At 37.4% G+C, this 144,179-nt stretch overlaps 1 protein-coding gene across 3 annotated transcripts; it reads right to left on the reverse strand.

Moving 5' to 3' along the window:
- Window positions 1-30,955: 30,955 nt before the first annotated feature.
- LOC149793121 (U4/U6 small nuclear ribonucleoprotein Prp3-like) lies at window positions 30,956-88,992 on the reverse strand. Of its 3 annotated transcripts, none has more exons than XM_089967027.1 (19): window positions 88,963-88,992; window positions 83,559-83,718; window positions 82,746-82,861; window positions 72,246-72,353; window positions 69,559-69,669; window positions 66,539-66,669; window positions 65,645-65,756; window positions 63,421-63,518; window positions 58,487-58,574; window positions 56,049-56,150; window positions 52,576-52,634; window positions 50,212-50,303; window positions 49,292-49,435; window positions 46,544-46,643; window positions 44,828-44,941; window positions 42,101-42,219; window positions 40,414-40,500; window positions 35,374-35,432; window positions 30,956-32,240 (listed from the first exon to the last, which is right to left on the reverse strand). In XM_089967027.1, exons 2-19 carry the CDS (start codon window positions 83,701-83,703, stop codon window positions 32,088-32,090), a joined length of 1,938 nt encoding a protein of 645 aa, XP_089823153.1. In that variant the 5' UTR covers window positions 83,704-83,718; window positions 88,963-88,992; the 3' UTR covers window positions 30,956-32,087. The 3 variants fall into 3 exon arrangements, with proteins under 3 accessions (XP_089823153.1, XP_089823150.1, XP_089823152.1); XM_089967024.1 differs by having other exon boundaries at window positions 88,896-88,979; XM_089967026.1 differs by having other exon boundaries at window positions 88,892-88,979.
- Window positions 88,993-144,179: the final 55,187 nt, after the last annotated feature.

The following is a 144,179-nucleotide window of genomic DNA, read 5'->3' on the forward strand; positions in this document are numbered from 1 at the left end:
TATATAATAAGGCACAGATGATGATGTTTGATCCAATATATAATAAGGTACAGATGATGATGTATGATCAAATATATAATAAGGCACAGATGATGATGTTTGATCCAATATATAATAAAGCACAGATGATGCTGTATGATCCAATATATAATAAGGCACAGATGATGCTGTATGATCCAATATATAATAAGGCACAGATGATGCTGTATGATCCAATATATAATAAGGCACAGATGATGATGTATGATCAAATATATAATAAGGCACAGATGATGATGTATGATCCAATATATAATAAGGCACAGATGATGCTGTATGATCCAATATATAATAAGGCACAGATGATGCTGTATGATCCAATATACAATAAGGCACAGATGATGATGTTTGATCAAATATATAATAAGGCACAGATGATGATGTTTGATCCAATATATAATAAAGCACAGATGATGCTGTATGATCCAATATATAATAAGGCACAGATGATGCTGTATGATCCAATATACAATAAGGCACAGATGATTATGTTTGATCCAATATACAATAAGGCACAGATGATGATGTCTGATCCAATATACAGTAAGGCACAGATGATGATGTTTGATCCAATATACAATAAGGCACAGATGATGCTGTATGATCCAATATACATTAAGGCACAGATGATGATGTTTGATCCAATATACAATAAGGCACAGATCATGTTTGACCCAATATAAAATAAAGCACTTAAACTTTGTCTGGGAGCAATTTTTTTTTTCTGGGAGCATTTAGAAGATCCTTTTCCGAATGCCTTTACTTTTAAGCAATGAACCATGACATCAACTTTTACAAACGAAACTGGTTGTTCAGTGCATTCGGAAACAATATTCTAATTCATCAAATCATGCATATGATCTAGTGCTTAGGCCTAAATACCAAACCAAATTTCATTCCATCTTTTAGCATATGAGCAAGTCTTTACTCAGCAACAATCTATCCTGCAATATATATATATATATATATATATATATATATATATATATATATATATATATATATATATATATATATGCCATGAACGAATACATGGAAAACAATCTACAAGCCGACCGATTCGGAACACTCCACATGTGTAGTAATGCATATCAAAATGCTCCAGTGACGCACGTAAGATCCATGGAATTCTGTAACACTCGTGGGACTAGTATTGACCCAATTTTCCTAGGCGAAGGTTAAACAGTGTAGGAGTATTTCAGGTATATTACACATGTACGTGCGGACAGACAGACAGAAAACCTCTATAATAATGTCCCCGTGCTTCATTTAATACACTGTGATAATACTCAGCCGGATATAACAGCATAGCGTTGGTTAACGGTATTGTTATCCCCGCATTATTATTATTATTATTATTATTATTCAATGTATGGAAATATGCCCATCAAAAACTATTTTCTGGTATTTATGAAATGACCTGTTATTGATGTTTAGCTAAATGACTGTGCAATCAAACAGCTGTACAGTATAGTATGTCTGTTAACTCGAGTTTGAATGGACGGACGTGACTTGAGACAACTGTCAACGTGAACCTGCGCCTTGGCAAATATTTCGAATCACACAATGCATAAAATGTGTTTTCCTACAACGGTATCTGAGGTTATTTCTCAACTTGATTTACAAATGAAAAAAAAAAAAATAAAATAACCGCGCAAAAGGAAGAAGTTCAAAATTTTAGATATTTTTGCAAAGAAAGAATTTGTTTCAAAGCGCATTATAACATTAAAATCTTGTGCTGTAAGGCAGGTCATAAATTGCAAGTAAACCGTTTTGACTGATCTTTTTTGCATATATTTTATACCTTTAGGGACAAATCCCAGGAGAGTTTCAACATTTAAAGACCTGCAATACCATAAGGCCATTCTCAAGAAATTAGATAATAAGAAAGACCAAAATCTGTGTAAATATTGGCAGCTAAACGCCTACTCATATATGCCAAGGTCTAATACTCTTCATGACTCTGATGAAACCGAGATTCAAAAAGCAGATAATGCTACATGCAATAATACCAGATACACTGCTACCAATTTTTAGTCCATATTTGTTGAATAAATAATATCTCGGGTACTTTACATGCAAAATCTTTCGGTGCCGACCTCAAGAAGCATGAAATGATCAAATACTCCTTACCTTTAATTACTGACCATTTAAATAGACTTCTTAATGGGATATTTATATCAGGTTTTCCTCCAAATTTATGGAGGACATATTTTTGACTATAATCTACAGAAGAAAAAAAAATCCAATACTGCAGATATTTCAAGAGGCACAGCCCTATCAAATGTCCTATGCAACGAATTGTTGTATAGCAAATATTCTTGAGACACGTGACTTGTCGACGACATAATTATCATAGAACAAGCAACAACGTTTTCATTATACAAAGCCTTGTCAAGAAGTACAAGTTATTAAAAAAAAATAAACTTTTGGTGTGTTTGATAGATTTTGGTAACGTCTTTGACAAAGTCTGGAGAACAGGGGTGGACTAGAAAAACACCATTCAAGGTAGAATCTACAGTATGATTGCCGGCATTTCTTATGCTGTAAATACAAATGGTTAACACTATTCATTCAAATACAGGGAATATTCCTCTGAACTATTTTGACAACACATATAGCGGTGGTCCCGTTCTTTGGTCAAACAATGGTAATACGCCTGCTTTGTTTGTTTGTTTGGTTTGTTGTTGTTTTTTGTCTGTTCTGTTTGTTGGTTTCGTTTGGTTGGTTGGTTGGGGGGGGGGGGGTTGCATAAGATATAATATTTTTATCGACATTACAGACTGGCCATCAAAGTAGTACTAACCACTGTACAAACCTATATAGGGACTGAAGGCTAACAATTATCAAAGAAAAGACAAAAGCTATGATATTTACCGGTAAATGGAACTGAATGACAAACTATCAGTATATTTAAACAAACTTTGCATAACTTGTTAACGAATTTACCTAGTTATGCCTCGTGGCTAGCAACCATGGGAACTATCAAACCTATTTGCGCTAATTTATCACAAACGACGTACAAAAATTAGACTGTCTGGTGAAAAAATAACGATACGCCGACTAACACTTTTATTACATGCGTATATCTGTGTATCAAAACAAACATCTTCAAGTGAGGCAGAAGTCTGGGGCAAAGGTTACAATAACATGAACAACAAAATTATTCTTTTTATATATGGGATAATTAATTTGCAACTATTCTATTATTAAGATATCCGCGTATGTTGTACACTCTTCAAACATCTGGGTATCCGCTGTGCTTAGGCTGAATTAGGACTATTATCTATCTTCAGGTGTAATTCGTCAGCTAATTAAACATCGCACTAGACTGACGCAATGTCTGACAGCATTATACGTCATGATTATAGTGAGGAACTGTCCTTGTGACAATGTTATTAAAAATAATCCGCACATGTAAACCTTTTAGTAAACGATCACTTTTAAATATAAAGCACGAAGATCAAACTCCAAATGCACTTTAACAAAGGGAAACGAGAGAACTCAGCTGTATTCTGGTAGGGACCATTTCAAACGTAGATCGTGTCGTTATGAAGATGAATTTACACGATGATACTGTATAGCAAAGTATACTCGTTCACTTGCGTGTAAATATCAATGTACGAGAACACAGTGAGAATGGATTATGAACGAGAGAAGAAAAAAAATGTTCCAAAATGATTTATTCTACCAATAACATGTTGCCTTAAACAAAATCTTGGTACTGTCTGTACTGGCTGACCATTTCATGAGAATGTTGGTTATTCCAGGTGCAGAACAGCTGTAGCCTTTATTTGTACACACCTGTACGAGGTCAAATTTTGCCAGTCTGTTTTTACAGGGAACACTGTTTGACAAAATCTGTTTTTACAGGGAACACTGTTTGACAAAGTCTGTTTTTACAGGGAACAGTGTTTGACAAAGTCTGTTTTTACAGGGAACAGTGTTTGACGATGTGGACAAAGTCCGTTTTTACAGGGAACACTGTTTGACAAAGTCCGTTTTTACATGGAACACTGTTGGACAAAGTCTGTTTTTACAGGGAACACTGTTTGACAAAGTCCGTTTTTACAGGGAACACTGTTTGACAAAGTCTGTGTTTACAGGGAACACTGTTTGACAATTGAGATATAGACGACAAAGAACTGGACAATAAAATAGTCGATGTAGGAAAAAAATTCAGATAACTTGTGTACTACACCTATTAGACCAACCATGGGTATTAGTGTGATACGACGTGTAGTAGTTTTATCGATAAACTGGATAAAACTGATTACAGATGGAATCAAAGATACTTATAAGAACGAATGTATGGGTCGTGCAAGAGAGCCGTGTGTCGTGCGCATCAATCCGTCAGGTAAGTCGTGTAATAAATCATGACCGCAAAATAATTATCTTAACTTCGAAAAACAATTCCTTATTTTGTGTGTATTCAACTCACTTATATGTGCAAATTGATTTCCAAAGCAATTATAACGTTTTTATATGCCCGTTTAGGTCAGTAAACCTGTACTTGGGACATGCGACTTCGAAAAAGGAGCCCATCAAAAACTATATTATAATTAATTCTGATGAAAATATTAGATTACATTAATGTCGTTACAATGAATCAACATCCACTAGATAAAGAAAATTAACATTTGTTTTTAATTTCAGAAACGTCACTAAAAAAATTACCAAGAACAATAGGTTTCAAACATGTTATTTTATAACAAAGCTAGACATGTAGAGGTCCTTACCTGTACACGAGATCACATGCGCACGTGTCTTCAGACCAGTGTTCGTGTATTAAAACGGTGGTCCCTGACGCTGTTGGTGGGGGAGGGGGTAACATCAACTTTGTAACTACATGTTTAAGGGGCTAATTCAAAACTGAATGCGAATGACGTAGTTGATTAACTATTTGTACTTGTTTGGGATTACAATACTATAATTAAGGTAATCAGTTAGAATTTTTGACAATATCTAGTTTATGGTATGTGCTTTTGAAGTCATATGGCCATAAATCTTAAGCGTGGGCCTACTTGAGCTACGCTTTTCACAGCTGTAAGTGTGCTATAGACATCTCTGTTTAAATGGGGTGGGGTGGGCTAACTCAGTGGTTCGTTTGTAAAACTCTGGACCAGTAGTATGCTGGTTCTAACACTGCCTAGACCAGACAGAGTCTGTCAGTTAGTCTATATGTAAGGCATTTTACAAAATATTGTCTCAGCACGATTAACACTGCACGACCAATCTCTGTATGAGAATAATGTAATCAGTCCATATATGATACTGATAAGGTATGAGGTCTACATAGCAGATGTTGGAAATTTTCCATCATAATCTGCACAAGTAGCTTGGAAATTAAATAAGGTCATCTATTACGTATGGAAGGATGGCATTTACAAAGTTTCAAATCTTTAGGTCAGTATTGGTAATGTGCACTAAAGTCACTGGGAACGCACATAACCAATCCTTATCAAGAAATGGCCGTGTGTGTCTGTTATCTCGATTTTCAACCAAGCTTTACCAATTTTTCAGTCATATCGCTACGATGTCTGCAGTGTGGCAGTTTATAGTAATGTTTAGCAGTGGGGCATCAAGCTGCAGACATGTAGCATGATGTCCCCAACCCAGTCACATTATACGGACACCTGGCAGACCAGTCCAAACACTAACCTCTTAATGCTGAGGGGCAAGCGAGGCAGCTGTTAGTACCATTTTTATTAGTCTTTGGTATGACTCAGCCGGGGTCGAACCCGCAGCCTAACAATTAGGCCACAGGATTGGTCCCAGAAGAGGGAGCAGCAGCAGGGAGGGCGAGTCGGACATTTTGTTCAATCGTCATTTGGTTTAATTAATACTTTCTGCACTCAGCGATCAGGTGTCGTCAGCGCCTGGTAAAAAAAAAACGACGTCGTCGTCGGGGGGGATCGTCCAAACGTCATTTGGTTTAATTAATACCTTCTGCGCGCCGATCCCAGCGTCGTCAGCGTCCGGTAAAAAAGCGCGACGACCGCGTCGATGTCATCGCCCTCCCTGCTGCTAAGTGGCTACTTACAATTTAACCGAATATTTGGTCGAGTCCGATACGATATCGTGTCCGAGGGTCATGTAAATTTATCGTTACAAATCCATGTGGGGTCGACTGAGCATGACTAAAAAAGTTTCGAAAAACATTAAAGTCTATGTCACCGCCGCACCATGTCTGCCAAATATTTCGTAGCGTGTGTGTATCGACGCCGTTGAACACAGCAAGAATATTACAGTTGTCTCTGATTACTTTTGGAATCTGAGTGTATCGTTGAGTGACATATATCACGTCAGTGTTTTTATGCCTGCCTCTGGAAAATATCCTAGCTGGGTTTTTTTGATTGTCTAACATAACATCATCGTACACGACTAGATTGTTAACGTCGCCATCAATATCATCGATGCCTGGTGCATCATTGATATCTGTAATAAACTCAATAACATTTTTTTCAGCGATCGCTGATGCATTCTCGTTGAAATCTTTCAACACCTCGTAGCATCGTTGATCATCTACGCTAGGGGCGATTAAATACAACTTATCCCACTTCATCCATCTCATTATTAAATTGAGTAACAATTGCGTCTTGCCGGATCCAGATGGTCCGATGATAATCATCCGGATCGAGTTTGGTAACGCTGCAACATGCTTAACTGGTTCTCTTGTTTTAGTCGCCGAAAAATCAATTATATTCATGTCTCTATACATAAATTATGGATTTATATTGTGTGAAGTGTAGAGTGCGTACTGGCACAAATGATATGACAACCGTTACAACAAGAAATAATAGATCGGCACTTACTGGTAAGTGTGTACAATGCGGTATAAATAAATTTAGATTTATTTCTATTAAACCCGGAGATGTTTTTAAAAAAAGCGAGGAGGTGACATCGCAGCCAAGTTATCAAAACTCCCCGGAACGCCGTGGGCAAAGTATCCAGGAGAAAAACACCTCCCAGGATATAGCTACTGTGGCCCCGGAACACGATTAGATATCAGACTCGATGATCAAAATCAGCCCAAACCCGGTGAGTATCCAATAAACGCTATCGATAAGGCGTGTCATGCTCATGATGTTGCTTACTACAAAAGTAGCGATCTGCAACAGCGTCATATCGCGGATGTAAAATTGATTCACGCGTTAAATGCTATTCCTGATAAATCCGTCAAAGAAAAATTGGCCTCATGGTTGGTAAAATCGGCCATGAAAGGTAAATTAATGATTGGAAGCGGAGCTTCTCGCGCTGGTAATTGAAAACGCTAGCGTTTATAATAACAACATGGAATCCATCTATTATTCTCCGAGAGGATACTGGAAGGGGAAGGCCGCAATTGGTAAGCTTGCAAGCGCTGCAAAAGTAACGAGGGCCGTTGCGGCTAATTGGTTATCCAAACAGACTATATGGCAAATCTATCTACCACCGCCTAAACAAATCAACTTCTCGCGCTTTGATGTCAGCGTACCTAATGAAGTTCACCAGGCTGATATACTATTTCTGCCGCATGACAACGGTTACAAATACGCGCTAACCGTAGTTGATGTTGCGAGTCGATACAAACAAGCGGAGCCGTTAAAAACAAAGTCAGCAACTGAAGTAGCCGATGCGTTTGAGCGGATTTATCGAAAAGGTCCTCTGCGCTGGCCAAATCTATTACAAGTTGATCCTGGTAGTGAATTTCGCGGTGCTGTTCTATCAACGCTGAAACATCATAGCGTCGCGGTACGACGAGGTCATACTGCGCTACATCGTGATCAGGCAATTGTTGAACGATTCAATCGGACTCTTGCTGAACGGTTATTTGGATATCAATACGCGAAGGAATTCATCCAAGAAAAACGATCTCGTGAATGGGTCAAAAGGTTGCCAGGCGTAATTGCAGCGTTAAATAACGAGATTACCCGAGAAATCAACATGAAGCCCAGCGACGCGATTAAATACGAATATATACCCGGAAGATCAAAAATAGATAGCGTTTCCAAGCCGATTCTCGGCGATGTCACTGTTAGATATCTGTATGAACCAGGAGAGCTTGAAGGCGGTAAAAAAAGAGCTACTGATCCTATTTGGAGTGTTACCACACATAACATATCAACGATAACACGATCAACTGGTAGACCACCGATCTATAGACTGGATTCAACTGCCCCACAGCGGGGGTTTACATGCGAGCAACTACAAGTGATACCTGACGATACTCAATTACCCCCGCGTGGTCTTAACTAGCGCCGTTGCGTCTATTGCACTCAAGACAGGTTAATCTCACATTGTTTTTGACATGACCGAGACTGTTATCGATTCTGTCCACGGTAAATTGGCGAGCGTCTTTATCCGAATAACGCCAGCGCATTACACAATTACAACTCGCGCAGTGATTATTCTGTTGTTGTCGTAACGCAATTATTAATTCGGCATCAATATCAAAACGCCGCTGTTTTTTTTTATCCTGTTGGCGGTAACCCGAGAGTTTTCTATCAATGACGCTTGCATCGATGATGTCGTTGGTGACTTTGTCGCCGGCTTCGTCGTTGGTGACTCCGTCACTGACTCCGTCAATAACAATTCTTCGAAGCTGATTTATCCTCCGTACTCGGGACACTGCAAGATAGACTAGATTTGACCATTCGATGCGATTATCAACCATCCAAACAATTGTGTCCGTGATAGTCAGTCCCTGCGAGGAATGTATTGTTGTTGCGTATCCTAGCGTCCACGGGGATTTATCAGCACGTAGCGCGTCCTCGACGACGCTGATATCAACGAGCACGATATCATTCAGCACGAGAACTTGTTTTTTTGTCCCTGACGCCGTCGGGCTCGGGATTTCAACTTCAATGTTCTGCCGCCGTGTGTCCGCGGGTCTATAGCATAACGGCACTGGGCGCGTTGGAAACTTTTCCTTATGCAACGTAAACAACTTTTGCTGAAGTGTGTCTCTGACTATCTTTCTACTCGCTACAATCAAATCGTTTGGTCTCCATGTTTCCCAGAATTCATTTAACGGCGTTTCCGGAATCACCTCGCGAATTATTTCACATTGAATTCTATCCGGCTGTAATCTGATTAATTTTTTAACCTCGCGCAGTTGTTCATCAAGTGCTCGGTAATCAGTATCGGTTTCTTCATAATAGTCCACAAAACCCTTTAACCAATCATGGGGGCCCTCGCCGACAAATGGTGGTGGTTGGCCATGGTCGCCACACATTATCACCGCTGTATTCGCGCGCAGCAACCAATCAAGAAACATTTGTAAAACATCTAACGAAACAGTACATATCTCATCCCAGATGATAACCTCAGGAATAAATTTTTCGCCCATTCGATCAGGAGTCCACTCACCGCCGCTGTATCGAAAAAAGCTGTGATAAGTAACGGCGTCAACATTTCGTTGTTTTATCTCTCGCGCTAGTCTATGGGTCGGTGTAAGCACGATTATACTTGCCCGCGTTCGAAATAATTCAATTGCCCGAGTCGTCTTTCCTGACCCGCCACAGCCGCTTAAATAAACTGTTTTGTGTCTACAAATTGGATCAGAACACGGTGGTGCATTAGACCATTCTGACAATTTATCACCGCGTAAGTAGTTGTTCTCAACGGTGACATCTGCTGACGGGGAATAATCGCGTCGTATTTCATTTTTAATTCTCCATGCACCCCAACTCTCGTCCGGACTAGTAAACTCGGCTATGTTTTCCTTATACTTTACGTCAATATAAAATGAATCAGTCGCAACTCTAACCGCGGTGTCGGGAAATCTATTTATCATCGAGAATAAATTTATGCAAGCATAACCCAGCATAGACGCCCTCAAATGTGGATATGCCGGGCTGTCTCCATCGCTGTAAGTAACAACTGTACCCAACTTTGTTCCATTGGACAAGAAAGCTGTTTTGCAGTTCACGTATTTATTTTTCGCCACTGCGTCCTTGATTACGAAATCATATTCTGCGTCATCTATAATCAGCCGTGAGCAATATCGTTTGTAATCGCAGTTTTTTTCCACCTTGTGTGAACTTACCAATTATTCTTCTACCGAGATCTTTTGCCTCTCTGTTTCGTTGGTTGAATATCTTTTTGGACCATTCGATGATATATTCCTCGTCGGCATCAATGTGTTTTCTGGACTCGTCAATTATACTATCTAGACGCTCCGGTTCTGGTAACCAGACTTCAGTCTGCGCCCGGTATGATATAATCGCGTCACTGACAATCAACGAAATTAGCATTTTACAATCAATCATATACCGTAGCAGCGCTATTGGCAACCACTTCTTTTCAGCCATGTGTCTACCGATCCAAATATAGCAACAGCGATGAAGTCCTGCCGCGAATTCAAATGATACTATGCGAGCGAATCCGGTTAAATCAAAACAGGCAGTGGTCCATTAATAGCAACACGAGTCATTTCATGTCTGGGGTGTCCAAATCGTTTAAAGTACTCAGCGGCGGATCCATACCCGAGAAAACTCGCTGGATAACAGGCAACCATATCAACGGAAATCATAGCGTCGCGGTTGTATTCAGTGTTCCATAGTCCACCGTGATAGTATTCCAAACAACTGGATTGTACATCCGGTAGAAATTCCTTGCGCGTTGGGCTCCACGCATTTTTCTTTGCTGCAACATGAGCCGCAACCGATGGAATCGTAAAACAATTTGTTAGCAGTTGTTCATCATGCTCTTCAAATTCTATGGCGGTTTTTTTCATCTTGTTGTGAAACGCTTCAGTGCGATATAATTCACCGTTTGGTCTTACAAACTGATCAAAGGTATCCGCATCGTATTCAGCGCTGCGAAGTAACCACACTGACACAGGGTCGTTTTTACACAAACAAGCAATAGCATCAAATAGTTTCCTCTCCGCGAGAAAACCATCCTCTCCCAGGAATTCCCCCCGGATATACTTTACTGTTCTATCCCGTGGAAACACTGTGATCGCGGGCGTCCACGCGTGTTCGTTATGATCAATAATTTTGATTGGGGCTCCCTTTGATTTATACTTTGATTCGTGTAATACTTCACCGGTTATCGTTGTAACGGTTATTGGAAATCTCAGCGACGTTTCTAATCTCGCTATGTCGCTGATGGTTGCTCCTCGCTCGCGCACTGTCTCCTCCCACTGGTTGATTTTGCTACGTCGTAAATCGGTCAATTTGTTTCCTCGACACGCATTTGTAAAATGCTCTATTATTCGTTCTGCTACACAATTTATCCCCGTTGACTGTTTCATCGGCGCTAGTTTTCCGATATCAGGTTTCTTATTTAACGGGTATATTCCATAAACAACTGCTGTTTCAGGATACGCTCGTTCATAGTATGGTCTGTCAATTCCGGTTAACAACCCCGGCTTGGAGTCGCGGCTAACAATGACTGTTTTCTTGTCGCTGAGAACTGGTTCAAATTTATCACGTATGATCCAATTACCTGATTCCACCCGGACAATAAATTTTACTCTGAAGAAATACTTTTTACCGTCAAGTTGTGATATTATCGTTGCTGCGCGGTTGTCGTTCATGGTAGCATCAACAACGCCATCAATTCGAAATGTTGACCAACTATGAAATGCACCATCACGCTTGAATTCATTGATACAATCGCGTATTTTATTTAACAGGGTTCTATCGTTTATTAACGCTTTTGGTGCGTCCTTGAGGGCTCTATCGAGATTAAACCTAATATTTTTCCAGGGCTTAATTGCTGCTAATCTCTCGAACTCATCCATATAATTAAAACAAGTATTTAAATGAAAGAATATAGTATAATGAATAAATGCAAATGGTTGATGATTGGGTCGACAACCCCGTGCAATAAATCATGTAGAGGTGAATTCTGCGGGTATCATTTACAAAGCGTTCGTAATGGTTCTCTTGGCCCCCTCCCGTGCTTGGTTTGCCACGTTGGTGTAAGAGGAAAATCGCAGTTGTGTATCAATTGTGGCGGAAAGCGATACAGAGAGTTAAAACGTTATTATGATAAACGAATAAAAAACGCCGTCATTGACCCCACCGCTGACCCCGTCAAGGACAAAATCATCAAAACTCCTCAAGACTACATTGAAAGGTTTATAATTAAACCAAATAATGAATTAGACAAGTAGTATTATTATACAAATGGACCAAGAATTTCAGCCGCATCCTGTGCCCGTTAATTACGAGGCATCTCGCGACGGTGTTGTTAGAAATCGTAGACTAAAAAAACCAGTTGGATGGAAAAATAATCAGGGGTATTTGATATTTAATGCTGGAGGGAAAACCCATCTCTGTCACAGAATTATCTATGAATGCTTCCACGGATTGATCAAGGATGGTCTCGTTATTGATCACATTAATTCTAATTATCGAGATAACAGACTGTGTAATCTGCAAGCTATCTCTCAAAGCGAAAATATTAAAAAAGGCCAAACTGGTAAGTGCTCAAAGCAAGCAAAGGGTGTCAAATCGTTTAATACATCAACGCACGAGGAAAAAATATTTCAGTCGATGAATGAGGCAGGAAAATATTTCGACATTTGTAGAGCCTCGGTACGATTTGTTGCAGAACGAGTATATCAAACAGCGATCTCATAAAGGACCGGACACAGAATTCGATTTTCATATATAAATATCAGCGAGTGACAAGGTCACCATGACGAAGTCGCCATGACAGTGTGAAACGTTATAATTAATAAATTGTCTGTTCCGGAAGAAAACGAAGTATTCAGTGCAGAATAAGACACCTCGGGATTGATACGCGGGGGTCATTTTTTTTTATATTAGAAATAAAGATGTTTATAAGAATATGAATATCGAAGACATCAATAACATTTTAACCGAGATTTCAAAATTAAAAAATCAAGGAATTGAATTATCTGATAGTCTCGACAGCGAAAAAATATTATCCGATTATGAGATTATTAACGAACAATCGAAACGGGGGCGTTTTACCCTGGCCCGCGAGTACTTTTTTATAAAACGATTACAACATGCGATTAATGAAAACTTGTACCACAATGACGTAAATGCATTCATTGGACTATTTACTGCCGTTGAAATAATACGAAAAAAACTTGGACGTGTTTATGAACGACGCCGGGAGATTTCTAGTAAGATCAAAAATATTAGAAGGATTATAGACGAAAACTCCGTGGAGCCCCCGATGGTATAGATATCCCCCCCCCCCCGCCACACTCGGCGGGAAATTAGAAATTGCGGAGCAATTGCAATAATGGTAGGCGAATCACTTACTACTCGGCTAGCCAGAGAGCGGCTAGCGGTGCTTAAAAAGTTCATACCGTTACGAGACAGGGTCCGAGAACAACTTCAAACGCGGCAGCAACTACAAACTGATTTTACTGTTGGAAGCGAACAACTGTTTGCCCCGGTAACTAAAGCGACTAGGGATGTTACAGCGGCAACAGAACGGGCAATATATGGAGATATTCCTAAGGAAGGCGAACGGAAAGAGGCGCCTCTTCTTCCTGTACTTGAAAAGATATCAGCAGAGACAGAACAAACACAGCAACGGATAAAACAACTTTCCGGTGATATAAAAACCCAACGAGAGTATGAACGATTAGCTGATATTGATGATTCTGAACCCGTTGTTGAACAGGGTGATGTTGGTGAACTTCAAAAAATTTCCACTCAAAGAGGGGTTTCCTTTATAGATAAACTCACTGAAAAGGCTATAGCACAAATAAAACAATTTCAATTACTGAAATCCGACGATTATAAGATTTTTGGTAATTTTGCCGCTCAAAGCTATCATTCAAGAAAAGACTTTTTAAAAGACGAGTATAAAAACAGTAATATAAAACGAGATGACTGGGTTAATTGGTTGTATAAAACGAATAAAGAGATTGATCGCTTGGATACAAAAGAATTGGGATATAAAGAATTTAAAAAAGGAATTGATGATTATGATATACAACAACAAGAAATACTACAACAGCAAGAACAGCGAAAAGAAAAACGTCAAAAAAAAGCTGGTTCTGAAAAAACAAGCGGAGAGGGGTATCCAAGTGGTAGTGGTCTAGTTGAAAACGCTTGTCCTGATAGTGTTCTCAGTGAAATATCACGGCTGGAAGTACTAATCGGAGGAAAACGAGCCGGAAATAACTCTCCGGAAATAATCAATGAGGCCGCTGATATTTGAAGGCGTTTATTTGCAGGCGGTATCATGGACATTAATGCATATCGAACGCTCATAGACGAGCTCGTGGATGATTAATTGGAAAACTAGTGTTTTTATAATAAAGATGATCATACACTACAACCATGATAAACCAGTACTCGTCTACGTGGTAAACTCGCGATTGCCTGTTTACCGCGCGTACTATGGAGATGGTCTCGGTAGCACCATTGCGGGGTTATTTACAAGAATGGCTCCAAAAGTAGCGCCGTTAGCCAAACAATTAGGAATGAAGGCTATTGATGCTATTCGTGATAAGGGAATCAGCGCTATTGGAGATGTTGCCGGAAAGGCGTTTTCTGCAGCAAAGGACAAACTAATGTCGTTGGTGAGACAAAGAAAACAGAAACCACCGGTGATGCCATCAACGACAGTGATGCCTGCAAATGTCAGTAAAGTAATAAATAACGCCGTGGAAGAAAAACTAGAGTCGTTGGCGGCTCAGTCATCCGCCGATGCGGCAACCAACGCGCTCATGAACGCAATAGAGGGAAGTGGCCTTAAACAGAATTCGAAGAATTTACGACGAAAACGACGTTGATGAATTGCAATTGAAAACATCAACATGAATAATAATAAAAATGTTTGCGCGAACCGCTGATCCCGCGTTTGATATGGACGCCCCAGTGCGCAGGGATGATTCTGTCCGTGATTATCAATTTTATTCCTATCAACCACCACAAGCCGACCTACGATCGCGAATTGAACTTCAAGTCCAAGATACCAGTAAATACTTTTTGCCGTGTGAAGCGTTTATCGAAATTGAGGGAGAACTCGTGACAAATGTTGCCGCTAATACACCGTACGCAGATGACAATCGTGTTCGAGTTGGCTTCGTCAACAACGGTATCATGGCGTTATTTGAGAGCGCCAGATATCTTATTGACGGGCGAGAAATTGAATCAATAGAACGCGAGGTTGATGTTGCAACGACGATAATTGGGTTAGCGAGATATTCAGATGATTATACAAGATCGGCGGGCCCATCTATGATGTTCGCAAAGGACACCACTGATAACGCTGATCATCTTCAGTACATTAACGTGCTGGCGGAAAGAGATACCGCAGCTGACCCACAGGCTGAAGCAGCCAATCCAGACCGCAGAGCAAGACCAGGCGCTAATTTCAATATTATAAAAAGTATTAACGATAATTACAATATGGGATTCGCAGCACGAGTAGGGATGTTGCAAAGACCACGCCGAAAGTTTTCATGCGCGATTCCACTCCATCACATATTCGGATTCTGTAGAAATGTCAGAAAAGTTATCTATGGGGCTAAGCATACAATCGCGCTAACGCGAAGGGGCGATGATAACAATGCAATATGGCGGGCTGCTGGCGTCGATAACGGTAAAGTCGTTTTAACTAAAATAGCATTGTGGATGCCGGTGTTGACTCCATCAGTTACCACGGAAGCACGATTGTTATCATTTATGGAACAGGGAGGGAAATCGTTGTTGAGTTGGCTAGCGGTAACAACTGATGCTAAAGAGGATAACGTCGCCGATACATTTACATGGCACTTGGCATCAAAACAGGGTGTTTCAGCCCCGCGTCATATATTCATAGCGCTACAGAATAGGGAACGATTGGGTAATCAAGAACGCAGCCATATGATATTTGATCAATTAGGAGTCAGGGATGTTTCGCTGAGAATAAACGGACAACAGGAACCATCCGAGGATATACAGCTTAATTACGGCGACAACCATATCGCACGTGTGTATCATCGATTGCTGTCATACATGGGTCGTGATCAAAACGTTGACACTGGTTTGCAAATATCACAACTTGATTTTAAAAACCTATATCCGATTTATTATTTTTCGTTGGAACATCTTGATTTAACGAGACAATCCGTCGTTGATATACACTTCCGAGCTCGTATAGCCCCGGGCGGTGCTGATTATAGAGCGGTTGCTGTCATTCTCAGCGATAAATCAATGCTGCTAGAAGGTGTTGGTGGACGAATGAGAATCGTTGATGCGCCAGTGGAAAACATGTAATTGAAAACACAAACGCGTTTACAATAAAATGTCGTATAGTGTTGTCAGTGTAGAGTTGACTGATGGTCAAGTCAAGAAATTACGATCAAAGTCGGCTAAACAATGCGGAACCAAAATAACGCTGAAGCCGTCGCAGATGGCAGGTGGTAATCATAAGATATCGTTGACGGCGCGTCAAATAAAACATTTCAATGATGCGATGAAGAATAAAAAAGGTGTTCAAATAGATTTTTCGGCCGCAGCGATTAAAAACATGGAAAAGACCGGTGGGGTATTTCCGCTGTTAGCTGCGATTCCAGCGTTGATTGCCGCGGCCGCACCAGCAGTGACTAAGGCGGCGGCGTTAGGAGCCGTTGGTACCGCGGCGGGAATGGCACTGAAAAAGGCAACCGGGAAAGGCTATAAAAAAAAACGACCCGTAGCCGGAAAGGGTCTAAGACTACCGGGAACCCCGTATTCATGGTATTCGGGAAAGGGTCTAAGACTACCGGGAACCGTTTAATGACTCCTATGTCTAATTTTGATTTAATAGATGCCGCCGACGCGTTAGCGATAAAAAACTTCAGGGGTGTTTTTATGAGGGATCAATTACCGGCGGCACCAAGGAATATTGAAACCGGCATAATTAACCTCGATGGGTCCTCCGGAGCGGGATCTCATTGGGTTGCGTACGCGATTGATCCGCGCGCGATCGTCTATTTTGATTCATACGGGTTAGCCCCGCCGAAAGAGTTCCGGGCGTGTTCAGCCCCGGTTTTTTATTCCACGCTGCCAACACAGTAATTAAGTGACCCACCGATATGTGGCCGTGAGGTATTAAACGTACTCGCGGCGATTTCATCATCGCGAAAACCACCTCATGTGGTTGTAAACGAATACACTAGTGGGGTCGTAGAGGCCCGGCGGGTTAATTAAAAACACCGTTTTTTTTTACAATAACGATGATTGATATTTGGGGACGACCGGTTTCGGCGCTGAAAGAATCCACGAAAACGCCCGCCGCCGATGACATAAAAAAAACTAATCGAGGATGAAATCGCCGATACGTTAAACCTAACTAGTGTTGACCCAGGCGAAATAGTTGTATTTCAAGACCGCCAGGGTAAATTGAAATCCAGTAATGTGTCGCTGGATGACGTTTTAACACGACAGCGTGACGCCGCCGAGAACGCTATCGCGCTGTATACCAGCGACGGACGACTCGAACCGGGTGAACATCTGTCGACGATAACATTAATCCAAGACGGTTTTATAAGGTTGGATAGATTGGTGACCGAACTTGACGCGCAGGTGAATAAATCTGTCGCCGAGGTGAAAAAATCTGTCACCGATATACAACTCACTACCGCTAGTTTTTTTGGGACCCCGACGGTAACCGAACCGAATCTTGCGGGGATAAAAAATACTATTTCGGAGTTTACAACGCTGTCGGGCCAATTTTACGCGTTACGAAAAAATGTTAACAGGGTCGATGACAACTTTGATAAATTCTTTGGTAAAAAAAATACCAAGCTGGATGAGATTACAACAACTATAAATGATATCACTGCGTATGGACAGGAAATAAAAACAATCAAAGCTGATGTTGCAGCGAACAAAAAAAGTATAGACGCGTATGGACAGGAAATAAAAACAATCAAAACTGATGTTGAAGCGAACAAAAAAAATATAGACGCGTATGGAGGGGAAATAGGAACGATCAAAACTGATGTTGCAGCGAACAAAGGGAATATAGACGCGTATGGAGGGGAAATAGGAACGATCAAAACTGATGTTGCAACGAACAAAGGGAATATAGACGCGAATACAGGGGAAATAGGAACGATCAAAACTGATGTTGCAACGAACAAAAAAAGTATAGACGCGTATGGAGGGGAAATAAAAACAATCAAAACTGATGTTGCAGCGAACAAAAGAAATATAGACGCGCATACAGGGGAAATAGGAACGATAAAAACTGATATTGTAGCGAACAAAAAAAGTATAGACGTACATGAACAGAGAATAGGAACGATCAAAACTGATATTGTAGCGAACAAGAATAATATAGACGCGCATGGATGGAGAATAGAAACAGTCAAAACTGATGTTGCAGCGAACAAAAGAAATATAGACGCGCATACAGGGGAAATAGAAACAGTCAAAACTGATGTTGCAGCGAACAAAAGGAATATAGACGCGCATACAGGGGAAATAGAAACAGTCAAAACTGATGTTGCAGCGAACAAAAAAAGTATAGACGCGTATGGACAGGAAATAAAAACAATCAAAACTGATGTTGAAGCGAACAAAAAAAATATAGACGCGTATGGAGGGGAAATAGGAACGATCAAAACTGATGTTGCAGCGAACAAAGGGAATATAGACGCGTATGGAGGGGAAATAGGAACGATCAAAACTGATGTTGCAACGAACAAAGGGAATATAGACGCGAATACAGGGGAAATAGGAACGATCAAAACTGATGTTGCAACGAACAAAAAAAGTATAGACGCGTATGGAGGGGAAATAAAAACAATCAAAACTGATGTTGCAGCGAACAAAAGAAATATAGACGCGCATACAGGGGAAATAGGAACGATAAAAACTGATATTGTAGCGAACAAAAAAAGTATAGACGTACATGAACAGAGAATAGGAACGATCAAAACTGATATTGTAGCGAACAAGAATAATATAGACGCGCATGGATGGAGAATAGAAACAGTCAAAACTGATGTTGCAGCGAACAAAAGAAATATAGACGCGCATACAGGGGAAATAGAAACAGTCAAAACTGATGTTGCAGCGAACAAAAGGAATATAGACGCGCATACAGGGGAAATAGAAACAGTCAAAACTGATGTTGCAGCGAACAAAAAAAGTATAGACGCGTATGGAGGGGAAATAGGAACGATCAAAACTGATGTTGCAACGAACAAAGGGAATATAGACGCGAATACAGGGGAAATAGGAACGATCAAAACTGATGTTGCAACGAACAAAAAAAGTATAGACGCGTATGGAGGGGAAATAAAAACAATCAAAACTGATGTTGCAGCGAACAAAAGAAATATAGACGCGCATACAGGGGAAATAGGAACGATAAAAACTGATATTGTAGCGAACAAAAAAAGTATAGACGTACATGAACAGAGAATAGGAACGATCAAAACTGATATTGTAGCGAACAAGAATAATATAGACGCGCATGGATGGAGAATAGAAACAGTCAAAACTGATGTTGCAGCGAACAAAAGAAATATAGACGCGCATACAGGGGAAATAGAAACAGTCAAAACTGATGTTGCAGCGAACAAAAGGAATATAGACGCGCATACAGGGGAAATAGAAACAGTCAAAACTGATGTTGCAGCGAACAAAAAAAGTATAGACGCGTATGGAGGGGAAATAGGAACGATCAAAACTGATGTTGCAGCGAACAAAAAAAGTATAACCGAGAATACACAGGAAATAAATACACTCATTACTAAGGTTACAGCGAACAAAAAAAGTATAACCGAGAATACACAGGAAATAAATACACTCATTACTAAGGTTGCCGCGAACAAAAAAAATGTAGACGCGTATGGAGGGGAAATAAGTACACTCATTACTAAGGTTGCAGCGAACAAAAAAAATGTAGACGCGTATGGAGGGGAAATAAATACACTCATTACTAAGGTTACAGCGAACAAGAATAATATAGACGCGTATACACAGGAAATAGGAACGATCAAAACTGATGTTACAGCGATTAAAGACAGACTACCTAGAATGACAGAGCAACTCGAAAAAATGAAAACACCTCATGGGAGCATCGGCAATAGCGTATACACGGTTCAACACGGATCATTCGATTGGACTCCTACGCATAATGTAGTAAATATCACCGCAATTGTTAAGGGCATTTATCGATTGACATTGATTTCAGCGATGCAGTTCAATATATCATCGTCGAGTTCATCTGGGTTTAACAATACAATATCAACAATCATTGACAAGAATGCAACCGAACGGTTTATAATTAGAGCCGTTGATAGCAATCTATTTAGGATAAACATCACATGGTATGTAGAATTCGTGGTGGATCTAAGTGAGTAATTGAAAACACTAGCTCTTTTAAAATAAAATGACCACCAGGGTAATTGAATCAGAGGTATCACCGACGTCACATCAATATCGATTCGATACCGCAAAAGAATTCTCCGTGAGCTTAAAAACGCTTTCCGAACAATACCGCGCAAAAATAAAAAAATACCGCCGAAGAATAACCGCCATCGACGTGGCCGTGTACTCGGTGTCCGGTATAGTAGCCGGTACCGGTGTCATTTTATCCACGGTGACCATGATAGCCCCGATCGCCGTTCCAATCGCTATCTCCGCGGCGACAACAATTGCTGCAGTCGCCAACGCAATCACTAGAAAGATATCATCGTGTTCTCAGAAAAAACTCAACGAGTATACAGTAAAACATCAAATAGTATCCGACGCGTACTCGAAATTATCCGGGTTGATCTCGTTGTCGATCGATAATTCGTTCATATCCGATGTTGAATTCTCCACGATGGTCCAGTTGTATGGCTCCGCGATGTCAAAAATCGAGGATTTTCAACTGGAAGCTGGAAACCACGTCGCTGAAACCACTTCAATGGGCTTAAAACATTCTCCTGAAAACAAGCAAGTTGTTGATATTCGGTGTCAAAATTAAACACTAAAAACAGCGAATAATAATAATGTCGCTGAACCCCGAAGGGTTTCAATTACTTCAACGGATCGCGGAGAACACCACTCCGGTACAAACAAGTATGATATCGATAACGTCAACGAAACCCGAATTCAGTGTGAACTTCCCATCATCGGTTCCAGTAAAGGAAATAGCGCTGGCAAAATTGCGAATATATCACAGTTGGCCTAATATCCGAGCAGACGCATTTAACGGACAACAACCTAATAACTCGCTGGTTTTTGCATGGACAAATAAACCCGATGGGACCCCAGACTGGAAGGAGGTTACAATACCAACTGGGTCATACCAAATAGAACAAATCAATAAAGAATTTCAACGCAGGATAAAATCGATCACAGGAAAAGAATCAAAAATCGCTATTACGGTTCATGAACCGACGCTATCGTCGACGATTGAAATAAGCACACCGGGGTATATGGTTGATATTTATAACAGTTCAATAAGAACCATACTAGGATGGCCTAAGAATCCACCTCATGGAATCCCCGCGGACCTACACACGAATGCGCAATCGTATCATGAGATTACCCCCCGGTATCGAGATGATTTGTCTATCATAAAAAGCACGTTATTACCCAGTAGGTTTATATTTCAAAACAGGAATACCATGCAATGGTATTTTCCGTATAAGCAAACTCCTGAATCATCCGCCGTGGTCACAGTTAGTTTAAATGATATCACTGATGTTTTTATCGAGATTAATCGTAATTACCGATTACAACTAGAACAACTACGGAAAACAAAAGCACTAAAACACGTTGAGGTGTTAAATCAACTTATATCAGACATGGAATATATTAATGAACGAATCGTTAAGACAATATCTGCTAACAGCGATAATAATAAACAAAAATTCCTAACCGAGTATAATATCACAGAAGCCAATTTACCCGATTTCAAGTTTCCAGGATACAACGCACCAGAACTAAGAAAATCTCTTAATGATTTTCTCGCCCCATCAACTATCCTCAGACACGATAACGGAGAGGATGGTAGGCATATTGCTCCATACAACGTAAATATTACGTCTGTGATAGCAATCAATCTAGTGTGTGATGTTATCGAAGGGAGTTACCAGGTGAATACCAAGCAATCAAATCAGGCTCAACAGGGGTATATCCTTTATTCATTTTCACCAACAGCCCCTCCGGGATTTTTAATCGTTGAGAGTCCGATTAATCCGGTCTATATGCGATGCCATAATCGGTTTTTAACGAGAATTAATTTTAGACTTACCGATCAGTCAAATAACCTAATTGATCTACAAGAGGAGGAGTTAGTGATCACTCTGTTTGTAAGATCATTGTAGCCACTTAGCAGCAGGGAGGGCGATGACATCGACGCGGTCGTCGCGCTTTTTTACCGGACGCTGACGACGCTGGGATCGGCGCGCAGAAGGTATTAATTAAACCAAATGACGTTTGGACGATCCCCCCCGACGACGACGTCGTTTTTTTTTTACCAGGCGCTGACGACACCGGATCGCTGAGTGCAGAAAGTATTAAATAAACCAAATGACGATTGAACAAAATGTCCGATTCGCCCTCCCTGCTGCTGGAGCAGCTGTGGAGTAATAGATTGGTGAGGTGTTGGTGATTCAGTGGTTAGCACACCAGGCTCGAAGCAATCAGTCTACACATGCATTTTGGAGCTTGTAAATCAGGTCATCGACGTTTAAATACAAATAAACCTACAAAATTTTGGATCTACCTTGAATGGTTTTTGCTAAGTTGCGCAATGTTTCTGTCAACATGTGAACACTAGGAAAATTTCTATTCATGATCAAACAACTTCAAGCTGTTTGAGGCCTACAGTTTTCATGACGCAAGCTGTTTAAGGCCTACAGCTTTCATGACGTAAGCTGTCTGAGGCCTAGTTTTCATGACTTAAGCTGTTTGAGGCCTACAGTTTTCATGACGTAAGTTGCTTGAGGCCTATAGTTTTCATGATGTAAGCTACCTTGTAATTTTAGAAATTTTTTGTTTGTTATTTAAAGGTCTCTACCTTTAAAGGCCGCTCTCCTAAGAGGTCACCTCTTTATCCAGAAGTCATTTAAATCAGTACAAAAACAGTATAGTCTTACCATTTCAACCCCATTACCACAAGAAGGCATTCCTTTATTTATTAGGGCCACCTTGTTGTTACAGAAGGGTTGCCTCAAAATATAGAACCTTGTCATTGGAAATCTCTAAAGAAGTGGTCTGTATGTCAGTTAAAATAGATATATGATGTGTCTTGTTGAACAAAGTTACGGTTTCTTCTACCTCCAAGCACACCAAGCCATCTTCACCATCAAATTCGTGTTTTATTAGTTTCAATCAATTAGTTCAATCGATGTTGATATAAAAAAATGGATGAAAATAAATTCCTGTATCGTATGATGACAGAATCGAATACTCCGGTAATAATATACTGTCAAATCAAAAATATTTCTGGTACAAAAATTCTTGGCTTGGGAATGAACGGACCCATTCGTGTCAATAAATATTTGTGGCGTCATACTGTTTCCTTTGGCACACAATCTACATTACTCCACGCTCCTAACGTCTCGTACACTTTCAGAATATATTGCTGTCTTTGGCTTGTTTTGACCCCTGAATTGTCTAAAGTCTTAAACCTCAGGACATTGCCGCGTCGCATTAGTACGAGTATGTTGACTGGATCATGCTGTGGATTTTCTATCACAGATTAAAATCCAATCAAATGCAAAGGAAACAGAAGGCTGGTTCGATTTCTTATTTACAAATAAATTTACGCCATGTACAAGCATTTGTCAACCTTTACCTTTCCTAAAGCGAAATGGCCACGAACACTGTATCTAATGTAAACAAAATGGCCGATGTGTGCATGATTTCGGAATTTATATGTACTCGCATTAGATTTAATGTTGAATGGTTGCGTGTTTTAACTGTTTTACTGATGTAATGTGATAAACACGGCATGCAGCTCTGGAGCAATTGATACACAAATTGCGGGATAAAAAAAAATTGGTTCCATTATGTTTATCTATGGATAGTAGCTTGTTCACACGTTGAAAGTACACCATTTCAACTATTCTTTATTGCAGAGCACAAAATCTTTTACTTAACAGTAATTTTCTGTTGTGTTATGCATTCACGCATGCGAGTGTGCCTGCTACGCCGAGTGCATACAACACCGACTGAGTAACATTTTTTGGTGATGTGTGCTTAGTCGTGAGGGAATATGGGCTCGTGTGTGCAGGCAGGGCGATGGGTGCCGTTTAACCGTGAACTGGGTCAGAATCTCCGTCGAGTACGAATTAAAAATTATCTAACCTGTATGATAGTATTATTTGTATTAAAATATGAATTATGCCAACTATTATCAAGCATTCTACTATAGAATCCAGGGATAGCACTTTCCGTTCTGTCTGGTTCTTATGTCACGTGTTTAGGCTCGAATAAACAGTAACGCAAGACAGAGTGAAAACAAGCTTTGAAAAATACAATAATTTATTTCCTTGGAAAATTCTGTAACAATGAAAAATTATGAACTTACGGTTTTAACAATCAAATCCAAAAATAATCCAAGAATACAATTTTAGTAGATCTACCGATTTCAAGTTAGAATCCCGACGAAGAATCCAAGATGGAAGACCATGACGTATGGTGAAATCTGTAGTGCTGATTTCTACAATTCCATGTTGAAACAAGAATTATCACTCCGGTTTTGGAAATCAAAATAAATTTCTTATAAGAACTGTCTCTGATTAAGAATCTCACATGAGCACATGCATTTTCCAGAAAAATAACAATTAATCTTCTTGAATCCAAGTAATTTTAAATAACTCCAAACATCACAACATACAACTTCGTTTAACAGCCCAGCTTCTACTGAGAATAAATCTCCAAAACAGAGGTTATATCGTCTCCTAAAACGTAAAAAGGGGTCACGTGGTCATCTTCTCGAAGCTTATAGAAATTAGGTACTTCTTAAAGGTCACGTACACCGAGTGTGACCCTGAAGAAAACCAATCATTTTACTCTAAGAAATAAAAAATAATTTTGTTTTTTACATCTTAAACACGAAGTCCCATCATGACCTCGACAACAACCAATCAATTTAAAATAAAATAGAACTTGTTTACGTGGTTGCTACAAATATTGAAACAAGGTCAGGATTTAGATCAACAAATGTTGTTTGTAAAACGAAGTCAAAGTCAAACTATTTTCTGAAAAAAAAGTATCATCTCTAGTGAATAAATTTACATTACAATATCATGTAGGGAAAAATATTTTAAAAAATTAAAACTGACAAACATTTTAAATTAATATATACTAAATCAGATATAATTAAATCAAATATACATAACATTGGTGTATATTTATAATTCTCTATAATGTAATTAATTATATATACCTTGATTTCTTAAATAGGAATCCGGAATGACTGTAGATATACGAGAATTACTAGGTCGTCATGCGAGTGTGTCTGCTACATACGAGTGCATATAAAACCGATTGAATAACATCATTTTTTTGGTGATGTGTGCATAGTTGTGAGGGAATATGGGCTTGTGTGTGCAGGCAAGGAGATGGGTGCCGTTTACCTGCGGACCTGGTTCGAATCTCCGTAGAGTACGATTTAAAAATTATCTAACCAGTATCATAGTATATATATATATATATATATATATATATATATATATATATATATATATATATATATATATTTTGAACATGCGCCCGGGGGGGGGGGTCACATACACCTACTGACAATAGAAATACAAATTTACGTTTGAAACTATGGATATCTCCACTCCATAAACATGTACATAATTAGTCGGTATGAAAAGACAAAGAACTCCCCAAATTAATACTGGCCCAGAGGTACCATGGATCTACTGAAGAAGATACAATTAAAGGTGGCGACCTAAAAGGCAAGTGCTTGATTAAGTGTTTACAAAAGAATATCAATTTGTTGTTTTGATCTTGCAAAGCTAGTACTACATATATATAAATAAAACTTTCTTCCCGTGCTTGCATTGTACCCCTCTTGTGTCCTTCAGTTACAACCATCACAAGTCTATAGGTCTACCATACATCAGTCACACTATATGCAAACATGCCAGCTTAATTTTGCGCGACCGGTAATACGTCATTTCTGTAAACATTGGAGCAAATGATTTTGGTCGAAAATCCATTTTGTATCAAGAAAGAACGATCGTCATTTAATTAATTAATTACATTTTAGCTGAGGAAGCTGAAGAGGAGAAAAAGAGATGGAGAGGAAAGCGGCTCAAAATCATCAGCTCAGTGAAACACATGGTAAAGGGGCAACAACTCAACCAAAGAAAATAACGAATGTCCACAAAATAGAAAACTGGGATATTAAGTTGCAGCTGTAGTAACCGCAGAGGCATCGGACACTACAACAATCAACTTCAGCATCAGCTACTGAGAATCAACCTTCTGAGTCCCTCAGAGGATTGGGCCTCTGAAGCAATTTAGGCCCCCTCAGCATTTCACATCTCCATCAATCAGTGGGATGGATATGGGTGGAGTTGACGCTGTGTGTAGAGCTCGACCTGGGAGGAGTCAGCACTACGCACCAGAGAGAAGAAAAAAACCCGGATCTTTTCAGAGCAGAGCTTATTTTATCTTACTGAAGATAAATCACCTTGTTGTTTGCGATAAGTCCCACATGACACAGAAGTCTGGGGACTGGGGTCCTCCTTGATGCTCGAGATAAATCACCACTGAAGGATTGCGATAATCCTTGTTGTTGAGATAAGTCATCACATTAGAGTTGTCAGAAAGAAAGAGAACTCCCTTGCCATGTAAATATTCTTGCTCCCAATGAAAGGCTTTCACAATGGCCGTCCTATTCAGTATTATTGATATGAAGATGTCGTTCCTAGGGAAAGCATGCAACGCTGGCGTCCCGAAATTATGGTAGTGGGCGGGCTCCCCAGCCTTTCGTACTTGCATTAGTACAGAATAATTTCGAGCGGGTGAACGCGTAGATGCCTACCCACTGTGAGCCAAATTAGGTTGCTCCCAATTCTGCCGATAGTGCCTCAATTGGGTGCAGATTTTCAGTGGGAAAACACGACTCCATTTGTGCAGAAAAAGCAGTAGCAATGCAGTACAAAGCGACCTAGGACCATGATGTCCACTGCCGCGTGGAGCTATCTCGTTCGGATAGAAGGTGCTACCATGGATCGTTTCCATGCCCGATCCTGAGGTTGCAAAAAATATAGTGCCTGTGTATTGAAGTCCATACCAAGGTGAACGAATCGTTGAAATGCTACTTGGTCGGAATTTTCCTTGTTGATGAGAAGTCCAGATTTATAACTAGGGCTATTGTGACTAGTTAGAGCTAACTCGCTGCTGTTACTGAAGGATGTTGTCCAGGTAACTTGTGTTGCCGCCATAGAAATGGTCCGGACATGCGGCATTACTCAATTTGTCGGACGAGGGAAGACCACGGGGCCAACGTTGAGCCTCAATTGGGGTGCCCTTAATTGGTACAGTGTTGTACGTGAATCACAGGAACGTCCTGGAAGCCATATTGATAGAGACATGAAGGTATGCGCCGTCTAAACCCACAGTGATGGCAATGTCTCCATCATGGATATCGTTCAAAATGGGCTGCGGTATTTCCAGTGGGAACCAAAGGGCATGGATAAATGGATTGAGGGTGACTAGGCCGATGACCAGACAGAGTTGTTTGCCGTTGGGACAAAGAAAAAGGCGTTGAACGAACGATATAACCCTCTTTGTGCTACATCTGCATGGTATGCAATTGTTGGAGCTTCGATAGGACGGCTTTCAGAGGTTCATGTCCTAAGAATGGCCCTTGTGTTTTCTGAATCCCCGTACTATCCTTGTATAGACACTGTAGTTGCGGTAGGGAGGTAACTGTGTCTCCTTGATGGCTTGTTAGCGTACTTCATCCATCGGGACGTTAAACAAAAGGTACAGGATAAAGGGAACGCTCTTAGCTTGAGACTGACTCCCATACATGCCCTGAGTGTGAGAAGATAAGCTATGATCCGTCGGTGGGAAGAGAGAACAAAAGACCACTAAAAAAAAGTCACGGTAATAATATTGTTCACTAACTCCGCAGTGTCAAAAAGGTCATCTGATCCATACGTATGGAGTGTGGCTATGTCATCCCCAACACAGCAAGATCACTGTTAATGCTGGGGTTCCGAGTGTAAAGCTGGTGAGAGTGCAAATATTAGAACCGCCAACAAACTGATTATGAAGGCGGGACAGAAAGAATGCAGCTCTCCGAGACTGCGAACGTTACTAAAGCCAGAACATTCCGTTCGTCGTCAAATCAACAAGCTGGAGCGCTGGTGCATCTTGCTGATGACGTCGGAGGAGGAGGACAAAGTTTCGGGGGCGGAAAAACGAGGTTCGGAATGCAGAATCTTCGGGTGCCCTCGTGTAGGGTATAATAGATGACGATACTGGTAGAACAATCAACATCGTCTTGGATTTGTGGAGTGAGGCTACAGTCCACTGTAATGCACGAGACTTACCAGGCACAGAGGGATGAGGTCTATCTCTCACTAAACTCGTAGAACGCCTTGAATTAGAATTGCCGTTCGCAACGGAAATTGGAGTGAGGATGATTTCGCTAGGTTCATCAGTTGTGACGGTTTATGCATATTTAATCCATGTAACCTGTCCGTATGTCTGCTGAATGAGAGGGAGCTTGGCTGTTGTTAGCTCTGTGCCATTCTGTAGGATGAATCAAGTCGGACCCCGAGGAAGCAAGTTAGTGTGCTTCAAAAAGTCCTGTGGTGGTGACATGGGTGCCAGAGCTGTTTCCCAGCTTGTCAGTGTCCAGTGCTTTCTAGCTAAAGGGTAAGTTGAATCTCCCTTGTTCCCATAAAGATTCACATCCAGGAAAAAAATTAGCATGCAGACTGGTGAGGTTGTTGGTCTGAGCTGTATGTTGTCTGCAGTTTGCCTATAGTTCTAATCTGTAACACAAAATGAAGCAAAAGAGATAAAGCTGTAGCCGTGCACCTGTCTTAGAGTGCAATGTCCATGCAGAGCTAAATCATTACAAGGATGACTGAGAAATTGATAAGTCTAATAAAACAAGTAAGCATACAGGTAAACTCTAATGACAATACCACCCGTTTATAAACCTGTGTGCCTAAACGTGATGTGAATACCGATTGGGCGCGTAGCTATACCAAATGATGGTTACCTAAAATAAAGTGATAGCAGACGATTTTAATTACAATGCTTACCTGTAAGTAAGGTCAAGGACTGCCTGTACAGGTAGAATCAGTGAAGCATGGTGTTCCAAGGTTACAAATATCGCGGTAAAAGAACTCACCTTTAATACAAGAAAGGACGGAATTATACATATATATGGAGTTCTTCACAGAATAAAGACATGCACACATGTACATAATGAAGCCTGAACCTAACTTAACGAAGTCACATAGGCTACACGTGCAGTGACTAAGTGCTGATAAACGATTTAAAAGTTTACCCATATATATAAGGGTCGCCTATAGAAACATGCATGTGCAGGTGGTGACTGAATAAACCATGTATAGAGCGCTGACCTGTACTTCTCCAACAAAAAAGGAAGAAATATATAAATGTACCAGTATGTCTACATTACACACACACAAAAAAATCCGCATAAAATGGAACTGAAGCACAGGTATAGAGACGTACACAGCAGGTGCAACAAAATTCCTTACGAGGCAATACTTGTAGGGAAAAAAGCCCAGAGACTGCCGTAGAAGTAAATACTTTAAAGTTTACGCCCAGATTCTACAAAGGCCTTGGATAGAAACTCACCAATATGTATCCGTTAGTAAAGGGATTCCACATATATACGAGTTATATGAGAACTAGAGACTTACATTTATAAAATAAGTATAGCACATACTGACTGTAAGTACCTAATTGTGTGACGATGACAAAGTGTGGCAACTTGTAAAGGCAGAACTTTCTCGTGATAGAAAGAGAGAAAAAGTTGGAAATATAGATGGAGTATACTTTCATTAGAAGTGAAAAAGTCCTCCAGATTGTCGTGATATATCTTCCACATAGCTTCTGGCTTTTGCAAGCACTCTAGTGACATTCTTACACTGTGCCGCCATGTCTTATATGTAATGGGCAATCACTCTGCCCAACTGCCAAATAGGTCGGCAGACAACTTTTAGCTCTCTTAAGCTAAAAGTCATATCTGGGAGGTCTGGATTTGCGAGGTAGCAGTAGTTCTCCTAAGGTATTATGATTGGGTAACATATTCGAAGAAGAAACTCTCTCAAGTAAAACTTTGGCAAGTTTGGTTTTTGTACTATTTCCACTATTTCCTTGTCAACTAGCAACCAGAACAAATCAAACAAAGTGCCAAGATGTAATGTGGCTTATGGGTGGATGAGTGCAGGCAGGTATCTTGTCGAACATGATCCAGGCAAGGTAAAGCTGTAAGGGCATTAGAAAATTCACATAAATATTTCACAAAATAATGATTGCAACATGTGGCAAATATTTACATTCAATACTATGACTTTGTTCATGAAATAAATAATCCTCAAGACTAAGATCGTGTGAGATGTATGAGATATGATGCATGTGAGATATGATGCATGTCATGCTGAGTTAACACTGAAACTCAGTAAACAACTGTAGCCACATAAAAGCAGTGAAGGTGGTCAGGGAAAAAATTGGAGGAGTTTTGTCCCTTTGTCTTTAAGGTAAGCAGACTGGAAAGACCAAATGTTTCATATTTTTCACAACTGCTGGATTTGAGAGGTACTTCATAACATTAATGTGATTGTGGAATGTATTCAAAGGAGAAGCAAAGAATTTCAAAAAAACTCAAGGATTCTTGACTACTTAGAAAGCATAAGTATCTGAATACATTTCAATTATAAACTCTCAACTTTTCATATCTGTCAGAAAATCGCCAGGAAATAAATATTATTCCACCAAATATTTCACTTGACTACAGAAATCATTATTACAAAACATTTACAAATCCCAGCTTGCTCTAAAATTTATTCAAACAATACTGATATCTTACATGCTTCACACAGACATTTCATCATCAAATTCAAGTACTTCTCAAGTACAAAAAAAAAAAATTGACTCTATTTAAACTTAGGTAAAACGTTGATTATGGTGTGAAGCATCCAAACACTGTTGCTGCACAGGCCTAAGTGAAGACAATTTAGCAGACAGGTCTTGGAGGTAGCAGGTGGGGCTGCAGTCTTTTCATCTATATCAATTTGAGAGTTAGCCCTCTGATCTGCATGACTCCTTGAGATTTTCATGTTCAAGCAAAATATATTCAGAGTTAATTCTGATTCAACAATATTTTATTCATTTTGTGTTTTTCACTCCTCCCATTTGACTTCATAGTCCTTTTTCCAATTGATACAACATCAATTTTCTGCTGACTAACACAGCACATATCTTTTCATTATCACTTGGCTGCATTGTCTCTATGTACAACTTGGAGCAATTACATTTGACAATTCACTTCTCATCACATAGTACTAGACCGATATTTGCTTCAGCCTTCATGGCCCAGTCAACACCACCTCCATTCATTAAGCATCATGCTTACAATCCATATTAGGCTGAGTTGTAATGAACAAATAAGCTTCCAATTAAAAGTCTTATTGAATATGTAAGTGAACCAATAATGAAGTGTGATTCCATGATTCCATGAAGATCAAGAATTCTATTTTAACTGATCTTTTTTTTATCTTCATTTTTATACTAGGAAACTGTTTTCCAATGAAATGAATTTGTGTGAATCCCCACACTTTCTTTTTCAAGTCTCTATTCTTTCATGGATTTCTATTGAAACTACATGATATCCTGCACATTTTCTTTTACCAATCAATAGAATGCAAAAACTTTTTATATACTTCATTTTTAGATGGGTATGGAAGGACGATGCTGTTATCAGTCTTTACCACATACTGTGCCTAACTGTTTTAACTTTATGCATAATTATGTATCCTGGATACATATTTATAATGGGATTTTGAGGTCATTGTTATTTGCATTCATTACTAAAGCCTTCCCTATTAAGCAATGTCTCTTTCAGATCCAAAGTACCCACAGTGTATAAAGGTCACAGGTCGAAACAAGGTTAGCAGTCAAAGGTCACTCATCTCCTGTCGTCTCCAGTACAGCCTGACTATACGCCAGATCCCAATAATGTTCTACACCTTGCTTTTTGAACTGTTCTCGAGCAAAATTCTCTGTAGGACAAACTTTGAACTTGATCTCACCAAAAGCTCTATTTTTCACTGTTCCCTGCAAAACAAAACAAAAGCTAATTATACTGAATAATGTGTGAACTGCAGCAACTCAGATGGTTTAGCAATGGATTTGTAATACGAGAGTCACATGCTCGATACCTGTCCAGGCCAATCTGGATCAGCTGCCTTGGTGTGTCCTTTGTGAAGGTTCCATTTCCTTGACATGATAAATATCGCCAATAATGTCTCAAAAGTGCTATCAAAACTCACAGAACCAAAACAAAATACACCTCTCCATCAATAACTTGCATACAATAAGGTCCATAAACAGAGACTACTGTATAAGCGAGGGCATGTTACCAAGGGACCTTTTAAAATGTAAGGGGATGCCATTCCAGCTGTACATTAGCAATGAGAAGATCAGGGGCAGGGGCATGTTCAATACTCGTTTTATGATCATGTTCAATACTCGTTTTATGATCATGTTAGAAATGATTTTAATCAAGCTTTTCCCTTTGTGTAAAACTACCTTTATTTTCAAGATAACCAACCCTTGAAAGATTGTTAAAAAACATTAGTCAAAGATGGTTCAACATACACGTGTACCCCAAAAAAATCTGTGAATTGTCACTGCCTTTTGCATGTGTATGTGAATATATTTCTGAGTGTTATTGTTGATTCACAACAAAACAATATTTCTTATTACCACAACAGCCATCAATGCTGAAACTCATTTTCTTTTAAATTGTTCTATTAGTAAAATACTGATGTTATGATTCAAATGCAAGTAATAGTGCAATTTCTGCTCATCCAAAAGAATTTTAAGTTCAATATAAACTTTGGAATTCACTTCTCCTTTATAAACTAAATCTGCAGAACAAAGCTTTTTGTGAACTTAGCATTCCTTTCACATGCTTCCAATGCTTACATTGTTTACATTTTACTAATGAGCATAATAAACCACTGATTATGTTACCTGTATAATAATATTTATATCGGTATGTTTATATTGGTGTTCAATTGGTCAACTGAAATGATTTGATATGAGACACTACTTTAACCACCAGCTCATTCCAGCCCCTTTATTTGATTTGATCCCTTACAGGGATTTACCGGGTTCTTCCTCCACCATTAATACTGGCCACCATGTATAGCCTATCATGTGCTGAAAAATGGCGTTATACCTTACAAAAACAACAACAACAACATGATTTGATCCAAAATATGTAATTAATGCGACAATACAAAGCAGGTCAAATTGTTTAACTGAATGTAATAACAGAGCAAACACTTCCATAATCGGATCTTAAAACACTGTTGGCACTCAATTAGGTTTTCATAAATGTTCATAGGCATACCAATGAAGGTATGAATGACACTTGTCAAATTTGATACAAGAAGGCATACTGCATTTGTGATAATTACATCAGAACAAAATTACAAGTTACTAAAACTCAAATGTCACTTATCAAAACTTATTTAATTGGAATTTATTTTATGAAGTGCTGCCACTAGTAGATGATAATGACATTTTCATGGATCAAAATATCGCCTAATACTGTTATTAACAGAGCGCTGGTATATTTTTGTAAAGAAAATTTCACAAGATATATCATGTCTTAATAAAAGTTGTGAATTACATGATGCAGATTCAAATTTCAGGCCAATAACTGCTGTTTTTGACGATACAGCAAGCAATATATGGAAGTTTAATTTACCACATTTTATTCTGTATTTCTTCACATTCATCAAATAGAGGTCAATCCTTTTAGCTATTTCTAAAAAAGAAATGGGATCCATGCCTGACCCAGGAACATAAGCTGGAGTTATCCAGGTGCACTTTATCATGGGAAAGGAGTAAGTGATGTATAATTTATTACCTTTGATGAACATGGAATTGTTACAAGAAGTTTAATGTCTGTCAATGGGCTCTTTCTCTCTCTGACAACAAAAACTGTGACAAAAATTAAGTTATACGATAAAAGAAGCCATCAAAGTTGTATTTCAACCCACTTTTCATGGATGATGAAAATATTTGTATTGGAGATTACTTGTCGTTGCCAAAGAATACAGGTGCAGTTTATCTTGCATAAAGAAAACTGAACAGAGAAACAAATAGAGATAACTTTGTGGAGCATATTTAAGCTATGACTTTACATAAAAAGTCTGGTCAGAAAATATAATTTTCACTGAAATTTATATACATGACTTTTGATCCATCCTGAGAATTCCTGGGGAGGAACATGTATTATATGTAAAAAAAACATCTTCACTAGTCAATGTTCCGATGATTACCCTACCCTATCTACATCTTGGCATATTGAGCCAATATTTCTGTGCTTCGGATCTGTGAATTTCACTGGATGCAGCAGCAAGTCACTGCATACAATCAAAATTATGTTGTTCAAATCTGAACACTGTTCCTACATGATTGAGAAAAGGGGAACACACAACTTGAAACAACTTACAAATAAGCACTTTTCCACTGGTGGTTTATGTTTGCACAAATACCTTTCACTCAAATACACCGATAATGGCTTCTCTTGATCACACAGTCATATTTTTGATGTTAAACTTACACAGTGTATCCTTTCTAGGTCAATTGCCTCCACCATTTTCAGCTGATGTATATTGTACCATGCTATTGGTTAGCTGGCATTACATACTAAAGGAAGCAACTCATAAAATCCAATAGATGTTGCTAGAACAAAGCATCAATATATGTTTGAGCTGCCAAGGTGTAGATAGGGTTATCATATCAGAACCTTGGCTAGCAAAGATGGGGGTGGAACCCTTTTAGCAGATCATTACCCAAATGGGAGCATTACAACTTTCATGAAATTCAACCCCACATTTTAGGGGAAAAGCAACAAATGATATACACAATATCCCACTTCAGAGCGTGGGATAAGAAGGGTTCCACTAAACGATATCTTGTGAACAGGGTTATAATCACACAACATTCTGCTGAACCAGACATAAGAGCAAAGCCAAGCATACAAGAACCAAAGGCATAAAATAATATAATACATAAGTTTTACTTGAATACAGTAACTGATATATATGACAAATGACTTTTAAAAAACCTTGGATTCAAATCTTAACATTACAGAAGATTCTGCCAAAACGATATTGGTAAAGTGATAACTGTCTTGCCGTTCCCAGGTGAGATGACAAAACAGACTTACCTCCCATACTAAAGAAGCCTTATTGGACTTGTCAATCTCCTCTTCTGAATCACTATCATCTGGAGTACAGAAAAAATCAAATTCTGATTAAATTATGTGTACCTGATCCCATTAATGTTTGAAAATTTGTCTTTTCTGTCTAAATAGCACTTCAAACCAAGGGAAGAAACTTTTACCCATTATCTCCCCTTTACCACCATTAGGTGGCAAAGATATTAAGCTGAGCGATACATCAAAAATTGATGCTTGCATATGGAGGGAAGCTGGATGGTTTTGTGCATGTGTCTGTGTGTGTTTGAGTGATTTGGTCAAAGGATGGTTTTATCATAATGTGATCGGTAAGTATTCTTGGAGAAACAATGCACCAGACATGATTTTGGTATTCCCCCCACCAAAAAAGCTGAAAATTTGAAAGGGGGATTTGTGAGTCCTCCCCCAAACTGCTCCTGGTGCAACTTATGATGATAATATGTAACAAAATAATCATTTCAAAAACTAACAACTTACCAATAATTTTCAACTTGACTTGAATAATTTCACAATATTTATTGTCACATGAATTTGTTCTCCAATACTATTGGTACTTAACTTATTTCATGTGCATGTCAGTGTTCACATCAGAATTAAGTCAAAATAATTTCTCAATTTTTGTAGCAAATATATTATACTTCTCTCTTTTCATAACAAATCTGTAAAATAAACACCCAAGTACACCAACTATATACAAATAATCCCACACATTCACTTGTTTTTTTCTCCAATGGACATAACCTGTTGATATTCCAGTCTAACTCTTTTTGCCGCTTTGGCAAAGATTTGTTTAGCCTTTCTTTTTGACTGACTTTTTTGGCTCAATGTGCAATCATTTCTTTTCCTTCTCAATGAGAGCCTTTTTTCCTTTCAAGCTGGTGCTTGTATTGGTGACATGCAGTACACATAATCTGACAGCGAGCTACATCTGTTCTCTCGTGCAAGAAATCTTTCTTCTTACAGTAATTAACTGCACTTTTTCCAGATGCCTCTGAGCTTCAATTTTTCTGTATGCAGCTTCTTTTGTAGCTGCTGTTTCAAACTTTTCCAACCGTGATTACTGTAATTCAGATCTTTCTTGCAGAGGTCACAAAATGCCAGTCCTCTAGTGTTTGGTTTTCTTATAAAGTGACCAACTAAATTTCCTTCAACTTTTTGCTCCAGCCAGTCCCATTTCGGTACAGTTTGTAAACCTTTATCTAAACTTCTTATGTCATGGTCTCTTTCAACAACTTGGGATGCCATTTTTTTGCTGCAAGCACTCTTCTTCTTTCCATAGTCATCAGTTTCCATTACACGAAGATTCACTGGATGAATTTAAACTTTCGACCATCAGAATACTCTTCACGAGAGTCATGGGCTAACTAATATATCGAACGAATACGTTACAAGGGTCATTGCGGAATGGGACCGAACAGACCAATTTTTAAAAACTGGATTGGAGATGATAAAGAAAACAACAGACTATATCAAGAAACTCAGATTTAAGTCAGGAGAAAAGCGGAATTCCGCTTTCAAACGGAGAAAAATCATGTCTGAATGCACAAATTTGATTTCTCCTTTAAATATATTCTGCACAGCAATGTTAGAAGAATTGGTAATAGGAATGCTGAGCATCATACTACTACTACAGGCACAGTTCAAGGGAAGAAAGATTGAGGTGTTTATATGAAAGACAGCCCACTCTCCAAACTTGAAAGCAACACAACTAATTCAAATTTTGTCTCTGTGGAGAAATCCTGGCAAGAAAAACTGGAAAAAGTTGTCAGGGCATGTCATCCAGGACCTGCTACAAAATAAGATTTTTCACTAACATAAGCGCTGCCAGAGTTTTGGAAGGACAAGGAACGGTGGAATTGCCATCCCCACATTCATAACATTAAAAATCAATGTCACTGTAACCATCATCAGCCATTATTTGCTGAACAAAATCATCATCTAAAGATGAAACATGTTTGGAATCAGCCATTTTGGTGTTCTATGTGGCCTGTATTTTAAAAAAGCACTTGTAAAACTTCACTTTCTTTAAATCAGTGTGTTTGCTGACTATTGTGCCAGAGTTGCAAGAACTCTCTCATGGAAATTCCTGTTCTGATGGAAACAACTGAACAAGTTTGACAATGTACATGATGTGATGTACTGGACTGAGAATGGATATAACCATCATACCCAGCTGGAAAAAACAGTGGGATGGGGGGAAGGTCAAAATTTTCCCTATTTGCAAGAAAACCAATATGATTAAAAGAGACAAAAGTTTGATTTTACCTCTGAGAAGAATAGAACTCACCATACGTTTGTGTAGATCATCCAGATATGTCACCATTGCTTTAGAGAATGCTGACCAGAACAGGGTGATGATGCAATTCATAATTTGGTAAAGACATAGAATTTGATATTTACACTGAACAGCACCTGAAATTGGTAAACCTGTCAAGGTAAACAAATCAAAAACACTTTTGCAAAGTCAGGTGAATAGGACATGAGAGTAGGCATTTGTGAGATTGAAACTGATGGCATACTTGAATCTATGTAGAACCTCGGCAGAAAAATTAATTCATTGTAGCAATTGACATCTATGGTCAACCTCAACTTGCTATTGGCCTTTTTAGTAGGGAACAGCCATGAATAGAACTGGAGATTGTGGTTTTCATCCATCTCCACCACCCTTTGTCAATAAGTGCTGTAAGTCCTGCTGAAGAATGTCAATAAGTGCTGTAAGTCCTGCTGAAGAATGTCAATAAGTGCTGTAAGTCCTGCTGAAGAATGTCAATAAGTGCTTAAGTCCTGCTGAAGAATGTCAATAAGTGCTGTAAGTCCTGCTGAAGAATGTTGTCCATCTCTCAATCACATCCATTAGAATGGGAGAGGAAGAAAGAGGAGTTCACGGGAAAAATGAAATCCAAGGTTCCACCTACATGGCTTAGATAAACCATTCATTCTGTGGCAATAGTTTGATCCAATGTCATTGGAATCACAAGAGTCTGGTTAGGTGGGGTGTTAAGCCACCAATGGGAGACAGGAGGTTTTAGGTGGAGAAACTTGGTTTGTTACCTCTCCTGTAAGGGTACCTCCTCAACTGGTTTGGCTGTCCTCTGATGGCATATGGTTGAGATACGATTGCTACATGGAATGTAAAAGATCCCATTGTTGGCTTGTCTATCTTCTGTTCAATGTGGCAGGGAAAGCTGGTTTCTAAAACAAGGATATGGGTGGAACAGCAAGTCAGAGGGGAAGTTCTTGAGCTCCTTCCTAAATAGACATAAGTCCAATGGAATCATCCTTAAAGCCAGAGGTTTTGTTTTCTTTTTGAATCTTGAGTAGCATAAACATGCATTATGACATATCAAGTTAAGCTTGGCAGAGGCAATCAGCACATTCATCATCAAATGGTGAACAGCTTTGTTAATAACCCAAGCAATTTGGGCTGTTGACTACCAGGCATGTTGGTTGGCTGAGTTTTCCTACCAGTCAGAAAATTGCCAAATCTAACACTGATGGTGAGGCGACACTGTTCTGAACCTTCTTCAATGTGGCATGACTTCCACTTTATAAACAGTGGGGTCATACATGCTAACCACTGCTGGGAGTTCAGCCGGGTAAGAGGTGAGAAAAGAAATGAAAATTGCAATTTAGTTTCAAATTGTCTGCATTTTAATTAGGCTTGGCATTCTGCATTTTCTACATTTAATTTTGAAATACTGCTGAAAGAGGGGCTGACCTGCATGCCATCTGTTTAAGTCCACTCTGCATGTACACTGGACTACTATTCAACATCATTTTCAGGTTCAAAATCACTCACTGTTATCTTCATTAACACTTTCCCAGCTATAATAATCTGATATAATTCATAATTTCAAAAATCACTGTCACTTTCATCTACCATTATTTGCCAAAATAAATGCATCCGAAGATGAACTACATTGGGAATCATCCATTTTGGTGTTCTAGGTAGCCCATGTTTTAAACAAGCATTTGTAAACTAAGGTTCGTGCAATGAAAGAATGTGTGTTCCAGGGCCCAACATGCCAATCAAATTTAGTTTAACAGCCATTCATGTCAAGCCAAAGAACCAAGATGTGCAATCAGTTACATACCTGAAAAGTGACAGATGTTATGACAAGTGCTGTGATGCATCTACTGGGAGCAAGACCTAAGTCACTACAAGAACTTTACGGGTTAACAGGTAAACTGTATACTGCATAGAGAACATTTTTATATGTGCAACTTTAAACTAATTTGGAGGACTTCTTGTGCATCACTGGTCTCTAAGTGCACAAATTCATAAAAATTTTGTGTGATTCCTGCATTCCTGTATAAACTGTACCAAATTTAGTAACTGCATCATTGCCTCCTGTACCAGGCTGTGCATTTGTGGCTCAAAGCAGCATCTGGCACGAATCTGGGGACAGCAACTCTATGGAACCTTGTCCTTCTAAAACTGCTGATGTCCAGTGTCAAGTATTTTCTGATACTCACAATTTTTTTTCTATTTTACTGATTTTTTCAGTTTAAATTTTTCTGCCATTCCTCAAGATGTTTTCAAGGCATTTGTGGCAAAATTCAAGGAGTTTTGAATATATTCAAAGATTTTTCAAGCATAAAACAAAATTTTTTGAATTCAAAGAATTTTCAAAGCAACTCATTAACTGAATGAATTTTCTTTAAAGATGGTCCAATGATCACTAGGTCATTCTATTCTTGATTTATTACAGCCCTCAAGTCTTTGAATATTTCTATCCAATGAACAAAAGTTGATTCTCCATGCAGGTAGGGATGAAATGATTCACTGATGCATAAATAATTCTGCTGTTTAAGACACACATTGATACAAACGGTGGAGAATCGATACAAAATGATCCATCCTTTATAATTTTTACTTTGTCTTCTTCAACAGTAAGAATTATTAGTTGTTTGCTGTTATATGCTTTTAATGTGTATCATAACATAGATTATGAATCACAATGCATGCCACAAGTGTATCATTTCACCCTTTGCATTAGGACTCCTTACCATCATCTTTGGTTTGTTTCTGCTTTTCCTCAGACCACTTTATTCTGTGTAGCATCAATCTCCGAAATTTTCTTTGCTGTTTGGGGCCTACAATGTGTCAAAAAAATGAATTTCAGACAGCAGTCATCTAACATAACTAAGGAGCACTTGCTGATAAAAATACCCCCGTGTATGTTGTACAAAACATGTTATAGTACGACACAGTGACCCATTTCTGGTGCATGGCATACATTTATCTCAAGATGTATCTACATTTCAACTTTGATAGTAATTATCAATGGCATATGTTAAATTTAAAGTAATTATCAATGACCTATGTTAAATTTAAAGTAATGAAAAATAAACTCTGTAAATTATGTGAGATACAATTCTTTCAACCCAGAATGCAGTCACAGAGTAAGTTTTGGTGTTAAAAGATATATTAATCAAAGAATTACCTCCCAACCTGGTTGGTCAAATGGACAGTCAATGCAAATCCTATATAACCTCTGCTTCTCAAAGCATGAGTATCATAAAAAATGGATAGACATTATGTAAAAATTGTATTCTAAAACGAGCTAAGCAAATATAAAGACATAGGGTAGGCAACCTACGGCATGCGTGCCACAAGGTGGCATGTCAAGAGGTTTTGTGTGGCAATTGAAGGGCAACCAAAAATCTCGCTTTTAACTGTTCCTATCTTACTGGTGTCACATGTTTGTTCATTTTGTGATCAATCCTTTTGTAATCAATCTGGAAAAAAGTGGCATGCTATGTAAAATAGGTTGCAGACACCTTATATAGACTACCTTTACTCCCACTGCCACCACAAGCTGAAATCTGCAACTTTCTTGTAGAAATGCCTACCATTTTGGCCTCTTTTTACAGGTTTTTTCATACAAAGTGATGGACAATATTGAAATTTTAACCCTCGAGCTAGTTTATTGTCTTTATTTTCACTAAATTTCAACACTAATAAAACTGAAATAACCACTCTTGGGTCAGATGGTCTGTGCAAGCAGTGACATTGTTTACAATGCCATCCAGTGAGTAGCTTGACAAACAGCATTGACAGACACAGATCTACCATCATGTCAAGCAATGGTAGATCTGTGTACACTGTTTCCAGTGAGATGCATCTGCTCTCAATGGTCCAATATTGCTGTCCTAGTGGTGAAGCAAGCCAAGAAAACCATTGGTCTTGGTCAAGCAACCAGTGATCCTTGCAATGTGTTGCTGTCTTAGATTAAACCCAGGATCACAGTGATGCATGTGTGTGTGTTTTTGGATTTTTAATGTAGATGTAACAATTTTAGCCATATCACTACCATGTCTGCAGTGTCGCAATTGATAGTGATAGTGTAGTCATATCACTACAGACATTGCGGTGTGGCAATTGATAGTGATGTCTAACATGGAGGCATCATGCCACAGATATGTAGCATCATGCCCCACCCAATCACATCATCCTGACACCAGGCTAACTAGTCCTAAGACTATCCTCTTAATGCTGAGTGGCAAAACGAGGCAGCTGTTAGTACCATTTTTATAAGTCTTTTGTACTACTCAGCTGGGGTTGGAACCCACAAATTTCCACATCCAAGGCAGATGCTCTAACCACTTAGGCCACCAGAGCAGTCCACAGTGGTGCAAAGAAAGTGATGTACTAATGCATTATTCCGATCCCAAACTCCCTGTATCAACCCACCTCCTTCCACAACTACCACATTACAGTCCTTGAATAGAACCACCAGCCCCGTCATGTAAAGCTGGCTACAGTTGGACTCGATCTTGAATTTCTTGGCAGGATTGGTCAGGTCTCGAACCCTGGAAATGAAATTATAGGCACCATTCTTGCATTTTTTTCAGTTTATATAAGAAAGACCTGAACTTTATAAGGATACCATTTATTGAAAATGATGAAACAGTTTGTTTCACATTTATTTCACAACATGCATGTGATTTTGTTATGAAAATATTAAATGTCTTAGAATTAAATGTACTTGTCACTTTCTTCATATGTATTTACTATTCACATTTGACATCCCCCTCTAGAAAGGCCACCCTCATTATAAGGCCACTTCCCTGCTGCAATAGGGGGTGTAATTCTCAATAGTTTTCATGTACAGTAAATATGTATAAAGTACAGCATGCTAGTGGGTGTAATTCTCAATAGTTTTCACATATAGTAAATATGTATAAAGTGCAGCATGTTAGTGGGTGTAATTCTCAATAGTTTTCACATATAGTAAATATGTATAAAGTACTACATGCTAGTGGGTGTAATTCTCAAAAGTTTTTTCATGTTAAGAGGCATGGTTCCATGTCTCTGGGAACAGAGATGGATCCTGAGGCCACTGTCAACTCCATGTGTAAAGTGACAATTCGTCAAATTCATGACCAGTAAGTATATAAATTGTTACTGGGTGGAAATTTCTATAGGTTCAATGTTATGACCCTGGTGTCAAGTCCTTGGTGACAGAGATGGGTCCTGATGCAACCTTCAGCTGCTTTTGTTAATTCATCTATTTATGACCATTAACTGTATGAATGTTAACCGGGTGGAGATATCAATAGTTTAAATATGATGACCAAGGCATCTGACAAAAATTTCATAGAATGCTATCTTACATCCTCCACATGACATTATCCAAAACCCTAGCAAAAGTGCCAGAGCAAGAAAGTAGGTTGTTGTGACTCAGTTTTGTCCATGGTGAATGTAACCTTTCAAGATGAACATACCAATCAAGTTTGATGACTGTACATACAACTGTGTCAGAGAAATTGATGTTAAAAGCAAAAACTTAACATAATCACTGGAGTGTGAAAGAAGATCATTGTGACCCAATTCTGCCCCTGGTTGAATGGGATTTATACTGTTCTGAATAATACTTTCAGCTGAGCTTTTCTTTATTCAAGTGGCCCATATGAGCCTGAGGTCTCTCACATGGCTGACAGCTAGCTCAAAAGCTAACTACCAGCATAGATGACCCAAAGAATTGAGTTTGTATTCTTACAATGAAATGTTCCTCTATTGTATATTTTAGTAACACCATATTTGATAGCTGATTTAGTAACACCATATTTGATAGCTGATTTAGTAACACCATATTTGATAGCAGATTTAGTAACACCATATTTGATAGCAGATTTAGTAACACCATATTTGATAGCTGATTTAGTAACACCACATTTGACAGCTGATTTAGTAACACCATATTTGATAGCTGATTTAGTAACACTATTTGATAGCTGATTTAGTAACACCATATTTGATAGCTGATTTAGTAACACCATATTTGATAGCTGATTTAGTAACACCATTTGATAGCTGATTTAGTAACACCATATTTGATAGCAGATTTAGTAACACCATATTTGATAGCTGATTTAGTAACACCATACTTGATAGCTGATATAGTAACACCATATTTGATAGCAGATTTAGTAATACCATATTTGATAGCTGATTTAGTAACACCATATTTGATAGCTGATTTAGTAACACCATATTTGATAGCTGATTGGCATAATTTGTTCAGGCTTGAAAGCTTATGCAAGGATTTTTCTGTCAAATTTGAACAAATTCTGTTCCAAGATTTCATGGAAAACATCATTTCAAGATTTCTGTTTTAAGTCAAATGTAGCCATTTTTAATGGTGGATCAGTATCATTCATACAAAACTGAAAACCTTAAACATGGATGCTTTCTAAGTTTTTGGCATATTTCTATTCTGTAGTTTTTCTGGAGATGTTTGTAGGTTTTCTGTTGTTAGAAATGGCAACCATGTTTGACAAGAGAAAAGCATTATTTGCAAAAAACCTAAAGAGATTCTTGACAGACAAAATGCTTCTGCAAAATTTTGTCAGATTCTGTTAAGCAATTTTTTGAGATGTGGTCATAAAAAGGTTTTATATTTTGGAAATGGTGGTCATATTTGATGATAGACAGCATAATTTATTATAATTTAAAATGCCTTCACACCAGAATACTTGTCAAATTTTGTTCTGTGATTATTGCAAAAAATAATTTTAAGGCTTTTATATATTTGGCAATGGTGGCCATATTTAAAGGATGACTGGCATCATTTGAATGAATAGGAAGGCCTTCATGCATTGATGTTTTTTTTTCAAATTTGGTAAAATTCTGTTTAGCAGCTTTTTCTTCTAATTTTAGTAATGGTGGCCATATTTTGATGGCAGGACTGACTGTATTTGAAAAAATTTTTAACACCTTCATTTCCAGATGTTCCCTGCTAAATTTGGTTGAATCTGGTTTTTGAGAAGTTTAAACTAGCAAATGCTTATGGATAATGCATAATGGAAAGATCAAACTATATGCTCACTTAGCCCTATAACCAGGTGAGTTCAAAATTATTGCAGGGTGTCTAAGGTATTTCTGCTTAAATCCCTCTTATTTAGAGTATGGTCTTACCTATATACTGAAACATGAACCCCTAGACTTGTATCTTCTTTAATTTTCCTTGCTTTCTTCTCTTTTCTCTGCTCTGTTGTCAATTTTCTTGCTGCATTTGCCTCCTCATGTGCCCTAAGGGGGAGATGATGTCAAGATAGTAAATTATCTAGTGGAAGGAAAACTGGCAATATTCTGGAATTTCCAAACTGGCAATATTCTGGAATTTCCAGTCCTACCACATACCATGAAGTGATAGAACTGTACATGAAATTCCAATCTAACTACAATACCATGGGCTGAACTACTGTACATAAAATTCCAATCTAACTACAATACCATGGGCTGAACTGTACGTGAAATTGCAATCTAACAACAATACTATGGGCTCACAATACTAATGTACATAAAATTCCAATCTAACTACAGTACCATGGGCTCACAAAACTACTGTATGGAACATTCCAATCTAACTACAATACCATGGGCTGAACTACTCTACATGAAATTCCAATCTAACAGCAATACCATGGGTTCACAGAACTAATGTACATGAAATTCCAATCTAACTACAATACCATTAGCTGAACTACTGTACATAAAATTCCAATCTAACTACAATACCATTAGCTGAACTACTGTACATGAAATTCCAATCTAACTACTACTGTACATGAAATTCCAATCTAACTACAATACCAATGGCTCACAGAACTATTGTACGGAAAATTTAAATCTAACTACAATAACACGGGCTGAACTACTGTACATGAAATTCCACTCTAACAACAATACTATGGGCTCAAAGATATACTGTACGGAAATTTCCAATCTAACTACAATATCATGGGCTGAACTACTGTACATAAAATTCCAATCTAACTACAATACCATGGGCTGAACTACTGTACATGAAATTCCAATCTAACTACAATACCATGGGCTGAACTACATGAAATTCTAATCTAACAACAATACCATGAGCTTAAAGAACTAATGTATGGGAAATTTCAATTGAACTACAATACCACACTCTGACAGAAGTACTCAACCATTAGTTCAAGGAACTACTGTACAGGAAATTCCAATCTAACTACAATACCATGAGCTGAACTACTGCACATGAAATTCTAATCTAACTACAACACCATGGGCTGAACTACATGAAATTCCAATCTAACAACAATACCATGAGTTTAAAGAACTAATGTATGGGAAATTTCAATTGAACTACAATACCACACTCTGACAGAAGTACTCAACCATGAGTTCAAAGAACTACTGTACAGGAAATTCAAATCTAACTACATACCATGATCTCACAGAACTATACAATTCGGATAATTATTTGTATTTCTCTCTCTTTAAAATTTCATTACCTAATAGTTATGATAAACAGATAAATTCATACAGAATTATTTGTACATGGAAAAAGAAAAAGACCAATAAAAACCATAAACAGTGGATGAACAATTCAATTAAAAGTCTTCTGAACAGCACAAAAAACTTGATAAATAATATAAAATTACATTACAAAAGGAACTTGAATCAACAAGTAGGTTTGCATTTTTTTACAGCTTGCTTCTCAGCATGAAACTGAACTTTTTTAAAGTCATTTAATATCAGATCATGAAAGTGGAAAAAGATATCTAATAAAATTCATGACAAAGTAAATCTAATAAATAAAACAGGACAGCAGTATTTCTATCATTTGCTCAAATATTTCCACAGCCTTACTTTTGTCTCTTGGCCATCTGAGCCCTGACATGTGCCTCAACTTTTGTAGGATCCTGCACTGCCTCTGTCCCCAGAACTCTCATCAAGTTGGCCATTCTCACTGCAAGACATAAAGTCAAGGGTAAAACTTTGTAGTAAAAATTATGAAATGCTGACACAAAAAGCGTTCTTTTCACTTCTGATTTTAATTTAACATGTCTCAATTTACTATGAAATAATTATCTTTATACCTGTGCTCAAATACATTAAAATTCTGACTGGTCTCATTATAAATGATGGTTAATATTCCAATACTGGCATTTTTCTGAAGTAATTAAGCTATCTTTAGTGATAGGTAAAATATACCTGAATACAATCTGCTGCACAATCCAATTTAATAACCTGGAAAACCTAGCCTAGGTAGATGTTTACTAGGTTTCTGATTGTCTACTAGAAAAACAATAATGATGGCTCACAAACATGTAAGACAAATTGTTAAAGAAGGTGAATTTCTGGCTGCAATATGAGCACATGGTATGTTCTTGATCTTGTTACTTGCTGGAACAATCCTCGCAGTCAAAAGTTACTATCCAAACAGGCTACCGTTTTTGTGCTGAAATTTACAGAAAAGGCTAGTAAACCCTAATCATTTTCAAGTGGAATTACTCTTACTCTGAAATATGCATACAATCACTCATAGTGGCCAATATGCTGAAAACTTTTATGATTTATTTGTAATTACAGTTCTTCATAAAAATTAAAAAAAGCTGTTTTAGTAAATTATGTTGCTCCTACAATACTTCCCTTATTATATAACATTAGACTAACTATCTTTGCTACAAATAAATCCAGCCCTCCCAGAAAGACCAAAAAATGTCTCGAGGGCTGGATTTGAAGGTAGTTAAGAAAGTTGTCCTAACGTAATGTGATTAGGCAATGTATTTGCAGGAGAAATGCCAGAATAAGCTCATGCTGTGCATACCATATATGCTCAGTTATACGTTGAATCTAACTGCAAACTGCATAGACTCCAATCTGCCATCGCATAATGCCCTATAAGATCTGGTTCAGTGCAGTTTATTAGGAGTAATTAGTAGGACAAAAAACACAAACCCTGATCTGCTGCTGCATTATGTGATGGAAGATCAGGGTCTATGTTGTTGCAGTTGGACTTGCCTTAAAAACGAGTACAGTGTGAACCCACTATAGCATGCTGTTATAACATGAATTAAGATATGACACAATTGTGGCATGGCTCCTGAAAGTTTATATAATTTTTGTTTACCAAAATAATTTTTTAAAGTTCACGAAAAAATGTATGAAAGGTTTAATATTGTTTTGGGGAAGAGCTCATCTATGAATTCAAATATAACATGATCGTGGAGTGGGTCCTGAAAATATGTATATTTGCTCATGAATAAATAATTTTATTTTCAAAAGTAAGAAAACTAATGTTTAAAAAGTTAATTACCATTTTGGGGAAGAGATTGTGCCTGAATTCTGACATATGATTATAGTGTGGCTCATGAAATTTTATAATTATTTCACCAATTTCTTTAAGTGCAATGTTTTGTACCAATATAGTATTGAAAGAAAATCAGCTGATTAAAAAGCTGATTGGTGTTAATCTTGTTATTATTGATCTACAATGCCAGCAAGTCTTCTCCATTTATCTTCAATGCTATTCTGTGTATAATTTTGGCTCAAAAAAAGATATTCTCACCTAATTTTATAAATCAAATAATTTTTGTAATTGTTAATCACAAAAGATAATCTCACTATACTAAAAGTTGTTCAAATTATGGGACAACAAATTTTTTTTAAAAATGCTGCGAACATGCACAAATGGCTTTGTGGTGCTATCAATCATCATGCAGTCAGTCGACCATTGACTAATATTCTGCATTTCCTATAATAATGACCATATTGTTCCTTTACATTTATTCTTGCTGTATTAGTTTAAACAAATTGAGTTCAAAGTGTTAATTAGAGGATATTTACAACAGATAATGTAAAGCTTCTATTGCTCAAGTCTGAGGCCCCAGGCAGGACTTGAGTTAATCAAATGCAGTTGGTTTCATGACAAAAGTTCACAAGCCACGCAAACAATGTGGTGGTCTAAAAAAACTTCTTACCAAGTTTATAAGTCAATAAATTTACCTTCTATTTTAAGAGAATAAAACAGATTTAGATTATTTATGTCTGCTCAATTAACCATCATGCATACCTGCTGAAACAAGTTCATGGACTGAATTGTCAGCAGTTTTTGGTAATAGTCGCACACATGTAACCCACCCACCCCTTTCACAGTAACCCTTTTTATTTTCAAATTAAAATCATTCACATATTCACAGGAAACTGTCCTGCCAGTGTCAACATTGATTGGAACAACACCATTTAAGTTGTAGGGGTGGAGGGATTGGCTACTATAATCAAACATTGTACTCGCTGCTGTTTCTCATCCAAACATCACTTGGAGCTAAATCTGGACTGTATGGTGGATGTGGACAAGTTTGAATGCTTTCTTCCTTCTGGTATGGTCTCATACAAGGTTGCCACAATACTTGTTGCAGCCAATAAGAACTTGAGATTTTGGCCAGAGATTGAGTAAAACTGGATTCATGACCATAAGAATGCTCTACTATGGGATTTTACAGTGAGGAATCAGCAGTCTTCAAATAAAAAACATATCTAGGTAGTTTCCCTGTTATGAGCTCCTCAGTGCACCTTTCAAGTAAAATAATGGCAAATGTTTGTTTTGAACTTAACCTTTTGGATCTGGTGGTGGCATTAGACCTAGTCGTATTTTCTCCTGCACCTCCTTCTGGGCTTCTCCCCGATTTTGTCGTCTTAACTTTTTCCTCTCCTTCTTAGTGAGATAAACTGGAATGGCTACTTGCTTTGTTGGTTCAGCTGTAAGTACAAGTAATATAAAGTGATGTACAATAAAACCTGCCTTAAAGAGACACACAAGGGGACATTAAATAGTATCCAATTTGGTCAGATGCTCTTTATAAAGATGTAAAAAAGGGACACACAATTTTGTCCTTTGTAGTCAGGTGTCCTTTATATTGTGGTGAAATGTATGAGTGAAATAATGTACTGATGTGACAAGTTTCACCATATATCTGAATTTTGTTCCAAACAGCCAAATGTTCTAAAACTGTATGACAACAGTACCAGTGGCAAACTGTGAAGAAATGTTTTCAATACAAATAACATAATAATTTCATACCAACACAATCATGATTCTTTGCTGGATGTCCTTTTTTCCAAGGTAGTTCTGTTTAGATGAATGTTTAAATGAGTGTAACCTTTTTCCATACATTGAGCCATATTTTATATTTCTGTTAAAATTAAATGAAAAATGTCAGATATCCCAAACACAATCTTACCACTGAAAGTATCTGCTAAAGTAATAACCAAGCACTAAAATTTACACAATTTCTGTTGTACAAAGTTACTCCAAGAATATAATATGCATTACTGTGCAATTTTTATTCATTAACATTCATTCATACGTACATGACTTCATGTTCAATTGAAAACTTGTATCTGACAGTTCATGTGAGCCTACTAATGATAACATGCAGTACATAAAGTAGATGAATTCAAACTTTACCAGAAATACTACAGCCTACTGCCATTATTCAAAACAAAAATAAAGCCTTTTGCTTCCATTTACAAACCTAGCGGTCTCATTTGTGCAGGATGTTCTACGAGATGAGTGATGCCTTCCAATCTTCCCCTCAGATCACTACCCTTCCCTATAGCATCATAGCTGCAAGAAAATACTCGCTGATAAGTTTAACAATGATGAAGTAAAATTCCATTTGGAATTTCAAAAAAACTAAAATATCATTGAATTTACAAATATATGGTAAGTATCCACATTTTATCCATATTTTTTTCAATTTTATGCTATAAATTTATAATGAAATTTTAGAAAGCAATCTTGCATTTAAATATCATAAGAGGTTTGTGTGAAGATTTTGTCCTGTGACTTGGATTCTTGCAACATCAAATCAGCACTACAATTTTTCTTTTTTATCTCAGCCACTTGTACATAACGAAAGAATTTCAAAAACAATTTGTCCTGACCAATTTTACTTGTCCAATTTTCCTTTTTAACAATTCTGTTTCCTTTCAATTATCTAATCTCTAAATGGGAATCTGGAAGTGGCAACATTTGTCAAAAGGCTGCACTGAACAAGTCCCAATTTGTTTAACAGGGAATTAGAATAGATGAACTTGTGTGGGTAATCAAATTGAGCAGAATGGGCAATTAGGTGTGTGTGTGTCATTTGGATTTTTAACATAGCTTTAACAATTTTTCAGTCATACCACTATGATGCCTGTGGTGTGGCAGTTTATAGGGATGTTTAGCATTGAGGCATCATGCCACAGACATGTAGCATGATGTTCCCACTCAGGCACATTATCCTGACATTAGGTTGACCAGTCCTAACACTAACCTCTTAATGCTAAGTGCTAGCGAGGGTCTTTGATATGACCTAGCAGGGGTTCAAACCCACGACCTCCTGCATCAGAGGTGGATGCTCTAACCACTATGCTACAGGAGTGGTCACTGGAGCATTTAGGAACCCTAGCTATCTAAATGATAATGTGCAATACAGGAAATCCACATTTTTAAAGCCTCATCAAAATAAAGGTGGTTGGTTAACTGTGGTTGAAATCTATCATTCATAAGCAATACTATGGAAACCAAAGTTAGAAGGGGAAGCAATCAGGTGTTATAATCTTTTAAATGATAATGTGGTAAACTGGAAATCCAAGACATTCAAATGATTGATTGACTGATTGTATTTTAATGGCACACCAGCACTGTTAGGCTATTTAGCGCCATACCAAATGTTATATGTATAATCGTTTAAAAATTATAAAAAGTCTTATATTGACCAGCGATATCAAAACCAAATAGTTGAAATTAAAACGATAAGATGGTAACGGTGAACCGAGACATTCAAGGTCTTACCATTACCAAAAACTGGTTTAAATCCAGCAATAACTGTTAAAATCATGATGTAGGAACCAAAGTCAGGTGGACTGAAAATAAGGGACCATAATTCCTGTAAATGCTGTGGAATGCCAACAAAAGGCCCAAGTAGATCTGACATCATTCACCTGGCTGACATCATTCACCTGGCTGACATCTGCCAGGTGCAAGTGAAGTTAGCCAAGAAATATTGGTCAGTATGGTGCTTTATGTTAAAATGTCTTCCAATGCAGTTGACTGCATAATGTTATTAAAATAACTGTCTCAAGGTGTCTCTAGTGTTTATTTCTTCATCCATACTGGATGAAATCTGCCTAATTTGTCCAATACTTAAACTATTCTATGCCAATATGCTTTCTGTCAAAGTTGGTCAAATTCTGTTTAGCTCTTTTGTTACATAAAGTTGTTTGAACATTTTTGAACTTTATGAAACAGTAGCCAAATTAGATGGTAAATTTAATAATCCCAAGGCCCATCTTTTCTACACGTTTAAAAGCCATTAATGCCTAAATCACCTTCTGCTGAATTCGATTCAGTTCTGTTGTATGGTAAGAATTCACTTGAAGGATTTTCTATTTTAGAAATGGTGCCCATTTTTCATGGTAAATCTGCATCATTTGTATCAAGTTAAAGCCCTGAATGCAATATTTCTGTGTGTCAAATGTGGTCATATTCCACTATGCAATTCCTGAAACAAAGTAGATTTTTCTCCCCATTTTAGTTATGATCGCTAAATTTAATGGTAGATTGGCATAATTTGTGTCAAACTAAAAGCCCTGATATTTGCTCAACTTTGTTTTCGTGAAGAAGTTCTTTACAGGTTTTTCTACTTTCAGTAATAATGACCATATCTAATGATTTCTATAAATTTGAAAGTACTCAATGCCAGAAGGCCCCATCAAATTTAGTCTGATTCTTTTAAGCAGTTTATAAGAAGAATTAAGGAAAGACCTTTCTATTCTTAGTAATGGTGGCCATATTGGATGACTGATCTGCATCCAAAGAAGAGTTAGTGCAAATATATAAGATATCTTACAAGTCTGTATTGCATATGAAAGCATCCCACCACTCAATGTCTGGAACCTCACCTTCTTTCTGAAATAGACAAGACTAAATGAACATCATTTGTTTCCATAAATTAATTGTTTACAATACTCTTCCTGAATTACTACACAAAATAAACCCCAATGAAATTTAATAATTTGAGATACTGATGAACTTAACAAGCATAATGATCTGCACAGCTGCAACAAACTGTAAAGATTCACAAGTGGGCTGACATAAAATGTAAAGATTCACAAGTGGATTGACATAAAATGTAAAGATTCACAAGTGGGCTGACATAAAATGTAAAGATTCACAAGTAGGCTGACATAAAATGTAAAGATTCACAAGTAGGCTGACATAAAATGTAAAGATTCACAAGTGGGCTAACATAAAATGTAAAGATTCACAAGTGGGCTGACATAAATTGTAAAGATTCACAAGTGGGCTGTGATAAAATGTAAAGATTCACAAGTGGGCTGATATAAAATGTGAAGATTCACAAGTGGGCTGTGATAAAATGTAAAGATTCACAAGTGGACTGTGATAAAATGTAAAGACTCACAAGTGGACTGACATAAAATGTAAAGATTCACAAGTGGACTGACATAAAATGTAAAGATTCACAAGTGGACTGTGATAAAATGTAAAGATTCACAAGTGGACCGTGATAAAATGTAAAGATTCACAAGTGGACTGTGATAAAATGTAAAGATTCACAAGTGGGCTGTGATAAAATGTAAAGATTCACAAGTGGACTGTGATAAAATGTAAAGATTCACAAGTGGGCTGTGATAAAATGTAATGATTCACAAGTGGACTGATATAAAATGTAAAGATTCACAAGTGGACTGACATAAAATGTAAAGATTCACAAGTGGACTGTGATAAAATGTAAAGATTCACAAGTGGACTGACATAAAATGTAAAGATTCACAAGTGGACTGTGATAAAATGTAAAGATTCACAAGTGGGCTGTGATAAAATGTAAAGATTCACAAGTGGGCTGTGATAAAATGTAAAGATTCACAAGTGGGCTGTGATAAAATGTAAAGATTCACAAGTGGGCTGTGATAAAATGTAAAGATTCAGAAGTGGACTGACATAAAATGTCAAGATTCACAAGTGGACTGTGATAAAATGTAAAGATTCACAAGTGGACTGTGATAAAATGTAAAGATTCACAAGTGGACTGACATATAATGTAAAGATTCACAAGTGGGCTGACATAAAATGTAACGATTCACAAGTGGGCTGTGATAAAATGTAAAGATTCACAAGTGGACTGTGATAAAATGTAAAGATTCACAAGTGGACTGACATAAAATGTAAAGATTCACAAGTGGACTGTGATAAAATGTAAAGATTCACAAGTGGGCTGATATAAAACGTAAAGATTCACAAGTGGACTGTGATAAAATGTAAAGATTCACTAGTGGGCTGTGATAAAATGTAAAGATTCACAAGTGGACTGACATAAAATATAAAGATTCACAAGTGGACTGTGATAAAATGTAAAGATTCACAAGTGGGCTGTGATAAAATGTAATGATTCACAAGTGGACTGATATAAAATGTAAAGATTCACAAGTGGACTGACATAAAATGTAAAGATTCACAAGTGGACTGACATAAAATGTAAAGATTCACAAGTGGACTGATATAAAATGTAAAGATTCACAAGTGGGCTGTGATAAAATGTAAAGATTCACAAGTGGATTGACATAAAATGTAAAGATTCACAAGTGGGCTGTGATAAAATGTAAAGATTCATAAGTGGACTGACATAAAATGTCAAGATTCACAAGTGGACTGATAAAATGTAAAGATTCACAAGTGGACTGTGATAAAATGTAAAGATTCACAAGTGGACTGTGATAAAATGTAAAGATTCACAAGTGGGCTGTGATAAAATGTAAAGATTTATAAGTGGACTGAATAAAATGTCAAGATTCACAAGTGGACTGTGATAAAATGTAAAGATTCACAAGTGGGCGGTGATAAAATGTAAAGATTCACAAGTGGGCTGATATAAAATGTAAAGATTCACGAGTGGACTGACATAAAATGTAAAGATTTACAAGTGGGGTTGATATAAAATGTAAAGATTCACAAGTTGGCTGACATAAAATGTAAAGATTCACAAGTGGACTGTGATAAAATGTAAAGATTCACAAGTAGGGCTGATATAAAATTATAAAATGTAAAGATTCACAAGTGGACTGATATAAAATGTAAAGATTCACAAGTGGACTGATATAAAATGTAAAGATTCACAAGTGGACTGACATAAAATGTAAAGATTATAAGTGGACTGACATAAAATGTAAAGATTCACAAGTGGGCTGTGATAAAATGTAAAGATTCACAAGTGGGTTGATATAAAATGTAAAGATTATAAGTGGGTCTCAGTTTGTTTGACAATACGAGACACAATACATCAGCACATCTTCATTAAAAAGTATACTGCAGTGGTCCCTCACTATTATGCACCTAAAGAAATATAATTTAGCTATGGTAATGGATTCCTTAAAATTGTTCAAATTTTGTTTTCACCATGGCTTCTTAGTTTCTTTGACTAATAATTGTGTTCTTTGCTAATGAATGTGTGTGTCTGTGTGTGAGATTTGGATTTTTAACATAGCTTCAACAATTTTTCAATGATGTTTGGCACTAAGGCATCATGCCACAAACATGAAACATGATGTCCCACTCTGTCACATTATCCTGACACCAGGCCGACCAGTCTTAACACTAACTTCTTAACGCTGAGTGACAAGCGAGGCAGCTGTTAGTACCATATTTATAAGTCTTTGGTATGACTCAGCCAGGGATCAAACCCACAACCTCCCACATCTGAGGTGGATTCTCTAACCACTAGGCTAATGGAGCGGTCTCTTTGCTAATGAGAACAATTATCATGTGATTTTGCATCATTAAATACTTTTGGTTTAATGCCGTGGTTGGACAGAGCCTTGTTACAACACCCACCTGTGTAAAGTGCACTCACTTATCATGTGGGTCATTTTTATGGTTCCTATAAATGGTGTTATAAAGAGAAATCTCATTAATATAAATATTAAATGTGGATCATTGGGTTCCTTGAATATTTTATGTACATCATAACATCTGATCACAAAAACTGCAATTAATAAGGTGACGTATCACCAAAAGACATCAAACACTGAGTAATACCAGCTTTTCAAAATACAAGAAATTTATAAAATGAACAAAAAGCTGCATGTAATATAATATTATTCAATTTGTTGCATGAATACATCTAATGAGAACTAATGTATGTTCCTTAAAACAGTTTGACAAATTCCTTCAGATTACTAAGGATCAAAAGAATTTATCTGGAAAAGCAAATACAAGCTAGGAAAACTGAAAATGTCACCATCATTGTGAATGCAGAATTACAGAGTGAGTATATACACTCTCTGAAAGATAAACAGCAAAACTTACCAACTCTTTCTTGGGTGTGATTGTTGCTAGCTTTGTTGCTGAGGCGATTCCTGTTTTCTTAGCTGCTTGTGCAATTTCATTCTGTAGTCTATCAAGCTGAGCCTAAAGATTGGAAATAAAAAAGAAAGTAATCAAAATCAAGGGTTCCACAGAAAAATGTCTTGTCTGTGAACAGTGATATTATTGGTGGCTGTTATTTTTATACACTTCCAGCACTTTATTTATTTATTTATATCATGCCAAGAAAATTGGACGTTTCTCAAGCATGCATTGATACAGCAAACCAGGGCTGGACAGGATGGGTATCAAACCCAGAATCTATGGATTATGAGTTTGATGTTAACCCACTGAGCTACTCTGGCTCCCAAAACAGTGTTATGATAATGCAGCTATCTCCTTATGCAAACATCACACAGTATATCAAAGCCACAATGTAATATTATATTCAAGTTTAATATGTATACAGGATATAATGCTTTCAAACATTTCAAGATGGAAATTTAAAGGTAAAATCTGGGCTATGGTACCGTATTTTCTGGCCTATAAGTGGATGTGGAGTACAAGTCAAATTCACTAATTTTATAAAATGTCCATCCTTTCATCAATATATATGTCAATGTGGAGTATAAGATAAAACCAGATCAACACCTTGGCTTCATCTCTTTTTGCTAACAACTTCCAGTTTCATGAGTATTATGAGGCAGCACTGTATGCTATTCCAGATTAATTGGGAAAATGCAGTAAAAGATGCAAGCAAGCTTTGTTCCATTTTCATTTTGGAGAAAAGGAGAGTTTCAGGCCAATGGTAATCTGTATTGTTCACTTACCTGATGATTGTGATCTACCGCATGTAGAAGGACTCTACTATATACTCCATTATCAACTGACACCTCGTAATAAACAATTCAATTTTGTTTTAATTATGATAACCATTGTCCCAAAAACCACACGGCTATGCTGTATTATTTACATGCTAATTAAATATGCCTCGAGTCTGGGCCAGGTTATTCCAATTGAAACCTGTCTGAAGGCAAGATGTGACAGAAGCATTCAAATTAGTGAGGCTACCAATGGGAAAAAGATGATATCAATGGTTTAAACAGTTTAAACTGTTGTCTGAAACCAAAGGCTAATCCAGTGATTGCTGGTATAATCAAAGAGAGATGCTGAAACAACATCTTGTTAGAAATGAATGAATACATGGAATGTGATGACATTACATTTTGTTTTAAGATGAAATGAAATGCACAGATAAAAAAGGATCACCGATGATCCACATTCAGTCATCTCTATTCTGAATTTTAAGCTAAATTCTTTAGTGAATAGTGACAGTATTTGAATACATGATACTTATGTGCTTCGTCTATAGTATTTACTGAACATATGAGGAATTAATGTAGATTAGATCAAATATATAAATGCAAAAGATGCACTGGTAAACACTGTAGTACATTAAATAAACTACTGGTAAATCAAATATCAATGAAGCAATGGCATGGTATATGAATAAGAATTTGCACAACAATCTTACTGAGTCGTCCATAGCAGATAATCTTACTGCAAAGAAATTGGTTATCTTCCTTTTCGACATATTTAAACTGACCTTATGGTTAAACTCACCTTATGGTCTGCTATAAATTTCTATGATGGCTGATCAATGAATCAGATTTTTATATCCCTCTATGAGACAATTAAATCAGAAGCCCCGGATAATTGTATATTCCCATTATAGGTGGCATCTATATATGGGCCAAGAACCAGGCTACAAAAAAAAAAAAAACAGCCACTGATCTCAGTCTTATAGATGCCTGTATTCAAACACTGTATCTATCTTAGCACAGCTTGACTGAGATCACCAGCAAAATGGATGCCTACAACTTAATTTGACAAAGTGTCATTTTTTATTTTTGTCTTTAAAAAAAAAAATGTGTACAACAAATTGTGAGAACCACAAATATTCTGCATGACATTTACCCCATTGGTTTTAATTAGTTGAATGAATAATGATTTGTTTGCAAGAATCATGCGATCCTGTGGCCTTGCAGCATCTCTTTGATTCTGGTCAGGTAGACAATATATCAGAAAATACAATTTTACATAATCCATACCACGTAATGAAAAAAACTAACAAACAATGCAAATTAAACATGCATGACACAATATAAATTATTTTTAATAAATAAAAATATGTTCCATTCTTGGTTATTCTCCAAAAAGCACTTAAGAGCTAAAGAACTGAAACAGATGGGGAGAGTTTGGATCAAACAATGTTTCATGCCAGTAAAAAAAAACTGAAACCACTCTGTTTCTGATTATTCATTACCTGACAGTAGTAAGCAATAACTGGTTGTAATTTAAAACTTGGGTCTACTGAATACATTTTTTATTTTGCAGAATCATGATTTGTGATACCTTACATCAGTTTGCTAGAGGCTTACCTTGGTTCTAAGACGCTGTGCCAACTGCTCAAATTTCCCCTTATCATGGAACCTGAATCCCCTCTTCTGTCGATTGGCTGGGCGGATACTAAAATCAGAGTTTTTTTTGTCTGATAAAACCTTTCAGTTCTGAATATATATTTAGCATAAAAATAGAAAGATCTAGATTGTGTTGTTTCATATAACTAACAAGAGCAAGCTTTACCAAATTGATCTTATAATACCTTTTTGTAAAATAGTAACACATATTCATTCACTAAAAACATCACGTAACTACTGTGATCTTATTATCTGCAAGTAAGAGTAGTTTTATTACAAAATAATAGAGATCCTAAAGAACATCTGTTAGCAAATTACGTTTCTCCAAGTATAACCTAATCACATGAACATTCAGAAAAAAGTCCACCACCGCTTGAAGACAGCCCACCTGAGGAGACAAACATTTTTTGTTTCCCATCCATATATCATACGAACAAATGGAAGAAACTCTCAGCAATTACCTCTCCTCCAAGCTTCTAGGTGGTTACTCATATACCCTATATTTATAAATTCATATACCCTATATTTATAAATTCATATACCCTATATTTATAAATTCAAGCGAGCATTACATCAGCAGCAATACTCGCATTTGCAGGAACGTGTTGGAAGGCCTTAATGTGATTGGATAAGTATTCCCTAAGAAATATAATTTATTAAATATGTGTACTTTATCTATATCATACATTCCTATCAATTAACATTAGGAGAATAGGTAATAACAGGAGAGGATGCATGAATGTCTGGCCTCTGTCACCATTATTCCTTAAAGGAAATAGGCCTGGAATCCCAATATAAACACTAAACCACTCCCTTAACAAGGAGGAAGAAAAACCACTGGTCAATTGACACCAATAATCAATGTACCAGTAACAAAAAATGAATGTTTTTTCACCCAAAAATATCCTGGGCAAATTCAGTTAAAGTTCAAAAGCTATGCCTGAGAGAATGCCAATGTTGACATTAGTGTGGTCTGGTGGTCATTCATCTCAGCTACAGCCTCTAGACCCCTTTATTTCAGTTCCTACAACTCTGATGCTAGCTTTCATAGATAGAATGTCAAGAAGATTGACTGTGCATGCCAACAGGTTCAACACTGTCTCATACTGAAATTTTAATTCAAACACAAGGCTCACAGAGATTGCTACCACATGATGTCTGAAGGTGTCATAGATCCTCATCATTATAAGTATTAACTTTTCTCTTGGAAGAGCAAATGATAAAAGTTATCAAGTTGAGAGACTGAGCCATATCTGGAGATAATGCTGGTGTCCTTGCACTAGTCCATAAAGTTGCACCACTTTCCCTCATAACCATCAAAAAGAGGGTCTTCCAGCTTGGGACTGCAACTCTATGATCAAAGAACCTAATTCCTTTCAGCAAAACTCTCCTGCATGAGCTAAGCATCTAGGATGAGCCTGTTGGGGCAGGGATGGGAAACTACTGAATAGGCTTGAGCAAGTTGAGAGGTGCTGGGACATTCTTGGGAATGCCCACCGCATGACTGATTGATCTGTCATAAAAGATTTGTCCCTTTTGAGATGGGCTATCAGAATGACTCTGCAGGTCTGGTAATTATTTTCTGTATTATCCTTCGTATCAGAACAGTTGAAGGGAAGGCATAACCCCAAAACCCATCCCAAATGACTGATGGTGCATCTATGGCCCATGCTTCTGCATCCAGGACTAGAACAATGAAGGTAGGCAGTTAGTGATTCCATGTTGTCACAAACATATATATCAGTGGACACCCAAAGCACACAAAAATCTGCACAAAAAAGACATAATAATGTATCATTCAAAATGAAGCCTCCGGACTGTTATCAACAATGAACTTGCTAGGACACAGAGTCTGCTGGGAATGTGCCTAATCTGGACTGTGATCTTCAGTTGGAAGCACACATACATAAAGTCAGAGTCCAAGGTGATTTGGTTTTCACCTGTTTGAGAAGGTGGTCACCACCACCATATTGTCTGAAATTATGAAACATACCCTTCCACAATGTTGATCCTTCCAGACAAAAAATGGCATTGACTATGCTAGAAAGAATATTGTTACCTGCTACAGCCATTCACAGTAAATGAAACTAAGAACAGAAACCTTTCTGTAGCATAATAGGTTATGCCTCCTTAGCTTTCAACCGTATCACAAGGCCTTATCAAAGGAATGACTTCTGGACCTTATCACAAGGCCTTATCAGAGGAATGACTTCTGGACCTTATCACAAGGCCTTATCAAAGGAATGACTTCTGGACCTTATCACAAGGCCTTATCAGAGGAATGACTTCTGGACCTTATCACAAGGCCTTATCAGAGGAATGACTTCTGGACCTTATCACAAGGCCTTATCAGAGGAATGACTTCTGGACCTTATCACAAGGCCTTATCAGAGGAATGACTTCTGGACTGGCATCATATGATCAACTAAATGTTGACCACATGACAAAAGCCTTCTGTTCCAATATGGAATTTCAGTTCAACACTGGCTCATCCTCCATGATTTCAATAGCTTCTCTTATTTTCCTCCTCAGGGTTTTATTCTCTCTATTGAGTGCTCTGATGTTATCCTAAGAAATAGTATATCCTGATTCTCTGCAGTGTTCACAAACTGCTGTCAGGGATCCTATGTTAGTGTACAAGTGTTCTTAAACTCTTGTTTCAAGACTTCTAGTAGTTTCCCAGTGTAGCCTTTCCAACAATTATCACAGTGGAGTTTACAGATGACTCAGCACTTTCTGTTCAAAGGAGTTTGATCTTTTGGATGTACCAAGATTGAGTGGATGGTGTTATAGGGATTGTGGATCACATTAGCTCCATATTTTAATCTTCTGAAGCATCAATAAATGGTAAAGGGAAAGTTACACATTTGCCTCCTTTCTCCTTCAAAAGTTCCTCCCTTCTTTGATCTTTTTCAGGAAACACCAACATCCAGTCTTTGTAACCGTTGGCCCTCAAAGGTTCCATAATATGATTGACCTCCAACACCCAGTCTTCTTCAACATTAACAATGCTGTTCACCCTACACATCAGAGTTCTCGCCACTGATCTCTTATGTTCAAGATAGTGGTTAGAGTTTAAGTTCAGATACTGGTCTCTATGGGTAGATTTGCAGCAAATGGTAACTTCTGTTCCCCCCCCCCTCTAAAATGTGAACACATGTATCCAAATACAGCAACTTCCCATCATCTTCCAATACATAAGTGAACTGGTTATTTTCATAAATGGAATGCCATTTATGACAGCCTTTATTATGAAAAGGCTGATGTAAAGGGTTCTATTGTCTGGCTATGATCTGCATCACACCTGGTGCAAATAGGTCAACAAATGGGATTTCCAAGAATATAAGCTGGTCTCTGTTCATACCATAATCTCCAGATGGAGCTTTTTGTGGAATTCCTGCTTTAAGCCATTGTCTGTCTCATTAATGAGACAGGAACTGTCTTATCTTGGTCGAGATCATATTATCTCGATGATATGGAGGACTGGAAAAGGGCCAAATGAGCCATGAGATGGCAGCAGATAAGTCCACTGTTGTACTGAATAAGCTCTGTTGCAAGGACTCGTGTGTATAGGGTTCTATCTTCTGGCTCCAGTTTGCCTCACACCTGGTTGAAGTAGGTCAACAAACGGGATTTCTAAGAATATAAGCTGGTCTCTGTTCATACCATAATATCCAGGTGGAGCATTTCCCGCGGAATTCCTGCTTTAAGCTAACATTTGTCTTGCTACTGAGAAAGGAATTGTCTTATCCCGGTCAAGATCATATTATCTCGATGATCTGGATGACTGGAAAAAGGGTGCCAAATGAGTCAGTACGTTTATCTGCAATGGGCATGAGATGGCAGTAGGTAAGTCCACTGTTGTACTGAACAAGCTCTCCGTTGCAAGAACTCATGTGGAAATTCACACCCTTCTGGAAATCAAATCTGAGAGCTTGATAATCCAAGTAATGTGCAGGGAGATGAACGAAGAGCATGTATATGTGATCCTAACAGTTTCCAAGTTATGACACTGGGGTATTCCACCCACCCTTTGGGCATGACCCAAGGCTTGTGTCAGATGCACATATGAATTTATCTCCCCATGCCCATTAAATGCACACATAGATTTTGGGTTGGGACTTAATAGTTTCCATGTTAATACCCTACTGATACACATCTGATTCTGACCCAGGTCAACATTAGACATGAAGGTGTAATCATAAAATCTGTTACATATCTTATATCCCTGTCTTTGTTGATGACATACATTTGCTTTTAAAAATTTACATTTCCTTTGGCATTTAAAGCATCCATGTCAGATGCAGGATGTCATCAGTTCAAACCCCAGCAGAGTCGTACCAAAGACTTATAAAAATAGTACAAGCTGATGCCTTGCTTACCACTCAGCATTAACAAGTTAGTATTAGGACTGGTCGGCCTGGTGTCAGAATAATGTGACTGGGTGGGACATGATGTTACATGTCTGCAGCATTATGCCCCATTGCTAGACACTACTATAAACTGCCACACTGCAGGCATTGTCGCAATATAACTAAAATTGTTAAAGCTACACTAACATTATTTGTAAAACCCACAAACACAAATGCATTAAAATTTCCACTTACTATATTCAGAAGGCCACCTCAATTTCCGTAGCTATATGCCCTGGTGTCATGTCAAGATGTTAAAGCCACTGTACACATCTAAAGACCATCCCTATCATATTTAAATGTTTTAAGTCCATATTTTTATGAGTAATAAGAGGAAGTACACTACATTACATTTGGACAGATGGAAGTACAGACTGAGAGGACAACACAGTTCATACCTTTTCTTTCAAAAAAGCATGAAAATGTGTATTTGTTTTAGTGCAAAGTGAAAACACAACTTATGCTTTAATGTGATTAAATCACCTGACTCGTGAGTCATAGAACGTCCCCTCTGTTATTTCTTCTGGTGGCTTCTCAATCAAACCTTTGAACTCTGCCCTCCTCTTGGCTCGAATGTTGGCCTACAAAGAAAGTATGATTTAGTAATGGGACATCTACCTGTAATTTCAAGTATGACAATGAAAAATAAGTCCCTTCAAGGGACAATGACTCTCCTGTCTGAAAATAATTTCCAGATACAATAAGATTTATTCTTTGCAAAAACCAGGTGCTGAAGCCATCTCTGCTGATCTTCATTGATAAGATTTTCAAATTGCATTAGCAATATTGGACGTAAGATCAGCACCATGTTCAGTTAAAACAAACCAGACACCATCTGAAGACTTTTGGTGTTGATATAACCATCAGATCAGTAAAAAATTTTATTCAGGACCAACTTTATATCATAATTAGTCACCAGTGAAAACTCCATGGCAATTATGCTTTCCAGTTGCGAGGAATAACAATAACAAGATTTTCAAAATGGATGCCATGGTAGTCATCCTGGATGTCAAAACACTACCATTTTCATTTAGTTTCAACTAGAAACTCAAAATTTTCTACTGTCAACCCCTTGACTACTTTCCATTCAGGAGGAGTAGCAATCACAAGATTTTTAAGATGGCTGTTGTGACAGCCATATTCGAAGTCAGATTGGCATAATTTTTATTTAGGACCAAGCAGACGTTACAAAAAGTTTTTTTGTTGTGAAGATCCCATGTGGGCAATATGAATCCAAACAATATTAAAGCCCAAAATCTAGCTTTTCTAGAGACTTAATTGGCATTTCCAACTCTTGCTTCATAATATTTTAGACCATCACAGAAAATGCAATAAAATTAAAATATATCCTGAAATATTCACTTTTATAAATGTACTTAGCACCGTGGAACAGCACCTTGATAAATAATTTATCTCCTTGTTATAACTAGTTCCATTTGAACTTATCTTTGACATCCTGTTCTACTTCTTTCAATCGAGGATCATCATACCTGTTGATCATTTTTATCATCTTAAGTCTTAATTAATCCGCAATTGATTCACAATCTATCCCACAGTGCCCTTTTCAGAAACACTATGTCATGTAACATTATTTGAACACAACTGGCTTTTCTATTGGCTAATTAATGGATATTACCCAATCAAACGAATACTTTGAAAAGAAAGACAGCCATTACAGCCAATTCAACTGGACTATTCCAAGTGCTAAAACTAATAAAAAAAAACACCGTATATTTTTCTTTGCAAACTTAGTTGACATAGGCATCTGTTTTAATCATAAGCAACGAGTAATTTATGATGGTACTCCTTATGTTCTATGCATGTACAACCTCCCACCAGTTATCACCTCAAATTTACACTGATCACAGAAGTTATCAATCTGGCATAGAAAATGGATTTTTACTAAAAGGTTGAACTTTTTCATGTCCGTATATGAGTTTGCTGAAAGCTGTGACAATGGATTGTTGGGATGTTTCAGATCCTTGAAACTAAATGCATGCTACGGTTACTTGAATCTTGGTCTTTACAAATATTCATTGCATTAATTAGGCTTGTAAGAATACTTTGACCAGATATAAGTTAGCATTTGTACTTGCAAGCAGCAAGAACTGGTAAATGGCTGCAAGTAACTAAATGCAAATTTTGCAAATTGTACCACAGAATCTGCTCTGCACAGTTCCAATACCAGACCTGCCAACCCGTCTCAGTAAGGCAGTTGATTTTTTTTCCTTAAGTCTGACCAGTTTTTAGTAATGTGTAACAAAATATCATAAACTGTTACCGTAAAGCTGGAAAATGTAATTAAAAGTCCAGTATTCGGAATGTGCAGCGATGATAAACATTATATCTATGATCAACAGTTTGCTTATGTAGATGCTTCGCATGAACAAATATGTGCAGTTTAAAGCGTCTGATGTGCTGCTGTAAAGTTAGTCTGGTTCCCTGACCAACATTTTCGCTACTTCTAATATGAAACCCAGATCCAAATCAAACACAGATGAACAAATTTTCCGGAATTTTCGGCAATGATAATATATCCATAATTTTTGCTTGTATGCCGTAAGTCCATATTTTAAAGGTAAATTTTGTAAGACTTAAAGCAAAATCGTAAGAGTTGGCAGGTCTGCAATACTGCTGGGAGTAAAATAGAATGATCTGAAGTGATACCAGAGATGTTTTTTAAAGAGAGATCTTGATTTATACTGACCTTTAGAGTCGGAGTATGATGCTGCAATTGAACAGCCTGTCCTGTTGCTTTATCTATCATGTGACCCTCATCGTCCAAAATAAGTGGTGTTGGCATTGACTGACCAATTTTTCTGAATAATGGAAAATTATTTAAAGCAAACTCAAATTCTGCAAAAAACTGTCTTGCCTGCTCTGCTAAGGCACATTTAAAAAGCCTAACAAAATCTGAGCAAGAAAAACATGTCAATATAACCTACTTTTAATAAGTGCAAATATTAATAACAAATACAAGTTTCAGGCTTATAAAGTTTTGTGAAAAGAACTGGCTAAAATGTCAGAGAAATTGAGTTCAATATTGAACTGAAAGCAAAAATGTAACTGCTGCAAGAAAAGTATGTCAATGCAACCTACTTCTGCATGTAATGACTAGACTAGTATCTCTGGAGTTAAATCGAGCCATCAAGCTTGATGACTGTACATAAAACATTAAACATTTAGATAAATTTTTACATTAATATAACCATTTTTCAATTTGTTCATGCTGCTTCAAGAGATATGGGATCCATAAAACAGTCTTGCAAGCAAACCACACGGTGATGCATGGTTTTAGAAAGACTTTTTAAGTTAATAATGCTACAAGAGACAAGCATCCACAAAACTATGTCTTGCATGCAAACTACAATGTGAAGTATGGTTTAAGACTTTAAAAAATTGTATGCTATTTAAAAGACAAAGGTTCCAAAAAAACACTGTCTTGCATGCAAACCACACTCTGATGTATGGTTGAAGACTTTCAGAAAATTTTACCAGAAAATTTTCACAATGACAACACCAAGAATGACTTTACTATCAGCCCATGTCTAGCTATTAGAAAATGAAGCAAAACATAATTAGATGGCCAGATTTTACTCACTGTGCGGCAGACCCTGGCATTCCTGGTTTCATTAACTGTAAATTCCCTGACAGCCCTGCCATTCTTGCTTGGATCTGTGCTTGTAGCTCTGCTGCTCTCTGTGCCTTATCCATTGCATCATTCATATGGACCTGTGGAAGACAAGGAGTCTTATCAACTCTAAACAGATGCTCCAAGAATGAGCATGCCTTTATCTTTCCCAGGGGCCACAACTCTATTAAATGTTTCTCAAAAAAAGGTGAAAATCAAACATGAACTGGGTTTTCAATCTGAAACTTTATACCAAAAATATGAATGGCTGACCCAGAAATACAAGCTGATACTGTCATGAGAGTGGTTGAATTTATTCAATCCTAACACTTTAAATTCCATTCAGAGAGTTTCTGACTGATATGACCTTCCAATCAGGAAGAGTAACAATAACAAGATTTTCAAGAAGGCTGTTGGCCATATTGCATCACCATTTACATTTAGGACCAACCAGATGTCGGAGGAAATCTTCTGGTGATACAATTTGCTGTTCAGGAGTAAGACTTTCAAGATTGATTTAAGATCAGCACCATTTTAACTTAGGACCAAATAGACATCATAAAACATCTTTGGGTGAAAACCCCAAACCGATATGAATTTCTCCTTCAGGAGAAGTATAAGCATGATCTTCAAGATGGTCACTGTAGTGGCTATATTGGATGTCCAAGCATCAGTATTTTCATTTAGGACCACCTAGACTATTGTTATGAAAGTAATGAATGTAAGTTTCGTGGCAGTGCTAATGGATGGACAGGCAACAAACATCAGACCATCCCATAACCTCTTCAGGTCTATCAGCAGCAAAACTAAAACACTGAAAAAGGATGACTCCCTGCTGAACATAATTTTCTAGCCTTATAATAATGAACCACACTGCCACCAGGGGTAAACCTCTTCTGAATAAGTGCACATACTTAACACATGTATACAGTTTCATTGCAAGGGCAGCTTATCTGACCATTTGCATTAACATTCCAGATGTACATGTTTTTATTTAGATTTATAACATTAAGAATATAATGTTGACTCATTGTTTACATAATATTTACTCAAATGGATCCTCCGTCAGTGTTTTAAGGGAGCAGGATTTCATTTTCAATTAAGAGACAAGTACATGTACATCGGCTTCATTACTTAAAATCAGCAGTAGTTCACCCTCAACATGATTTTAAAATGACTAAGCTAGTAGAATCTCTGCAAACTGAAAACACTGGTCAAGTAACAAATATTGCGAACACTAATGCAATGTCTGTAAACTAATGATCTCTCCAAATTATTGTTCTATCCACCAATGGCCAATAAGATACTGGAAATCAACTGCAGTGTGCAAAGTGAACAATTCCCTGACAATCAGCTAATTGGAAATGGAAGTGACATGATTTCATCAAAAACGTGTGCACCTTGTAAACATCTTTTCCTTGATATTAATTCAAATATTTGTATTATTAGCAAATGGATGGAAATTCTGATGAATACAAAGCAATAAAGTTTAAATTTCAGTGCTATGCATGACTAACAATCAAACTTTGTCTTGACATTGGCAAAGGGGCCCCAAGTGGCCAAGTGGTCTAAAGCGCTCTTCATTACGGATCACTGCCATCTCACCTCTGTCTGCGTAGGTTCGAGTCTAGGATTCTGCCAATGTGGGTATGTGAGAAAGCTTGCCAGTAGCTTCTCATGGGTCAGTGGTTCTTCCCGGGGTTTTCCCATGTTTTTCCTCCACCATTAATACTGGCCGCCATGCAATGCCTATGGTGTACTGAAAAATGGTGTTAAACCCCACAACAATGACATCGACAAAAGTGAGCTTCTCCAATATTCCCCTTGAATGCTCTTTTTTATATTACTTTAAATGCAATCAATTAATTGTCTTTCAGACACTGGAACACATGGTTTTATATGTACCTAAATGTAAAATAATTCAACCATCATAACATATGAGACTAAAGAGGTGAATTTTGACTATTGGTACCAGCAAAAACTGTCTGTAATGCAGGTTTGTGATGTAATCTCTGCTTCTGCCTTCATAGCCGAAAAAGAGGGTTATGTCCCGAAGAAACCATATTCTGATTTCTCTTGTCTCTCCTCCATGAATTAGTGCTACAATTTGTTTGAAATACAGATCATTTTAGCTAAGTGTAAAGTGCCTATTTATTTCTTTGCTTTCTGAAAATAAAATTATCAAACATGATGCATGTACAGATAAGTGTACAACTGCAGAAAGGTGTAATAGGGAAAACTTACTTAAAATGGGAAATAAAGAATCACATTTTAAAGTTATATGTTAGAACTTATCTAAAGACTTCCTAAGAACGAATATTTTTATAAAATTAATGCTTCTTTTACAGCCTGAAATGATGGGATCATTACGTTATGCTGTTTCTTTTCTTTTGGGGCTTAATGCCATTTCTCAGCGCAAAATAGGCTATATATGGCGGCCAGTATAACTGGTGGAGGAAGAACCCAAGAAAATCCAGCAAGAACCACAACCCATGGAAAGTTACTGGCCAAGCCTGAGATTTGAACCCACATGGACAGAGGTAAGATAGCAGTGATCAGTAAAGGCAAGCACTTTAGGCCACTTGGCCCATTTAATGTTATGTTATCAATATGATACTACATGTTATGCAAGCTTAAGGTAGTGCTGTGAATGCAGGGAACGATTAGACATGAAATGATATCATTAGGTCTTCTTCCACTTGCCATTTAGTTAGCTGAATAAATTTTAACCTGCTTGTCAGATATTTATAAGTCATTAAATCAGAGAACAAATGAAGTCAAAGTAGCATTTATAGAACAGTCGAGACTTGTAAATCCAAAACTGAACATTGGCGAGAAGAAATGGAAAAACCCCAACTTCAGATTTAGAGTTTTTAATTGTAAATGACTATGATGTCCTACTGAAGCAAGCCAACTGAGTGTATACTGGGAAGTATGCAGTCGCTACCTGTTAAGTGATATACTCAGGGTTAAAGCTGCACTGTATTTACCTGTGGATTTTGGGAGATCTGTGGAACTGTTGGAAGTTTAGGCATAGCAGCCTGAATCTGAGCCTTCCTCTCCTGTATCATCTTCTGGGCTGTGGCCATCATCTCTTTAATCTGTAAAAAAGAAGCAAAATCTACTTTTCTGGCTGGCCACAGTAAACTCCAGAACCCCACGATAGTCCCTGCTCCAAAATATTAAAAATGTCAGTGATATACCCACACACCCCATCAACCATGGATTGCAAGAAAATGGCCCCAAAATCACAGCCTTCTAGCTTATGCTGCCACGCAGCAAATTTTTGCACCAAGTTTTGGTTAATGTCTACCCTGTGTTTATAATGAGACAGACATACAGAAGAAAGGACAAATATCAAGATAAAGGTATCACAATATCAACCTAATAAAATGTGAGGATAAATGTCACCTGTGTACGCAGTGTTCAAAGTTGTAACTAGACTTCTTAGTAAACAGGAATTCACATGGTGCTTTTACTACAGTAACATGAAACAGGATAACTTATATGGCATGAGACAGGATAAATTTTTATGGCATGAGACAGCATAACTTATATGGCATAAGACAGGATAATATCTACTGCACAAGACATTAATTTTAAGCAATGTTGAGTAAATCCTAAAAACTGGATCAGATTGACCTTGGTTTTATGTACAACATTCATTCCCATGATGCACCACACTGCAATTTTAGCATCAATATGTGGAAGGAAGCCCTAGTCACAGTACAAACAAGGAGGGGAGGCAAACAAACAGATGCATTCATGAATGGGTTAACTTTATATTATGGCTTATTAAAGTGGAGTAACTGTATATATATATATATATATATATATATATATGTGTGTGTGTGTGTGTGTGTGAGAGAGAGAGAGAGAGAGGGGGACAGAAAAAGTTAGAGAGCAAAATATGGCATTGTAACTGAACTGAAATCTCTCCAATTTGTTTCTATGTATTATCCTATTAACATTGCTCTTTATCATCAACTGAGATCCACCATTGTGAATGTCACTCAATACAAGCTTATGCACTATATCTCAATACATGACACATATTCAAACAGAAAATACAGGCATTCTACAAAGTTTGCAACAATAATTGATGGCTGGTTGGCTGAATGGCTTTTACCGACACTTTAAACACATTATTGGCTATATCATTAAGAAAATGCAAATTAAGTACTTTTGACATGAAGTTTTAAGGAAATTACTTTTTTATGTTCATCATGGAAAGACAAGATAAAGCTAATATCATATATACTCACTTAAAATAAAAGTCCAACTACAAAGTGCAGAGATCCAGATCTGCCAACACAAAATGCTCAATCAGAATGGGGCATATTCAACTTCTTACGAGTTATCTGTAAACAAACAACCTAGACCCTAACCTGCCAGTGTATGATGTGATGAGAGATCAGGGTCTCTCGTTTGCAATAAGTGAGTAAAAATAGCACAAAAAATTACCCTTATTGGTGTAACATAATTGAATTCTAATTCAAACTGTTCATATATCATAAAGAAATGTTGGCAAACAATTAATTTTCAACAATTAGGAAAGAACATTTATTTTCTATCAAATAATAAACAGGACCAAGGAATGCAAAGTACTGTTCCACCAGACATACCTTGCAGGTCACATCGGTTTAGCAACCACCTGTTTTAATGAAGCTCTTTTTCAAGATCCCTCAAACTAAATTATTATGGAATGAAACCTCTATTAAATCACTACCTGCCTTAAGAGGCACTTTCACTCTCTTCCTAGAGATGGTCGTTACAGACAAGTTTGACTATTAATTACTCTGCTTTACATTTTGGTGGGTAATGATGATTTTATGCAATTTAAATGTTGGAGGTTGAAGAATAAGCTACAGCACTGTGATTTATCTCATAATACAGCATAAAGAAAGAAAAACCTCTTTTTTTGTGTAAATAAATCACAAAATGCTTGCACTAAAAAACTTGCATCCCAAGTCACACAGTTTGTCACTGTATAAGGAGTTCGTAATTCAATGCAATTAATTTTGTATGTTTCCACTTAAAAAACTTCCTCAAACAGGCCTCTCCCAACAATAATAATTAAAAAATTTAAGATTTCAGATGTAAACAGAATATTTACCATACATTGGCTAAATAACCTATTTGTGCTGCTGTACATTTGTGCAATAAAGCATCAAACCAAACCATATACTGGTGTGCAAACTTTCCTTTATTTCATGATGCATGTCTCTGTCATTTATACTCTCTGGCCCCTGACCTCTGTATTCATATGCATACGTTTGACAAGGTAATGATTATGAACTTCCATTTTTATCCAATACAGAAGATCAAAATCAACACGAACACGAGGTACGCATGTAACGCTTACCATATCAACAGCAAAGCAAAAAGCAGAACCAAATTTTTTTTGCTAGATATAAATCCATGACAACATTCTGCTTCAACACTGCATTTACCACATAAAAATCCATGACACAACATTTTACTTTAATATTTCGTTTGCTACATATAAATCAATGACACAACATTCTGCTTCAACATTTCATTTGCCATATACAAATCCAAGACACAACATTCTGCATTAACATTACCACTGCCCTATATAAATCCATGACACAACATTCTGTTTCAACATTATCATTGGTCTGTATAAAATAAAAGCCCCTCTTGCAACACATACCTTGTCAGCAGTCAGCTGACCTGGACTGGGTTTACCAGGGCCTGGAATTTCCACCGCCTCATCAAAGCGTCTTTTCTTTTTTCCTTCATCTTTATCTTCTTTATCCTCCTGTGATAACAAACGCAACAATTAAGACATTTAGTAAATTTTATGAAACTACCGATTTCTTTAATCATAAATGAATTTGGAACTGCTTACCAATTCAAACCTACTTCAATACAATTATAGCATATAGTTTAAGTAAAAGTGATAAACAAAGTTAAGCACAAATAAATAACTAAATAAATAGGTCACATTAAATCTTTTCGGGTTTTTCTTATCAAACAATGCAATGTAAGAAAACAAAGTGATTCAGCATAAATATAAATCAAAGAAGTAAACTCCGATTTTCTTATTAATAAATGAGAAAGAAACTTTTTACAGTAAATTGTGTTTCTCCGAAACTCTCCTGAATCCAGATCTCCAGGGAAGATGACAATTAGTTCTCACCATCTGTCTGTGATATAGACTTTAAAGATAGAATCTGACAGCAGCAAATCTTTTGGTGTTCTATATAATTACCTATTCAGCCACCTCTTGGTAGCAACCAATCTGATTGTCTAGAGTATCAACTTGAGAGAAATGCCAAGATGGAAGCTTGCATTTACAAGGAGGGGTGAGAAGGCTTTAAATGTAATGAGACTGGATACGTATTCTCAGAGAAACACAAGTCAAAATAAATATTTCCCATCTCCTTTGAATACAATACCTATTTTTATTAATGCTATGGCAAGAGCAAGAGGAAATGCAAGAACTCCAACCTCTACCTCAAGTCACTCGTTGAGGGGCATTATGACTTCCTCACCCAAGCAAATGTGAAAAGGGCATACTTAGGAAGAGGAAATAAATTACCCACAAAATATTGTGAGGTTAACACCGTGTAGGTCTGAGAACAAGGGTGCTACCTTTCCAAAGAAAAGTTTAAATCCAACAAAAGCAATTAGCTTTGAAAATATGAAAACAGTAACTTGTGCTTTAAGAACAGAATTGGTGAATATACTTTCTAATTTAAGTCAACCCCTCTGGAAATTTTAAATGACATGAAAATCCCTCTGTCTAAAAACAGATACAATCAGTGTCATGCATGGCACCATATCTGCTCTTGACTTCGTTGATTTAGTTAGAATGGGTCTAGTTAATTCATATATCAACTTTAATGCTGTTTATAGTTACAGTAATGTTTTATCAGCAACACTGAAATTAGGATGAACTAGTATGCATTTGCTCTTATGTACATATTACAGGGGTCATTTTAAAGCAGTTTAAAAAAATTCCTCACTGCCATTTCATAGTAAATTTTCAGAAAGTAAAACAAAATTTAAGTCATAGTGGATTAAGCATTTTTATCAACTTGCAATTACTACACTGTAGTCTAGTTACTCCTAGCCTTAAAAAAATTGAAATTGTTTCACACTCTTTGGACATTTTTACTCAATAAATAATACTTAAAATACACACACTTACATGTGAGTTATTTATTTTCATGACACTATAACAGAAATATCACACAAAGTCTTGATTATCCGAGTCTTTCTCTCTATAGTGCCACAAACACAACTTGTAAGAACTTCAATGTGGGACCCTTTAAAATCTCATACAATTCAAATGTGGGGGGTCATCATGACTCCTTAAAATAGTACAATAACACAAGTCCTGAGAAGCTAGCACATCACAAGTTGTTTCTTGAATCAAATGTCTCATCTGCAATTCTAGCAGTGAGCACAAATGAATCAGCATTACTGCATCAATGTCCTTCCAATTTCAGATGTCCCTAAGTGATAGTTGCTGTTTTCATTGCTGTGGTACTATTACCCAAGGGTGGTGGGAGGCATCATCATGGAATAACCCATTATACTGGCCAAAGACTCAAAGCTGGGATGCAAACTCAAGACCTCAGTGTGAGATGACTTTGAGCTCCACCTTTTCTATCAGCCACTCATGTGTTTATGAAGCATAATGAACCAACTCTACTTGGCCCGTGAGGTGCATACACTGCAGGAAGATATACACTTTGTGCAGGCCAGGCACATTTCATGCATTTCTAAAGTGACCATAAAGCGCTTACCCTATTTACAGTATATGTTGAGACACTGTATTTGTTCAAACACCATGAATTAATTTTAAAAGCAATTTTTTGTGCACTGTATGTTCTGGGACACATTGTTTATTTTGAGTTGTATGTTTTAGGATCATTTCAAAATTATATGTCAAAAAATGCAGTCCAACTGAAATTTTATTTTTAAAAATATAAAACTACTCTTTAATTCACTGCAGCAGCATCTCATCAACATAACCCATCTCCTACACACATACAATTCATTCTTTCAGCGCATGAATATTTTTTTAAAAGCTTTCTCATACCGTGAATAATTGTTAGAGGCAACAAATCACCTAAAACAGAAAATGCAAGGACTAAAGTCAGATTTTTTTCAAATCTGCACCAGTCTAATTCTCACATTTCTGATCCCCATTATATTATCAGTCTATCCAGGAATGAGATAAAATTACTCCATATAGAGTTTTATCCATGTTAATGATCATATTGTCACTGAAATTATCTTCTTCTCTTCTGGCCTTCACGAATTCATCAAATAATTATATTTTCTCCATATCTTCTGGGCAACGCTGGGTCATTGACGTCTGGACATATTGCACTATATTGGCACACTTAAAAAATTGTTTGTTTCAATTCATTTTCAAAATTACGGTGAATACTGGTGAAAAGGAACCAAAGTTAGCTTCTATATCTCGACCTTCTTTGTATATTCAAAAAAAATAAAAAAATTGGCACACTTAAAAGAATCCAAAGTTGGCTTCTGAGGTCAGCTTGCTTTGCAATAAAATAACCTTTGATTGACATCCTTTAAAACAAAAACAATAAAATGGTTTCAGAGTATTCAAAGTCGGCTTGCATTGTAATAAAAATAACCTTTGTCTTTGATGTCCTGTCAGTAAATTCAAAGAAGGAGTTTACTGCTCACTGCCAGTTGTGTTTATTCACCACCCAGGATTCTATGTGCTTGGCATCTTTAGTTATAATTAATACAAATGAACATTGATGTCTGCAGGTAAATAATAATGATACTTTTGTAACACACGTTGGCAAAAAGGTTGCACTCAAGTGAATGTATTTTCAAATAATGATTTTTATTTGCAAGATACAGTGATACAGCAGACCTGGATATAATTCAATCTTTGTTATTTTGCACCTAACACCGTGTCATGTGTGAATGGCAGTTGTCTTCAATATATCGGTTGATTATTTCCCTCTTGTTTGTGAAATCATCTGCTTCTCTACTGGGCTTCACAAATTCATCACGATTTTATTTTCTCCAAATATTCTGGGTGACGATGGGTCATGGACAGTCAGTGCATGAAGCACTTTATTGTGTCACTTTAAAATATGTTCCATTGTTTCAATTTATTTTCAAAATTCCAGTGAATAATGGTGAAAAGGAACCAAAGTTTGTTTCCATACCTCGGCCAACCGTGTACATTAAAAAAAAAAGAAAACTGACCCACTTAAAAAGAATCCATAGTCAGCTTCCTATGTCAGATTGCTCTGCAATAAAATAACCTTTGTAATGATATCCTTTATTTTAAAAAAGTAGCCAAAGTCAACTTCTGAGGTCAGCTTGCTTTGTAATAAAAATAACCTGCTTGCTGCCAGTTGTGTTTCTTCACCACCTGGGCTTCTATGTACTTGGCATCTTTAGTTAAAACCAATACAAAGAAGCAGAGATTTCTGCAGGTAAATAGTAATGATACTGTTGTAAACCATGCTGGTGAAAAGATTGTCACTTACACTCAAGTGAATGTGTTTTCAAAAAATGATTTTTATTAGTGAGATAATGTCATACATTAGACATGGATATAATTCAATCTTGATTAGTTTGCACCTAACACCACGTCATGTGTGAATGACAGTTGTCTTCAAGATACTGGTTGATTATTTCCCTATTGTTTGTGATTTTGTTGGATCTAGTTGTCAGTCGGATAACATATTCAAACCTTTGAGCACAACTAAACACAATTTGTTTCTCAATGTTCACATCAATGAACAACGTGGTGTGTGTTATAAGACATAAGCGATACACGCTACAGTATGGAAGCCTATGCCACATATATGGATTTCATGGATATATTTTATTCTTAAATGCACATGCTAAAAAAAAAAGGAATAAATTATAACAACACAAGGTTAGTTTCTTTCTTTTTATTATGAAATAAGCATTTCATTTATCTATTTTATTACAACGTGAAGGGGGGGACACAAATGCAATACAAATTTATTTATTTTCTTAAGTCTTCGGACATATGACCTAGGTGAAAAAAGTTTCACCATAAGTTCTGGGACAAGAAAAAAATATTATTTTATCATGTCCAAATATATACAGTAAATATGGTACATTTTGTGTCCTTTGAGGCCATTGTTTCAAGATAATCCCATTTCATCCTTTTAACTGTCAAGTGTTTAAACCATCTCTGATAAACTTCAGCAATAAGATTTTATAATTAGCTGCTGTGTTGTACATACTGGTCATCAGCTTAGCACTATTTTCATTTAGGGCAAAGATGACATCATTATTAGTCTTCTGATATAAATCCCATGTCATATTCATCATCCATTCAAGGCTAGTAGATACAAAAAGATTTTGAAAACGGTCATTGTTGGCAGTCACATTGGATGTATGACTGGCTCCAAGCATTTTCATTTAGAACTTGGTGAAAACCCAATCATAAAGATCATCCATTGGTGACAATAAAATTTATAAAACAGCTATACTGTATATATGGCACTATTTCATTTAGGACCAACTTGGAATCATAAGAAGTTTATTGCTAAACACCCCATGTTCATGCAACCATCTATTTGGGGAGAAGCAGACATAACAATATATTCAAGATATGATTCTCCATTCCAAAGGAGTAGCAGTAACAAGATTCTCAAGATGGATGCCGTGGTGGCCATATTGGATGCTAGATCAGCATCATTTTCATTTAAGACCAACTGGATATCATACAAAGTTTCCGGACAAAAACCCTCACATCAATATGACTTTCTGTTCAAGCAGAGTTGTAGTAAGATATTTAAGATGTCAGCTGTGGTGGCCATATCGGATGTCCGATTGGTACCATTTCTATTTAGAACCAGCTAGACAACCTAAGACTTTTAGTGAAAAAACCCATGCTGAAATATCCATCCATTCAGGAGTAGTGATAACAAGATTTTCAAGATGGTTGCCATGATGGCCATACTAGACATCAGATCAGCAACCTTTTGTATTAAAGATGAACTAAGAAGTCTTTAGTGTAAACCACACATTGTTACTACCAGCTGTTCAGAAGGATTAGCTATAACAAGATTTTCAAGTGTTATGTATATTTAATTTAACTGTTTGTTTGTTAGTTTTAAAATTTGTATTTCATTACATTATTGTAATGTAACATTGTATGCTGGACTTGACCTTGTCCAAAATTGAGTTAATTTCTGCTTGACCTGACTGACTTTTTTTTATATTTCATTTATGTAAACAACTAATAATAGCTTCATTATTCTCTATGTGTATGAGCTTAAATCAGGATTATTATGCAGGTAAACAATGAGTAAATATGTTGATCTGAGTCAGGGTTTTGGAGATTCCTATGTGAATTTGACAGGTACTTGTGTTGTAAGTAAACAAGGCTCATAAGACCATTCTAGAAGGTTATTCTCCATTAGGTAATGGGTTTTTTTTTCTCTTCAGAAAATGCTATTGTGACCTGAGGTCAAGTAGAGAACTATATAATCTTGTGATTGTGAGGATCTGGTCAGTCATGCTTTAACATCTTGCACCTTCAAGTTATATTATGTTCTGACCAGTTTGGGCTGAATTTTATTTTCTTCAACTTACTGAATTCAAGTGATTATTTTCTCTGGAAATACAAAAGTGCTCTGATAAAATTCCTTAATAAAGACATACACTGGAATTTATACTGAATTCAAACCTGGAATAATATTTTTCTGTGATACAACAAGAGACTGTTGACACAGCACTTCGTAGGCTATAACAGTTACGTCATCGCCTTCAGTTTTGGATTTCTTCAGGACTTGAACTGAGTTTTATTCAGGACTTTTTATTATTAGGACTTGTGTCTATAACTCTTGGGTTATTTTGGGATTTAATTCGCAATACCGTAAGTTCTTTTTTCTCACTGTCACTTTGTATTCTAGGGAAATAAATTATTTGTTAAATTTACAAAGCTTGTTGTCATCGCTCTTTTCTGTTACTTATTTTAAGAGCATAGACTCATAACACAAGACATACTTGATGTCAGATTGACATCATTTTCACTAAGGACCAACTAGATATTATAAGTCTTCAGTGAAAAACTCAAGTTGATTCAGTTCAGAAGGAGCAACAATAGCAAGATTTTTAAGATGGCAGCAAAAGTGGCCAGACTGGGTGTTCAAGCAACACAAATTTCACACAAGTAAGATCAAAATACCAAATAGGAACAATGTAAATGTGCATTACTTTATACCAAATGGAGATGAAACCAACAATGATGTGGACAACACAAAAATTATTAAAAAAGACTAAGAAGTTTTGACCACACAACAAAATTCTAAAATCCTCAAATTCTACCATCTTCATGGTCAGAGAAAAGCTGGTAAAATTGAATGGATGGTTGGAAGTACATACGATATGTTGTGTACAGTACCACTGCAAAAGCTTAAAGTGATGACCTTGTAGACAGGTAACCACCCCGAGGCTACAATGATGGTATTTATACATCATATCAGAATCTTTAATTTCCTTATTTTTTTAAGTCTCTATTATTTATAGACAGGGACAAAAAAAATTTCATCATCTGTGGAAAGCAGGATTTAGGTAGGAGGCAGCAGTAATTTTCTTCTAACATTAAAGTGACTGGATAATGGGTTAGACACAAATGTATTTTATTATATGCTCATTTTTGTCTCCATTAACTTTACATTGCTAGAATCATGCAATATTTTATGATACTCAACACCTTCATATTGCACGCATGTGGATGACACGCGTGACCAATAGTAGTATAGTGTATTAAGAACTACTTTGTAAATAAATCATGTACACTCACATAGTAGACACTTTATGTTTTGGTTAATAAAATTTGTTTCTGAATAAACTAAAGCAGTTGTTTCATGGACTGCCACATACCAGCTGCTTTGCAATACTCTGCATTAACTTTTTGATACAATGTTTTGGATTTAGGCTAGAGATATATGCCAGACAGGTCATAAAATTGTTGGGGTCCCTACAAAGAGCATGCAAGTGACAAGGCATAAATGTGTCTTCTTTAGCTGGTAATAATAATGGCAAAAGATATACTTAAAGTTTTACATCCTCAATTTCCTCAAAATATACTTTCTTAGTTCTGCAAATCCAAATTACATGAGCTATGTCATGGTTTCTAAAGCTTGATTACACATTTCAAAATTGTACTGTGATTTCGACTATATCCCAAGTGCAATAACATCCTCCTTACTGCACTCAAAATGAAATAAACATTATATTCCATAACATCATTTTGATAATTAGAATTGAAATAGTTCATATTTTCCCACATTATGATTCCAAACTTTCAATGACAGAACAGAAACACACATGCAGATGAGTCAAGACGCTGTTCCCTCACTGTACAAATCAGATGTTACTTCAGGTAGAATTGACAGAGATAAATCCAGTCCATAATCACAAAATTTAGTAGAATAAAAAGCAAAATACCAAAATTTATTCATTCCAGATCAAATGGAAAAGTTGTTGCAATGTGCATTCATTCAAAATATGACCCTAATTTTCAATTTTTAAGTAGACCAAAATGCCAATTTCTTTCAAAAGTTTTGTCGAACTGACGACTAAGTTCAAATTTAGCTGGGCAGAATTATGTGTGCATTAATAATGTTGTTATGTACTGATGAATCTGCCTTGTGTATTAAGTTTTGAAATGCAGCATAAATTCAGGTACTTTGTTTCTTGTAGTGTATTTTTGTTTATATAATTAAGCCTTTGGTAGAATAAGAAAATGAGCATATAATAAAAAGGTTACTGCATTTGCATGGGGAAATATGAACTAATTGGATCTACTGCAATACCAAGGTCATGCACTATATCTATCCAAAAATACTTGTTCATATTTTCCCATACAAATGCAGTAACCTATAAATATTAGACATTAATGTGACTGGGTAATGTTTTAGATGTAAGAAAAATCTCAATATGCCACTGTCTGTTTGAACCACTAACCACATAAATTATATGTCTAGTATTTGACCCCTCCACAGTAAACTGCAATGAAATAACTCTTTGGTGACAAGTGACAAGCTACTCATCAGTTTAAAATGTTCTAAGTAATCAGATTTTCTTTTTAAATGTTACTGCTGTTTCAAAAATAATTTTTTGTTCTGTGTGAAAATTTAACACAACTTGGAGGAAGGATAGTAAAGTCACAACAACTATACTTTGTATATTTTTTATATTGAAAACTGCCTATGTGTAAGATCACCTGTGAACCATGCTGTTCTAAGTAATCTGATCTTTTCTTTTTAAATGTTACTACCTTTTCAAAAATAAGTTTTTGTTCACTGTGAAAATTAACACAACTTGGAGGAAGGATAGTAAAGTCATAACAACTATACTTTGTATATTTTTTATATTGAAAACTGCCCAGGTGTAAGATCACCTGCGAACCATGCTGTTTAACTGTCAGACAATTTATTTAACTTGTATTTATTGATTAAAGTACTGCCTCCACTCGGTGTAAATGACATTTTCATTGATCAAAATTTCCTTACATATCGTTAATTGCGGTGTACTAGGAATGTCGTTTGGAAAGAAAATGTAAAAAATTGTATGAGTTATTTTTAAAATGTAAAAAATTGTATGAGTTATTTTTAAGTTCAACAAATAGGGATAAATCACATAGCTGCCAACCTTCCAGGCTCACAATTAGTGAAAACAGGGATAAAAAGTCGTGAATTTGGACATGAATTAGTGACAAATACCATGACAATAACTCTATCCACTCCGACCGTCAATACTACACTATATCAAGTTCGCAATATAAAACTGAAAACACTATATATATGCAGAAATATTAATTATCAAAACATGATCCTGTGGCAGACTTGAACTTCCTCAACTGCTTGATCATAAATTTGTTTTCTAAAGAGTTCAGACTTCTTGCCTGCTGGTTGATCTTGGTGACTAAAATTGCTGACAAATTTTCTGCAGCTAAGGAGGCCCTAAAGTCTGTCTTATTTTACCTCACTAGAGAAAATACTCTTTTGCTGTACTGTTGCTGTGAGGAATGCACAGGAGCTGCAGCATGTTTGGTTCTTCGACAGGAAAATTTGGAAGCAACTTTCGAGTCCAGGAACATTTGTCAGAACAAATGTTTAGCATGGTCTCCAGCTGATAAAGGTAGATTGTGTTCGACAAGAAAACTCACAAATAATGCTTCAGCGCTGGTAGCCTGCAGGTCTTCTGCCGATGGCTTAAAATATTCCAGAGCTGAAATCTGTGAATTCTTAATTTTCCCAACTTCTACGTGTCTTTTGCAACCAACGTGCTTCCTCACATCGTCTCTGAGAGCAAAAAGCATGATGAATATCAATGTTTAATGGCAGAATGCATGGTCAATTTTTGATATATTCCAAAATTAAACTTCACTTTTTGAGTAATACATTTCTTTTTCCTTGGTGGTGAAGACATTTTCAAAATCTTACATGCGATGCTGAACGGTAACTCAAATCAGTGTTGGTGACGCATGCACGGAACAAAATTCCGGTTAGGCCCCAGTTTCTCTCAAAAGCATTTCAAAAACTACTCTTATACATATAGATTAAAATAGGTTAAAATGCTTGCTACCATGCCAACTGTACTAATCGGCTGTAGATCTACTAATATTGCGACCAGAAGTACCGGACCGTTTTGGCAACTGCAAATATCATGACTAGCGATTAATGGGAAATCAGTTATTTTATTAAAGATTTAAAATAATTGAGGATTGGAGAATTTGTGAATTTTTTGTTTGTGGCATGAATCTGTGAATTGCTGAAAAAGTCGTGAAATTCACACCAAATTTGTGAGGGTTGGCAGCTATGAAATTGTTTGGGTATTTTCAGGTTTAAAAAATGGGATCCAAGCCTGACACCGCATTATAAGCGGGTTCGCGAGTTATCAAGGGAGTGGTGTAGTCGTCGGGTCAAACTGAAGACAACACAATGATCTGTCTTTGTACAATGTACCAGCAAATCCGAGTCTATGTTGTCTGTTCAACTGATTAGTCCAAACAAACTGCATCAACCCAGATCTGATAGCACGTTAGGTGACAGCAGATTTAGGTCTATGCAGTTTGAAGTTGGATCGACTTGTGCATGAGTATATACGATAAAGGAGAAGGGACTCTCAAAACCAATTTAGTGTAACAAACCTTTCTCTTCTTGCTTCTGTGACTTTTGCTACTTGCTTTGTATTCATCGTACACATTGAATAATTTGTCTGCAAACTTTGGTGCCTGTTTGTCATCAAGAATTGACAGCAGCTTCTCTGGAAAAAATTAACAGATTAAAGAGACCTATCAACTTAAGATTACATCTAATTTTCACTGCTCAACTTAAGGATATAAAATTGAGTATTCCTTTAAAAACTATTAAGTTAATTTTGCTTGTATCACTATATAACCATGAAAACCTGTTATTCCGTTTCCAAAATAGCTGCCCCTTTCCTTAAAATCATGAGTTAATTACTTGCTGAAGACAACAGTTGAAAAATCCCTTGTCAAACATCATGAAATGATTTTAAAATTGTGATGGTTAGGTGCATTTCATAATACTTAGCCCTCCCCACGTGTTTCCTCAAGCACTGGTTTTAAAATTAGGGTAGGAAGGTAGTTTTTTTAAGATCATATATATTATAATGACTAGTATATATTAACATAATAAATGCTTCAAAGAACTGGCAAAGACCAGCTCAATTAGATGCACAAACCAATTTCAAGAATTTTAATTTACCATGGGGAGGGGGGAATGTTAGAGTTTGAAATGAGAAACAGGGCCAGTCAGTAGACCAAAAACACATATGGGGTGGGAGGCCTTAGCTGACTTCATTCATTTTTTATTACTGTGCAATTTTATCTAGATTTTCATTTTCAGCTTGTGAAAGAATTTGGAAATTTTGGCACTCCTTTCATTTTAATAGTTCTGAACACTAGAAATAAAAAAAAGACATCATTCTTTCTACAAACCTGATGTTTTCCTCTTGTCATACCCCTTGTTGATGCAGTTCAGTGCAGCGGTAACGAGGGATGGCTCACTGAATCCTAAAAACTTCTGAACTGTCTTGTCCAGAATCGATTTGAGGTCATCCCATTCTCTGTCTGACAGGGACATGATGAACCTTTAAACCTTAAGAAGAAAAAAAAAAACACTTCTGACACATATCACTCATCAGTAGCATTAATTTGGTTCATTCTGTTAAACTGTAACAAGAGTCCCTTGAAGGGACTTTTGAAGGAATTCTAAAAGAGTCATCACTGCAGCCATACTGGATAGATGACTGGCACCATTTTCATTCAGAAGCAATTATGTATCATAAGAAATCCATTGGTGAAAGCCCCAAAGTTGATATAGTCATCAATTTGGAGACCAGCAGAGATAATATTTTCAAGATATGACTTTCCACTCAGGAATAACAATAACCACTTTATTAAGATGGCCATGGTGGCAACCATACTGGATATCCAAGCAACACCATTATCATTTAGGACTAACTGGAACATGGTATGAATGTGTGTAAAATTTCAAGGCAATCCTCCAAGTAGCTTAGGAGGAGTAGTGATAAAAATACTTGTACTAATGGATCAAAGATAAGAATATTAAATGGGTATATTTTCACAAATTGTTTGATTTCATTTCAATATTTCTGCGATTTTGTGTTGAAAGTTCTCTGGCTGGGACCTCTCTCATTAATGTTATGAGTTTCTGACATCATGATAAGATTCTTATGATACAGTGATCCCAATACAATAAATGCCATAACACAATTATGGATCACAATGCAGTGGTCCCAATACAATACTAATATTATTATTGTGCAGCAGTCTCATTACAATATGAACCACAAGATAGGTTTGAACACTATATGTACAGCATTATGTATCATGATAAAGAGCAGGGCCTGAAAATTTTGCTTCTGACTCACTGGTCCAACCAATAAATCCATACTTAAACAAATTCAATTATCATCTCTCCAGAACAATCAATATGCTGATACTGTAGATTAGTTTTTATCATGCTATATTGGTCCAAATACAAAACAATATGCATCATAACACAAAAAGTCCCAATATGATATGCATCATGACACATAAAGTCCCAATATAATATGCATCATGACACAAAAAGTCCCAATATAATATGCATCATGACACAAAAAGTCCCAATAAAATATGCATCATGACACAAAAAGTCCCAATATAATACGCACCATGACACAAAAACTCCCAATATAATATGCATCATGACACAAAAAGTCCTATTGTAATATGCATCATGACACTAAAAATCCCAATATAATAAGTATCATGATACAGCGGTCCAAATATATTATCAATATATACAAAGTGTGCAATACATCTCAAAAGACGAAAGATGCACTGCAATATGCATCATTATAGAAGTCCCAATACAGCAAATATCACAAGGAAAGACTTCCAGGACCAGTAACATTTAAAAGTTGTACTTGACACAACAGACACAACATAATTCCTGACAAAATTTGCACATTTTGAAAGGTTACCAATGACAACAATAATACATTCACTAAATTAACAGAAACAAACAAAATATTTATTTGTTCTATTCTCTGCTATATCCCCCCAACAGGCTTTACTACAGAAGCTCTAACTATATGGCTCAAAATGTTGTTTCCTACAAGTCACAGGGTACAATTTCAAGTTAATCATTAAAGACATCATTGGCATTTCTAGATGTCAATCATTTATCACTGTGATCAACAATACATATTTTGCCTAGAGTTCTGCCTTGAAGTATGCCTATGCCTGAACTTAATGTTCAGGTAAAATAGCTTCAATATCATCCTGTGACAGTTTCAAGTAGACTATGGAAAGTCATATGGCCTTTAAAGATTGCTGTTTCTTGTTAATGCAGCATGGCAAGGTTAAATGACTAGTAAGAGTTACTGATTTTGGGTCATAGTAGCCAAAATGTATGGAAGTCTGACACTGTTGTGCAAGTGAATCTAATGGTAATTCTGTATTCTTTTTTTAAAATTTGAATGTGAATGAAACAATGTTTGTGTTTTAAATTGGTATACACGCATTTCATCCAATATATATAAAGTAATTAAAGTGCCATAACAGAGTATCTACATTTATTCAGTTCATTTCTTCGTAAATGAGACTATATATTCAAAATACGAAGGTAAAAAATCCAATTGAAAATTTTTCAGTAATAACTTTATGGGGGACTACTTAATATCGTGTTCGCACCTGTTTACGATAACAACCAAATGCAACTGCCGGCCACTTCCGGTATTTAGTGAAAATGAAGCGTGCACGTCACATTTTAAACACATGTTGTAAACAAAGGCAGAATTAGTATCGTCATATTATGGAAAAGTCTTCTGAAAGTCAATACAAAATATGTGATTATGAAGGAAGTAAACTGTAACTGTCCTGCGAGTCTTAGCCATTTGAAGATGGGTAGGTAATAAGCTCGTAAGATTCTGATAATGGTGTAGGTTCATGTGGGGGATATGTTCCTTGAATGAAACAAAATGTTGCTTACAGTTCCAGTAGGCATAATATAGTTTTATTCATTTTGTTAAAGAATAATATTTCAACTTAATCCGATTTCGGCATTCACGGCTTTCGTCGCTTTCCAGCCAACTGAAATGTAGGCCAATGAAACTTTAAAACAGATCTATTTCTTTTGTGAGAATTTGAATCTATTAGAGAATAGGCATCAGACACCACTCAAGGAACACGGGAAACTACATTCAAAGGCATCCAACAAGGTTAACCTACTGAATCATCAATACCAGTCAGTCTTCAAACAAGAGAATAAGAGTGATCTACCAAGCCTACATGGAGATCATTACCCACCAATGCCTGACATCCAAGTTAATGAAGAAGGTGTATGCAGCTTGTTGCAGAAAATTAACCCACAGAAAGCCACAGGACCAGACATGATTCCAGCAAGGATCCTGAAAGATCTTGCAGAAGAGTGTGCACCATACTTAAGTTATATTTACCAGAAGTGCCTCTCAACAGGTTATGTCCCTGATGTCTGGAAAACAGCAAACATTACAGCTATCTTCAAAAATGGAGAAAGATTCAAAGCCAGCAATTATAGACCTATACGTATATCTTCTGCAAAATGCTTGAACACATCAAAGTCAGCAACATGATGAAACATCTAGATCGCTACAAGATTCTAACAGACTGCCAGCAAGGTTTCCGTGCCAACTGAAGCTGTGAAACACAGCTCATTACCCTAGTGGATGAGCTCGCCAAATCCTTAGGCGATGGGAAGCAGTATGACCTTGCTATCCTTGACTTCAGTAAGGCTTTCGATCGTGTCCCCCATGAAAGACTCCTCTCAGTAAGTTGGACCACTATGGCATCAGGGGTAACACCCAGAAATGGATCAGAGATTTCCTATCAGATAGATCGCAGAGAGTTATAGTAGATGGAGCAACATCAGACCCAGCACCAGCCGTTATTGGGGTACCTCAATGGGGTGTTTTGGGTCCTATCCTCTTCCTGGTGTTCATCAATGATCTACCTGCAAGCATCAAAATCCAACATGAGACTTTTTGCAGATGACTGCATAGTCTACCAGGAAATAAATGTCTTCAAGGACCGAGAGATCTTTTAAGAAGACTTCAACCAACTGGCCCTCTGGGAAAGAACTTGGGGTATGTCATTCCACCCAGAAAAATGCAGCATCCTGAGAGTTTACTGGATAAAAAATCACCAATCTTGTCCTAATATACTCTTAAGGGGCACAAGTTAGCCAGTGAGCATGCAACAAAATATCTCGGGGTTGAATTGTCTAGAGATCTCTCTTGGAAAAGGCACATAGACAAGATAGTGAAAAAAGAGAACAGTAACCTTGGTTTTCTGCACTGCAAATTCCAAATCAACAATGAAGAAGTAAAAAGTGCAGCATATTTCACTGTTTCGACCAGGTCTTGAGTAATGCTCATCTGTGTGGAACCCACATAATAAAGATCTAATAAATAAGATAGAGATGGTTCAGAGGAGAGCTGCTGGGTTTGCCACAAATAAATATCATAACACTAGCAGTGTCAGTGCAATGTTGAACCATCTCCAGTAGGAATCACATGAATCCAGGCAAACCAAGGCCCAGCTGACCATGATGTACAAGACTGCAAACAACCTAAAGAAATACCTGCGGACAAATATCTGACCCTGGCATAAAGCCAAACTAAGGCAAACCACAGGAAAAAATTCCAATTAAAGTCAGCATCAACAAATTGTTTCAAGTTCAGTTTCTTCTCACGTACAATAGGGACTTGGAAATAATTACCATCAACAATTGTAAAAGCTCCTGACTTGATATTTCACAAGCATTAGCTTTCCAAAATCACATTCTAATGAACTAGTCAGCTACAAGTAAGACCTAGTGATTCTCAGGGCTATGCCGGTTGAGATTCCATACCTCACTGCCACTATGGTAGCCGGACTGGTCTGGGTATGAAGGGACGAAAACGTATCCTGACACTCCTTTACTTATTTCTGCCTTTCCTATCATTACTCTTCTGACTGTCCAATCACTTCCATCTTTACTTTATCTTTGATCATGCACCACCCATTGCTAAGTAGTCAAGTGTGATTGCATCGACGTATTTATAGATAGATAAAGTAAAGTCTGACTAAAACATTATGACTTTACTTTGTAGAAAAGTGTCATTATTTTGGTTGTCAGTTGTGTGAAATATTCCTGAAAATTTGACTTTTGTAACGATGTTAGTCGACATCAAAACACGCTACACAGCGCCGTTAATTAGGCTGTAAGACCTTGACGCCCACAACATAAATATCAGCGTCGAGGTCGTACATGTAGGACTAAGGCGGTCAAGTGTATGAGATATTCCTGAAACTTTGACTGCTCATTCCGATGTCAACCAACACTGGAACATGCTATACAAGGCCGTTATTTGTGCAGTTAGACACAGCACTAAAACAAAAACAACACGTGCTATGTCTTACATTGTAGGACTACTATACATGGAACCTTCTCATTCGGAAACGGGTGAATGATGAGCAAGCCAACAAAAACAGAAAACGCACGCTCACAAATACACCGTGGGATTCAGATTTACTTCTAACCTCCCCCGTCTGGTGTTCGATATATGGATATATAACCAACCGATATGTTCCAATATCTAACACAGGGTGGAAAAAGTCAAAAGAAACACAAGAGATGGGGTGGGGGTAATGTTCTGAAATGGAAAAAAATGCCTTGATTAAACATCTTGTTTCATACATCAATTCAGACAGTCCTCAACAACCTAATATATTAAACTCACGCACTTTGTATATACGTTCAACGTTGATAAATCTGATCAGTAATTCACACTACCGTAACGTTCGTACGCACATTTGATTCGGTACTTCCGGATCATACTAAAACATTTATGGAACGACCTTAAAAACAAGTACGGAAATCGGACATGTATCTTTCTTGAGCGGTGAGTACATAAAATGGAAATTAAATGTGAATATGGAAAAGAAAACAAGAGTGATTATATTTTGCAGAGGTGGCTACCTCAGAAGCTACGAAAAGTGATACCTTGTCCCAAGAGAGGTAAAGAGTTTAACATATTACATTTATCTAGGGTGCATATTTTCTTCATATGTGCCCAAAAACTGTATTTGCAGGCGCTCGAGGTAACACATATTTTAAAGCAAAGTCTTTCAAAAATTGACAAATTACCTGTAAACTGGATTGCTTCGTCTGTTTGACTCGCAGATAACTCCCATTTATAAGAGAAGGTTTTGGAGTTTTATGAACCAGTTATATTGAAAAGGTTTACGTGGATTTTGTTGTAAATATATTCTCGGTACTCCATGTCTGCTCCAAAAACCTTTGTATTGAAAAAAAGAATTGGGAAAAATTAGCGTGCAGAGTAGAAGATATAACCATATTTGGAAACGTTGGCTTAGAATTCTAAAAAAGACAGAAGACATGTATCCTATACAATTTACAGCTAAAAGGGGGTGGGGTTGTTGGGCTAACAATGTTTTCAAAAAAAGCTTCTATTTACGTACGGATTTGACAATGTTTAGTGTCCTCGAGGCATAAATGGTAAAAAAAAAAATTTCTTGGATTTTTAGTTAAAGATGTGAAGATATTTTTATGCAAACTCTGCAGGACGAGATTAAATCAATAGAAGACCGTTTCTATACGACATTGAGAATAGAATTCACTTATCAAAGATATATAGCATTGCTAGGAGAGTTCGTTATGCTTAAAGTGGAAAACTTGCCAAAATGAGGTAACACAGAAAGGATTGGAAAAAAATTACTTCGAAAAAAAATATGGTAACAAATTTTTAATGCTAATATCGAACAATAATGCCATTTTATTAAAGCTTGTCCGCTATAAGGAGAAGTACGAAAAGTATATTTAACCACATATGTATATAAAAATCCAACTTTATATAAAAATCCAACTTTATAACAATTTAAGTCTTTTATACAAATTGATAACAGGCAAATTCTGGTGACTAATTTGGCAATGTTTGCTATAAAGGTCTTAAAGGTCAGAGGAGCTGTTCTATTATTAGAACCTGTTACATAGACACTACATCAACATCTCGAAATATCTGTTTGCTCCATGCAGGAGTGAGGGTTCCCTTTGATCCATATTGTGTGATTTCTGTGTACTATACTTTTGCATTTCACCCCACCCACCCACCCAAAAAAAATATATAATTGACTGCATGCATGCGTGACATTGGATACAATGTTATTTTTTCTGTTACTTACCCGAACATCTATTTGTACCGTATGATGCATGGATATGAATCACATGCCAGTGAACTGTATTACAAATTATTATTATTATTATTATTATTATTATTATTATTATTATTATTATTTTCCTTGTCATCAATGCAATTTAGAAAAATAAATCATGAAGCAAAAATCGTGCTATCGATAATGCTGTTGAAAGTAGTAGTAGTGATAGCACCAGCAACGGCAACAGCGTCGTAATAGTATCAACATTTCCACTCTTACGTCCATTTGTTTGTTCATCTGACCGTCCCCATTTCGTTTGGTTCTACATAAGTACATATAAGTCTACAAAGCCATCGCAAGGGAGGGGTGACACGGGCGACTGCTAAGGGCACCAGAGTCGGGGACGCTATTTCTTAGAGTTTGCGGTATTTATTCTAAGCGAGAGTAGGGTTCCTCTCAACACTCGCCAAGCAGCAGAGGAGGTGAACAGATCTTTTGCTAGAACGTCATTTTTGAAAAAATAAGGCTTCATACGAAAACAAAAAAGAAATAGGTAAATAAGACCAAACCGAAGCCTCTAACTTACCGAGAGTTTCTCTAATTGGGTTATTTATTTATTTATTTTTTTGTTACTTTATCTTTGTCGTTTGTGGGTTTTCTTTTAAAATTTGTATGCGTTTTTGTATACCCTCCGTACGTTTCATTGAGGTCGCACCTCCTCTACAGCTATAAATGTGTGAGCAATTAAATCATTATTATATCAATAATGGAATCTTACACTAGTAGATTAGCTCGAGAAAGATTAGAAGCGATCAAAAGATATCTGCCTGTTCGTGACGCTCTCAAATAAAAACTGCAGGAACGACAAGAAGCACAAGTTGAATATGCAGAAGATAAAGATTCTTTTAAACCTGTTACAAAGGTTACTGAAAGAGTTGCATGAACTACTGAAGGTCTCCTTCCAGCAATAAGACAAACCGCTGAGCAAACTGAAAAGATAGCAAGAACCAGACAGACACAAAAGATTTTTAAGAGATCTTCCAGCTGAAATAGCTGCTGTTCAACCGGCTCAGCTTGAAGGTGTTGTTGGCGAAGAACCAAAATCAATAACAGAAAAAGAAAAAGTTGAAATGCTTGATACATTTACTGGAGATGCTATTAAGACAATAGGAAAACAGCAAATAGTGGTAGATTTAGATGCATTTGCTGCTGAGAGTTATAATGATAGAGAAAGGTATTTAAAACCTGAATATGCTAATAAGCCGTTTTCAAGAGACACTTGACACAATTGGATATTTCGAATAAAAAAGGAGGCAAGCAAGCTAGGAGAGGTGATTTTGATCACATTACATATATGAGTGAAATAAATAATTATTTAGTGATAGGCCAACAACTTAAAAGACAACCTAAAAAATCTAAATCTGAAGTTACTTGGAAGAAAAATTGATGAAAAAAGGTTTTAATGCTGTCGCGAATGCAAAAGCAGAAGAAGTTTATGATATTGCTTCAAAATATAAAAAATAAGGGTAAATATGTAAGAACGAAATCTGCTGAATCTTGAACAAAAGATGACTGGGTTAGAGATGTATATCTCATCTCTACTAAACAAGATTCTCTCAAAGCTGATGATCCTGATTTTAAAAATTTAAAGAAGAAGTAAGAAAAAGAAACCAACCTAAACAATTACAAATTATACCTGATTAACCCCAATCTCCTGAAGCTCAACAAGAACAATGAGATGATCTTTTCGATGAAGATTTTTATTGGAAAACCTGAACCAAAAACCGGAAGTGGATTAGGAATTTGTCCTGACAGTGTTCTTGCCGATTTTGATTGATTAGAAGTTCTGATCGGAGGAAAATGCGCAGGAAATAATTCGCCAGAAATTATTAATGAAATATCGGAAGTAGTTAATGGGGATCTTATAGGGTCTATGGGATTTATCATTACAGACCCCCCTTGGGAACATATAGGGTCTATGTAAATTTAACATGGAGAAAAATCGTGGGAACATATAGGGTCTATGGGAATTAACATGGCCAAAAACCCTGGGACAATATAGGGTCTATGTAAATTTAACATGGAGAAAAATCGTGGGAACATATAGGGTCTATGGGAATTAACATGGCTAAAAACCCTAGGACAATATAGGGTCTATGTAAATTTAACATGGACATAAACCCTTGGGACTGTATAGGGTCTATGTAAAATAAACCCTTGGGACTGTATAGGGTCTATGTAAAATTGAAACAGGGAGGGTCTCTATTTTTTTTTTAAAAAAAAATAAAAAAATAAAATAAAAAATAAAATAAAAAAAGGGGTAGGCAATTCAAAGACTATCTCTTTTCGAGAAATATGGCTGGCCCTGAAAAGGGCCTTTGGGTTTTCTTCTTCTTCTTCTAATTTCTTCTTTTCCTCCACCAAGTTCTTATTTTATCTCCTACACTCTTCTTCTCTTTCTTTTTTTTCTTCTCCTCCTCTTCTTTCTTCTTCTCTTCCTCCTCTTCTTTCTTCCTCTTTTCATTTTCTTCTTCTTTTTCAATCTTTTCGTTCCATTTGCTTATTCTTATTCTTTCCTCTTCATCCTCCTTCTCCTCCTTGATCTCTTTCATGACACCACTAATCTTGTCCTTTGCTTTCCTTAAGTTATTAATTTCCATCTTCACACGATGGGGACTATAGGAATAATGGTCTTCAACCAGTCTTATTAGCATCTGTTCCATTATTCCTAAGTTGTCTAAAACGTCTTGCAAGGTTTGAATTTTGTCGATTTGGTTTGACGCCATCTTCTTTTTATTCTTTGCAGAATGGTTTGAACAACGAACACTGTGGGTTATTATAGTGAAAGCGCGGACGTGATGGAAAACATCCCCCTAAAAAACATAAAATCGATCTTACCTAGATCATGACCCAACAACGCGCGAACGTGAAGGAAAACATCCCCACTTTTCTCATTTCATATAATATAACCCAAACTATACTCTCCACATACGCTAAGAAACAATAAAGAAACCCATAATCTACTATTCACACTAACTTACTTTATTAGTTACTAACACACAATCACATACACTCCCACTATCAATAAAGAGTTAGTGTTTATTTTTACACTACTCTACCTACACACATTGGCAAATCGATCGTTATTTCTTTTCTAGAGTATTGGGTAGCCCTGAAAAGGGCTGTTTTGTTTGGAACTTCATGGGCACCTGGTTAATGGTGGCACCTTCCAGGCCTGGCGCCACATACGCATCTTATCCCCCAGTTACTTTTTACCTTTTGGGGGGAGAGAGCAGAGGCAGGATATGTCGCTTCAGAATCCCAATTTTCGCTCTCTGGGATTTTGAAATTTTTTCTTCTCTCCTTTTCCTCCTCCTCTTCTTTGTTTCTTCTTTCCTCTTTATATCTTCTTTCTTCTTCTTCTTTATATCTTCTCTCCTCCTCTTCTTTGTTTCTTCTTTCCTCCTCTCTTATCCTTCCCTCCTCGACAATGGCTTCCGCGGCCAGTTCATTTAATATGCGCCTGGCATATTCCAGATGCACATGAAGCTCCAACAGTTTCTCAAGTCTCGTGTTCATTTTTTGGTGTTGATCAATCAACAAGGTAGCTGGACTGCCGAACGAGTTTCAATTTATACTGAAAGCGCGGACGTGAAGGAAAACATCCCCCTAATAACATAAAATTCATCTTACCTAGATCATGACCGAAAAAAACAACAACGCGCGGACCTAAAAGAAACACTCACTCACTTTTTATGCTACCCATCACTATTTTAAAATTTTTTATAAATCACTTCAATAGACTATCCACATACGCAAAGCAATTCAATCTAACTCCAAATATACACCTCAAACACTAAGAAAAGATATCATTTTAATCTACTATCCACACCAACTTACTTGAGCTCTTACAAACACAAACACACCAACACATACACTTTCACTATCAATAAAGAGTTAGTGTTTATTTTCACACTACTCTACCTACACACACATTGGCAAATCGATCGTTACTTCTTTTCTAGAGTATTGGGGTAGCCCTGAAAAGGGCTGTTTTTTTGTTTGCTATGGCATTCTTTTTTAGTTTCTAAGAATGCGATGTCCTCTGAGGATAGACTTTCTGGCGATAGGTCTGCTTCTTCGGAAAGAGAAGAAGAACTCTTTGGTGTCGATACGACAATCGACAAAGCCTCTGTCAGCTTCAGGTTGTTGCTGCTGTTGCTGTTGTTGCTGCTGTTGCTGCTGTCTCTGAAGTCTGTACTTCTCCGTCCATTCTTCTTTTTCCCTGTTCACTTCTTCTCTGAAGAGCTCTTCTATCAGGTCTTCAGTGATTTTTAACATTCTCACATTCTCTATTTCTTCTGGCTTCGGTATCAGACTGTGTCTGACCCTATGCAAATTCACGTAGGCTTCGTTGAGCTTAGCTAGTTTGGAGCACATCTTCTTAGGAGGATGAGTCGACAATGGATGGCTAGACTGGAAACAAACCGGTTCTTAAAGTGAAAGCGCGGACGTGAAGGAAAACATCCCCACACGATTTTCGATTCGCAACGTTCAGTGATTGTCATGAGAGGGATAGTAAGAAATGAAAGAGCATCAATTCAACATTCTTATAGCTAAACAAAAAGACAAAAGCATCTTTTCAAAACACAACATTTTTTATTCAAAAATCACTTAACACTAAACAACAACTCTAACATTTTTTAACAATAATCCAACACTATAACATCAAACCATTTTTTTTCAAATCACAAACATTTTTTCTCAATTTACAATCTACTTTAAACAAGGCTGACAACGTTGTGAATGAAATTGTGATTTCCACTGTTGGAAATCATTAGGCCATTGATGGACACTACGTTTCCTAGCTTGAGACAAAAGATAAGCATAATGGTCACAAAACCATCTATCTACTTTCACATCATTTCTAGAAGAAGAACGAGGATCAAAATGAGTCACTAAATGTTCTAAGGAATAGCCCAGGCTGCGATGATGCAGAAAATACACACAATATTGTCCACACACCAAGGAATCTGTGCCTTGTAATTTCACGTTATTGAATCGGGTGGTTTGAGCATTTCTTCTCATAAAGTCGATGATATCGTCTTCCAAAGGGGGCAATCCGTACGAATCGAAATATTCCACACATCCTTCTTGAGGAAAGTAGACGGCTACCCAATGGGTTCCTGGGAGATGACTGTCGTCCGTGTTGATCACGTAAGCTTGATGGTCTTTAGGTTTGCGATGAGGGAGTTCATCTTTAGCACAGACGACAGGATTCCAAGAAGCCGTATACGAACTGTGGTTCAAAAGGTAATAAAGTTCCCAGGTATCCATTGATTTGTGTTTGTTTTTTCTTCTTCACAGGTAATAATACGTCGTCAATTCGATCCTGACTTTTTGCTTGAAAATGTCTGACGAATAAACGGTGATTCGTTCTGTTTCCTCACTCTGATTCAGGAGAGCTTCGATACGATGGATCTCTTGAGTGGTTAATGGTGGACAAGAATGTTCACGCAAGTCTTTATACCACTGGTGCAACACGTCTTTGTTCGAGATGAGACTCCAAGCTTCGTCCAGATACTCGTCCAATTTTTCTTCTTGACTCAACATCAGGCATTTATCGTGTTGAATTTGACTGGGATGATCGTTTTGACATCCATAGCAATCTTTCTTGATCAATTCCGTCATTTTGTCGACCAAGTGTTTGGCAAAACAGGAGACTAAATGGGCTTCTTGTTCTGGCCATCTCGACTTCATCATGACAACTTCTTCGTCTTTGTCTTGAGATTCTTCTCCTTCCACGGTCTCCTCACATTTCATCTCCAAAGTTTCTCCACTAGGTAAAGAGGGATAACAGTCTTCCATAGCTTCTAATAATCTAGAATGACTTCTCTCAAACTGTTGATTTCTATGGTATTATCGAATTCTGCATACAGGATGACGTTCACTGTCGCTGGCAGAGGATTTGCAAACTGAAGTTCCACACGAATCTGGCCAGATTTTATAGGGTGGAAATGTCCCTCGTCGCTGCCTTGGTCTGGAGTGAAATCGAAAGCCCACAAAGCATAGCCTCCTGCGTAATCGTCGTACGTAATGCCGTGACTGGTGTTGGTTCCTAACTGGCCGGTGGCTTCGTACAGGGACAAGTACGATCTCAAATAATTTTTGTTGGCAAAGTCAGGTTCGAAAGGTCGGGTACACAAGGTCTTGCCATCGCGACTGACTTCGATTTTCTTCACGTCGAAGTGATGAAAGTTGAAAGGATTTTCTTTGAAGGCTCCGTTGAAGGTTGAATTCAGGACCATACCAAGGATTAAACGTTTGGGTAACTGTCCTTGGAACAGATGATCTTCGATCATGGATCGCTGTCCAGTGGGAATGGTGAACGTTTTCACTTCCACACGTCGTATGGGATACTTGGCGGTCGTTCTGCTCAACGTTTGACTGATGTCGTTACCTACTTTGGGTAACACTTCTACGCGTCGTACGTAGAGTTTGGCCACTTCGATTGTGCTTTTGGGATTGATGTCATTAGCCTTAGCCATCAAATGGAAAGCGGCACTGCTACGATTCAGTCTCAAGCGGACATTGACCCCGTTTAGCAAATATTTCTCTTGCAACCACATGTCCAAATGCAAACGATCCATCAGTTCTAAACTCTCTCCATCTTTGATTTTGTTTCTTCGTTCTGTAAATCCCTCATTGTATGCTTTATCTTTATCCTTTGTGTCAATTTCGAAATTTTCAAACTCGTTAGCATCGTCATCTTCCCATACCACACAGGCATTGAGATGAGTGTTCTTGGCATCTATTCCGTACGTCAAGAGATTTTCCAGGTAGGCACGATAAGGGTAAGTATCCATGCTGCTACTGACTAGTTTGTTATTCAAGTACAAGTCCACTGAGCTGAACAAGGAATGCATGAAATTGTTGACGGGAGCTACCGGCTCAGTGTCTATAGCAGCTCCATCCTTATCTAGAACTTTGACTTTCAAGTACAAGTAACTGCTATTCAGATCGATGTAATCTTCGGGCTGTCCCTTGATTTCAAACTCGATGGGAGCAGAATCGGTCAAAGAGGAGATGGGATTAAATTCCACCCACTGGGATTCTTGCATGGTCATCATGGTGGGGGGCATGGCAAACAGATCCAGTTCCGTCTTGGAACAAGCGCAAGACTCTCGGTGCATCATTTTGTTCTGTGTTTCAATAATCGAAAACGTCTAAGTCTCGAACGGTTCTTCTTTTCTTGGCCTTTCTCGCTTGAAGTCTGGTGAAAGGGTGTTTTCTTCTTCTTCGTCTCTTTCTGCCTTGTCCTTGCTGAATGCCTGACTCGGTAGCGTGCAGGGCATTTATAGGTGTGTCTCGTCGGCCTAAAATGTCTTTGCCCGTTTGCAGCAAGACATTTTTGCCTGCCCTCATGAAGGCTTCTTTAGGGTTTTGTTTGTCGATGATGACATTTTGGAGAAATTCTTTGCCTTGTGTCAGTGCCGCATCTTTCAAGGCGTGCAATCCGCGTGTCACCATCGGTTTCAACACCGGGGCCACCGAACGAAAGGCCGATTTTAACATGTCTCCTAAACCGTGTCCTCGCTGACGAGCCACCCCTTGGTACACTGGATACATGACTTACTTACGAGTCGTGAGAGAACCGTTTTCGAAAATGGAGTTTCACCGTGACTTTTCCTTTGGTGAATGGAATATTTTGTCCCAGATCTCCTTTTATAGTAATGTTGACCGTGTCCAAATACGACTTGCTGACCGGCAAATAGTGAGGATGGACAAATTCGCGGTGGACGTGGTAAGTGTTTCCACCTTCCTCGTCAGCGTTCGTGGCAGAATCCGCTTTGAAAGGAATGACACGCAGTAACGGCACGGAGGTGTGGCCCACCACGTTGTACTCCACCACATCGGAGTACACGAACATCAAATTCAGTCCTTGGTTCAGTTCTACTGGGGTACGAAATAACTTGCTAAAAGAGTCGTTGTCGTAAACGCTGGGTGATTCTTTGTTCTTGAGTATGGTCATTCTCATGTTCATGTCTCCGCCCAACATGTCAAACAATTCAGGACAAAATAAAATGGACACGATTTTAGTCCGTTCAAATTTTATTAAGAAGCGACGAGCTACTTTGTGGTACTCCATGGTGACACTTTTGTTCTTGACAATGTCAAAAGCTTTCCCAAACACGCCATTAAACTTGGCAGCTATGGTGTTGACCAAATGTTGACCACTGAAATAATAGCCTTGGAGAATGGACAAGTGGTAGGTGGTCGTTTTAGTTTTCTCATTATATGTTTTAATGTCAGATATGGTTCTCTTATCCAACTCCTGTTGCAATTGCTCGTCAAGAACTTCCACATCAAAAAAATTTTGATTGGGAAGGACATTGAGGACTTGGGTCGGGTGAATCATTTCTACTAAAGCCACTTCCCAATGGGCTTCGTGATCTAAGGGGATGGCTTGAGGTAATTTGGCCGTGTAACAGCACAACGTGTTCTTGGGAAACACCTCCATGGAACTGTCACTGGGTAAGGTTAAGTAAAATTGGTTTTGGTGACTCATAATTCCAGAGTTCTGTGGCTGTCCGAGGGGTTACTGGACGTCAGAGGCGTGTCTCCGTCTAAAATGGGGTTCTGGTTGTGATTGAAGTGGTGACTGGCACTGGCACTGGACACAAGGTTCCCGGGGTTCCCGTTCGAGGTGAATTTCAGGGAGGGATTAGGAAGCAGGTAACCGATGCAACTGCTCAATAAAATGGTCCACAATTGTTTGTCTCCTTGTTGCAAACTCAAATTGGCGATGGCTGCCCCGATGACACAATACACCACGAAGATTTGGCAGAAAAAGACGATTTGCGTTTTAGGCACACGTTCTCCACACCACACCCACAAGGGTTGTTTTTGTAAATCTTGCACAGAAGAACTAGGGGAAGGAGGAGTGGTTGACGTAGCTGCGTCTGCTGCTGTGTGAAAGGGCATGATGGTCACTTCTTCTTTTTATAGTCGATGACTTGCGAAGCGTCGATCCAAGAATCGAAACTGGGTGGATATCCTTTCCAACGTACTTTGACTTCTTTGACACGTCGTTTGCCCACTTTACGGGTTCTGCGTTCGAGAATGCTTTCGATGTCGTACACGTCGTCTTCTTTTTTGGTGACACGTTGTAACTCGGGCAAATAAAACGTTCCTTTGAGTACTTCTCCGTTCATGTCTTCCAATTTATAGACGACAGGATGACGGCCATGTACTCGTCCAGTGACGCGAAACAGTTCGGTTGTCCAGTTAGGTAAGTAACCTTTGTCGAAAGTGCGTTTGGTTTTGCCAATGCGCACCCAATCTCCTACGGTCAACTCTCCACTTTTCTTGGGGACAGCCCTCGTCGGGGACGTACCGAACAGACGCTCAAACACCAACACTTCATTGTCGGGAGTCACGTCTTGCGGGGCACGTCCGATGCTTCGATGGTAAGATTGGTTGTACGCTTGCACCAGGTGCGGTAAGATGTCGATGTACTTCAGAGTGTGGTGATGCGTAAAATATTTCCACATGCGTTCTTTCAAAGTGCGTTGAAAACGCTCCACGATGCTGGCTTTGGTTTCGGGATTCTCGGTGGTAAAAAAATGAATGTCACGTTTCTTTAATTCTTTTTGGAAAGCTTGGTTCAGAAATTCGGTGCCTTTGTCCGTTTGCCATCGAAGAGGGTGACGGCCACTTTGTTTCAACACTCGTTGCAGGGCTCGCACTAACTCGCTGCTGGATTTGGAAGTCAAGGGCACGACCCAGGCAAATTTGGAAAAGACGTCGATGACACAAAACAGATATTTGTAGCCACGATTGTAGCTGGCCAAATGAGAGACATCGGCTAAATCGGCTTGCCATTGATGATCGATGCCTTCCACTCGGGTGCGACTTCTGGCAAACTTGCGTCGAATGGGTTTGTGCAAAGTGTAGGTAGCTTGTTCTTGTAACCATCGTTGCACTTGAGGTAAACGGAGACTTTTCATTCGCGTTTTGGCAGCACGATACAATTTTTGAACTCCTGCGTAACCTGCAGGATGCGAGGGATCGTAGTAAATGCTAGCTAAGACTTTTTCCATTTTTTTTGTGTTGATTGGTGTCTTAATAAGGCACCCACTCTTGGAAGAGGCTACTCTTTTTCTCTTGGGGTATTTTCTTGGATTGCAAGGCTTTGCGTGTGCGACCGGCAATAGGTGTCGAAGAGGAGGATGTCTGAGCAGGGGATATCGGTTCTTGTTTCACTTCTGTCTTCACTTTCTTTTTCTCTTGTGAGGAAGAAGGGGTGGCCATCATCTTTTTAATCCATCCAATTCTGGAGGTAGGTGGTGTTGTTAACTTGCGTACTTTTTCTGGTGGAGTTTGAAACCCCTCTTCTTCTTCTTCTTTTCCTTTTTCTGTCTTGACCACTGGTACCGGTACTGGTACTGGTACTGGTGATGGTGCTGGACTTTTCATCAAGGTCTTAAAATCTTTCAAAGTGGGTAGAGCTGTTTCGTCTAAAGCTTTCTGGTGAAAGAGTTGCAGTCGTTGCAAGAGTTGACCGTACTTTTGCGATTTTTCTGTTTCGGACAAATCTTGGCGATCCATCAAGGATTGCAATTCGTGTTGTAACTGGGACATCTCGCTCAAATGGGGATTGGGAGGTAAATGCGGGGTGCGTTGTTCTTGCCACCGATGGTATTCCATCCATCGTTTGTAAGGCACTAAAGCTAGTTTTCGTCCTTCCATGGGGTTGTCAGGGGTCGATTCTGAGATCTTGGAACTTCCGAGGCCTTTTTATCTTGCTCCCACCAGTCCTCCCAACATGGTTCCCAAGACTCCTTTCAGTATGGGGCCTAACAAGAGAGGTAAAATACCTCCACGTTGGACCAACATCTTCTTTTTTTGACGAATGGGAATTTTCTTTTGAACCATTTGGCGAAGAACGTGACGATGTTTGCCTAAGCATTGTTTCTGGTGTTTGGACAAAGGGATCGTGCCTTTCAAAACGTTCAAACAACATTCGCACACGGTATCGATGACCTCTTTGGAGGCCGTTTGAATGAGTTTTTTTCGTAGGGGTGAAGAAGCTTTGGACAGGACAGATAACAGGTCCCCATGTTTAGCTAAACGTGGTGGCAGTCCTTTCCTTTTCTTTCCTTGGGGTTTTCTGGAGGGTGACATTTTTTACTTGTGGGTTCCGGGACATTCACCGAACAAACACTAACGTCGATGACTTAACGCACGCCCTTTTATCTTTTTTTTGGGACTATCGCTTTGTCATAAAGGTGACAATGTTTTTCCCAAAATCACCAAGGAATCCTCCCCTTTGTTGACGCCTCTTTTTCTTGGAACGACTGTGTCTTTTCTTAGGGTAATGTCGATGCTTGGCTAAGCGCTTTGTCAGATGACGCGTCTGCCTTTGTCTCTTTCTTTTGTGGCTTCTTGGAGGTGACATCTTTTTTACAAGTTCACTGATACCCCGACTTGGTCACAGGCTCTTTTTATACTGGAACGCGTCGCCACTGATTGTCTTTACGTTTTATCAGTTTGAGGACAGGCATGACACGTCGTGCAGGGGTACGCAACGGACTAAATCGAGCCAGTTCTTGCTTGGACAAATCCAGTAAACTTTGTAACATGCCCGATCTTTCTTGGACTTTGATTTTGGGAGAAGGTACTTTGTGAGCAGCAGCCACTGCCACTAAATTGGAGGGTCCTGCCACTGGGGAAGTTCTTTTGGGGGTCATCAACGGAGATGTTCTTGGTGTGATCAACGTCTCCAAGTACTCTTCAGTTCTGGGTGTCATCAACGGAGAAGTGGATGAACGTGAGGATGCCGGAGACGCAGTCACTGCCGTGGCAGGTCGTGGTTTGCGAGTGTAAGGTTGCGTCCTGGCCGAAGTGCCTCTCTTGCGACTAGTTTTCTTCTGTGGACTTTTCTTTTTCTGGGGACTTTTTCTCTGTTTCTTTTTCTGGGGGCTTCTTTTCTTTTTCCGGGGTGGTGGTGTCTGGTAAGAGGAGGGTCCTGCCACTGGAGAAGTTATTCTTCTTGGGGACCTGGTCTTTTTCTTTTTCTTCTTGGGGCTTCGTTGGACTTTTGTCTTGGGGATAACTTTGGGGGCATTAGGATCCCATCTTAAGAGTGAGCGAATGATGACCCCTCCTAGAGTACCGCTCCCTCCAGGTTTCAAAATGATTTGTTTTTTGGTTTGAGTGTCGATGCGGGGATCGGCCAGTTGGACCAAAGCGACTTTGTTTCGATCGAAAAAGCGTTGGGTTTGATGAGGAATCTGAATGATTCCTTGGAGTAATTGACGTGCCGTCACCGTGAACCATCGTAAGACTTCTTTGAGACTAGCTTCTAAGACACGGGCTCGTGTTTGTGGATCTTTTTCTCGACTGATGCCATACAAGGCACGAATCAATTTGACGGGAAGATGCGACTGAAGGGACGTCATGTTCACACTGTGTGAGACAGACGAAAAAGGGTCTGAGGTTTTTATAGATTTTTTGATGGGGAGTGAAATGAAGTCGAGGACGGAGACGTGTACAGGACAGGCCCTCCGTCTTGGCACCAGTGGTGAAACAAGTGGGTACGAAATCGCAAATCCTCGGGGGTCGTAGGTTTCAAATCGACGAGTAAATAGGCGTGTGGCATTTGAGTGGCATCGTCGTACGCCTGAGTCAGCCAAGGCGTTCCTAACTGTTTGGCTAAGACTTGCACTTGCGATTTATCTCGAGGGCTTTTAAACAAGACCACGTAATGCGCATTGAGACTGATGGTGCGATGGGCTTTACTTTGTTGAAACAAATTTTGGGTGATGTAAATGACACTGGCATTACGGTGATGCCCTTTGCGCGTGAACCACAATTTAATTTCTTCTTCGTCTTCTCCTAACATGTCGTCGAAAATGACCAAATGGGTTTGACGGGAGTCAGAGACGATGCCGTCGTCTTCTTTAGGAATGCCTTCCACAAACACGATGGAATCGCCTTGACTTTCTCGCAAGAGGCTGTACGTCGATTGCCACTCTTTGTAACACCACACGATCCGTTGAGGTGGCCGATCGATCAAATGATGTTTATGTTCGATCAAACGTTTGACGAATTCGGTTTTGCCTGAACCGCTAGGTCCAGCAATGAGCATGTTAAAGGGATGGCGAAGATACAAAGCCTCCCAACTGGCACGATCTAAGTGTTCGTCGATGACTTTGACAGTAGAGGAAGAGGGAGCAGAGACAGCAGAGGTAGCCATGGTGTGAGAAATGTCACTTGTGACACGAAAACGAACAAGACAAGAGTTTATATACTTTTTCAGAACACGTTTATTGAATGTTTTTTTATCAAACATGAATACGAAAGACAAAAATACATAAAAGCCAAAGGCTTAAGTACAAGGATAAAAGGCACATGATAACGATGAACGTGGAATAAACACAAGTGTCTGTACAACAATCACATCTTTTGGGTAATGTTCTAACCAGTTCAACAGAGGGTAAGGTCACACAAGTGTCCTCCCGAAAGGGTCTTTCAGGTCTGTCCACGACAGTCCTGTCCTGGGTGACGGGTTCTTCTGGCACCGTCACTAACACGGGTTGAAAAGTAACTTTTTTCCTTGAACAACTCTCGTGCATACTGGGCCACTTCTTGGGTCCAAGCCTCAAAATCCCATTCTTTCCAGGCACGGACATCTGTCCAATGGGGATGTAAGTCACAAGCTACACACACATCGTCATACACGTCTTGGGTCGCTAAAAGTTGACGAATCTTTTTTTCCCGTAGAGGTCGAGAAGTATCCAGATGAAACCGCAAGGCTTTGAGCAAAAGGAGTTTTTCGTGACCATTTAAGGCCATGGAGGTGGTAAGTACTGATCGTAAAGAGTCCACAAAGAATCGGCTGGTAAACGAAATCCCAGAAAACAAGTCACTAAGACACACACCACTTGTCGTCCCAAATTGAATGGATACAGTTCTTGTAATAATCGATGGTAATGATCCACGGTTTGAATATGGTCATTGAGTTCCTTCCACGGAATCTGTTGGATGACATGTGACATAAGTCGTGGCATGGCAGCCTGTTTTTATAGTCTCTTTGTTTCGGAAACAATACACGTACTTTCTAGCCAGAGATCTTCGTTCTCCAGTAGGGAATCTAAATCTTGCATACTGTAACCGAAACTTCAGAGTTCGTTTAGAAGTTTCCTCTTCCTCTAAGTAGATTCCACGTAAAATATGTTGATAATCCTTTAACTTGTCTTCCTCAATGTATTGCTGTAGGTGAATCTCGAAGTAACCAAAATAATGAACATTTCGATCATTCACTAACTCAAAGTGTTGAACAAGGTCTGACCACTGAAACAATTTCTGACGAATCAGTTCTCTTATACCATACAGGTACCAGTGGTTAAAGATCTGGTGACGTAACGGATGCAATTGTTCTTTACGTTTCACTTGTATTTTCACCAGCTCTCGGTAAATGCGTTCTCTCAACTCCACAGGCAAAGCACGAATGTTCTCTAGCAAAGTATCCATGAATAGGTCATACTAAATCCTCTTTGGTCTGACACAAGAAATGTACTCTTTGCACAAACATGGTTTCACTTCAGTGTCAAATTTAAATCGTTGAGTCACTAATCTACACATGACAATTCGTTCAGAAGTTTCCTCTTTCACTAAGTTGACATTGTGTTCAAGATGTTGGTAATTCGTTAACTCTTCCTCTGGAATTCGATGCAGTACGTTTACAATGATGTAGGTAGAATCGTCCATACCAAACCAATCCTTTTTAAAACTAGAGGATCGTTGATCAATGTCTGTCCGATGGAACACTTTCAATTGAATCAATCCTTGTATAGCCTTCAGGTACCAGTGGTTCAAACACCGGTGACGTAACGGATGCAATTGTTCTTTACGTTTCACTTGTATTTTGACCAGCTCTCGGTAAATGCGTTCTCTCAACTCCACAGGCAAAGCACGAATGTTCTCTTGTAAAGTATCCATGAACAGATTATTATGGTAAGAAGTTACTTCAATGTCTCGGTCCCACTAAGGGTAAGTAATGACAATTCGGTGACCATCGAGCATGTTCTACGTAGGCCGAATCTTGCGGTTCCCAGTGGTGAAGTGTCACATCGCAACTGAAGCACCTGACTTTATCTCCTTCGCCCAAGTAGAAAAATCCGGCTCTGGCTAATTCTTCGGGGGTCGGTCCTCCCAGATACTTAGGCCATTTTCCTTTGAACGATTGAAGACGATTTTCAAAGTCGCAGTATTCCGACAAACGCACAGGAAACGAATATTCGTTTTTCACAGGTTCGTTTCGATGAGGGTTGAGTGACATGGGTAGGAGTTTGCTCAAGGCTGGATGACATCCGTAGGGGGGTAGACGTGAAGGTGAACATTCCCCTTTAAAACGAAACCCAGTAAAATGTCCAAGAGGACGAGCGGCATCACTTTCGCATCCGACAGGTTTGACACGCACAGCATCACTTTCCATGATAGGGGTAGGGGCACTAAAGTTCCCATGATGCTTTACGGCATCGCTCAGGTCACAACGTACAGCATCGTATCCATCGCAAGGCTCACAATCGCACTCGTCTGCAAACTCCGTGACGCAATTACAATGGTAACCACATGGACAATCGCAGTTTCCTTCCGGACATTTTCCGTCGCAATGCATGGGTCTTATCCATCCAATATTAGTCACACTAGAGGAAGATACAACTTTTTTACAATCCCCAAACTGGAACGATGTCTCTTTCAAAGTATTCATCTTGTTTGCTCGGTCTTGGTAGTCACAATGAACTATCGATCTTGCCTAGGGTTCCTTTTTATATACAGACCAATACCGACGTGACCGTACGGTAAGGTGAAATGATTGGGAAGTCGAACTCGCTTCTGGTACACGATTTGATAAACTTTTTCCAAAGGTCGACTGACGATGTGGTGAGTGGGTAAACGTACAATCTTGTTCGGTTGGTAAGTGGTCACTTTAAAGTTTCCATCCTCTTTCGATTGCAAGGCTTCTTTCAATACCCCAAAGTTGACCACACGACTGGTACGATGATTCAGAGTCAGTCCTTTCACTTTGCACGTCGTGTGCACTTCTCCTTGTTTGTCCCGGTATTCGTAGCCGTAATTTTTGGGACCGCCACTGACGAAACTTAGAATCTTGTCGTCGGGATGCTCGTCTGTCCAGGCTCCTAAACGGTCTCCTTCGATGTCAGGGTGATGTTGAATCGGGTGATGGATGTAAATGCAACTGTCCGTGTCAAAGTACAGGACGCGTTCTTCTAACAGTTCTAAAGCTTCGTACAATTTTAAGCGAGCATGGGCTGTCACGTACGCCGCAATGATGACATTTCCAAAGGGGTCGTCTTGTACAAAGTCCAGATCTTCTTCGTAATTGACTAAGATCAAATCCTCGCGAACGACGTCCACGTGTTTCATGAATTTGGTTTTGTCGTGAATCATCTGAAAGTAGCGGGAAGGTTCTGTCAAATATTCCGTCTTGGGTAAACACGGGCGTTGTGCCATTTTACCCCACAAGCAATTTAACATCACTTTGGCAAACGATCGCCTGCCTTCGTTTTTCTCGATGTGGTCTAAAGTGATGCCTTCTTGTTCGTAGTATTTCTCTTTGAATTGTATTTGGTCTTCGGGAGTGTGACACCAGGAAGGATAGCCGCTGGCTTCTTGCTTCAGTTTCAAAAAGGCATCCACGTAGTCTGCGAAAATGCTTTTCTGAGTAGGGTCACCCTTGTGGTATTGTTGTGTCTTGGGAAAGTGGCAAATTTCGTACACTTCTAACAGTTGGTATCCCATGTCCAGAGCTTTGAACAATTCTACGCTGACCCAGGTTCCCGTCAAGGCCCGTTCTTCCTGGCTGTGATGACAAGGCTGGTCTTGGTTGCACGTTTCGGCACAAGTACGGCACAAAGGAAACATCAGTTTGCCTTGACAATGGTGAGGTAAGACGGGATGGTATAGGTTCGTGGGAGGCAAAACTTTACACTTGATCAAGCCTTCGTATTGTCGAATGTTGACCAGGTCGATGTGTTCCGTGAACAATTGCGGGTGCCCTACAGGAAAGCGACAATATTTGCACACGTAGGGATACAGCGAACACACGTCCAAGTATTTGATTTCTTCTCCGTTCTCTTCGTCGGCTTGGTACAGCAAACAGGTGGCATTGGTCCTTCCTCCGTACAAACTATCCCTCGGGTTCAGCGGGTCCATGAACTGGTAACTTTCCACGAGGCGTTTAAACTCGGGATCGGTTTTCATACGGTGATCGTACTCGTGTTCCCACATTTCCACCACTTGGTATCCTTGCTGTTCTAACTTTAGGCGCCGCTGACAAGTGTCCTGGTACAAGTCTTCCATGGTTCGTTGCAAAAACTGATTTTTAGTGCCACGGTCAGGATAACAAACGGGACATCCGTGAAATAAGCAACCGTTAAACTCGTACACGATCTTGGGGTTTTCTAAGTCCCAGCCATCGACCGAATACGTTCCGATGGTCTTTTCGCCCCCTCCGTTGCGGGCATGCTGAATCCACTTGTCTTCCTTGTCGCACAAGTAATGTAACCAACGTAGGGCTTTGACCGAGTATTGACGCTTGACATAGTGGGTCGTTTGAGGACTGATGACAGCCACGGTGTTTTCAGGCATGAATCGTTGTCGATACACTAAGGAACACGCTTTGGCAATGGTGCAAGCTTCTTTCAAAGGATCGACCCCTCCGTGTTCCATGAACAGTTCTCGAAATTTTCCACAGCAACGCCGTAAAATGTCCACGTCGGAACGACAATACTTTAGCATTTCTTCCTGAAAGTCGAAAGGGTCCGAGGCGTGAGCCTGGTACCAAGCGTAGAAAGCTTCTCGTTGTTCGGTACGCATGTTGTCGGGGTCGTAATAGTGAGCCTCAGGTAAATGGGGTAGAACGGCGTGTTGATTGGCTTCCGTATTGAAAAAGTGTGGAAAGTACCCTTTAGCCATTTCTGTCATTCCAAACGTTTTAGGCATTCGACTCAAAGGCATGGCCAAATAGCTCATCGAATCTTTAAACTGTACTTGTCCCACTTGCATGAAAATGATTTTGGCTCCGTTCAAAGTCACTTTAGGACGTTCGGTGCCATGTTCCGTATAGTATCTGAGAAGAAACTGTCCATCGTATCCGGAGAAATTGTGAGCCATCACCGTGGCATGACGATGACAATCTCCGTAAAGTCCGATGTCCTCTTGGCTCCACGTCTTGTCGATGGGGTCTAAGACCCATAGGGCAAAATCGGCTAACGTGTTTGGCCCCCGAAAGATTTTTTCACGCCCTCCAGGAATCTTGCTGCAGTGAGGGCAATGACTGAAGATAGGTTCTTGAATGCACTTCTCGCACGCTCGATGAGCCACGCAGAAATTAGGAATGTGAATGCCAGTCTCTTGCATGCATTCGAAATCGAAAAAGATGAAATTGCCTTTCTTCTTGTGACCGTCCTCTTTCTCTGGTAGGGGTTGGTATTTTTGCACGTAACATTGGTGTTCCAAGTCCACGATGTGGTGACAAATGTGACATTTCTTTTTTCCTGAACATACGTGTGCCTTGGTACTATTGGTACGTATGCCTTGTCCACACGTAGGGCACAATCTCAGGAGTTGACAAGCACATTTCTGCTGTGAACCTTGCCTTTTCAGATGTTGTTGGTAACAGGTAGGGCTAACAAACGTGCGCAGACAAGTGGAACAAGGCACTGGTTCTTCGCTCAGACAGGGTGAAGAGGCCAAACATCCTGAGCATTTCGATCCACAATGCTTGTGTTGCTCTCGATTATTATAACCATGGTCACATTTCTCACAGTAATAACCGTATCCCAGGAATCCGGTGATACTGGTAATGGTATCGAAATGGTCATCGTGATGATAAACATGAATGTATTTTCCGTCCTTAAAATCTTGCCCTCGAAACAACAGAGACCCGCGCACTTCTTGAGGGTGCACTTTCAAAGTGTATCGTGGAGCTAGGGCATCTTGCAATTTTTGCATCTCAGGAATGCCACAGGGTGTGTCTTTGGACAGTCCGGCTTGTTGTAACAGGAGTTCTGCTTCACTTCGTTGTTTGGCTCGGTCCGATTGTCGAATGTTCTCCCAGTCTCTTTTCCATTCTACCGTGTCGTTCTTGTTGACATAGGTTCGTCCCACCACGATGGCACGGGCTAAACACATCTGGTCATGAGGATTGTGAATTTGGACAAGGCTACGCTTAATGCTGCGAAGGTCGTTCACCAATAACATCTTTTTGCGTCCGGTCCCTTGAGGAGGAGAGACGTGGGTCATGTCCAATGTGGCTTTTCCATCGGTGATGTCAAACTGGTCATTAGATTGTTGCACGTGTTGAATCTTGTCCATGACTTTGGAAGCGGTCAATTCTGCAGGGGTGCTAAACTCGATCCAAACAGGGGATTTCAAACCGTCGTGTTGTATGGAAAGTCTCAAGCGATCGTCTTCTTTGGGTTGACATTGTCGCTTGAGTGCAGTGAGCAGAGAATCCCACACTCCGGTGATGAACCCTTCTGCTTTCTCTAACGGTACTTCGGACTTGAAATCTTTAAACTTCACCGTGTATTTGTAAGCCGTGGTTCTAAATTTTCTAGAGGAGCGCTTTTCCGTCTCTCGAATGGAATAGTACTTTTCAGGGTTGACAAAGGGTGGTGGACTTGGTTTAGAGGGTTCGGATTCTGGTTCACTCATGTCCTCTTCAAAATCACTGGCATGAATTTGTGTCAATATTTCAGCCCTGGTACGAGGCGATAGATCACGTTTCTGCCTCTTACTTTCTTCTTCTTTCTTCTCGAATGAATGGGATCGTTTCATCTTGAAAGCAAAAAGTCAAATGACTCAAGTTCAAACACCATGAACTACTTTATAGTCATAGCAGACCAGCGTATATAAAAGGGTGTGTGTCTTGTCCTTTCACTATTCATTTCACTCTCAAGCCGAGCACAACGATGGAAGAGACTAACCAGATGGAACGTTTCGTCAGAGCTTTGCGAGGGGTCATTAGAAAATTCTCTTCAGACCATCCTACGGACTACTCTCCTTCCTTTCGAGATAAAAGTCAAGATACTTGCTATATCTGTCAGAAGAAAGGGCATTGGTCTTCAGAGTGTCCAGACCGTCAAAAAACAGGAGCTAAAAAAGACAAAAGTCAAGATACCTGTTATTATTGTAAAGAAAAAGGACATTGGTCTCCAGATTGCCCAAAAAAGAAACAAGAGGAGTCAGAAGAAAAGAAGGATTCTTCAGAAGAAGAGAGGGATTCTTCAGAGGAAGAAAGCAGACAGGTGAAGAAAAAGAAACAGGAGACGAAAAAAAGAAGGGAAGAAAGCGAGGAGGAAGAAGAGGAAAAGAGTGTGACGGTGAAGAAATTCAAAAAACAGAGAGACTAAACAAGGAGAAAAGAAGAAATCAATGAACTTTTTGTTAAAGTGTTGTGTTGTGAATTGTGAATTGGATTGTAAAAAATGGAGAAAAGAATAAATGAATGATATAAGGTAAGAGTCTTTGAGTTTTGATTTTAAAATAAGAAGCTACACTCACGCACTCATACACAGGCACGTACTATAAGGGTAAAAATGGGTGGGGTTTATTTTTTTTTTTGAGTTATTGGCAAATTGAAATTGTATTTCTTTTCGAGATATGTGGGTGGCCCTGAAAAGGGCCTTTTTTCTTTACGATGTAGGGGTGAGTTTAAGCAATCAACTTTAACTGCCTTATGCCTTTGCCACGGCCAAGGCCTACTTCTGGACTGCGTAATGTTGATGATGATTGGGTTGAAATCACTAAGGGTGGTACGGTAGGCTTAGTCACAGGGTTAACGTGTTTAGCTCGGGAAGGTCGTATTCTCTTCGGTCGTGATAAAGAAGTCTGATACATTTGTTTCAGACTTCTTAACTCCGCTAAAATGTCCAACAGTACCGTGGCCGTTTCATTTTCACCCTCTTGTTTCTTTGCTGCTACTTCTTCTTGTTGTTGCTGTTGTTTTTTTCTTACCTCTTCTTCTTGTTGCTGTTGCTGTAGGAGAAAAGCTTGTTCCGCTTCCTTTTGTCGTTGCATAAATTTCTCCAATTCTTCTTTCTGTCTCTGTCTAAAATTCTCCACTTGCGGTAATGAAGAAGGTAACGAAGGTTCCGGAACAAATTCTTGCGAGGAGAGAAAATCCACAAAATCCCAATTCACTTCTTCTGAAAGTAAGTCCGAGTTCCCTTGGGCAGTCTCCCCTGCTGGTGCAGCCCAATGGATCGTTTTCTGAGTTTCCGTCATGTTGAATCACTGTCGCATAGATTGACTGCACACAAGCGTTAGCGAATCTATATTGACTACGTGACGTCACAGACTGCTCTCTTCGGATTGGATGCGGGCTGACTGAATTCTGTAACGCGTGTTCGGATTGGTGAATGAACTCAATCCGTTTCAATCCCTCCTGTCCCTATAAATAAGCGCCGTTCACTGCATTGATTCACCTATTCTCGTCGCTTCAAGATGTGGACTACAGTTGAGTCATCCACCCTTGTGTCTTCCATGATGTTTCGGACAGACTTGCTTATGTATGTCCGATCGAAGTGGACCGTTGTCCACAGGACAAACACCAGCCTGTGGATACGTAGGATCTACGTGGAAAGACAAGGATGCCTGAAAAGAGTGCTGATGTACGGACCAACAGTAAGACGCAGCCTAAGGAGAAGAAGAAGACCAATGCGGTGCCATTTATGTTTATGAATACATTAACATAAACCCAAAGGCCCTTTTCAGGGCCAGCCATATTTCTCGAAAAGAGATAGTCTTTGAATTGCCTACCCCTTTTTTTATTTTATTTTTTATTTTATTTTTTTATTTTTTTTTAAAAAAAAAATAGAGACCCTCCCTGTTTCAATTTTACATAGACCCTATACAGTCCCAAGGGTTTATTTTACATAGACCCTATACAGTCCCAAGGGTTTATGTCCATGTTAAATTTACATAGACCCTATATTGTCCTAGGGTTTTTAGCCATGTTAATTCCCATAGACCCTATATGTTCCCACGATTTTTCTCCATGTTAAATTTACATAGACCCTATATTGTCCCAGGGTTTTTGGCCATGTTAATTCCCATAGACCCTATATGTTCCCACGATTTTTCTCCATGTTAAATTTACATAGACCCTATATGTTCCCAAGGGGGGTCTGTAATGATAAATCCCATAGACCCTATAAGATCCCCATTAACTACTATCGGATATTTGCCGAAGATAATTTACAGGCGGTGTTATTGATCGTAACATTTATCATTCTCTCATTAATGAAGTTGATTATTATTACAGCGACTGAAAATAATTAATCAATCAACATGTAATTTGAAAATGATTGTACACAATGCTCAGCGTGGGCGTGTAGTAGTTAGGGTAGTAAACTCACGATTACCTACGTACAAAGCGATTTACGGAGATGGACTCGGTGATGTTGTTCAAGTTTCATTTAAGATAATAACTCCAAAGTAATACCGATTGCAAAACAATTAGGAATGAAAGCTACTGACGCTATTTGCGATAAAGGCATTGGTGCTGTTATTAATGTTACTGGTAAAGCATTTTCAGCAATCAAAGAGAGATTAGCTCGAATAGTACGAAGAAAACCATAGCCAGTAAAATTTCCCAGTACTGAAATTATGCCTGCAAATATCAGTAAAATAATAAATTAAGCTGCAAAAAAAAATTAACAGAGTTGGCTGTTAATGAAGTCGTTCTTGCAAAGTTGACTAATGAAATTATGGCGGTAAATAAATAAAAAAAATTCAGGAAGTGGTCTTCGTGTTAGACGATAACAATTATTCAACATTGCCAACACAGACAATAACAGATCCGCCAATATGTGACCGTGAAGTAATTGCTGTACTCGACGCTATCTTCATCACAAATATCATCTCATAAAGTCGTACACGAGTATACAAGTAACCACTAATCGTTTTAAGCAGATCTTAAAGTATAATGGTAGATATTTACGGATGATCTTCTCTGAGTAATACTCAAGGCAAACCTCAAGGCAACTTATCTAAATATGCATCCCTTGACGAGGTCAAAGATGAACTCGCTAATCTTTTGAGTCTTGCAAATGTGGACCAAAATGAAGTCTTTGTTTTTCAGGTCAAATAAGGACGATTAAAGATGAGTAATATCCCACTGACATATATTATTCTGCGGGTTCCAGATGCAACAGAAGATAACTTAAAGGTGTTTACTAAAAACGGTAAAATTAAAAAATCAGACAAATTAATTATATCAATCATGGAAGAAATTGCTGGACGTATCAGAAGAATTGGAGATAGTATGTACGGCGATCTCAATATCAGTAAAAATACAATTATTAATGTGAGAGAACCAAAATCAGATGGTGATGATATGGTAACGAAAAGATATGTAGACAGCAACAACAACATGATCAGAACTGAGATTAATGATCGTTTATTAACCGCAGGTGATACAATGACTGGTTCTCTCAATATGACTAATAATAACATTACTGGTCTTGGAGGACCAGAATCAAGCGATGACGCTGCAACGAAGAAATACGTCGATGATAGCAACATTCCGATGATGAACTCGTTAATGACAATCAACGATGGAATGACCACTTTTAGACCTGAATATTCTAATCATGTACAAACGTTTTTATATTTTCGTAGAAATATAAATAGAGCCATTAACGATTTTTTAAAGCTCTCTGATATAAGAACAATTACCAATCGTGTAGTATAAACGGTAACATCTGGATCAGCATTATGGTCACCGCTAAATAAATTCATTAAACATCGCGCTGAGGTTACCAGTAAATACAGATTTTCAATACTCGGCACTACAACATATACAATATCTGCAACAATTTCACAGCGTTTTCCACTAACTGGATCCTCTGGATGTATGTTAGTGATGTTAGATGAAAACGACGAGGGAATATTCGTGGTGGAACCTGAAGAAAAGGGCAACCACGTGATGTAGTATTGGTGTCTTGAATTAATTGCTAAACTACCACCTACTTAAAATATAATAAGATCCCCATTCAACATTCAAAGTTTTAGATACAATCAAGCAAATGGCAAACAAGACTAAAAATTACGTTGACAGTAAAAATAAAGAAATATCGCAGACGTGTAGTTGCTGTTGACATCACCAGCAGTTGTAACAATTTGTGTTTCAGCTGCAACAACAACTGCCAGTATTTTTAATATCATAGCAAATAAATATGTACATGCACAAATGCAAAATTGCATGATTATACAATGAAATTACACACAGAGACGTTAGCATACCCCAAATTATCTTCGTTATTATCAAAAAGCATTAGCGACGGGAAAATATAAGATTCTGAGTTCACGGAGATGATTAAAATTTACAAGGAAGTAATGACTTTGATATAATCTACTCCTGATTGAGAAAATCAGGATTTAAATAAGAATGTCAACTCCGAACGAGTTACTTCAGCGGATTCTCGTTAATACAACTCCGTCAAAAACTACGATGATAGCAGTGAACTGAACTTATCCAGAATTTAGTGTTAAGTTTCCAACTGCAATTCTAGCGAAACAAATAGAGCTAGCACAATTATGAGTATATTACAGCTGACCAAATATCAGATCAAAATCATTTGGTCGATTGCCAGCAAATATTTCACTGGTATTTGCAAATAAAAATAAAGATGACGGAACTCCCGATTTGCAAGTTGTCAGAATTCCAAGAGGTAATTATCAAATCGAACAAATCAATGATGAAATCCAGCGCAGAATCAAATCTATAATAAGAAAAGAATACAAAAAATAGATATCACCGTTCAGAAAATAGCTTTAGCAGCTGGCGTAGAAAAATTCACCAGATTATGTTTTAGATATTTATCAATCATCGATCAGAAGTGTGTTAGGGTGGAAAGAGAGCATAAAAGACCGCCAGAACCTCAACGATATGATTTCTATAAGCAGCTATTTCCTAATCATTATAAAATAGATGAAGCAGACTTACTAAATTTTATAATACCAGTATTTAATACGGACGAACTAAAAATACGAGTCAATGATCTTACCAATAAACATTTTCCACAAATCGTTGATGTATGGAGAAAAATAACCCCATCATCAAATATTCTCAAACATAATAATGATCTGTACGGTGGCGGCAGACATATTTCACCAGGAATCGTAAATATCACATCAACAATCGCAGTCAGTCTTGTATGTGATGCAATTGATGGCAGCTATCAAATAGATCTTGAAAAATCTAGTCAGGCTCAGCAAGGATGTATTATGTATACATTTTTACCTCAGGCACCTCCTGGATATTTGATTGTACAAGAACTGATAAATCCTGTTTATCTACGTTGTCATACTCCGCTAATATCAAGGATACATTTTAAACTTATTGAACAATCCGGACAGTTACCTGATTTACGAAATCGAATTTTAAATATAAATCTCTACGTAACATATTAACGATTACAGGGTATATTACCATAATGTTTCAAATTATCAAACAATTTCAATAAGATGAGATAAATCAAAATAACTTCACCGAAAAAATTGTATGATAATAATTTCATAAACAAATATATATTTGTAACAGAATTTATTTTTTTATACTGATTTTTCGTTACTTTGATGGGGTAAATAGCACTAAAATAATGAAAATCAGATAGATTTTATAATTTTGATGGGGTAAATAATACTAAAATATTGAGAATCTCATCAAAAACAGAAAGAAAAAAATTACATCATAACAATAATCAGGTAGAATAAAAAATAAATCTGAATCCCTTGACAAAGTCAAGGATAAATATTATAATCTGAAAAATATTAACTTTCTCGTTCATCACTACTTTCGCTTTCAAAATCCCCATAACTATTTTCATTAATAACTTTGTCATTGTTATCTGACATAAACATTGTCAACTACATCACGCGAGTGTTAATAATTGTTTTTGTCTCGTATTCCTGGGCTAATTCTGATCTAATTTATAATTTTCTCAATCACACTTGAGAGAGATACGAATTTTTTAAAACTTTTATATCTTTCACAGTAGCCAAAGATTGGAAGATATGTTGTTGGACCTGCTTTATAAATTGTATATTCATCTGGTAGTGTATATCTATCTTCAAATTTACGTGCTTGTAATAATTAAAAATAATTTTAAAAAATTCTGGATCAAGCTTAATTTTTATGTCGTTTATTTTAAAAATGTTTAATAGCATAAATAATGTCATTAATATTATCGTAATTCATTATATATATATATATATATATATATATATATATATATATATATATATATATATATATATATATATATATATATATATATATATATATATATATATTGTATTCCTCAACCAAGAAGATATAATAAAATTTTGTACTATTGCGCAAACACAACCTCTAGATTACTTAAAAATATTTCACCTCTTACCTCTGTTCAATCCAGAATACACTTTCAGACTGACTGGGGAGAGCCATTCTGTGCTTTTCATAGTCTACGCGGAACAATTCTGGAATGACGGGGGATTTCCAGAATAGCTCAATCACGTGATTTTCTAGAACATTTTGGAATGACGGGGTTTCCAAAAATAACTCGTTACTACCTATTTCTGTTTGGGGATTTCCAAAACTACCTCGTTGCTACATATTTCTGTTCGGGGATTTCCAGACGGGATTCCCAGAATAACTCAAGCAAGTGATTTCCTAGAACATACTATAATTGACGGGGGATTTTCAGAATGTACTGCGTAGACTATAAAAGGCACAGAATCGTTCTAACTCATTCAGTCTGGAAGTGCATTCTGGAGTGAACAGGGAGGTAAGTGAAGTATTTTCTTAAACTGTGTTGTGTTAATTACCGCGCAGGTAGTTAAATTATTGCACATTTGTATAATTAGTTTACGATAACAGAAAACTATATATAAATCGTTGATATCAATTATGCAGTAACAAGCGAAATAACTACTTAATTACTCTATTACTCTACCGGAGAGCGCTTAGCTTAACAGAGATATTTTCCTTCAACAATAGAAGTCTCAAAAATGTTTGACAGTGAACAATGTCAATGATAGAAACCTCCGAATGATAAAATAACTACTATATCATCGATTGTTGAAACGATGGATAATTTTATATATATGCACAAAAATTATTATTATAATAGATAATTGTGCACTTTCAACACCAAAGCAGTCTCAGAATGATTAAATAATTATTCTATCAATAATTATTCTTACAATGAGTATAATGACACACAAAAATTAAATAAATAAATAGTAATAGAATATTAGTAACAACAAGCAGGGTAATTACTTAATTACTCTACCGGAGAAAGAACTAGCTTGACAGAGTTATATCCCTTATGTTTTGTATCTAACACAATCGGGAGATACTGAAATATTATTTTTTGTTTATATTTTTCGAAAACGCAAATTTAATAATATTATCTGCGACATATTGTACCGAATTTGGGTGAATATCAAAATATTTGCCTGCTGCACTTATTGATTGAAATGTTATCTCTTTACCAGTCTTTGTATATACGGATTTAACGACCCTCATTGCAAATTTTTACCTCTCCCAGTATTTTCAAATGTGCTATGTTGACGCTATATGATAGCTCGTAAATTCTCCAAGGAATTATCGAGTTTACTGCCGGTGATAAGACCAATTCCAAATCCATTATCGATTATTCCAATACAACACTCCTATACAAATATCATTTCTTTAAATAATAATGTGTCTAAATAATTATTTTGAAAATCTGACTAGATAGTCTACTTGATTGTTTTTAAACTTGTCATTATTATCAGTATTAATTATTTATCATGATATCTTTTCATCTCTGTGTATTTTTTAACACCATATTGCACACACAACTGCGTGTTCCTCTAACCCCTGAATCACATTTTAAACATGGTTTTGGTCCTAAACTCCCTCTTTGTACACTTATAAATGATATACATAGAAATAATTTACGTTAGCTTTGTTACAAGGAGTTCTAGAGCCTATCATAAACCATTCCCATTTATTCTTAGTTTGAATCATTATATATATATATATATATATATATATATATATATATATATATATATATATATATATATATATATATATATATATATATATATATATATATATATATATATATAATGATTCAATTTAAATATATATTCGTCTTAATTATAATATGGAAATGTTATTAACAACGATTAAAATTAAGCCTAAATATAGATTCGTTCTTGATAGAAGAACACCTGCCGCACGAAGACGAGTTCTGGTCGATCCGACGGAAACTCTGATTTAAAGTATTCGTAATGCTTAGAAAGAATTTCGTATAGATAGCGCAACTCATGTGTGGTCAACGTTCAAAATCATTGGCAACAGCGATGGTGTCGATGCTACAATGAACGACTAAAGAGAAGCGACGATTATTAATTGTCTCGATAATCAAATATATTTTTTCGGAGTAAAGTTTCTTAAGGAAGCAGACGAATCTTGGATTATCAGTGACAAACGTGACCCTGTCCTTCAAAATGAAAAAAATCGCAGTATTAAGTAAAAATTCCAAACCAGGAATGTTGACTGTTATTGATATCAGTATTATGAAATAACGTATCCTGTAACCGCGGTTATTTATGGACTTTATCCCCTGAATGATTAACCCAGCGTTCATGATCTAAAACCGATGAAATTGTCCGGGCTAAATTGTGTAGCCGAACGAGTAACGCAACATTTTACAAACGCTATACGTCGAAATAAACTAACAGATTTGCGACGTGAAAAAAAGAAACTAATGGGCTGAATCGGTCATGGATAAAGGAACTACAATAAATGATGTTGCTGAATTAGGAAAGAGAACAAAAATTCCCAATGACAATAAGAACAATAACTGGAGAGATTTTATTCGAATCAAAGTATAAATCGAATGGAGCTTCGATTGAAATTATTGATCATAATGCTCATGCGTGGACTAATACAGTAACAATATTTCCACGTAATCGAATTAATAAATTTTTCCAAGGAGATACATTTGATTTTATTAACGAAATAAGTATGAATAAGCCTGTATCCTTGTGGCTGTTTCAAAGTTCAGATAATAGAAATTATGATCAGTTTGTACGGCTTAATGGAGATGTTTATCGAACAGAATCTCTCCACGAAAAAATGAAGAATATTGCGTTGAAATATACCCATGACGATGCTGAACAATTATTGAATAATTGTTTTACCGTTCCGTCAGTTGCTGCTCATTTCGCTAGAGACAAAAATTCGTGGAAACCATCACGATTGGATTTTCTTGGAGAAATACAACGCAGTTTTGTCGAATACGGACACGGTGGATGATGGATTACTAAATACGATTATAGGGATGTTATTTCGGTTGATCTGGTTGCATGTTATCCGGGATGTTTTCTTGGCATGGGAGAGCGTTCTAAGTATTTTGCTCAATTAGTACATCCAACACACCAGATGACCAGTGTATCGATAAATGGACCATTACCAGATTTTGATTTGACTGGATTCGCTTGGATCGAGTCATTTAAGTTTGCCGAAAATCTTCATCCGATTTGCTAAGTCTGTTTTGGCAAACATTTTTCAGAAAAAAATGTGGGCTCCAACAGTGTTATTACGCTATATGCTTGATGTAAAAATAACATCATTGTTAACAGTAAGTGAAGCAATTATATCACATCTTCCGCAGAAAGAAATTTGGTTACCGCAACAAAATAAATATTCTGATAATGAAAATCCTGATATAACTGATTACTGATTTAATCCTGATATAACCGAATTTGAAAATAAAATAGCAAAAGATCTTGGCAGAAAAGTAATTGGTAAATTCACCCAAGGAGGATCATATGATCATAAATGACATTGTACAAGATTAATTATAGGTGATGCTGAACTAGATTTTATAATTGCTGAAACTACGAATATTAATACGTTTATAGGTCGAAGTAATGTTAATTTATCAGACGGAACTAAGTTAGGTACAATAGTGAGTTATACTGATGGTGAGTCCCTGCAGTTTACTCATTTAAGATCTTCAGTGCTCGCGTTCGTTTAGATAAATGTATTATAGATAATCACTAGAATTTCTGAGTTTGCTGTCAGAGTCACTACAGTTTCATTTTATATCAATAAAAATATACAGGATTGCTAGAACAAATATCGAAACCTATGCATCATGGGGTGAATGGAGAATAAAAGAAGAAAATATACTTAATTATTCTGAATTCGCCGACGTTGAAATCAAAAATATGAATTACCATAAAAATCAAATATCTGCACCATCTGTATATCATCCTGTACCTATAAATAAAACAGTTTAATGAGTCTGGTCGTTCTGGTAAAACTACTCGTATGATTAAATTATTCTTGAACAGTTGTTCAAAAATAGTTCTATTAACACCAACACTGACTCGCAAGAGAAATGAGAGAAAGAAATGTTAAAGCATGCACTTGTCATGAATTCTTTCGATGGAAGGGGGATAAATGTATCCCTGAACGAATGGGAGAAAAATATATTCCAATGATTATTATTTGGGATGAAATATCCACTGTTTCATTGGAAACGTTAAAAATATTTCTTGATTGGTTATTGACAGCAAATACTGCTGTAATAATGTGTGGCTATCATGGTAAACCCCTGCCTTGCGTTGGGTTGTCTCCAATAAATGGCTGAATAATTTTGTTGATTATTATGAAGAAATAATTGATGATCATAGAGCACTTGATCCAGAATTAATAGAGTTTATGAAATTAATCAGATTACATCCGAATAAAATTCAATTGGAAATAATGCGTGAAATAATTTCAGAAACTCCTATTAACTGCAGCTGCTGTTTTAGTTGATAGAGGTTCTGCTTCATTACATCTACTTGCAACGTCAACGACAGTTAACTCGTATTTGTATGTGCATGATTGACGTCTACCAATTTTAATAGTATAATATGGTAAAAATAAAATATCTGCCTGATAAGATGAATCGGGGGTACGGACATCAAAATGTGCTTGCTGAATATTTAAGGTGGTTGTAGATATTTTGCCATGTTGCCTGTCGTGCTAACCATTCTTCAGCAAGAGAACGTGTAACATTTCCTGCACCAGCGAGTATACTAAAAGCTGCTCTACCCCTTCAATATCATTTTGGGCTATACAAACTCGATTCCCTTATTTTAATAATCTGTTGATTAATTACCAGTTCATAATACTAGTTCTCCTTTCATCGCAGATCTTATCAACCAATTAGCTAATGATTCTCTAAAATATTTGTTGTTTTTTTAAATGGAATTTAACGAGTGAATCAACTTGACATCTGCAATATGTCTTTGTTGCAGATCTGGATTTTTAAGGTACGTCATGAACTTGTCATGCTTCATCAATCGCATTTATTGGATACTCTCCAGGTCTTGGTTGAACTCGCTCGTCAAGTCGAATATCAAGTCGAGTTCCACGACCACAATACTTATATCCTGGAAGATGTTTTTCTCCTGGGTATTTAGCCCATGCAGTTCCTAGTAATTTTTATATTTTTGTACCACATTTTACACATTTACCTGCAAGTGCACGCTTTTAATTTGTTATTATTGTTGTTGCTAATCCACTTGTTGGGGTAGATGCTCTAACTCGAACACAATATAACTCCATATTATTTATTATATTTCTATTACATGGATGTCATTGATTTCTCAGCGACACTAACCTAACAGAGCCAGTCACACATATTTCAGCATTACCTAATTCCATCAGAATGTGTATATAATAGGTCCATCCGGATAGGATGAAACACAATTACTGCCTTATTTGTTAATGAGATGGCTCAAGTGGGATAAGTTGCATTTAGTAGCTCCGTCAGTTGATTGTAATGAAAACGCAAAATTCTTGGACGAGGATGGTAATGATATTATTGATTTTATCACCGATATTGATGAAACCCCATCTGTAGATGACCTTGATGGATTTATTAATAATTTAATAGTATACAATGATTTAATGTTGGACAAACAATCAAGAATATTTTCTCAAGGCAGACACAAACACACAGACATGATTTATGTTACTCAGCGATATACACAAATACCTAAAGTGATCAGAGATAATTGTAATATTTTAGTTGTGTTTAATGGAGTTGATACACATGCTCTGCCAAATATTCATCAGACTTGGTGTAATGGGGATATGGACATGACTAGGTTCAAAAACTTCTTTTCAAAAGCACAGTCTTTTCCACACGGATTTATGACAATACATTTACATGATCCTCGAACACAATATCGTATAGGTCTTGATAAAATATTTGGTTAAGTGACTGATTTAATTGCACATTTATATCAGCAAAGGAGGTGCGTTCTCAATGAAACGTTCGGCGGGTAAACGAACGCACATACAAATTTAGAAAAAAATACAAACGACAAAGATAAAGTACCAAAATAAATAACCCTAATACATACATACATACATACATACATACATACATACATACATCCGCTTTTTTCTCATTGCCATAACTTTCATTAGGATATATAAAAATTCAATACAAAGTAAAGTCGTTAATTTTTAGTAGGATTAAAAGTTACTGATCCAATAGATTTGGATTCGGATTATCAGTGTTTGGTCGCTTGGGTATACGTACTAATCTTCATATATTTTGATTAATTATCAAACCACTACTCTAATCATCAATGCATATCTACTCACTCACCCACTTCTCTGGCGTTAAAAACACAACATAAACAGCAACTCTCATTCTCTCCGTCTGTGTGATACATGTATGTATGTATGTATGTATGTATGTATGTATGTATACTGCAATTTCTTAAACCATATGATCAAAACTTGCTGTATAAACCGTATTTCCTCAAAGTGTCCAGTATTTTATCCGGTAATGCATTGTCCAACAGTCGCTTTATATAGCTGAATGGGAGGAAGAATATATTTACTATGTCCTGAAAATACCATATTTATATGCTAGATTTCATGATGATATTTTCTTCATTTGGAACTGTTCGAAAGATGTATTAGAAACGTTGTTGTTACCAGATGAGCATCTGCCATTTGATTAATATTAGTAAGAAAAGTGTAGATTTATTAGATATAATAAAATACAAAAGACATAACAAGAGTTCAAAGACATAAATTGCAAAGGGATACAATCTGGATTCTATGGTATATTTCACGCAAACTGAGACTCGCCAATAGCGGCATAATAATACTTTTCAGCCACGTCATACATTCAAGAGAATAATGCGGCATTGCCTTGACTTGTAACAACGAACAAGAGTTTTGTGTTGCTTTGTTAATTGTTTTTCGCAAGATTACGAGAAAGAGGTTATATAATCAGAGAATTTAGAAAATTTCATGCAATAGGAAAAACAAATATCTGCAAAAAAGCACAAGAAATAATATCGTTCTTTGTTTATTTAAACTGGCACTCAGTCTCTATAGCAAACTATGGTAATTACAATTTTAGTGATTTGCTTCCAAAGTTTCTTGAAGCGTTTGGAACACACTTTGGGTACAGGTTTCAAGCAAAACAAGAACATTGACGACTTTTTAACGGGATCGATAACACCGATTATCGACAAATCTAGCTGCTTGAAGAGTGAATTTAATGGATGTAGTTTGTGTTATTTTCTACCAAATTCATGATATATAATAAAAATCTTGAAAAGATGTAGAAATTCGTTAATTAAACAACATATTTCACGTGATACACAAATTAGGGATATGTTGTGCTTTGCTCAGACTATAAAAAGTAGTGGATACCGATATTTCAACGATGGGATTTATGGGCACATTTCGAACATACTACTGCAAAAACAAATAAATCTTTGTGTGTGTGTGTGTGTGTGTGTGTGTGTGTGTGTGTGTGTACAGTTATGTATATTTAATTGGCATTATTTGTTGGCTTTACTTGTCTTACGGAAAATTCCAAATGTCACCAAGCTGGACCTTTTGAAAGGGTTCTGGCAAATTCCACTGACGGACAGGGCAGAGGAAATCTAGGAATTCGTAACTGCAGATGGGCTTTATCAATATAAAGTGACGACTTTTAGGATGAAAAGTTCTCCTTGTACTTTCCAATGTTTAATGTACATGATTATTTCTGGTCTAGATAACTGCGACGCTTATATTGATGACGTCTTTATCTACAACGACACCTGGAAAACCATCATGAAATTCTTCGATAGACTCAGTGATGCAAATTTTACATTTAAGCAAAAGTGATTTTTTTCTTCTTCTGTGCCTGTGTTACATTTGTAGGACATATCGTGGGACACGGTGAAGATAAGCATATCGAAGTTAAGGTCATGGCTGTTTGTGGATTCACTGTGCCTTTTAGTAAAATGCAACTGATGCGATCTTTTGGGAATGTCTGGAAATTATCGGAAACTATTTTCAAATTTGTCTATAACTGCTGAACCACCGACTAATTTATTGAGTAAGAAATCCAAGTTTCATTGGTATGAAAATGTTCGGAGGCTTTTGATAAGTTAAAGGCCATACATAAGAGTAGGCCAGCTTTTCCAGCTCTATATTTCAGTTAGTTATTTATAATCTCTGTTGATGCAAGTGATGTTGTGGTTGGTGGAGTATTGATTAAAGAAGATAAAAATGGTGTAGATCATCCCGTCTGAAACAGAAAAATTAAATAAGCACCGGAGAACTTATGTCTTTGATATAATGTTTGGCTTTGATATTTGCTTTTCAGCACTTAGTACAGCTCCTTCTCCGTTTATTGTATTCAGCGATAGAAGCCTTTTACTTTCATTGGCAAGATGAAAAAAAAAATTAGATTTCAATGAGTTGGAGTTTGATGTTGCAGGAATGCAATATTGACATCAGGCACATCAAGGAAAAAGATAATCTATTCGCAGATACATTTTCATCTGCATATTGCTTCATGGATATTTTGTATTATTCGTAAAATTTCATCTTATTTTAGTTTTTAATCGCATGTATATTGACTAGTACTTAAAAGAAAGCTTTATTGCATAAATCTTTCTTGTGAGGCGAGTTGTTATGCATATTTATTTTGTATTATTTGTTGTTTGTTCTTAATGATTATGTTGAGACTGAAAAACTGTATAAGAAGATGAAAGAAAACATTAAATTGTATTCACACCAGGGACTTTATGAAGAAGAATGTGCTTGGCATCAAACAAATGATTAAAAAAGAAACGATAGATCTATCAAAGAGTTTTCTGAAGTAAGATAAAAGATTGATTCGTTTAAAATCCATCACGAAGAGAAAAAGGCATGAAAGATATTAAAAACGTGTGAGTGAAACGAATATACCATTAAATATGTACAATGGTTGTTAATTCAGCCAGAAGAACAATTTTAAAAGCACATATGTGTTATCCTCTCTCATCAGGAGACCTATAATTTGACGAAGAACATTGTAGCGTTATCACCTCATAATAAAAACATAATTCTCATTGGTAGCAATGAACTCATCAACTACCAAAGCCTGTGTGATTCTAATTCTTCCTATGTATTTATTTAGGATATGTAGATCCAAACAGACACCTCCTATCTTGCCAGTGACATTAAAAACTTGATAAACTTGATATCATAGTTACGACTCTATAGTGTTTCTTCTTTTTAGCTAATGTTGATTTTTTATTCCTCTTCGCATATTCGCATATCGCAGATTTCACCAAGAGTTCCATCTAGTTCAATTTTGAATTTGTACAGTTTTGTCACAGTGTTATCGTTAGTCAGTATTGTTATGTATATTTGATTTAATTATATCTGATTTAATTGTTTGTAAGTTTTAAAAACGTTTTATTTATAGTTTTAATTTCATCATATGTCAAAAAATGTAATTCTGTTTGCTAGGAACGTATACGTTGTTTTAGAAAATAGTTTGACCTTGACTGTTCGTTTTAGTAAACACCAGATGTTGACATAGATCCTGACCTTGATTCTAAATTAGTAGCAGCCACTTAAATAAGTTATATTTTTATTTTAAAATGATTTGTTGTTTTCAAGGTCATAGTGGGACTACGTGATTAAGAAGTAAACAGTTTTTTAAAATTTTATTTCTCAGAGTCAAATGATTGGTTTTCGTTAGGGTCATGTTAGGCGTTCGTGATATAAACATGATCACGTGACCTCCCGTTTCGATTTCGCAACTGCGTTTAACCTGTGTTTTAGAGAGTATTCTCAGTTAGTTGGGCTTTTTTTCTTTACCTTGGAAAGTGTCTGTTGTGTCGTTTGGACTTATTTCACATTATTTGGATTCAAAAGAATTAATTCTTTTTTCCTGGAAACCGGAGTGATATTTCTTGTTTCTATATGGAACTTTAGATTTCAACACACTTCAGGTTACAGCATACGTAATCGTCTTCCATCTTGGATTCTTCGTCGGGACTCGAACTAGAAATCATTAAAAGATTTTATTATTAGGACTTCTAAAATTTTATTTGTGGATTATTCTTTGGTTATTTTTAGATTTGATTCTTAAAGGCAGTTACAAGAAAAACAAATTCAGTTACAATACGAGAAAGAGGAGAGAGAGAGAGACAGAGAAAGGAAAGAGAAGAAGAAAAACAGATGCAAAAGCAGTTAGACAAGGAAGAAAGAGAAAAAGAAAAAGAAATGCAATTACAGAAGAACAAATGCAAATGCAATTAGATAAGGAAGAACGAGAGAAAGAGAGGGAATATCAGTTTAGAATAAACGAAATGGAGCTGGAAAGTGAAAAGCATATTCACACTTCAAATCCAAATTTAAGTTTTGATCTTGCAAAGAATATTAGATTAGTGCCGCCTTTCAGAGAAAATGAAGTAGGCAAATATTTTACTCATTTTGAAAACGTTGTTGAAAATTTTGAAATGGCCAAGTGAGCATTGGACTCAATTATTATAATGTGTACTCACTGGTAAGGCTTGTGATATTTACATTTCACTGTCAGTTTACCAAAGTGGTGATTATGATACGGTTAAGGAATGCATCCTAAGGGGTTATGAGTTAGTCCCTGAAGCTTATCGGCAAAACTCCAGAAACTATAGAAAATAAGCTGGACAAACTCATGTAGAATTTGTCAGAGAAAAAGAGCAATTATTTGATAGTTGATATTTAGTTAAGAAAGTTGAACTAAATTATGAAAGTCTCAAACAACTTGTATTACTTGAAAACATCAAGTCTTACCTTGACGAGCATCAGACTGAACCTTGGAAAATGCTTCTCGAGCTGAGTATTCTTTAGCTCATAAAGTTCCTTTTTAAATAAGAATAAGACATATACTCAACAGTCTTCTGGCAGAAAAATGTATTTCAGTCTAATACAAGCCCTTCTTAAACTCAAACTGGCACAACTTTTAAAAAATCAAGCTTCTGATAAGCTTGATTCAAGATCCTTGTCTCTTCCTACGTGTACCTATTGCATGACAAAGGACACGTTATTTCTGATTGCTACAAATTGAAAAATAGGCAACAGAATCAAGACAGACCTATTCCAAATGCTCTTTTTTCTAAGAGGTCAAGGTTACGGTCTTATATTGAAAACAATACATTTGTTGGGTCTAACAAACCCCAGTCTGATTGTATTATGGAGAATTATGAACCATTCATATCGAAGGGTTCTATATCACTCTTTGGTGATCCGGCCAATCCTATCCCTATTATAAATTTAAATGGGATAAAAGGAGATTCTCAAATACTTTTACTGTCAGGTACTTTGCCTTTTTGTGAGAAGTCTTCTTCTAAAGAGAGTGTTCTTATTCAGGGAGTAGAGTGCAGTTTTTGTTAATGTTCCTCTCCATTGTGTACATTTGTCATCAGACTTCGTCTCAGGACCCGTCACAGTTGGAACAGTCTGTTTTATTTACCCGTTGACGGCATTCATTTATTACTAGGCAACGACCTAGCTGGAAACAAGGTTGTGGTTAATCCATTTGTAACTGACAAGCCTTGCTTGGATCAGAATGTCGATCCTATTGAAAAAGAATCCCTGACTTTTACCCAGCTTGTGCAGTTACTAGAGCTATGGCAGAGAAAGCTCTTGAGAATAATGTTGATAAGGAAAGCATTCCTGTAGCTGACAAGTTTATTCGTCAGGCTTTTGTTGAGGTCACGTTCACTCCTTGTTTGGATCAGTCAGAAGGTATTGATCACATTGAGTCTCTTTTAACTACTCATTATGTTTATTATAATCAGGGTGATAAACGGCAATCACTTGTCGTCGAACAGGAAAAAGATCATGAAATCTCTTGTTTGTTTCAGAGGGCCTTTAGTGAAACTGAAGCTAATGAAGTTCATGTCTGTTATTTCATTAGAAAATGGAATTCTTATGAGAAAATGGAGACCTCCCGAGGTACCTGCTCTTGACGAATGGTCAGTGAACTATCAAATTGTAGTTTTAAAACCTTACAGACAGGAAATAATTAGTCTGGCTCATGAAATTCATTTGGCTGGTCATTTAGGGATCAATAAAATTTATCACAAGATATTAACTCACTTCTATTGGCCAAATATTAAACGTGATGTTAGTAAATACTGTAGATCTTGTCAAACCTGGCAAATGGTAGGAAAACCAAATCAGAAAATACCTAAGGCTCAGCTACAACCTATTACTGCCTTTGACGAACCATTTAGTAGAATTATGGTAGATTGTGTTGGTCCCTGACCTAAGACCAAGTCAGGTAACCAGTACCTGTTGACCTCTATGTGTGCGTCAACAAGGTTTCCAGAGGCAATTCCCTTGATTAATATAAAATCTAAAACAATAGTTAAAGCTTTGATAAAGTTTTTTTTAAACTCATTTTGGCCTTCTTAAGTCTGTCCAGTCTGACCAAGGCTCAAATTTCAAGTCTGGAATTTTCCAGCAAGTTATGTACGAATTGGGGATCCAACAATTCAAATATTCTGCCTATCAACCTGAGAGCCAAGGGACATTAGAAAAGATTCCATCAGACTATGAAAAATATGATTCGATCATATTGTTTTGATAGGGTAAAGATTGTGATGAAGGCATTCATTTACTAGTGTTTGATGTTAGGGAATCAGGTCAAGAATCTTTAGGTTTCAGTCCCTTTGAACTGGTTTTTGGACACACTCTGCGTAGACCATTGAAGTTCAGTCCTTTTGAACTGGTTTTTGGACACACTCTGCGTAGACCATTGAAGTTCAGTCCCTTTGAACTGGTTTTTGGACACACTCTGCGTAGACCATTGAAGTTCAGTCCCTTTGAAGTTATTGAAAGAGAAACTTTTTTCCAATAAAGATTCTGAAATTAATCTTCTTGATTATGTTTCTAATTTTCAATATAATTTGTCAAAGGCTTGTGAGGTTGCAATAGTAAATCTGCACTCTACTCACGCCAAAATGAAGTCAAGATATGATAAAAACTCGAAGAAAAGAAGCTTTCAGCCTGGTGACAGTGTCCTGGCTCTCTTGCCCATACCAGAAAATCCTCTTCAGGCCAAATATTATGGTCCCTACACAGTTGACAGGAAAATAAATGAATTAAATTATATCATAAATGCTCCTGGGAGGCGAAAATTAAAATAACTCTGCCACATAAACATGAAGAATGAATATATTGAAATAGATAGCCAGGTTAAATATGCAATTAATATAGTTGTACCTGTCCCACTCAGTGAAGATTTAAGTGAAGGAATATCATCACTTAAAGATCTGGACCAGAAACTTTCACGTTTGCAAGAGCAAGAAAAAAATGAACTTAAATATATTTGAACATTAGCACTTATTTCCGATATTCCTACAAGAACGAAAAAATTTCCATGACGTTGAAATTGTAAATCCAAACCTGTCAAATAACACCCGTACAGGTAGAACCCTCTCAAACAGGAATACTTGAAAAAAGAAATTCAATATTTGCTGGAGAATGATTTTATAGAGCCCAGTAAAAGTGACTGGAGTTCACCATGCATACTTGTTCCAAAACCAGATAAAACTTTCCCTATGTGTACTGATTATAGGAAGGTAAATAGTACGACAAAAGCAGATTCATTCCCATTATCAAGAATGGATGACTGTATTGATAAGGTCGGGAATGCAAAGTATGTCACCAAATTTGACCTTCTGAAAGGATTTTGGCAAATTCCACTAACGGAAAGAGCAAAGGAAATCTCGGCATTCGTGACTCCAGATGGACTTTACCAATATAAAGTAATGCCGGGATGAAAGGGTCGCCAAGTACATTTCAACGTCTCATGAATATGATTACCTCTGGTCTAGACAATTGTGATGCTTAAATCGATAATGCCATCATCTACAGCGACATATGGAAAGAACATTTAGCAGCAATTCGGAAATTCTTTGACAGACTCAATGATGCATGTTTGACAATTACTTTTTCTAAAAGTGAGTTCTTCTGTGCTAGTGTAACTTTTATAGCACATATCGTAGGACATGGACAAGTTAAACCAATATATGCTAAGGTCAACGCTATATCTGAATTTCCCGTGCCTGTAAATAAAAGCAACTGATGCGATTTTTACGCATGGCGCAACTTGGAGATTGTCGAAACTGCCTTTTAGAAAACGATATAACCTGTGTTTTAAAGAAATATTCTCAGTTAGCTGGGTTTTTTTTCTTTACCCTGGAAAGTGTCTGTTGTGTCATTTGGAGTTATTTACAATTATTTGGATTCAAAAGGATTAATTCTTTTTTCTTGGAAAATATGTGTGCTCATATGAAATTCTTGAACAAAGACAGCTCTTATAAGAATTTATTCGGATTTCCAAAATCGAAGTGATATTTCTTGTTTCTAAAAGGAACTGTAGACTTCAACACTCTACAGGTTACTGCATACGTCATCGTCTTCCATCTTGGATTCTTCATTAGAACATTTTATTATTAGGACTTCTAAAACTTTATTCGTGGATTATTCTTGGATTATTTTTGGATTTGGTTCTTAAAACCATAGGTTCATAATTTTTCATTTTTACAGAATTTTTCCAGGGAAATAAATTATTATGATTTTCAAAGCTTGTTATTTTCACTCTTTCTTGTGCTACTGTTTATTCGAGCCTAAGTGTGGGAGAATCAATTCTACCTCTCACTATAGTGAATCCTATCCCAGTTCACATTTGCATTGTACGGAAAGTTCACTCTGGAGCGAAATTTGCTTTATTTTTATGGCTTTCAATGTCTTGTCGTTCCTTGATCTGGATTTCATGCATTCAAATGGTACTCATCCATAATGTTCACATATATCCCACTAGTCAGTCTCACCGTATCATCAAAATCATCTTTTATGACTTTCACTGTCTTGCATGTGTCTCCCAACTTAACTGACTTTTCTTACTTGTTGCTATAGGAACTTCACAGTTTGTTTGTTAAGTGCATCAGGAGAATTTGTTGCACTTCGTTGTTGTTTTCAGTATCGTTTTCGGACATTTTTTTTATAACACGATTTGTATCTCTCCGTCGGTCAGTTTTCCTTAACTCGAATATACTCATCCGCACGAACGATTTTCGAATTTGCAAACTGCAGCGAAGTGGTTCCACTTTCCGCAATTGTTTTTTGCATTTCTCTCTCTCTCTCTCTCTCTCTCTCTCTCTCTCTCTCTTTATGTAATACAGTGAGTCTGTAGTACACGTATGCCTGGCGATAATTAACTTGTTCGCTGTGTTACTCCCCGGGGTTTTAGGCTTTTCCGAGTTGTTTTTGCCGCTGTACGTTTGCTATTGCTCTTTATTTTTTTTCTTCTAGTTTCTAGGAGTCCTTTTCACATAAGGGTTTGTTTCTCAGATTGCCTGCATTAAATGGTATATAATTCAAAAAGCATCGCTGTTCCCCGAACTTGCAGTCGTTGGCTCGTTTTATTAGTCTTGGATCATAAGCAACTGTATTTTCTCCTGTCGATGGGATCATTTTAAGAAATAAATGTCTTGCATAGTATTTGCTTTTCTTGGGTGTGAAATATTCATTAATTGCTTTCTCAGTTTTTGGTAGTCATTAAGTTGTTGTTATTGGAAAACGCTTTTCCATGCTCTCAATTTATGTACCTCCACAGATCATCATAGCATTATCCTTCATAACGGAATTTTTTACATTTTGAAATAAACGAGATATGTTGATGTTCCTTTAATCCACTACTCTCATGTTTTATGGTCAGTGGGTGGATTGAACGATTGTGCGTTCACATAATTTACTGCCGTTGTTTCTAAGTCGTTATTAGTAAACTTTTTTGTAGGTCTCGACTTACTGTACACTGTACATTGCCAATTATGTGTTTTTATCATCGTGTACAACATAAAATCATATAGTTACGCTAGATTGTAAATTGATGGTCAGCGCTAGTGCGGATCCTGTTTATTGACTACTTCACGCACAGTTAAAATGCCATATGAACGAAATATATAGGTTTTAAAGGAATTGTGACTGAAATGGAAATGCAGCGACTAAAATACAATAGACTTCACCACCCTACCCCTTCCCCTCTCACACATAAAGAAAACCGAAACTATAAGCTAACAATGATCTTTAACGTTTTCTAGGAAATCGAACAGGGCATGCACACACGATGATTTTTATTTAGGAAAATGATGAGATGCCTCAGAATATACATGCAGTTATAAAATAAACGTTTGCGTCTCATATGCTATCTCCATATTTCAAACAGTTATACAAGTAAATTAAAATGCTATGTCCGTTGTCCTTCAAGAACACCCCGAAGTAGGTAAGTAGTTATCAGAAGAAACACAAAAGAACGCAAATAAAAGACAAGTTTATGACGAATGTAAAAATCTGTGGGTGGCGGGCCAGTAAACGTATTTTAAAATATACAAATATTTCAACAACGACATAAACAGAGATGACAATAGTGAGATGACAGAACACAACTTTGAGAAAATCATCGATGACCTTTAATCCAACTTATCACCGACAAAATATAGCAAAAGTATTTGTTTGTGTCTTTCTGTAGTAAACGTGTATTCATACCTATGTGACTTTTATGTTTCAGCTTATCAGTGTCAATAAAACTAGTCACGTGTGCCAGAGCCCTAATAACCAATACTACTAGCTGATGTTTTTGCCTGCATTCAGGATTGTCCATGTGACCATATTATTCTTGAATAAATTAAAAACCATAATCAAAACGATTTAAATAAAAATGACAAAAACAGACAGAAACAGGATTGAGTACGGTAGCAAATCTAAAAGATATTTTGCTGATTCCATTCTGCAAGAAATATGCTATTACAATTTGTTTTTATTTCGTAAATACATCTTAAGTTGCAATTGCACAATTCTGAATGAAAGTGTTGGCAAATACTTCGGAATCCGGGAGTATCGTATGATTCGATTAGCCGTACCAGCTAAATTACCATTTTGTCAACGCTCCACCATCATCTTTTGTTCCAATTTTTCTTTCGCAGGGTTATCAGTTCACATAAACAATGCAAATTTGAGGAAATTTTTCATGCAAAGGTAAGTGGTGACCCACAAGACTTTAGCGTCAATAGAACCTTAACGTTAAAAATGGGTATGTCAAAATTGGCGTCAGTGGGAATTTAACATGGGAATGTCACCTTGATGTCAATGGGAATTGAACATTGTGTGGCGTCATGGGGTTTATAGGGTCAAAGCCTTTTATAGAGTGAAATGGATTTGCAAAGACAAAGGGTTTATAGGGACACACATAGACATACAGAAAGAAACAATTACACATCCAAACACACAGCCAAGAGGACAGAAATGTTCTAAAGAAAGACTCGGTAAGCAGATCAAGTGCAGTCATCGTCTTCTTCCCATGGAGGTACAATGTATGCGATATGAAAGGTCACTTTTCCATCGGTGATGTCAATTTTTTCTCTCATCGTCTGCACGTCTTCTATAGCCTTCAAAAGTGTTGAAAAAGTTAGTTTTGCAGGTGTGCTAAACCCGAGACATACAGTCGATTTCAAACTATCGTGATACATAGATAGGCTCAAACAACCTCGATCTTTGATTTGGCAATGACATCTGAGTTCCTCTAACAAGGAGTCACGTAGGTCCGTAGTGAAACCTGATACTTCCTCGGCTGGAACGTCAGACGCGAAGCCTTCAAATTTCACCGTGTAGGTGTAAGTTGTCGTCCTGAATTTTCTCGAGGCTGCTGTCTGAGTCATTTGGATGCTAAAATACTCCTTTAGGTCTACTGAATCCTGTCCCTTCTTGGACGCACTTTGCTGTGACGGTATGCTGGTGAAAGAGGTCAATGATGTTTGTTCCTTCTCTTTTTTCATCTGCGTAGAGTGATTCATATTTCTCGTCGCTTGTCCTCGCAATGAAGTGTCGTTCTTGGAAGTCGTCCCATTTTATACTGGGTGATATCAGCATGCCCATAAGGTAACGTTTTGTGGCCTGGAAGATGCACTGGTTGCACGTAGTTTATCATGGTGTTAATACATAAACAACTAAGATGTGGTACTGCATTGGTGATGTGATCGTAAGGCATAGAATCACACCTTAGTTTCTCCTTGGATTTGATTCTTACGCTCGATACATGCTGTTTGAAAGGATTCATCTTTCTCGATTGACGTTGGTAGTTATAATGAACTATCGGTCTTGGACGTTGTCCCTTTTTATATGCTGACCAATATCGACGTGATCGTACCGTAAAGTAAAGTGATTGGGAAGTCGAACTCACTTCTGGTACACGATTTGAATGACTTATTCCAAGGGTCGACTGACGATTTGGTGATTGCGTAAACGTACAATCTTATTCTGTTCACGGGTGGTCACTTTAAAGTTTTCATCCTGTCCAGACTGGGTGGCTTCTTTCAATACGCCAAAGTTCACCAGTTGACCGTTGAGATAACTAAGAGTCAATTCTTTCAATTTACACTCCGTGTGAACTTTTTCTTGTGGGTCCCGGTATTCATAGCCGTAATTTTTAGGACCGCCACTTGCAAACCTTGGAATCTTTTCGTCGGGGTGCTTTTCCGTTTAAGTATTTGATTTCTTCTCCTTTCTCCTCGTCGGCTTGTTACAGCAAATAGGTGGCATTTGTACTTCCTAAGTACAAACTGTTCCTCGAGTTCAGTGGGTCCACCAGCTTGTAACGGTAATCGTATTCGTGTTCCCACATTTCCACCACTTGGTATCCTTGCTGTTCTAACTTCAAGCGGCGCTCACAAGTGGCCTCGTGCAAGTCTTCCATGGTACGTTGTAAAAACTGATATTTAGTATGACGTTGAGGGTAGCAGATAAGACATCCGTGAAATAAGCATCCGTTAAACTCGTACACGATCTTGGGGTTTCTTAAGTCCCACCCATCCACCGAATATGCTCCGATGGTCTTTTCGCCTCCTCCGTTTCGGGCATGTTGAATCCATTTGTCTTCCTTGTCTCACAAGTAATGTAGCCAGCGTAGGGCTTTGACCGAGTAATGACGTTTGACAAAGTTCGAGGGCATATGACAGCCAGGGTGTTTTCGGTCATGAATCGTTGGCGGTACACTAATGAGCACGCTTTGGCCATGGTGCAGGCTTCTTTCAAAGGATCTATCCCTCCGTGTTCCATGAACAGTTCTCGAAATTTTCCACAGCAACGCGGTAAAAGTCAGAAGGACAATACTTTAACATTTCTTCCTGAAAGTCGAAGGGGTTAGAGGCGTTGGTCCGGTACCAAGTTTTTCGTTGTTCGGTATGCATGTTGTTGGGGTCATAGTAGTGAGCCTCAGGCAAATGTGGTAGAACGGCGTTTTGGGTGGCTTCGGTATTGAAAATGTGCGGAAGTAGCCTATGGCCATTTCAGTCATTCCAAAAGTTTTAGGCATTCGGTTCAATGGCATGGCCAAGTAACTCATCGAATCGTTAAACTGCTCTTGTCCCACTTGCATGGAAATGATTCGGTACTTTGCACCATATAGTATGTGAGAAGAAACTGTCCATCGTTTCCAGAGAAATTGTGAGTCATCACCGTGGCATGGCGATGATAATCTCCGTAGCTTTCAATGTCCTGTTGACTCCACATCTTGTCGATGGGGTCTAAAATGTTTCACGTCCTCCAGGAATAGGACAATGACTAACAATAGGCTCTTGGATGCACTTCTCGCACGCTCGATGAGCCACGCAAAAATTAGGAATGTGAATACCGGTCTCCGGGATACATTCCAACTCGAAAAAGATAAAACTGCCTTTCTTCTGGTCGTCTTCCTCTTGATGTTTGCAATAGTATTTTTGAATGAAACATTCGTGTTCGAAGTCCACGATTTGGCGACAAATGTGACATCGTTTCTTTCCTCAACATACGTGTGCCTTGGCACTATTGGTACATATGCATTGTCCACAAGTAGGGCACAATCTCAGGAGTTGATATGCACTTTTCCGCTGTGAACCTTGCGTCTTCAAATTTTGTTGGATACAGGTAGGGCTGAAAAAAGTGCGCTGACAAGCTGGACAATGCACTCGTTGTTGTCTTTCGTCCAGACAGGGTTTAGAGGCGAATCATCCTGAGCATTTCGAGCCACAATGCTTGTGTTGCACTCGATTGTTATAGCCATAGTCACATTTCTCACAATAATATATGTATCTCAGGAGTCCAGTGATACTGGTAATGGTATCGAAATGCTCATTGTGATGATAGACGTGAATGTGTTTTCCGTCTTTGAAAGTTTTTCCTCGAAACAACAGAGGTCTACGCACTTCTTGAGTGTGCACTTACAAGGTGTAGAGTGGAGCTAAGATGTCTTGCAATTTTTGCATTTCAGCAATGCCACATTGGGTGACTTTGAACAGGCCACTTTGTTGTAACAGGAGTTCTGCTTCTCTTTGTTGTTTGGCTTGGTCCGATTGTTGAATAGTTTTCCAGACTCTTTTCCATTCTACAATGTCATTATTGTCGGCAAACGTTCGTCCTACGACGATGGCACGGGCTAAACACGTATTGAGGGTTGTTAATTTGGTCGAAGCTCTTTTTGGTGCTGCGAAGGTCGTCCACCAATAACACCTTTTTGCGTCCTGTCCCTTGGGCAAGAGACACGTGGCTCATGAACGGTGTCGCTTTTCCATCGGTGATGTGAAACTTGTCATTGGATTGTTGCACGTGTTGAATCTTATCGATGACTTTGGAAAGTGTCAGTTCTGCTGAGCTGCTAAACGGGTGACTTCAAACTGTCGTGATGAATGGAAAGTTTCAAGCGATCATCTTCTTTGGCTTCACATTGCTGTTTCATTGTGGTTAACAAAGAATCCCACACATCGGTGATGAATTCTTTTACATGTCCGTCTCTCGAATGTGGTAGTACTTTTCAGGGGTTAATGGTGGCGGACTTTGGTTTGGAATAGGCTCTCTTTCTGTCTGGTCGCAGACGTGGAAGGTGTTATTTCAGGTTCACTCATGTCTTCGATTTGAGCGAAGACCTCTTATCGAGTGCGTGGTGATAAGTCACGTCGCTGCCTCTTACCTTCTTCTCTCTCACTGAAATCGTGCAATCGTTTCATCTCGATTGCTGATTCAAAAACGATTTAACCAAGTTCGTTCTCTCTGTATATATCCCTGTCTACATCTTGTTGTGATAATGACTTGGTACATTTCACAAGGGCAAGTGAAAGTCCAACAATTAGGAGCCCTGGCTGACTTGTGCGAATGACAATGGTGCGTCTGAAACACCTCATGCATCTTGACGACCCTTCAATTCAAACCCTAGCACGAAACAAAAAGTTGCAAGGAAAAAAACCAGACAGTTGCTTTTGTGTGGATAGTAAATTTTGGGGTTTGTGTGTGTTCGCGTACGTTTGTTGGATGCAAGATATTGTGGTTTTTTCTCCTTCCCGTGTGTGGATAGTAGATATTGGGGGTTTGGATAGTATTTTGGGGTTTGTATGCGTGCGCGTACGTTTGTGTTGATAGTAGTGTGTGTGTGTGTGTGTGTGTGTGTGTACGTTTGTGTTGATAGTAGAGTGTGCGTTTTTGGTGATAGTAGAGTGTGTGTTTGTATGCCTTCGCGTACGTTTGTGTGGATAGTATATTTGTGGTTTTTTTATTTTTTTCTCCTCTTTCCGTGTGTGGATAGTATATCTGGTGTGTATATGAAAATAGAAGAAACCCAAAGGCCCTTTTTAAGAACCACTCATATACCTTGAAAAGATTTGCTTTCTTGCCTAAAAATTGTTTTAGTCGATTTTATAAATTAGGTGTTGTATATGTTTTATATGTGTATGTATATATCCCGTCAGTCCCGCCCCGCCAAGTTCTGTTTTATTGGTATAATTTATGAACTAGCTGAACTTACCCGCCACCCGCTACCCGCATCTCTAGCTGACCTTACCTGCCACCCGCTACCCGCTGAACTATCTGAACTTACCCGCCACCCGCTACCCGCTGAACTAACTGAACCTACCTATCACTGTTTGCTGTTTGGCCCGATTGAGGTCAGTCCATTTAGAAGATGTAAGATTCTTTATTGTTGTAACGGTATTTATGTTGTTTAGTCTGTTGCTACGAAAGAAAATATATATAGCAATGTGCTTAAGTTTGTTCAGTTTTTCTATTTCAAGCTCTACAAAAGGTACCACATTTGTCTTGCATGTGGATCGAAAGTTTAAGTTACGCGGACATGAGGGAAAACATACCTTAGTTACTTCAGTTTGCTCTCTTCGTGTGCATTCTAATCATGCTTGACTTATATCTTTGTGTTTTATAGATCATATTTCTTCTGATGTAAATACAGCTTGGGTTATCTACATCGAGGTTCACTGTACTTTAGTTTATTTACTTCATACAAACCACAAAAATTCAATAGTTTCAAAAATAACTACCACTCAATACTATATCATTTTTCTCACCCATGCGACAGAGAAATCTACTTCTTTTGCTAACCTTACTTTTCCTGTCTCAGTCTAGTCATCTCAGACCAGTCGTCTCAGTCAAGGTGTCCACGCGCTCAGAACTACTGTAAAGAAGAAACCCTTGTTGTCTTCTGCTGTGTTGTACTAAAATCAAACAACAACAACAACAACAAAAATATATAACAAAAACATAGTAACTTAAGTTAAATCCATGTTTGAGAACACACTATACAAAAACATTTCGAGAGAGACAAAGACAAACGCATATGATGTCGAGCATTTTGGTATTATGCTTGTTCGTTCCACATAGCATGGTCAATTTTATCCTATATGCAGTCTTAGCACAGTATAATTTTAAATCAGCGTCATTAAATGTAGCTAAAGCTACCTAACTAGTTTTAAATACTTCGTGTGAAACAAAGTTTATACTGTTAGCTACATTTAATGACGCTGACCTGAAAATGACTGTGCTACAGATAGGATAAAATTCTCAATGCTGTGTGAAATGAACATATAGAAAACACTGTTCCATGCATATAGACTATAGACCTATACACTTCATAGCCTCCCAACTCTCTTAACAACTATGGAAAACTTAGTAACAACCAGAAAAGTGTTATATAAAACATGCTTATTTCTAATTTTGTTAAGAATCTCCATTGTGCCCCGGTTGAATCAAAAATATACCTACAATATTTAATGACAAATAATGTACTTACCAGCCAGAAGGAATCATTTATCCGTCAGCACATAATTCCATAAACAAATTTCACTGTAGCACTTGCCATATTTCCAAGACAGAAAAATAAATCTTCAAAGAATCCGTGAACTTGAAAGTTTAGCACATGGTTATCCGTTAGAGTCGGTTTTTTTGGAGGGTCTATTATACACAGAGGTAATTTTACAAACAATAATAAGGACAACACAAGTATGTCACACACAGTTTCACCTCCTCCAAAGAAAAGAATAATTATATACGATGTGACACATATCTCTAATTACCCATGAATAATCTAAAGAAAGATGTTACTCTTCGTTACAGCTTGTACTAAGTATAACTACAGTAGAGCTGAGTAGCCAATACCGTTTTATTATTTACAATATAACTTTTCAAAATTGGAACTGATGAAAATAAAAGTTTCTTGTAATAAATATTAATTATTTATTGTCAATTTCATCTAACATCCATATATTAAATATGATAATACCTCATTATAGTGCGACGTTTTATGTTATTTTTCTTTGCTCACGCGTATAAACTGTGTAATTCGGACGCAACGGTAACACCACAGCCCTCATTAACATTTATATTAATGCGCCGCATGTAAACATTGGACGTGAACACTAGTGCATAATTCTTTTTACTTTAATGGAAAATATTGGGTGAGAAAAATAATCTACGTTGGGGTTTGGGCCGAGACAAGGAAATTCCAGTCAAGGGTTACATAAATAATATAAACACTTGACTGGGATTACCTTGTCTCGGCCCAAACCCCAACATAGATTCTATATATCTCTACCTATGCGAATGTAAGTATGTCAAAATTACCAGGTGATAAAATATTTTGTTTGGGTCAGCTTTAAAACGCGAACAATAATGACACAGTTAGGTATTTGATCTGGCAAGAAGAAATGGTACAATACGCAACACAGGGATTGTAAGTTCACACTGCAGTCTGTCTGCACTGCAATGGTAACAATGCAAGAGCCTATGCAAAACAATGCGTCCAACGTTAGAAGCAAGTTTATATATATATATATATATATATATATATATATATATATATATATATATATATATATATATATATATATATATATATATATATATATATATATATATATATAATGAACTTTGAAAATATTAATGTTATTATTTCTGCAATTACAAAATTAAAATATGACGGTTTAAAAATTGAACTTAATCCAGAAAAAAATATTTGTTATTTTGAATCATTGCAAACACCAACATTCAAAGATAGATATACACTACAAGCAGAGTACAGTTTTATTTAGCTCATCCAACAGTCCCAATCTTTGGCTATGATTAAAGATACAGAAGTTTAAAAAATTTGTATATCTCTCATGCGTGATTGAAAAAATTGAATCAAAATTAGATAACGAATATGAGAAGAAAAAGATTATTAACACGCGCGTGAGGCAGTTGAAAAAGTGTATGTCAGATCGTGAAAGTGAAAGTGACTGTGAAAGTGAAATAACTCTCAGTGACTCTAGTAACATCGTCACTAAGGAGGATTGTGGAAGTGAAAGTAGTGACAATGAAAGTTATGGCAACCGGGGCTTTCTGTCGTGGCTAGTGAAAGTTAATAGTTATCCTTGACTTTGTCAATTTGTTTATTTTAATTCTATTATGTTAAAAAAATATTATTTCTGTTTCTGATTACAGTTTCGAGTATTTATTAAAACAAAATCTGACTGATTTTCCTTATTTTATGTACTGATTACCGAGAATCAGTATAAAAATAAATTCTCTTATAATCTCACGAACGTAAAGATTTATAATCTTACATATAAATTATTGTTAAGAATTTCTTTTCTTAAATCAATAAGGTGTCTGGTCTGGTAAATAAGTTTGACGTGTATTCTTGATAATAACGGATTATAACAACGTAGATAAACCTGATTAATGGGTTCGTGTACAATCAAATATCCAGGAGGTACTTGAGGTGTAAATGAATACCGAATATATCCTTGTTGAGCTTGATTGGACTTTTCAAGATCTATTTGATAGCTGCCATCAATTACGTCGCATACAAAATTAACTGCGACTGTTGATGCTATATTAACGGTTGCTGGTGAGATATGACGGCTTTCACCGTACGGATTATTGTTATGTCTGAGAATACCTGCTGGTGAATTTATTCTTCTCCATGCGGCTAATATTTTTGGGAAATTTTCATTGATAATATTATTGACTTTTCTTTTTAGTCCGTCAGTTTCAAATCCTGGTATTACAAACATTGGTAATTCTGCTTCAGTTAATTTATAATAATCGAGAAATATTTCTTTATAAGTTTCTTTTCTATTATATTGTGGCATTGCAATCTCTGCCTAGCAATATGCTCAATACGTTTTTGACTAATATAGTCAAGGTCTGATACAACTTGATTTAAATGTTGTATTATTTCAATGATTTTCATTTTTAGATCGTCACTAGGATACTCCAGAATATGATTTTTAAATAGATTTGCTAATGTCGTGGACATATTTATATGTTCATTTCTCATTTTATTAGTTAATGAATTTAATGTTTCTTTATTAACAGTATAAAATTCTTCTACTGATCTGACCATACTAGTAAAATAGAGAACATAAAGATTATGATGTAATGGAGATTCTTCGTAATATTTTGGAATTCTTATAATTTTTTTCTCGTCTGTAAGGAATTCATTTAACTTTGGTTATGACGGTCCTTGATAAACAGGCGGAATTTCAGGCCAGCCTAACACAATGATCGGATCGATGATTGATAAATATCTGCAACATAATCTGGTGAATTTATTTCTATCGCAGCTGATAATGTTGGTTCATGAACAGTAATAGCTATTTTTGATTCTCTTTCGTCTATAGACTTAAATCTGCGCTGGAATTCATCGATGATTTGTTCAATCTGAGAATTACCTGTGGGAATTCGGACAATTTGCCAATCAGGAGATCCATCTTCTTTATTTGTATTTGCAAATACAAGTGAATTATTTGTTGAGATTCCACCAAATGATTTTGATCTGATATTTTGCTAGCTGTAATATACTCGTAATTGTGCTAGCGGTTCTTCTTTCGCTGGAATTGCAGTTGGAAAGTTAACGCTAAGTTCAGGATTATTGGAGCTTACTGATACGAATCAGTACGAAACCTAGATGTTACTCTGGACAGTACTCTCTCACATTGCACCAACATGTCATGAACATATGCAAGGCTACATACCTTGAGCTGAGACGCAGCAGCTCAATTCGCAAATATCTTTCAGTTGATGCCACTAAAACACTTGTGTGTTCATTAGTACATTCAAGACTGGACTATTATAACTCAATTCTGTCTGGTTCATCTCAATATCTGCTCCAGAAACTTCAAAAAGTTCAAAACACAGCTGCTCGGATCATACTTAGAGTACCACGATCAGAGCACACCTCCCTGCTGCTATGTACCCTACACTGGCTATCCATTCGATCCAGAATCAAACACAAAATTTGTTCTCTGTGATACGTTTCACTGATGGACTCTAGTCCAACATACCTATCCGACCTCACCCAAGTGTATACACCAGCAAGATACTTACGCTCCTCCTCTGACAATCGTATACTCATTATTCCCACTATGAAAACAAAGTCATATGGACAGCGTTCTTTTGCATACCAGGACCCAGTAACGTGGAATGAATTGCCCACTGAACTTAGACACAAAGACACAGTGATCACATTCAAGAGGGCTCTCAAAACTCACTCATTTCGACTGCAAGAACAAACTTAAAGACCTAATAATATTTCCTACCTTAAATATTATCAGCATGTTTTGTAATGTTTTCTAATTTCATGGTGTTTGTTTTTTGCAATCATATCATTATATGTTTTTTATCTTATAGGTGTTGTCTAATGTTGTAAAGCGCTTAGAGCTTCTAAAGATTAGGCGCTATACAAAGTTCTCATTATTATTATTATTATACCAACGTTGTTTTTGACGGGGCTGTATTAACTACGATTTGCTGGAGTAATTTGTTCGGAGTTGACATTATTATTATTATTATTATTAGTAGTAGTAGTAGTAGTAGTAGCAGCAGCAGTAGTAGTAGTAGTATTTAAATCAGGCGTGGATTCTCTCACAGTCATTACTTCCTTGTAAATTCCAGTCATCTGTGTAAATTCAAAATCTGATATTTTTCCATCACTAGGACTTGTTGACAATATGATAATAACGAAGATAATTTGGAGTATGATAGCGTCGCTGTGTGTAATTTTCTTATATAATCATGTAATTTTGCATTTGTACATGAACATATTTTTTACAATAATATTAAGAAGGTTA

This window comes from Sinohyriopsis cumingii, chromosome 8 (assembly GCF_028554795.1).
Source record: "Sinohyriopsis cumingii isolate HCF-2022 chromosome 8, ASM2855479v2, whole genome shotgun sequence".
Classification (NCBI taxonomy): domain Eukaryota; kingdom Metazoa; phylum Mollusca; class Bivalvia; order Unionida; family Unionidae; genus Sinohyriopsis; species Sinohyriopsis cumingii.

Excerpts from the sequence above, each read along its gene's own strand:
- LOC149793121 (XM_089967027.1), bottom strand. The coding sequence starts at position 83,703 with ATGTCCCTGTCAGACAGAGAATGGGATGACCTCAAATCGATTCTGGAC. Across the intron at positions 63,519-65,644 it reads ATCATACTCCGACTCTAAAG|GCCAACATTCGAGCCAAGAG; the intron begins GTCAGTATAAAT and ends CTTTCTTTGTAG. Across the intron at positions 32,241-35,373 it reads AGGCTTCTTTAGTATGGGAG|GGAACAGTGAAAAATAGAGC; the intron begins GTAAGTCTGTTT and ends TTTGTTTTGCAG.